This window comes from Xiphias gladius, chromosome 10 (genome assembly GCF_016859285.1).
Source record: "Xiphias gladius isolate SHS-SW01 ecotype Sanya breed wild chromosome 10, ASM1685928v1, whole genome shotgun sequence".
Taxonomy (NCBI): domain Eukaryota; kingdom Metazoa; phylum Chordata; class Actinopteri; order Istiophoriformes; family Xiphiidae; genus Xiphias; species Xiphias gladius.
Window position 1 is genome coordinate 4963562 of NC_053409.1, and position 144179 is coordinate 5107740.

The following is a 144179-nucleotide window of genomic DNA, read 5'->3' on the forward strand; positions in this document are numbered from 1 at the left end:
CATTTTAACGACTCCATTATTTTTGGTAAAGAAAGTAGGTAAGCTCAGCTCAGAGTCGGCAACACTACTTTATAGTGTGCACTGAATAAAATCATTTTTGTCTACAAGTGTGTCCCTAAAACCTTGTTTTCATGAAAGAAGTTTTAAAAACTCTGAAGTTTTCATCTTATTTCCAATATAAATAATTTTTTTTTCAAAAATCTTTTACAAATTATTGTCTATGTATTGAAACAAGAAAGAGTAAAGCTGGTTGTTCTAGAATGAAGAAAAATAACATTTGATGTAAAAAAAAAATAATAATAGTAATAATTTGCTTTTGCTTTTAAAGTATCTCTGCATCCAGCCTCTATCAAAGCAGTCCTCATTAAGACAATTAAGAATAGGATTAAGAGGCTAGCCAGAGCTTGTGCCCTTCTTTCTATGAGTACATTAGTAATTAAGAGCTTCATCTTTAAAAAATAATTTGACATTTTGGGAAAAACACATTTTTTTGCATATTTCAAATAATTTTTAAATTTTAAAAAAATATTATAAGACAAAGGCCGGCTAGCTGTTTCCCCCTGCTTCCTAGGCTAATCACTTAGCTTGCTCCAAAAATGTTGAACTATTCATTAAAACAAGACTTATGTCATATAAACAGTGAAAGGCTATTATCAAAGTCTAAACTGGCTGGTTTAGTAATGTGCAATAGTGACATTTATGGACATTTGAGGATCCTTATAATGTAAATTTTGCAAAAGCACCTGTTCTTCCATGACAGAGAAAATCCTAGCACTAGTCAGCATCATTTTAGATGATTACATGAAAAAAAGTTACAAAATGGCTTCTAATCAGTCTGTAACATGGGTATATGAAAAGGAAATATGTGAAAACTGATGTGGTCACTGAAATGTAGAGTGATGAGTTACTTCTACTGAGCTACCTTTGTTGTTTTCAATATCTCATATACACAAACACATAGCAGAATGCAGAGAGCCCATGTGGGGCTATTGTTTCCTTTGACATTCTCTTCTCGTTGTGTGGATTTGCGTGGTACCCCTTCTTCCCTCTTTTATCCTCACTCCTTCCCTCCCACCTGTCCAGCTTTTTCATTTGATCATTATGCAAATGTTGTTCTTGCTCGCGGCTGACAGAGAGGATGTGCAATGAAATCTCACATAAGCCATGTCTTCTCCACACACATAATTCTGCTACTCCTACATGGTAGCAGGGTCCCGATAAGACATTGTTTGCCTATAATTTCCGCTTGACAGTTGTAGACACTGGTTTTTCCGTCATATTCTTAAGCTTTCTTTTCACACTGGACTACAAAACATTAAATATAGTCAGTTGGGAGTTCAGGTGTTTCTATTATTTTGTACCCCATTTATATCAATGAGGGTTGGTTAAATAACAGAAACACCTCTGTATGATGCAAAACAATTTAACGGCACCAAGAATCAACACTTCCTTAAAACAATTTCAATAAAAACTGAACATTATAGCCTTCATGAAGGTAGGATTTATTGCAGGACTGCTGTATTAGACTGCAATAATTTTAGCTAGGTGTATCTAATAAAATGACAACTGAGTGTATGTCTACTGATAGTGAACAACCCGCAGGATGGATGCTTGCATGGAATTATTGTATCCTTTCTTTTTAACAAAAGAGAGGTAATAGCAGTAGCATATAACTATACAAAGCTTGTTTATGTAATAGGCCAATACCCCTTCATGTGTCTCATTTATTAGGCAAATAGTATTCATTTACAACTATGGTCCTACATACACTTTAAATATTGCTTAGGCTTTTATGAATATGATAAAAAATGAAACTGGCAGACTGAAAAGTTACAGTGTGCAACTTGGCTCCTTTTTATGTGAAATCTCAGCTGATTTTACAGGAGGAAGATTCAGAATACAGAATATACAGAATTCAGAAAACATAAGCATTTTTAAAAAATCTTATTTTACTTTATAAAGTAAAGTCTGTCCTGTCAAGTATTCAAGAATATAACTTGTGCTTTGGCCAATTTTGATTATACAAGCCCTCACTGTATGCAAATTTCCATCAGTTCCATCTGTTTTTCTCACGGAGTTTATTGGGCAAAGACAAGTCAACAAATTTAATTTGATCAGTTTCAGTTAGTGATATCAACTGTCATTTTTGGCTCTGTCAAAAGTTTTCTGCTTCTTCTCCATTGTCAGCCCAATCCTCAGATATTATTTTTTTTACTTCAGGTAAGATGATAGTGGCCTAGTTTGAAGATTCTTCGAGCATCAACTACTGGTGTGTGAGTTTGATTTATCTAGACAAAAACTTAAATACTATAACTTTAAGAACATTTATTTTTGTAGCAAAACAAACTGTACAAAGACTGCCCATTCACTTCTATCCAGTAAAATCACAATGTTTTTCCTTATGATGTAGTTTTATTATGTCTAATTCAGTTTTGGTTTTACTTTCTAGAGGTCTTGGTTGTAGTTTCAAGGGGTGTAAAGCAAATTTACTGTTCTGTAAATTTGAAGTATTATTATATGAGTACATCCTCTTTGTAAGTCATTATATCACTCAACCATATTTCAGAGGGAAATTCTGCAGCTATTTCTTACTCCATAGCATTTATGCGTAACTGATGATTTTATTATAGAATGCATGAGGCTTTTAGATACAAACCACAGGTTAAAAAGAGCTCATAATATTTAATGCATAACTTTAGTCAAATTAAACAAACCAACAGTGAGAAGCTGCACCACCTAAAACACTAAAATCTATCTCATATGCTGTGATCAGAAAAGGATTTTGTCCTGCTCAAATACAGGTTAAACATGTTTGCTGGTTATCCTAACTACAACGCAAAAAGAAAAACATTTTGAAAATGTTATATTTGTGGACTTTTTTTGCAAACACTTGAAGTAAAATGTAAACGCAGGACTTAAACATTTAACTGAGAAGCGTTCAAATGTGATATTTATACTTTTACTTATGTAGCATTAGATTTTACATAACAGTTACTAATAGAAAATAATAGTTTGTGATAGATCGAATAAGATCAATACCACTCTCATGTCTGTATGGTAATTATGAAACTATAGCTGGTAGTCAGCAGGCAGTTAGCTTAGCTTAGACTGGAAACTGGAGTAAACTGGTTGCCTGGCACTGCAGCAACTTGTTTTTACACTTCAGTTTTGGTATGGATTAAACAAATTTGATATACTGTATTAGTTAGTGAACTTTAGAGGTGCTGAATTTCAGTGGGTATTGTTACCTTTAGTCAGAGCCAGGCTAGCTGGTGCCTCCATTTCCAGTCTTTGTGCTTACCTAAGGTAACTGGCTGAGAGAGAGCAGAGAGATCAGGGGTCTCGTGGTTAACAACACTGTGCTGGATCTGAAATATCACATGACTGAGCCTCATGGCATACTGTGCATCCTAATGAAGTGTCTTTGTGTTAAGGCACTGAAATGGTATCAACTCAGGAAAATAGCACAAGTGAATCAAAAGGCCTTCCTTCCACTTTTGAGTGATAAGTAAGCTCAGTTTTTATCGTTACCTTGTTGAGATCAGTTAAAAATGATACACCCTGTGTTCATGAGAACTGTTAAATGTTTATTCTCTTTGAACTACATCCCAAGTTCCGCATTTGTACAGGATGTGGTGATAGCGCACATCTGAACTTCCTTGAAGTGATGATGCATGACATGATAGCTCATGTCAGTATAATAAACTTAATAAGTGAGGGGAGCTTTATAATAGCATGGATAATAAGGTTATACAACCTCTGTATGAATATGATTATGGTGGCGTTCATGTTGCTGTACATCCTCTCTACATCCCCTTCCTGACTGATAGGGCAATGCATCTGCATTCAGCATCAATACGCTCCTTTAAAGTCATAAAACTTGTCATATTGAAGCCACTGTGATTTAACCTTTCCAGCAGTGCATACACTCAGTTGCAATGGAGAGCAATGTATCTTAAAAACAAATGACAGCCAACATGGAGTTGCTTCCTCTTTCATTTCACTCACTAATCTCACAGCAGGCTTCAAGATTAGATCTCTCTCTCTCTCCCTCCTTTTTCACAAACACACATTCAGCAGTTGAGTGGATGGTTGTATAATCTCACTGATTTCTTTTCCACACAGGTTGTTGGTCTGAATCTGTGGTACATCAGTTGTTTTAAATTAATGAATCAACATTACATTACTCAGTCTGTCTCTGTCTCTCCTTTTAAATTAAAATTTGCTTTGTTGGTATGGCCATGGTATGATGCAAGAAAAAATTTAGAACTAATTGTTTTTAATGGAGTGAGTTTTTGAAGGAGCTCTGTACAGTTTGTACCCTCAGGCTGTGACATGCTGCTTCCACTGTGATGTTATTTTTTTTTCCAAAGTAAATATGGACATTTGTCTGAGAAGTCTGAGAATATGGCATTTTCTTGGTATCTTTCTTTTATTTTGACAATGAAATTCGTTCTTATGTTCTTATATAGGCTGAAGAGTAGCCGTAAATGGTCCCCTCTCTTCCTCTTCCTCTTGTTGACGGAATTGACAGTCTGTTTTCTCTGGGCTGCCAGGTTTGTCTGTGTCCACCAGTGGTCGAGTTTTTGTCACCCAGTTTGAGCCACTGTGTCACTGACAATGTCCAGAGCACATCCTACTTGCTGTTTTCTTTACAGGGCCAAATAGCATTGAATGTTACTTTGAGTGATTGTAGTGGATCTTCAAGCTGATGTACTTTTATTTTTCTTTGTCTCCCTGTCTGTTTCTGTCTCTAACAGGTGGTTGCTTACCTGTCCATCACCAACAGACTATGAGATACATGCGAGGAAAGAAGTATTGTTCATAACAAATTTATACATTAAAAAAGAGGTAAATGAATACTGCAGAGAAAGGAATTTGTGAATTTTAGTTGAGGACATCTTAGCCTAAACTATAAAACTGAGTCTACAGTCATGCTAACGGTGCTGTGAGACTGTATTTAGGCACAACAGGCTCTGAGTTAAACGCTAACTTCATCAGGCTAACATGCTCAACATGACAATGCTAACATGCTGATGTTTAGCAAAACTGATGCTGATGTTTAGTATAATGTTTACTGTGTTCACCATCTTGTGTGTGTTAGCATGCTAACATTTGATTATTAGAACTAAACACAAAGTACAGTAGAAGTTGATGGAAATGTCATGTTTATCAGGTATTTGGTCATAAACTCAAAGTAATGGAGAAATTGAAATTTTGACCTGATGGTACTAGAACAGTTAAGGGATCATCAATGTTATCACAATTCCCCCTGGGGGTGTCATGAATGTGTCAAATTTCATGGCAATCCATCCAACAGTTGTAGAGACATTTCACTCAAATCCAAAACTGTGAACCTCCTGCTGGCAGAGGAAAAGTCAAGAGATCACTTACATTATTGGAATTCATTGTGAAACCATGAATGTTTATGCAAAATTTCATGCCAATTCCTCCAGTAGATTGGATATTTCTCAGGATAAGGTATGACGGCTGTGGCTCAGGAGGTAGAGCGGGCTGTCCACTAACCAGAAGGTCAGTTCGATCCCCGACTCCTCCAGTCCGCATGTCAAAGTGTCCTTGGGCAAGATACTGAACCCCAAATTGCCCCCAATGTATCATTGGTGTGTAAGTGTGTGTTTGTGTGAGTGTCTGGAACGTGCAGCACGTTCAGAAAAGAGCGCTGTATGGATGGGTGTGTGAATGGGTGAATGTGGCAGTAGTGTAAAGCGCTTTGAGTGGTCAAGAGGGCTGTAAAAGTGCTATATAAGTGCAATCCATTTACAAATTTGACCTGCTGATGCTAAACAAATTGCCAGGGGATCACCAAACTATTTTTCCAGGTACCATAGCTTTCTGTTAAAAAAAAAAAAAAAAAAAAAGTAAAAGTAATATAAGCATCATGCTGGGAAACCACAGCAAATGTCAATTTATTTCCAGCAAATAAGTCTTTCAATGATTGATGAGCAACAAACTCTGGCCTGTTGCTTTAAACTCCATAGAGACTGGAATGAATGTTAAGGGATAAAACTGGTTCTGAAAGCATAAGCATTGAGGGAAGATGGTAGTAATGTTAAAAGGCAGTGTTATTTAGGGGGTGGCAATGAAGCACTTAGAGACTGAAACATTGTTTCAGCTGTTTTGAAATGCAGATTCCCACTTGGAAAAGAGCAAGACTAAGAGCAGGGTGAAGGGGCTGCAAGGCTCAGTGATGAAAGCTCTGGAGTGTCCTTCACCTTTCCTTGACCCCCCCCCACCAACAGCAAACAAACACCTAAACCCAAACTTGGGTTCTCCTTACATTTCAGGTTGACAGGGGGAGATGGGTGGAGTGGCTAGAAAGGAGGAGGAGGGCTGTAAGTGGTCACACTCTGGCAGTCAACTAAAGGAGACCTTGTCTCTTGTGACCACACTACAGTGGCATTAAAGTTTCATTGCAATGCTGCAGGAATGTGACGTGTGCACTGTAAGGCCTCTAGCTTTAACTAATGTAGTATAGGAGTTTAGAAATGGATATACATATCCAAAAAACAAAAACAAAGCTGAGGTACCTGATGAAGAGGGAGACAGCGGGATGAGAGGCAGGATTGTTGAGGAAAGGTCCTGATCCAAGTGTACCGTTGGAGTAGATAAGAGCTGGACAATTAAGTCTTTGTCATGTGACCAGCATGTCCTTCCCACTGAGCTCAAGAATGGAGAAACTACAGGTGAATTCCAGCAGTCAGTCTTTCACTGAGAGGCCCTTTGATGGAAACACAGCACCAGGTGAATGAGGAGGGAAGAATAAGCCCCCCCAACAAAGGAGGCTCTTGCTGAGTGACCCTGCTTTTTTTTTTTTTTTTTTAAATAAACGCAGAAGTTTAACTATATCCAAACATAACATGGGCTTATCTAATTTAAAAAAAAAAAAAAAAAAAAAAAAAGTCCATCTTGTCACTTACAATTAAAGCTTTATTGAACTTACAAAAGTCAAGATCAAGTAGTACAATCATGTTTACATTAATCACATTCCAGAATTTGTAATACAAAATTTTAAACTGTTTAAACTTAAGCCAGAAGCCTGTATCAAGTAGCCAAATCATACATCCTGTATTCATGGGATTGTTAAAATGTTTCCTCTTTGAACTAGTTCTGCATTTGCAAAGGATGTTGTGCAAGCACATCTTTTAGTTCCCGCCCCCCCCCAACCCCACCCATCAACCCAGTGTTTTCGTGGACAAGGTGAATTTTCATGTGGTCCACGAGGAGCCCCGCAGAGAAGACGGGGTGTTCAGGGCGCATAACAGCGCTCCGGCCACGGCAGTGCGCGCTATTTGAACGTCAAGACATGTTTGAGAAGGGATTTTAAAGAACTTTGAATAACGTTGCGCCCCCAGCCTAGCCTTCGGGGTGGTGTCGGGTGCGGAGAGCCATCAGTCCGGTCACTGGGACCAACCGTAGAGGAGAGAGGCTGCCAGAGCCAGCGGGAGCAGCAGCGTGAAGGCGTCGGTCCTCTCGGAACCGTTGTATTTGGACGTCGCGTTCACTGTGGTGGCAGTCGTCTTGGCGGTATTGCTCATAGTCGTGTTCATGAGGGTACTGCCCTCCGCCCGGACCACCTGCAACACAAGATCACATCATTTCCTGTTTTTACGGGTAATGAAGTTGTGGCCAGTAGCTTTAACCTACCACATTAGGTATAATGAGAAGTCATGATATGCCAGTTCCTCTTTAAGGGCGATTCCTTACGTATGCGTACATTGTGCACAGACAAGTGCCAAATATGACCATTCAACAGTACACAGGTCAAACCATTTCCAATCCTTTAAAAAAAAAAAAAAAAAGGTTCTTAATATATCTAGTGTGCTTAAGTTTAAGATAAGACTAAAAACTCTTGAATAACGCATAGTTACAGGCAACTGAATCTGCATTGTAAAGTTTTTGGCTTGTAGAGTGCAGAGATGCTCTTTAAAATACAGATCACCAATTTACAGCTAAGACATCCTTTAATTTGAAATGAAGGCCACCTGTGACATTAGACATTGTTAGCCGGAGGGGAGAAAAAAAAAAAACAAAAAAAAAAACCAAAAACAGTTTTTTTCCCCCTTTTCGGAAAAAAGCTGAAGGTTAATAACGCCTTAAAAGTTCAAGACAAAACGAAATGATCGAATAGACTAACCTGAGATGTGAGATGGAAAGCCAGCAGGAGAACTCCAAGATATGCTATACACAACTTAGTCATCTTTGCGCCGAGAGTGAACAAAAGGCAGGTCTCACCGCTCTACTCAGACCTTCTGGTTAGAGAATAGGTGAATGGAAGAGGAGATGTAGCCGTGCCTTTTATACCCCGGTGACATCGTCAGCCACCCAGTGCCACCTGCTGTAGCCTGTGTCATGCTACATTCAGGTGCTGTCGGAAATAGCTGAATTTATTGAAAGTTAAGAGCGAGTGACCAACTCTAATATACAAAATCCAGTTTTCCCCTTCGCCTTTTAAGTTAGAGTTACACGAATCATTAAAATCGCCTTAAAATTGGCACGGGTCTGCCCACCGTAATTGTCATTGTAAGCGAGAGCAACATAATGATCTGCATAAGCTACACTCATCTACTCGTGTGTAGCGGTACATTAACGTGAAGTGTGAAGCTCTGACATTAGGTCGTTCAGGGTTTCTTTTAAACAATATTACATAATCAAAAGATATTTCGGAGGAAAAAGAACTAAAAACTAACACAGATTACATTATTTAAAAAACATGAAGGAGTATTACTCTATTAATAGTCATACCAGTATACTTCATACCAATATCTATATCCTCGAAGCATAATAATATTAGCGTCCTCAAGTGACCACTTAAACAGTAGTTAAAAATGCGACTGATTGGATTACGACCCAACTGTGTTTCCGTAGTTGTCCGCCCTATTATTTCTTCCGGAATAAACAGAGCACTCCAAGAAGGGCGCAACACAGCGACACGATAACATCGTCAAAGAAACAACCTCACAGTTTTCAGTTTTTGCGGTTCACCAGTTTTGTGGTCACAGAGCGACCTCACCTCTCCATGCTGCTGTGCCGGGTTTCGGCAGTAAGTCATACGCTAGCTAGATGGGGACGGAGGTCACACCGGGGAGGCGGCCTCTTCCACCGTGCTCTCTCCTTCAGCTCCAGCCGCTGTCATGGTGTCAGTTCAGAAGAAGGCAGTGCTCAGCCCTCAGAGACAGGTTCTGCTCAGGGACTGTACCGAGACACAGTGCTCCTTCCCCGGACTGAGTTCCCTATGAAACTGACCGGACAGAAGCTGCTGGAACGAGAACTTGAGATCCAGCAGGTACGACGACGGACAAAGGCTGACGACCGTCCTCTCAACAACTGTCAAATTAATTTTACCATGCTTGTTTTAATATCTACAACATTTGTTAATAGGTTATTACCCCCCCCCCCTTTTTTTTAAGAGAATCAGACATGAATCTGGGGTTTCAGACTACAGCTAATGTCACTTAACTGACTTATCACACCCTCTAGGTGTGTGTGTGTGTGTGCGCACTTATATTTTCATAACACAAAAAGATGACTATGCACCGTTACAGACAGCTCCTTAGTTATGATGCTGATGGTTTTTGTCATACCAAAAATATAAAATTCTCCTCTTATGTGTATTGCAGGAGTGTGGATTTGCAGAACTGTACTCCTGGCAGAGAGAGAGGAAGGCTAAGAAGGAGTTCTGCCTCCATGATGGACCCCCATATGCCAATGGAGATCCTCATGTAGGACACGCACTGAATAAGGTGTTTTATTTAAAGTGTTCTTTTCAAATCTCAGTTATTTCCTACTGATGTGGTACAACCGATAGTAATCATTGATTTGTAATTTGACTGCTGCTGAAAACTTCAGCATGATGTAGTTTCTGTTGTAAAAGTAAAAGCTTTCTGGTGGCACTGTGAGGTCAAACACTGCCAGAGTAATCATTCAGTTCATTGTATCTTGTTTGAAACAGATCTTAAAGGACATCCGTAACCGCTTTGAGATGCTGAGGGGGCGACAGGTCCACTACATCCCTGGTTGGGACTGCCATGGCCTGCCCATCGAGCTGAAGGCTCTCAGAGAGCTTCAGACCAGTGATCTCAGTCCACTACAGATCAGACAGAAAGGTTAAAAAGGACAGATAGTTGCTTGTACATGAGCAATATTAGATTTACAGCTGCTCTAATGTTTTGTTTCTATCTCATCTAGCGCGGGATTTTGCAGAGGGGGCCATAGCTCGTCAGAAGGCTGCTTTCCAGCGATGGGGGGTGATGGCTGACTGGGACCAGTGCTACCACACTTATGATGGGGCCTATGAGGCTGCTCAGCTGAAAGTCTTCCAGGAAATGCACAGCAAGGTGGACATTTATGTGCTATTCAGCCAATGTTTTTTGTCAAGCTTCATGTCCAGATTTAAAATGCTCAATATTAATTAACCTAAATAGTAACATAAGTAATTTACGTAACAATATAAAACGGACAGGGAACTACTGTCGTACGTAAAGAAATGGAACAGAAATAGACTTTTTCCTCTCAGTGGCTGTAGAAATGGATATTATCGGTATTGCTTTAGACAGTTTAATATTTTTTTCCACTGTGTTTTTCTTCAGGGGCTCATTTACCAGGACTACAAGCCGATTTTCTGGTCTCCTTCATCAAGGTACTTAGTTGCTTATTACATTTTAATTTTTCTATTCTATATCATCATTTAATAACCTCATGTAAGCTTTAATCCTGTCTCTGCCTCTCTAGAACGGCCTTAGCAGAGGCAGAGTTGGAATACAACCCTGAACATGTGAGCAGAGCCATTTATGCCACATTTCCCCTGATCACACTGCCACCTAAGATAGCTTCAGAAAATGGTAATACAAATACACACACATACCAGTAATTCAGAGCTTTTTGAAATATTATATTTATGACCTGGTGGGAATAATTGTGTGTGGGTGCATGTGTGCCTCAGCAGGTCTGGAAAGTGTCTCTGTGTTGGTGTGGACCACCCAGCCTTGGACTATTCCTGCCAACCAGGCTGTATGCTACATGCCCAATGCCCAGTAAGTGCTTGCACTAAAAGATAACATTTATACACTGGCCATTTTGGGACATCTCAGAGTCAGTTTGTGAAACTCTCAACTTTCATTAATCTAAGCTGTACTTTGTCAGGTTTAGGGAAACACTGATGTCCTTTGGCTGTCCTCAGCTCCTTTTTGTCAGTTTGAGCTTTACTTGTCAGACTCCACTGTTCACCGTAGGGCTGCAACTGATCTGCTAATTATTGTCTCAATTAATTGCTTACACAAAAAAATATCAGAAAATAATGAAAAATATCCATCACAGTTCCTCCTAAAATGTCTTGTCCAAAACCCAAAATATTTTCATAGAAGACCAAGAAAACCAGCAAATATTCACATTTGAGAAGCTGTAGTTTTTTGGCATTTTTCCTTAACAATGATTCAAACATTTAAACAATTATCAGAATAGTTGCATTACATTTACTGATGTCCTCACACCAGTGGCATTGATGGGTTTTCCTGAAACCAAAACCACATTTCCCATCCACCCTGGGTTGTTTTTCTGTGCCAAAGAGGACGTTGCAACATTGGTTCTTGCTCCTCTGGTTGTTGCTACAGTACATTTGTATTGAGCAATAGTAAGAACTGAGAAAATGTGGACTCACTTTCCAATATTCAAAATAAAAGCATAATCTTTAATTGCAGTGGAAGAACAGCATCCTCTTCTTGTTTTGTGCCATGCAGGTACTCAGTGGTGAAGAGGGTGGACAACTCTCAGCTACTCCTGGTGGCAACTGACCGCACAGCCAGCCTGGCAGCACTTCTGGGCACAGAGCTGGAGAGTGTAGCCACCTTCAAAGGTAATGCTCTCATTTACACATACAGACAAGCAACAGTCTTAAGGGTGTGTTTTGTCAGTTACAGACATAACCATGCAAATTTCCCCTGTATTTTTCCTACAAGGCTCCCAACTTGAAGGTTCGGTCTGCAAACACCCCACAATCCCTGACAAGGACGTGCCGCTCTTGCCGGCCAATCATGTGACTATGGCAAAAGGAACAGGATTGGTCCACACAGCACCAGCTCATGGCATGGAGGATTACAGTGTGGCTTCACAATTTAAACTGTCTGTGGTACGTTCTATCAGGTCAGGTGGCCATAAAATTTAGTGCTGAAATGATTAGTTGGTCAATAGAAAAGCTGTCAACGACAATTTTTTCAATTAAGTGTTTCAGTTATTTTTTGACAAGGAACAAAACATTTCTTTGTTCCAACTCTTCAAGTGTAAGGATTTGCTGCATTTCTTTTTTATCATAAGTTTTTTTTATTTTTTTTATTTCACCTTTTAGAGATTAAATTGATTTCATATAAGAGAGAATGTTATAAGTTTATTTGCCATATGTTTAAAAAATACATGATATGATGTTTGGTTAGGATGCTAGGGTCAGGTTAATCAATGCCAAATAAATAGGTTCTCTGTGGATAATTTGCGCTTGTTTTGGTTATGAATAGTTTGGTATAATTATGTTTTGCTTCTACCTCAGGAGTGTATGGTGGACGAGGACGGCAAGTTCACTGAGCTAGCTGGCCCTGAGCTACAGAATCTTTCTGTGTTGAGAGAAGGCACTGACAAAGGTACAGTGTAAATATGTGAAAAGACGACATAACACTCTCCCTTACCCCATGTGGATGTGTGACTGCTTGTAGTGTTTTTCATATATTTTTCATATTGCCTTTCCTGTATCAGTTTTTCCTCTTTCATGAGTTTATTTGTGAATCGTCTGTGTTAGTGATTTCCATGCTGAAGGAGTGTGGGGCTCTGGTGAAAGAGGAGCATTGTGTCCACAGCTACCCGTATGATTGGAGGACAAAGCAGCCTGTTGTCATCAGGCCCAGTAAGCAGTGGTTCATCAACACAGCATCACTCAAAGACAAAGCCAAGGTAAGCTGGATGGCCATATTATGGTTAAACTAGTTTTCATTGATTTCCCGTTAGCAGTAAGAAAAAGAAGTCTGTTCCTGGTGCAAAGAACGTGCTTTGTAATTTTGCAGGAGGTGGTGCAATGTATGTTTACAGGAAGGTACTCACTTCACATTTACAGTTTGTTTCCAAAGATAAAAAAGTCTGTATGTGTGGTTGTCCAGGAGGCGCTGCAGAAGGTATGTGTTTTGCCAGAGTCAGCGAAGGGTAGCCTTCTTGCCACTCTGGACAGACGGACGTACTGGTGCATCTCCAGACAGCGGAGCTGGGGCGTCCCAATCCCCGTCTTCTACCACAGAGAGACTGGAGAGGCTCTCATCAACAAGTAAGCTGATACACAACACACATGCAGAAAAACAGGCTTGTACACATCAATGGACACACACAAATACACACACACTTGATCTTTTAGAGAGATTACAGACAAACACAAAGTCTCACACAAACAAAGAGACACACACATACAAGTATGCTATACACTAAACATTCTTCCTGTCCCTGGCCTCTGCAGACACACAGTGTCCCACATAGCCAAGCTCTTCAAAGAAAAGGGCAGTGACTGTTGGTGGGAGCTTCCCATTGAGACTCTCCTGCCACCAGAGGTCCTGAAGAAGGTGAGTATAAGTGTGTTAGTGTGTATGTGAGGGAAAGAAAAGGTTGGATCGAGGTGTGGGTATCCCTCTCTGTTTTTGATGAATTCTATTTTGAAAACTTTTTCAACCTACAAAAGTAGAAAACTATTTACCTGCAGCTGCTTGATTTGAATTTTTTGGGAATATAAAAATATTGAAGATTGTGGTAATCAGGAACTTAAGCCGAAATATATTTGTATTGTCCTTGACAAACCACTCAAGTTGAACCTTGTATGTATGTACATATGGTATGCCTATTCATTATTTTTGATGAATTTTGTTTATTATACAAAATGCCAAAAGCAATTTAAAAAAAAAAGTCATTACAAGTTTATCAGAACACAATTGATGTATTAAATTACTTAATTTGACCAATACCAGAAAAAAACAAATCAAGGTATTAAAGTAAAACAGTATAAAACAGTGAAAAGCAATTCACAAGGCCCCAGCACACCAGAAAGTCAAATTGATCCACATGTCTTCACGGAATATTTGGTTCCAAAGGCATTATGATGTAGTGACTCTTCTGAGGGCTAAATGGTTAGCTACTGTATCTGGCATGCCAACTGCAAATATACTAACCAGCCAAGCCATACAGTCACATTAGCTCCCCAAGCTTCTCTCTGTTTTCTTTGTACTGTGCTGTTTACTCCCCTCTTTTTAACCCGCCCCCCCTTTTTTTATAACTGTCAGTTAGCAAACTTGTTAACTTGGTCGCTAACGGGACAAGAAATGTACACATTTTATTCATAAGATGTGTTTGAACCATTGGGTCTGTCTTGTAACTGTCTGAAAACCAGTCCTCTTTTGTGGGTAGAGCGAAGTTAAAGTGGCTGGTGCAAAACAGCTATTAGTATTATATGCTGGAGTAGCTGCAGTCCCATTGTAATAAAGTGATTTCACCAAAATATTTAGCCACTTTAAATGCTGCTGTGATCGGAACCTCGCAGCAATTGTTTAAAATAGTCCAAATTAATGAATCAACCAATTTACAGTTAGGTACGTAAGTATTTGGGCAGTGACACAATTTTAATTCCTGAGCAGTTAATGCAATACTTTCTTTAAACCCCTTGAATTGAAGCTACACATCTACACTTCAATCACATCTTGATGGCTTTGTTTCAAATCCATTATGGTGGTGTACAGAGGCTAATTACAAAAATTGTGTCATGTACCTAACTGTAGCTTTAAGCAATCAATTATCAAAACTTTGATCTGTGTTTTGAGCAATTAATTAACGTTCACCTGTGTATGTCTTTTATTAGAGTAAAGCAGGTCCAGTGACTGACTACATTCGTGGAGAAGACGTGCTGGACATCTGGTTTGACAGCGGAGCATCATGGGCTGCTGTACTAGAAGGTACATCTGAAATCTCTTCAATCTGTCCTGTTATGCAGATCATACTATATACAAACTGATTTTCTTAATGTTGTGGGAACCAGCATTGCGTATATACTGTAAATTCTGATGAATCCATATATAAGTTGTACTTCCTTCATTAATAATGGTAAATCCTGTTCAGTAAAAGCTGTGACTGGTGAAAACTATTGTCAATAGCTGCAAATGTTTTTTTTATCCAATTTTCATAATCTACAAGAAAGTGACCACTTGGATATAAGATTGTGCATTTATGTTGTACATTGATGAGGTAACGCCGCTCCTTTACACTTTTTTCTCCATTGACACTCATAAGGGATGTTCTAAGTGTAGCAGCAGTTAAGTCTCCGGCTCACTTCAATTACAGCCAGCTTTCATAATGCCTTTTAATCAAGTCTCCTTTAATTAGTCTTAAAGTAGAGAAAGCTCCTTAAACCTACCTTACATAGTCCACCATACAAATTAAGTTGCTTTGCAAAGTGTATTGTAAGCAAAAGCAGTAGTTTGCTGACCACAAGCCTGGATTAGAAGGCAGTGCAGACTCAGCATACCAGGGTCACCCTGCTAGGTGTTTTCCCCTCAACAGTATTAGAACTGCACACAATAAAATTGGTGAAGGAATTTTTAGTGCAGATATAAAACCAGAGATATTAATCTCAACCTAGTCTAGCTGGAGATTTTCAAATCATACATCATATGTATGGAGTTTCACCTGTGTTTCAGGAATTTACTTGTTTCAGATGTCTTTTTTTTGACTCAAAGAAGAAATTGTCTCACTTAACAAGTCAGATTGTCTAGTTCTAAGTCATGAACAGTTAATTTGAAATGAGTGGGGAGAGAGCTTCACCTACGTTCACCTGTTTTGTGGAATTTTGTAGACACAAGTGACATGGCTCAAGGGATGGCAATGTCAATCTGTCAGCTGGTCCATCCACCACTTTGGTCCTCTCTGAAATATCTCAACAGCTATTGGATTGATTGCCATGAGATTTGGTTCAGACATGCACGGTCCCTTCAGGAAGAACCTTAATCACTTTGGTGATCCCTTAACTTTTTTAATTTTTTTTTTTTTGTCCAGTGCTTTGGCTTACGAACGAGAACCTGCAAGACTAATGACCTTCCCCTTAACAGCTGTCCTAATTAACGTTAGCATGCTAACAGGCTAAACCAAGATGGTGAACATTGTAAACACTTTACCTGCTATCAGTATTTAGCTCAAAGCACGACTATGCTAAATTACAGCTTTACAGAGTCGTTAGCATGACTGTTGACTTTTAGTCTTCTTATAAAATAATTCATGATGGGGCAGATTCCCTCTAGACAATTTTACAGCAAGAATACTGCTCAAGGAGATTCCACTTGTTTTAAGAAATCAGACAGAATATGATACCAACTGACTTGCCAAAGCAGACATACTTTGCATTGTCTGTGTTTGGTTGTGTTTTCATTTCCAGAGGAGATGGAAGGAGATTCTGAGGAGCCTGAGTCACGTCTCAGCTGGCTCCCCGCTCCACTACGAAAACCTCTGGTCACAGGTTATTTGACCATACACCTACTGTGGCCAACACAGCAGCCTTTTATATTTGAATGTGTCTTCGGCCCTCTCTCTCTCTGTTTCTCAGACTTTTTACTCCTTGTGTCTCACTCTGCTCGTAATACCTCTTTGGCCTTCAAATGCTCTTGGATATGTTGTAATTATGAATTGGGAATGTTCTACAATACCAGTGTTAGTTAAGATGACAGTTACATGCCAAGTGAGCATCTGTCATCTTCAATCTACCACTGAATTACCCAGCACCTCTCTAGGGTCTGGTTACTGAAAACAGGTATTCTGTTCCAATTCAGCAAATTAAAACCAAATGCATTTGAATGTGCTTTAAGGATTATTTATAAGAATACCAAACGTGGAAGTAGGAGTATGAAAGGTACTCCTCAAATACAGCATGAATCTCAGTCCATCCTCTCCCCCTCTTTCTCTTTCCTTTGCATGGAGGATTTAGACAGAACATCTAGCTTGGGCGAACATTGTGGGAGTTTCTTTTTCCAGGGACAGCCCAAACTCTGCGCTTCTTCTTTGCTATTTTTATTTTTTTGATTACTTCAGCGTGGAGATGGACGAGGTTGAAAGCTGTGTATGCCTGTGATGCCATGGCTGCCCCACCTGTGTTAGAATGCTGTCTATACGAAACCTATAACATCCTTAGTTAAAGTAGATAAATCAGGCTGTTTTTGGCTACTTGGACAAGGCATGCTCACTGAGTCTTGACCAATGGTCACCTTTAAGCGGGGACATTGCACACATGATAAATTGTTTCAATTTTCACACTAACATTGGCTTGTCTCTCGTCTTTTCTAGACATTCTTCACACATGCTAACCATGTGTTTTACCCGTTTTTTTTGTGTGTGATGTGAGTGTAGAATAAATTGATTTTTGCCCCTTTTTGTCTGCCACCTGCCCTCCTCCACTCCTCCTCCAGAGTCAGACTCTAGGGCAGATGCATATGTGGAGGGAAAGGATCAGATTGGAGGCTGGTTTCAGTCGTCACTACTCACCAGTGTAGCAGTCAGGAACAAGGCACCTTACAAGTGAGTGTCCCATCCATTTGCTGTGATGTGCACGATGACCAGATTATTTTAAACTATTATGTATATCTACTGTGAATGTGTATCAGATACACAGACAAAAAATACATTCAATTGACCCAAACGTTGCCATATAAAAGACTGTAATTTAGTGGAAATGGATTTGTTAAGATCAATAAATGATGCTTGAAGGAGAAAAGCATCTGGTGGAAAGTGCTCTCACAAGCCCACAAAGAGTGTAATGCACTCTCACTTATTATCCACAAGCATATCAGTTCAGAGTTACTGAAATTGTTTGAGTAACAATTTAACGTAGTTTATTTAATATAAAGCTGAACTGCTTCTGCTTAATTGCAAGAAAAATACAATAAAGTCGCACAGATTTTAAGTTGGTGGTTCCTTGATGTTTAATTGACAGTTATGGTGCATGTGGCAATAAACAAACAATACATAAAAATACTGATTAAAACAATGTTTTTAAATGTATGTCTCATAAGTGTAATAATTATTTATAAATCTTGCATGTATATAGGTCTCTGGTGGTCCATGGCTTTGCTGTCAGTGAGAAGGGAGAGAAGATGTCCAAGTCTCTGGGCAATGTTGTGGATCCTGATATAGTCATTAATGGAGGGAAGGTGAGATAATGGGGGAGATGGTGAAATGAGAAGGTGGAATTAAATAACGTTTTAGGCTTCTGGGAAAGTCTCCTATTGTTTTCACTAGCTTTAGTTTTGTTCTTGAAAAAGTTGAAATTACAGCAATTCACTGTAGTCATTAAAAAAATGCAGCCTTTTACAGATTTTGCGGCTTTAATTTACAGAAACGTGCAGCAGAAGTATTGAGATACTTCCTCCTTGTCACTTAGAACGTCATTACTCAAAAACCTTTGTGTCTCCTACACAACCCCCATGTTTCTTTTTCTCGTGTCTTTTGTCTTTCTCAGGACCCAAGTATGCCTGCCTACGGGGCCGATGTGCTGCGTTGGTGGGTGGCAGAGTCGAACATCTTCTCTGAGGTCCAGATTGGGCCCACTGCACTCAACTCAGCCAGAGACAGCATCAGCAAGGTACCGGTGCAATAGGGAGTAATATTTAGTGTTTTTTTTTTTCTGAGTGGAACTCTGTTTTCACATTTCTTTGTTACCTCTCTGCCCTTCTGCATGTCTCTCCCAGTTAAGGAACACTCTTAAGTTCCTGCTCGGCAACCTGCATGGCTTCGACCCAGTTTCTCAGGCTGTGGACCCCAAAGAGATGCACTACATTGATCAGTACATGCTGCACCTGCTCCGTGAGTACGGCATGAAGGTGTGTACAAAAGTAGGGAAGTATAACTTGTTATTCTGTGTCCAAACAGTTAGGCTGGTGACTGGAATGAATGTAGTGGTGAACGCCGCTGAAGTTTGTGTGTGTCTGCATTTGCAGGTTACAGACGCCTACAGTGAGTTTGATGTCAGTAGGGTCATCCGTGTCCTTCAACCCTTCATCACCAGAGACCTCTCCAGTTTTTACTTCAGCATCATCAAAGACAGGTAAAAGTTTATCATAACATGAAAACCACAATTGGTTTTTCTGAGGTTATGTGCTGCCCGTGACTTTATGTTGTCTTTATAACCTCAGACCTGTCTTTATATCAGGTTGTACTGTGATCCAGAGAACTCGCTGGGCAGAAGATCATGTCAGACTGTTTTAGAGGAAGTTCTGGACGGAGTTACCAGATCCATAGCTCCCATCCTGCCACATCTAGCTGAAGAGGTCTATCTACATGCACCAGGACATGACAGTATGTGCCTGTTGCTTTGTGTTGTGTGACTTTTGTAGTTACTCCTTAGGTGTAGCCACGTAACTATGTTGCATTTGCTTTCTAACAAAAGTGTTCATAAACTGTTTTCTTTATGCAGAAGGGGAGACATTATTCAAAACTGGCTGGATAAAAAGCAGTTCTGTGTGGCGGCGACCAGGATTGGAGGAGGCAGTGGAAGGAGCGTGTGCCATCAGGGACTCCTTCCTGTCTTCTATTCCAGGCAAAAATGCTGCCCAGTATGACCTTACTATTGCCATTGAACCTGGTCTGCTGTTTGAACTTATGGAGGTAAGTTTAATTTCTTTAAATTGTTCTCAACCACACTATATAGGTATAAGATACAGTATATTCAGTACAAGTAAATGCAACAGTGAAGTTTAAAGTTTAATTTAAAATAATATGAAATGCGAGTGTAGTTATTACATTTCCAGGTGTCTCACTCCTTTTGAAAACAAATATGGGTATAGTACAGATTTGCACACATCAGATTTTAGTAGTTCCAGAGTACAAAAATATTATGATGCATATAGCATATAAAGGTACATGTTATTATTTTGTAAATCAATTTAAATGGACAATACAAACAAATACAAGCTCATATCCTTCCCGACTTCACTTCCAGTCTCTCCAAGAGGAGCCAACCTCCACCTCATCCCAGCTGGCTGAGCTGATGATGGCAGCGCGGGTCAACTTGACAAGTGAGCTGCCCCGCGACCTGCCCTCAGATGCCCTACTGAACCATGGCAATTTCCTCATCAACCTGGAGGGTGAGGAAGATCAGCACTAAGCTAGTACCATAATGACACAAATATTAATCAACCTGTCAAACACAGGTCTAACTAATAACATTACCAGTTACAATGGCCTGGGACTTTGCCTGCTAGTTTACTGGCATAGTATTGCTTTTAATTACACATGGGGCCTGTACCATGGAGCATAATTAGTGGGTTATCCAGTTTTCTTTGGGCTTAACTCAGGTTTTCTTGTATCATGAAGCTGGCTCACTATTAATCATGGTAGATCACCGTGGTAACGTGTGCTGCAGGATTAACTCGCTCTGCAGCAGGTTAACTTCAGAGAATCACGTCAAAACCTAACAACAGCCTGACTATTGACCAAGATCACTGGAAAAATTGAGTAATCATCCTGAGCGTGTTTCTGACAAGGATGAAAGTACTAACTTTGCAATAAAGCGGCAAGTAGTAAAGAGCAAATGAAAAAAATAATTTAAACATTTGCAGGTGGCATTGTTTGTTTCTCAGTAACTTTGGAAATTTTATTAAATATTCTGATTATACGAAATTGGTTAATTTGCATTTATTTCTTAAGATATTTTAAATTACTAAGTACTTAAATTTACAATAATGTCAATAATTTCAAAAAGGACTGTAATTGCACACACTGTTGCAAACATTGTTAATAATTTTAGTAAATTATAAATGCAACATTTTGGTCAGAGAGACCTTATCAGGTCTACCCCCTTATCAGGCCTTTTTTTGAACTTTTCCCCTCTGCTTTGGTAGCCTTAATTTCACAGTTTTAAGTGTTCACAATATTCATTCATATTCATAAGTTTGTTAACCACAACACAAAAAATTGCCAAAATGTCACTATTCTAGACAGCTGAACATATTGAAAATGCCAGCCATATTTTAAACAGTCTATGTACTAATTATTACAACTATTTATAGCATTATTTTTAATATTTGTAAATTCCTTTGTTTCAATCTTCATACTTTGTTTTAGTTGTGGTTATAGTGTTCATATTCACCTTGCTGAATATCACCTTTTTTCCACTTTTTCTACTGCAATAACCAAACTACAGATATCACCATTTCATCAAATGTCATATTAAATACACCACGCATGGTTCTGATTATGTTGCTTGTAATTAAGAACTCATTCACATGAAGACGCTGACTGATAAACGTAGTGTAAACTGAGCCAAGTAATAACCAGTTTTATGATAGGTGCTATTCTGGATCACTTATATTTGGCTCAGTGAAGTAAACTAACAAGGGCCAGACTTATTTGATCTCGTTTTGTGATACAGGCCCTTGTGCTTCTCTCGTTTCGACAAATCAAAATGCCGGCAATGTCTATACCCTTGTGAAAAAACATGAATAAATGATGACTTCCGACATGCTCAGTATGTGTGTGTCTCTGTCCTGTCAGGTGGTGTCATTCGTGAGGACAGTGCCTACAAAATAGCAGCGGTGCCCACTTCTACCCCCAGGTGCCATCGGTGCTGGCGCTATACAGCTCAGTCAGCAGACTGCCTGTGCCCACGCTGCCAGACAGTCATTTCACAAGCTCACTGACAGGCCAGACAACATCACCGTAACGACCGGCAAACATCACCAAGACTGTTTCGTTTCACTGCATTTGGTTGAAGTTGCCCTTGAGGGCTGAATAGCTTTTACTCTCCCTGCACACATCAGCTGAGAGATATAAAACTGATGCCAAATCAGCTATTGCCTCAGTCAGATTTTTCCTAATTGTTGACTATGTCACTGAAGAGAAACTGCAGCTTGGCAAAGGGTTAGCATCGGGAAAGCATACTGTTTCTAAATGTGCTTCAGGCTTCACTCTTTCAATCCAACTACACACTTTATTAGAACAGCATGAGGGAACTGTCAGAGAACTCTTAAAACCAAAATGTCCAAGCTAGTCCTAGTCACATGTCTGTGGCATGAATGTGCCGGTTATACATTTGCTCCTGTACCACCAAGTAATCTGATACAGAATTGGAAAGACTGTTTACATTTAGGAATTGAATACATTGACTTGATTTTCAGTCAAGAAATGATACCTTTCAGTTAATTTCATGTTGTTGTTTTTTTTCATTGTGTAAATGTATGGAAAAGGAATTCACTACAATGAGCGTCACTATGTGACAACAGTAGAGAATTTATGGTCCAGAAAGGATAATATGGGTGAGTTTTCATGAATGCCTAGCTTTGTATGATACATCCTGTTGCTTGTAAACTTTCCAAAAAAAATGAGGTTATATGGAAGAAGTGTCTCTGAATTATAAATAAATGGTGTTTTATCTGGAATGTGTTTTGATTGAATGTTAGTAGAATGAAACAAGCAGCCAGGAACATTGCATTATCTCAATATAAACAACATCTAAGCTTTTCAGAAACCTCTTTATTCTGCATTGGATTAGCCCAGTGAGAGCAGCTGGACATAGGACTACAGAAAAGGAGGTGTACAGGCACAGCTAGTACAGTACTGTCTGCATATATAAATAAAAAATAAAGGTCCATATTTTTTTTATGATACATCTCTTGTCCATTAGAGGAAAGAAAGGAGAAATGTTAAATGAACTCTGATATGGCACACAGGACACCCACACACTGACATCTGATTTTAAAGTGAAACAGATTGAAAAAGATGGCGAAGTGGCAAAGAAATACAGGCCCCATTCCTCAATAACATGTCTATTACTTATTGTTTTGACAATACTTTTCATTAACACAAGTATTCAATTTATGTTAAACGTGCAAAAATTATGGATTAAAAAAATTAAAAGCCTAACATACCCACTCTGTATACCACTGCGTTCTACAATTAAGTTGTGAGGATGAATTTAACATATTAACGTAAGTTGAGTGGCAAAACAAAACCTCCTCAATAATAATGATGAAAGAGTGTGAGAAGGCTGTTTATCATCTTTCTCTTTGATGACAGTCTCTTATATGCTGCATATGAGTAGGCTTCACCACAATCCAAATCTTGAAGTGGTACCTGAGGGGTCAGGGATGGCGGTGGAGGGTGGTGGTGGTGGTGGTGGGGGGGGTCCTGTCTCCATCCCCTCTCTCCCTCAGGGTCAGTCCTCAGTAGTGAGCGCCTCCACGGCCTCCAGAAGATGCAGGGACAGGCTGTACTGGGCGTGGTTCTCTGGCAGGATTTCAATGAGACGACCGACCAGCCGGCTGGTCTGGTACAGGGGGACCAGTGGGCACCGCAGCTCACTGGGGTCCTGCAGAAGAAAAAAGGAATCATATTCTATGCATTGTTAAACAGGCAGCTGGACCTTGTAGTGCAAAACTGTATAGCTTTGAATTAGGTGATATCAACATTCATTTGATGAAAATGGGTTTCTGTCAAAAATTGTCTAGAGTGAGAACACAGTAAAATACTGGTTAATTTTTACAGTAATAGGTCAGCTCTGCCAGCTTTTATTAGCTACAGTAATGTTGATTTGAGGATATGTGGTTCAGGGTACCTTTGTAAATACTGTAAGACAAGGGTTGAAAATGATGATAAATGCTGGATATGTAAATGCATTTATGGAAAAGAGCATCTTGTCTCTGAGAAACTTTGACTGAAATACCTTTAGTGCATTAGATGACAGAGGTCAGTGTGTTGCTGGGTGTCTCACCATAGCCTTGAGCCATGTGCAGAGGGTGGGGGGAAGGCGGGCCAGCAGCTCCATAGCAGCCTGAGTCTGGCTCTGGCTGTGGAGAAGTGAGTAGCTCAGCCTCTGTCCTGTCAGCACCAACAGCTGGGAGCCAAGCACTTCCTTATCTTCCACTTCTAACATCACCTGAAGGACAGGATGCAAAACCAAACATGAGGAGTCAGGACAGAGAACTACATTGTATGATTTTACAAGCACTATGATCAGCATAAAATTTTTAACAGAAGTAGTATCATCCTAATTTTAGCTTCCATCTGCAGCAAATTAAAAACAAACTGCCTTTCCCTTACATTCCCTTACCTCTTCTGCCCGGAGGTCCAGGCCTTGGTTGTAGAGCTCACAGACGAGGTGCCGTCGCAGGATGTCAGGGTTGACCTGCAGCAGGGAGCCCAGCTCCAGACACAGTGAGGGCCACCAGTCAGCCTTGGGGCCACTAGAGGGTAGAGGGGGGCAACCGGTCCCAGAGGCAGAGCTGGAAGGATCATCTATAGCCTGCACCCAACCAGTCAGCACCCGCAGGAGGAACTGATACAGAGTGGGGATGTGGAAAACAGATGAGACAAGGGGTATGGAGAATAATTTTCATAGTTTTCTTCTCATCCTCTGCAGTTAAGTCCACTTCTCACCTCTTGTCGTAGGTAGACCAGGCCTGGGTCCATATCTCCACTGGGCATCAGCTGGATTGTTGTCAGATCCCTGAAGAAAGCATTCTTACCCTGGAAAAAATATAAATGTATTGGTGTACAAATGAATCTGGACAACAGAGCTTAGTTTTTAAAATTTATTTCCACATTTATTGAGTAACAACAGCTCTATTTTAAGGTCATGGATTATATATTATTATAAGAATGAATTCAAAGTGGTCTGTAGACATAACAAGATGTACATTATTTAGACAGAACAACGAAAAAAAACTATAATGTTACAGTGTGACATGTCCCCTGAAGGCTGACTGGATTGTGTTGTATTTTTAAGAGAGCAGTCAGTATCAATCCTGTGTCCCTGTGTGTAAAAACAAGCCAAGCCCAGACTTTGTTCTGAACTTTGGTGGACCTAGGCAGGTGTACCTTCACAGACAACAAAAATATCTGTGTGTGTCTTTGTGCTGTTTCCTCACCTTGCGATCAAACAGGCTGAGCGGTTTGACCTTCAGACTGAAGGTCATAGTAGCATGTAGCAGGGAGGCTAGCAGGCAGTGGTGTTGGACCAGGGGGTAGTGGACACCTCTCTGCTCAATGGCCAGTTCAGCTATGGAGGCAGGGCCCTCTGCTCCGCACCACGCCTCCTCCACAGACAGCTCCGGAGCAGACACCTCCTCCACCGCTGAGTCCGCCTACATCGAAAAGAACAGAGATGGTGAGAAGAGAGTGTTATGTACTTGTAAAGAGCAGGTGACTCGCTTACACTATAATGTCAACTTTCAGTTTAGTTTGTTATTAACATGGTCAATAGAATGAACTTTGTATGTGCAGTTTGACACTAGAAGGCTGTTTTCACATTCATCTGCTGTGGGAGGAAAGTTTCTCTGTGTTCACCTTAAATCTCAGTTTAACATGGGGATTTTGTGACATGACAACTAGTTTGGAAGCCAATCATCCAATACGCATGAATGATGTGGAAACTTGAAACCTCCAGGTCACATATACTGAGAATGGACTTTTCAGTTAACCAGTTGTGTCCAGCCCACAATTTTTTGAAATGAACAATATTTGTGTATTCATAGATTCTGGATATTTCAACGAGGGAGAAGGAGTAGATATAATTCTAAGACACAATTTACAGTCATGTTTTAAGATATATTGAAAAAAATATACAGTCCTGGTTGAAATGATTCATGACACTGAATTTCCAGTATAGAATTTAGAATATCTTCAGAAATAAATGCAAATTAACCAGATTTTGTAAACTCAAAATATTTTAATAAAATGTCTAACGTTACTGAACAAAAGAAAAATTTAAAAAAGAAAACTTTCATCTTAGTGTATTAATACAAAAACAAAATGTACCACAGACACAATTATTGGCACCCTTCACTAATATTTGGTTGCAGAACCTTTGGCAGTGACAGCCTCTAAACGTTTCTTGTAGCCATCTAGAAGCTTCTTGCACCTGTCTGCTGGTAGTTTCTGCCACTTTTCCACTGATATGTGTCCAAGCTCTTAAGTTTGCAGGAGTCCTTTTTGCAATGGCAGATTTCAGCTCTCTCCAAAGGTTTTCAATGGGATTTGGGTCAAGAGTCATTGCTCGCCAGTTTAAAACAGTCCGTCTTTTCTTTTCAACCATTCTTTTTTGCTGCTAGATGTGTGCTGTGGGTTTTTGTCCTGCTGAAAGACCCAGGACCTTCGCCTCAAACCTAGTTTTCTGACTGGGTAACACATTTTGCTCTTCTGATTTCATCATTCCTTCAATACATTCAATGCTCCAGTTCCAGAGGTGGCAAAGAAGCCCCACAGCCCGATAGAACCTCCACTATGTTTTACTGTAGGTAGGGTGTTCTTCTCCTTATGGGCTTCATTTCGTCGTCTATAAACAAAATGATGCATTGCATTCCCCAAGAGCTCTACTTTGGTTTTATCTTTTCATAGAACATTGTCCCTGAAAGACTTTGGCTTATCTATGAAAGTTTTTGCAAACATTAGTCATGCTTTTTTGTGCCTTTTTTGTTGTCCTCCTTGGCCTTCGCCAAATGAGCCCTACTTGGTTTTAGTGTGTGGTGTAGGTACAGACTGAAACCACCACTCCAGATTGATCCACGTCAGCCTGAAGGTCTTTCCACAATCCGTATCAACTTTCGCAGACTTCTCTCATTGAGTTTCTTCCTAGCGCCACATCCAGGAATTGTATAAACAGTTTTATGAGTTTGAAACTTCTTGATAACATTACAAACTGTTGAAACAAGGATTTCAAGATCTTTGGCGATTGCCTTGTAGCCTTTGTAATTGTTAAGTTTTTTGATAATAGCATTTCTAATGCTCTCAGACAATTCTCGTCTTTGCCATTGTGAAAAAGAAACTGGAAACAATCAGTCCCTTTTTATGAAGTAAAACCATCATTCATTGGTTAAATCAGGTCATGTGAACATGTGAAAATTAAGCACAGGTGAGTCATTTTTTGCTTTTTATTTTTTTTGAGGAACTAATTTAAATTCATCCAAAGGGTGCCAGTAAATGTGTCAAGCATACATTTCATGTCTAAATTTAGTTATTTCACTATGGGAGAGCATTTTTTCTGGGTGTTGTTGTTCCGTAACTTTGGACATTTTATTAAATATTGTTGTTATACAAAAATGGTTAATTTGAATTTATTTCTAAAGTTATTTTAAATTTTGTACTTATATCTACTACTAAATCCAGGGGCCAATAATTTCAACCAGGACCTTATATTTTTTATTTTTTATTTTTCTTAAAACATGTCTGGAGGAGGTCTTCAAGTAAGCTAGCTGTCTAATAAATTAAATGCATATCAAAACCACAACCACTACTAAGGTGTGGTTTAGTAGTGGTAGTCACAGGAGTAATACCATAAGTGGTGGTAGTAACAGTGATTTGAAGTTAATTAGTAGTAGTAGTAGTACATTTGTAGCAATAGTTGCAGCAGCAGGAGCACTTTAAAAAATAAATAAATAAATAAATAAATAAATAGAGCATCAACTGCATTAATGACAGATATTAATGACAATTACATCTTACTTACCAAATATAAGCTTTACTTTAAAAAACTGATTTATATATCAATGATAAATCTCACTTCCTTTCACTGAAAGTCGATAAGGCCAACACACTTTCAAATGCATTCTCAATAAAAAGCCCCAAATCTTATTCGATTTAAAGTTCAAAAGGAAAAAAAAGAAAGAAAGAAACATAAAGAACCAATTTTGTTGGCCACACTTCAATGATGATAATTTGTGCTGGATTTATGCAAGGCCATTCTCCATGCTTTTTTCTTGAATCTTTTTACTTACATAGTAATTTATAAAAGAGAAAGGGGACTGATTCTTAACCAATACTCCAGTCACCTCCATGAGGATCTGCAGCAACTGGACACAGCAGCCCAGGAAAGACGTCATGGCTTTGTCTCCCATCCCGACATCCTGCACACCAATACACATGGCCTTAATGTACTGGTATTCAGCCTTATGCAGTTATTGCAATACTTTAAATCTGAAATAATCGTAATGAGGAATAAGTAATTCTATCAAATATCAAAACTGGCATCATATATTTTAATCTAGGATCATATTTTAGAATCTGCACTGAAACACCTACTTACCCGTCGACATAAACGATCTTTGGGTGCTTTCCCCACCTAGGAAAAACAAGTGCAAACATTTTATATATTGCCTCACAGACTCAACAACGCCTTCCAACAGATTAACAGTCATACTGGATACTGTATGTGCATGATTTACCTTCTCCATGAGGAATGCTGCTGCTGAGAATCGTTTGACAATGAATGTACTCCACATCATTGTAGAAATACCTGTGAGAAAGATTCAGTCCTTTGAGGAAGTCCAATGACACACTAATAACTATCACTTAAGTAAGGTTCTTCTTTACAAACTCAATGATGTGACAACTGGTAACATATTACTCTGACTCTGAGTTCAAATTTGAACTGTTAGTTTAAGCATACCTGAAGAAAACCACACAAATTCCTTCAAAATTATAGATAAAAACATAATATTAGATCGATTAAACATATTGTTAAATAAAAACTTTTGCAAACATGTAAAAAAAAGCCACTAACCTAGTTGGATATGTGGACTGGAGACCAACTTCAAATGTTCCACAGCCCAGGACAAACATTGACCCTCCTAGGAAGAGAAGAGGTGTGAGTCCAGATTTAGGAACAAAGTTGATTGATTCTTAGTCATCCTTGTACTTTGGACTTATGAAAACCTTCCTTTCCCATTTGGGGAAACTAGCTTGTTGAAGCAAGTAAGGATAATATACACCAAATTAACAGAAATAACAATCCAACAGTAAGATAAAATAGATTTTTAACCATTTAATGGCTGCCGCACTTCTTTTGAACTATATTTATCATAAGTAAAAAATAAATACAAATAAAATACAAAAACATATCCAAATGTTAGTTCATACACTGTACAATATGTTTTTGTGTATGTGCACCTCTGGGTCTTTGTTCCATTGCACTACGTATTCCCAGCAGCAGTTGGCGAAGAGCAGGTCAGGTGAGAGGGAGTGTGGGAACCGCTGGCACACTGCCACCAACAGCTCTGGAGAAAGAGTGGACAGTATTCGACTTAGATGTGACTTCAGTGTATAAATAGGTTCCATGAAATAGCACGTACTGTTCAGTCATTACATTGGTCAAAGAAGTCTGTACGAATTTACAAAGGTTATAAACAAGATTAACAGTTAGAGCACAGTTAAAGTTGTTTAACGTGTGAGCCAATGTTTCATTTAATATCCAAATTTATGTATGTCAAAGGCCAACATCTTTTCCTAGACTTCATACCAGCTGCAAGATGTTTCTTAGTCCTGACCTGCTGTCCTGTCTTTTTCCTCTTGGCTCTGCTCCTTTTCTTCATTTCCTTCTTCTCCTGCCTTCTGCTCTAGTTTGTCATCTGCATCTTCGTCTTCTCTCTTTTGGAGAATTTCCTTCAGTCGCTTAGGGGTCAAGTTGTGCCTGAACACCCACTTGGAGACACTGTCGGCAATGCCACCTTTAAAGATATATTTGAAAAGTAAAAAATAAAAATATAAGAGAATGTCTTATATAGCCAGAAACAGAATATGGACACTAAACAAAGAAGAAAGGAAAGGAGTAAGGAACAGAAAGGAAGTGAAGGACTTTCAACTATCAAGTCAGAAATAAATAAGACAGAAGCAGCAGCCATGTTGCCAGGGACAATTTCTTTGATGGGCATCTGACTTCCCCGGGCAACCCTTTTTTTATTTTTTGCATTCAGATCTTCAAAAACAATAATTTGAAATAAAAGGCAGCACTCATGATATTCCATTTCATTTAAATAATATTAATATTTAGAATTCAAGAATTCAGGAATAGATTTTTTTTTCATTTAATTTTTGTGAGAGGCTGCTGCACATGTTGCATGTGATTTTCTTACTAAACCATTGCATTCAATGTATTTGCAATTTAGCCAGCAAAACCACAGCATTGGTTACATCTAGTTTCATTTTTGTGCAAAAAACGTTCATAATGCACTTGCAACATAGTAAATCACATCTTGACAGCATCGTGACATTATAGCAGCAAAACAATAACAGGCATAGTTAGCAAGAAATCAAGATAACTACACTGACAGCACAGAGTCGGCATGCGATGCAACATGGTGAGGCATTGCACCCTAATGCCCCTTGGTGATGGGCCCAAGAAGCAGACAGATAAGCGCTAACAAGAAAGTAAGACAACATGAAACATTTCTGCGGACATTCTTGTTTATAACCTACCAGTGCCTCCCTCCAACAGTGTTTTGATAGAGCACTGTGCAGCAGCACTCCCTGCTGCTCCCTGAGGAGGAGGCACCAACAGCAGCGTCTGCAGCACTAGTACATCCTCCAGCTGGTGAACACACACCACCCACTGTTCGAGCTCCAGGGACACCGCCTCCCACTCTGACTGCAACTTTCACAGACACACAAAAACATACAACAGACCAAGCCTGTGAGTGTGGTTGTAGTGCTGAATGATTTTAGAAGGGGGGTTTTCCTTTTTTTGCCTAATGGGGGCACTCATGTATGTGTGTGTGTGTGTGTGTGTGTGTGTGTGTGTGTGTGTGTGTGTGTGTGTGTGTGTTTGTTTATGAGACTTCTCTACCTTGCTGTCAGCCTGGCTGGTGATTCTAGCCTTAGCAGCACTGTGAGCAACGAGGGCAGCCAGCAGAGCAGCAGCAGCATTGTGAGACTGGATACATGTTGAGCGAACTTGCTGCCACCAGGGGGAGACAGACTGGGGGTCCCACGACTCCTCAACTGCACCTGAGGAGACAACAAATAAGTGGTAACTCTCTTCTCATCCTTTTTTTTTATTGACTTTCATGGGTTGCAATGAATTGTAGCCAAACCAAACTGAGACTTGATGTGTCCTCCATTATAGTCACACATGCAACAAGGCTAGCACACACAGGACAAGAATACATACCTTTCATGTTACTGAGGGCGATGAGCAGTGTGCGTAGGTTTCTAACAGTTTCCAGTTTCTGTAGCACTTCCTTTTCCCTTTGCAACCACACGTTCAGAAGCAAAGACTGATGGAAAGAGAAACAGGAAATGTAAAAATGAAATATTAGAGAGAAAAAAGAAAAGAAAAATAATTCAATTTATTTAGAATGGTGGTTTTGCTAAAAAATTATAAAATATGTTTTATATCGCAGTCAGTCCCATTCTTTTACATCTATGTTTTTATTACAGCTATGGGCAATGTCTCCATCATGAAAAAAAGAAGGCAATGTGAAGATAGATGCTCCAAACAGAATTCTAATTATGAGATAACAAAAACTATGTATCATTACATTTGTCTACTTTCCTTTCCTCTCCGACATTTGCATCTATTAACCCCCAACCACTATGTGGTAGAGAGGAAAGGGGAAAGGGCGAAAGGAAAAGAGCAGCATAGTCCTTCAGAGCCCAGATGGAAAGGAAGGTGGGGAAAGTGAGGAAATAAATGAGGCACACTTGTGAGCTGGGGTAAGGGAAAAAGTAACAAAAGCATCATGGGGGAGAACAGAGAAAGGGTTAAGAGTGGCAAAAGGAGGAGATGACTAAATGTTTTTATCAAATTTCTGGTGATTTACCCTGTCTGAAAGAAAAGTAGCGAAGTACATACAAGTAAAAAGCATCACAGTTGTGCTGGATTTTTCCTGGACCTCCCTGAAGAACCAAGTGTTGAGGAAGTGTGCTGATCCCTGGAGAGGGTTTGGATGGAAGTTGGTCTATCCTCTCTCTGATCTGCTCCGATGTAGCTGTTTTCTTATCTAGGTTGGATCTCTAGAAAGTTAAGCTAAATGATAAGTCTCCCTGCCTTTAACTCTACTGGCTTTTCATACTCTCCCCTCTGCAACCCTCTACCCCTCAACCAAATTCAACCTATTTTGCTGCCTTTACCCTGCACACTGCCTTTTTGGACAGCCATCCACTGAACCTAACCCCTTCCCACTCATTCACACACACACATCACACCAATCTCACTAATTGAAATTACTTAAGGGACATTTTAGCTTGCACTCGAACTCTGAATTTAAATGTGGTTCATTTCTGTTTCCTTAAATTACCATGCAATATCCATTATTGAACTAACCAATTAATTGGGTAAAATGGCCTCACCAGAAGGTTAGGAGTATGAGTTTCGATAACAATTATTTGATTGAATTTGATTGCTTTGAAATTATTCTAATTTTTATTTGGTTTCTGTACAATAACAGTAGATTTATCAGGGTGAATTGATGAATTGTGTTTTTTTCCTGTGGTAAACTTTTGTAACAAGGGTAATAAGCTATATGGGATATCACTGTAAATTACTGATGTCTATTCTTTTAAGTGACAGGATTGGGGTTTTGATTATTATGGCGACTAACTCTTAATTTAATTGAATATTTCATACACCTACACTAGAGCACTTTTTACCTCTATTAGCAAAACCTATTCCATCAAATCAGTCTTTTCCGCCATCTTACCAGTAGCTGCTGTGGACTGATGCCAGCCTGCTGTAGTGTGTCACAGACTTTACAGAGTGGGCTTTTTCCACACAGACAACCCCAGAAAAGAAAGTTCCCTGCAAAGACACACAAGAGCAAAGTCCTCAGTCTGGATTTGTGTGGTGTGCTCACTCCATGTCTGAAGTCACTGATATTTCTTTATATTAAAGGTTAATTTGTGTTTATTTTCTCTTCCATAACCCTCCTTGTGGCTTGTGCAAATACTCACCCATGCTATTTTTACACCTGCCCATATAATAAATATACAACACGTGTCTGGCACAGAATGCATCACGTCTGCACCTGGAAAACTGGTGCAATCTCCGCAGCATGACTTCTAACATGTTCACTAAATATCACAGTGACTTGATCGTCCAGTGGAATAAACTTGTAATCAGTGCACCTCATCTGAGATCAGTTGTGTAGTCTGTGCACCCTCATGTCAACATGACTTCAGTCTGGGGAAAAAATGTTGTGTGGTGTGAGCAGCACAGCATCTCAGACTCTGGAAGTCTTGTAGTCTGCACTTGGCTTTGGTTTGGTATCACAATTAATGTACAAAATGGTACATTATTCATTTTGATTGCACCATGGTAAAGTACACTCAATGAGCACTTAATTGTGGCCATAAAGGGAGGCACATGGTCAGCATCAACACTCAGTTAGGCTGTGGCATTCAAATGATGACTGAATGGCATTAAGGAGCCCAAAGTGTGCCAAGAAAATATTCCTCACACCAATAAACCACCACCACTGGCATGTTGGTGGACTGTTGACACAGGGCAGGTTGGGTCCATGGATTCATGTTACTGATTCCAAACTCTGACCCTACCATCTGTTTGCCTAAGCAGAAATCCAGATTCCTCAGACCAGCCTACATTTTTCCAGTCTTCAACTGTGCAGTTTTGAAAGCCTGTGCCCACAGCAGCCTCGGATGTCCTTTTTTGGCTGACAGGAGAGGAACCTAACACGGTCTTCTGCTGCTGTAGCCCATCTGCCCCAAGGTTCGACGTGTTGTGCCTTCTTAGATTATTTTCTGCTCATGACAGTTGTAAAGAGTGATAATCTGAGTTACTGCAGCCTTTCTTTCAGTTCCAACCAGTCTGGCCATTCTCCTCTGATATCTCTCCTTAACATAGGGTTTCCATCCACAGAACTGCTGTTCCCTGGATGTTTTTGTGTTTTTCACAACATTGTGAGTAAACTCTAGAGACTGTTGATCATGAAAATCCCAGGAGATCAGCAGTTTCGGAAATACTCAAACCAGCATGTCTGGCACCAACAATCATGCCACCATCAAAGTCACTGAGATCAATTTTTTTCCGCATTCTGATGTTTGATGTGAACATTAACTGAAGCTTCTGACCTGTATCTGCATGATTTTATCAATTGCACTGCTGCCACATGATTGGCTGATTAGATAAATTGCATGAATAAGCAGGTGTATAGGTGCTCCTAATAAAGTACCTGGTGTGCGTATCTACCAAGGTAATTAGGGAAAAGTCAAGGCATAGAATTTACATACTTATGTTGCCATACCTAGCTGGTTCCATTCTGTTTCAGCCCCGTGGATCACCTTCAACTCTCCATCCTCAGTGCACTCCATCTGGGAGAGAAAGGCTTGGACAGCCAGGGGTGAGTCAGGTGAGTCCTCGGCAAAAGAAACACTGGGTCTCGAAGTGAGCTGGGCGTAGCGTTGCAAAATGGGGCCAACACGGGACAATTCATCTTTCATGCCTTCTAGGGAGTCCTGCTGGGTGGGGAGAATATATAAATTGGAGCACAACTACATTTGCATTTCATAGAATTAGGAGGAATAATAATGAAATTTAAGGTTAACCCAAGTGCAAAACTGACCTAATTGGAAAATTTAACATAAACCTTTAGTTAAGCTGTGTTATATTATGTTTTATAACAGTTTGTGTGTGTGTGTTTGTATGTGTACTCACATTTTCAGAACAGGCCTCTATGTCTGCAGCAGAGTGCAGCTGCTGGATATCAGTGTAGAGCTGTAGCAGTTTCAGCTGTGAGGAGCAGAGCTGAAGTAATGCTGTATCCACTTCTTCGGGGTCTGTAATGCAGAAATTAACCACCATAAATAAAGAGAAAAAACCTTTTGACCGTATGTACCACAGACAATTTTAAATTTACCTAACATTTCATACATTTAGCTGAAAAAAGTAATTTGGCAAACAGTTCATGACAGTTTTGTTTTAATATTACATCTTAAAAAAAGACTCAACAATATATTATCTCTTACCAGTGAACTGATACGTACCTTGTTGCTTCAGAGTGTCATATAAGGTGCATGTGATGTTAGTAAGACAAGAGACAGGAGCATTCTTATTTGACAGCAAAGACTCCAGAGCCTATAAAGAAATGCAAAGGCTCCAGTTAGAATTTTGATGCTGAACACACTATACACATCTAACAGTATGCAAAGGAATGTGTACTGATCTTTAGTCCTACCTGCTTCTTGATGGCAGGGTGTTTAATATCAAGCAGCAGACCTTTGGCTTCACTCTCCAAAATATCTGTAAAGAAAAGGTGAGTAAACACATAGCGGGAGAAAAATGCAAACCTCTTTAATCTAACCCCAGTTATATCTATATCTCCATTCAGGTCTCACTCTTGTATCTCTTACCAGGCTCCACCTCTCTGCTCCTTAGTATAGTAGTCAGTCTCTTTAACAGGTGCATATCTTTGGCTCGCTCACTCTTCTTGTCACTGAAATGGAAAGGACACAGAAAGATGGCGTTTGCATGGATTGTTGGCATCCTTCAATAAAATGATGTCTTTAATAAATTGTAGACTGGAGACAGGATATTGTAGCCTAAAATTTGTGTCTGGAGCTGAATGTTTTTCTTTTGAAGCTGTGGTTGAAAACTTTGGCTGTGAATGATGACAGTCCAGTTGCCATAAATTCCCTTCCCTTAACATCCTTTAGCATGATTTTAATCGGGCTAAAAAAAGTAATATGTATCTATAGTTGAGGTATACAATAAAGATATTACTACAACTGCTATTCCTTTATACAAGAACCAAAACCTAAATATTTAATGAACAAATCTAAGTTTTAGTATAAAAAGAATGGGTCAAAACCTAATATGTGGCTGGACCGCCCTTTATATGTTTGCTTCTCTTGAATTACTGAGCTTTACGCGCTAGTTGGTGGATTTTTATCAGCTGCGACAGTGTGGCTGGGATTGTTTTCACCTTGTGAGCCTGTTTGTGTATGTACCATCATGGCAAATTGCAGTCCTGGAGACACCTACTGTAGCGGGAAGGTTTTGAGTACTCTGGTATGTGTTTATATGTCTCTCTGTCTGTCTGTTTTTCTGTGGACAGATTTTGTCACTACGAAAGCTTCACAACCATACATGATGCAGTCATGAAACTTTACAGGTGCGTAGTTGCGATCAAAAAGAAGGCCAAGTTTGAAGGTGGCCGTGGTCTGACCCATGAGTACTGAGTCCTCATGTAATAATGTAGTAGTTCTCATGAGTTCTCATGGGTCGGAATGTCAACATGTTGACAAGTGTCGCGGCTGGTGTGATCCCATCGCAAGATGGTCTCTAGTGTTACCTTTGGACAGAGCCAGGCTAGCGTTTCCCCGTTTCAAGTCTTTATGTTAAGCTAAGCTGACTTGCTGCTGGCTATAGCTTTATATATTATATATATATATATATATATATATATATATATGGTAAAATATATATGGTATAAATATATATAATATATAATATATATATATATATATATATTTTTTTTTTTTTTTTTTTTTTTTTTACTGGGAGAGTATCAATCTTCTCATCCTACTCTCACCAGGAAAGCAATTTAGTGTAATTCTGAAAATGCCTGCACGACAAACAGATCATCTACATTTTTCAGATTAACGTATGTGTGTGATTCTCCATCTGTGTACAAACCTGAGGGCCAGGTGAAAGGGGATGTTCACTGTCCTCAGTACTCCTGTGATGGGATCCAGCAGACATACCTGCTGGGTGTGGAGCTGCCAGCCCTGACTGGTCACACTGTTCACCCCCATCAGACGGTAGCCAGCATATAGCAACCTGAAAGTGCATGCACACACACGCGCACACACACACACACACACACACACACACGCAAAACACACACACACACACACACACAGGCACACAAGATGATATTTTATGCATATAACTTACATGTTTGTGATTCTCCTGACACTAAGAAACAGATGTAAGAAAAAGTTTACTGTTTCATTTGGAGAGTGCATTGTGCATACCTGCAGTGTTTACCCACAGTGAAAGCTCCAACTCGAGGCCCCTGTTGCATCCCCCACACCTCCAGAATTCCCCTGCGGGGGGCATAGATAACCAAGAACAGAGCATGCCGTCTGGGGAGGGAAGCAGAGGGGGAGAACTCCCTTTCACCTCGCTCCTCTGGAACCTGCAGCCAACCCAGCTGAGCGTCTCGGTATCCTACAGTTAAGTTAAATTAATGAATAGTTATTTTTACATGACAGGGACACAGTAAACAACGCTTAAGCTGAATGCATGGCTTGGCATCCTTTAAAGAAGAAACAGATGATATGAATGTTTGATAGACAGCATGTAAGGGTTCAGCGTTTTGTGATCTCAGCACATGAATACCTACGACATGTTTCATTTTTAACATAAAGTTAGAGACAAGCCAAAGGGAGTTTTAACAGATATAAAAGCTCGACCTTCACAGCTCAATGCTTAACCAACTCAATTCTTTACAAAGATCCCTTTACAAAACCTCTATATTATTTATTCTTAGTCCTATTTCTTATCACTCTACTTTCCCCTCACCTTTCCACATGCGGATGGCAATGCCCCTGGCCAGGTCCAGCAGTGTGACTCGACCAAAGTCATCTGTCACTCCAGCCAGCGTGTTGCAAGGGGACAAACAGATGGACTCTCCGTGGCGACGAGAGTCGGGGAGCCCAAATCTGGAAGAGAGAGTTGAGGTTTAAGAGATAGGACAAGGGAAGGACATCAAGTTTCATATTGCCAGTATAGATAGGGGCACAATCAATGACTGCTGCATTTTTGTTGAGATATCATGATTGGTACCTGATTCCTAAGGGCGTTGCAGGCTCTACCTTGGGCTTCTGTTTCTGAAGAGCCTCCTCTTCATTCCTGTTCTTGTTCCAACCTAGCCATCCACTGAGAGGAAGACAGGGGGGATGACAGAGAAAGCGAACACGAGACAAATAAAATGATGAGTCCAAGTAAAAAGAAAGATTGAGGGAGATTAGAGTATATAAAAGTTAATAAAGGTAAGAGGTGGGTGAGGGAAAACATACACTAGAAAGAGGGTGAAAGGAGACTCAAGGGAGGATGAAAGCAAACAACCTCCATGTATGGATTAAGATGGCACTGAGAAGAGAACAGGCTATAATTCAGATTAGTGATTGGGCTGCTTTTTGTTGTTACAGCAGTAGAAGAGTCAACAGTGCAGCATTCAGTCCCCAAGAGTGTGTGTCTGACAGGAATTAATTAACAACCCTATTTGTCTTTTGATCAATTCATCGAAAGATTGAAATGAAGTTGTTAGAGTTGTCCTGCTCCACTGGTATTATTACTCCTTTCACTTAAACTTGTATCTTTGACTTTTATTGAATTGTTGGCCTTAATGACTTCAGGATTATGTTTTAAAAAAGTGTTATTCTTGCTTATACACACGCACAGAAGCACACGCACAGAAGCACACACACAGAAGCACACACACACACACACACACACACACACACACACACACACACACACACACACACACACACACACACACACACACACACACACAGACACACACAGACACACACAGACACACACAGACATACCTGGCAGCACTGAAGAGGGCTGAGGTGAGTTTACTAGCCACAGCAAGAGCCACGTGAGAGAGAAGAGGCTGGGAGCTTCCCTACAAATCGACAGAGGAACCCAAGGAACAGCCACATTTATTAAAAATCTTAAAAGTTCATTCTTTCACACACTCTTACATTACGCCTCCCACCCATCTTTTACAGGACATTTGTACGTAATGTAATTTGACTGTCAGTTTGACACACACACCTCTATAGCATAGTAAAAGCCTGTGTAAGGCCCTCCTCCCACAGTGACATACTGGCTCATGGCAGGGGGGCTGCCCTTGACTGAAGCATTAAACCCTCCCAGGATAGATGCATTCTTCATCTGGTCAAACACACACAGCGTCATAATGCCTAACAGGAGGAAGAATGGAACAACAGAGAGAGACAGCATGGTTGGACAGAGACAGGTTGAACAGAGGTGTGTGAAAAGAAAATTATATTATTGACAAAACAATATGGTGCCTTCCTGTGAAAGTCAATCATTCCTTCAATTTTAAATATTAAATGACAGACGTTTTCCAGCATTTGACAAATCTGTGGTGAATTTTTACTCTTTCTTCATTATAATACCTACAGAATGATAAATAAATCGTGTTTGCTGCTTCGCTAAGAAGATCACATTTGTTGTGAAAATACTGTGAATTTTATGAGAAAGTTATATCTGCAATGAAAAATGCTGTAAAAACCAATTGAGAATCACCACAAATCACTGCAACCTTGTGATGGAGTCATAAATCAAAGGGCAATAAGCCATAACCAGTAAATCCATCATAAGGCAATCAACTACAAATATGAACGAAAAACACTATTACAATTATTATTTCAGAAACAGTCTCTTACCAACACTACTGTGGTCCACAATGGTGTCCATGTCCTGCAGACCCCACTTCTTATAGGCCAGGGGAGGAGGCAGGATCACATCACTACCTGCGGCTGCAGCTGGATGAACAGGGATGCAAAGAGCAGATGATGACATAAAAAGCAACAAACTCAATAAAAGAGAGCATTAACAAATTTTTACAAGGGATTTCATTATCTATCGGTTGCTTTCAGCTAGAAGGCATGGCTTTTATTTAGCTCAATTTAAAACTGTATCACTGTCCTTTAATAGTAACAAAGACTGCCTTTAGCCACAAAGCATTTAATGAGTAGCGTAGGCGCACACATACCCACACACACAGAGTACTACTAGAGGCTCAAAGAAACCCAGCTGAAGCTCGGCTACTAAACTTCTAAAGGCTGCATAAGGGTGTTGTGTGAATATGTGTGTGATGGTAGTAGTACAGCGTAAGGAAGTGCATGTCTCCTTAGTACCTGAATGACTAGTAGCTAACACTATCCAAACAGCCAGAAATTGAAAAAAAAAATAAAATCTGTTAACACTTTAACATTTAAAACTAGAACCAACTCCTATAATGGATACAGACAAGCATGTACACACAAATACACCCTTGCGCATGCACACACACATATTACCTCTCGCCACCTGGTTCCTGCAGGCACGCAGAGACTGAAAGAGGCTGAAGCCATCGATGGTGACCATAGCAGCAGGGTAGAGGATGCTCAACTCCTCAAGCTGTGATGGATTTAATCAATAAACACACATTTGCTAAAGACCATGGTGGGATAATGTTGAAAGCTCCACAAAAGGCTAGTAAATGAACCTTGAGTGTCGAGTTTTTTCACACATAACTGAAGAATTAACCTCCACACTCAATAATCATATAGTTAAAGGAATAGTTTGACTTTTTTGGGATATACACTTATTTGCTGTCAGGCTGAGAATTAGATGAGAGGATTAAAACTATTCTCAAGTGTGTACAGTAAAGATGAAGTCTCCGCCAGCAGCCAGTTATCTTAGTTAAGCACGAAGACCAGAAATAGAGGGGAAACAGATAGCTTTGGTCTGTCCACAGGTAACAAAACTGACCTACCAGCACCTCTAAAGGTCACTAATGGGGACAACTGTGGCTCAGGAAGTAGAGCGGGTCTTCCACTAACTGGAAGGTTGGTAGTTCAATCCATGGCTCCTCCAGGCGAAGTGTTCTTGGGCAAGATATTGAACCCCAAACTGCCTCCGATGTATTGTGGGTGTGTGAGTGTTTGTGTGTGTATGTATAGAAAGCGCTATATGTATAGAAAAGTGCTGTATGAATGTGGGCATGAATGGGTAAATGTGTCATGCAGTATAAAGCGCATTGACTAGTTGATAAGACTAGAAAAGCGCTATATAGTCTGTTTAATTAACATGTTATATCTGATTTCTTTAATTCATACATGCAAAAAAACAAAAAAACAAAAAACAAAAACAAAGTCAAAACAACACAATTTAGAGGCCAGACTATGTCAAGGCTATTTCCTGTCATCACCACGACATTACTAGGCTGTGCTAAGCTATACTAGCTGGCTGCTGGTGATAGCTTCATTTAACGCACAGGTTAGAGAATGATATCGAGCTTCTCATCTAACTCTCCCCAAGACAGCAAATAAGCCTATTTTCTAAAATATTGAACTATTTCTTTAAAAATGAACATAACTCTTGTACACAGCTCCGACAGCAGCATCCGGAGCGTACATTACCTGCTCAGTTACTCCAGGATGACGAGGGATCTCATATGTGCGACATTTTAGTCTCAATACAGGGTCCTCATGCAGCAGCTGGGCCAGGAGCAGAACCCCATTCTGATGAGACACAATCAGTATGATATTTGATGCTTTCAGTCCTGACTATTTAAAGACTGAACTGAATGGTTTCCTGGTTTCTTTTTCTGCTGACTATCTGTATAAGTCACTTGTTACACAGGGTACAATAACAGAGTAGTACAAAAAGGAGAGATAAGACTGTACTGAAGTCTGATGAGGTACCTCTGTGTAGAAGCGGACATAGCCAGAGGTGAAACCCACTACTACACATGTCCAGTCAGGTCGCCCTGTGGAGCTCCTAGAAATGCACACACAAACATACACTGTTAAATAAAACTAAAATCACATGTATACATACATGCAAACATTTGGCACTTCCACAGACATCTCCTCTACTACCCAGATAGGTATTTCTCACCTCTTTTGGCTTGCCAGGGGGATACAGACAGTGCTGCTTACACACTCTCTGAAGAGAGAAAGCATACAAAAAGCAAGGTGTAAAGTCTGCATGACTGAGCTAACTTCTCTGTCTCTTAAGAATACTGCACTCATTCATTATCTCATGTTTCATTTGTTTCCCACTGTCAAACAACTATCGCTTTTCAACGTGATCCAATCTGTAGTTTTCCTTGTCATCCTAAACTCCATTTTTATTCCTGCCTGTAAGATTATTTTATTTTGTCTTTCAATGTAGTGTCATCTTCCCATATAACTTGCCCTTAGATATACTGCATGTCATCAAGTCTCCTGTTTTTTCAGCATTCTTATTCCCTCTCATATTAACTGAATTTTCTCTCACCCTTCTTCAGCACTGAGGGTTCCAGTCCAAGACACAGCCAGATTCATCTCCTCTCGGCCACTATCATCTGTACGCCACTTAGCTGTAAGAATCAATGAGCATTAAAAGCAATATATGACTCCACTGTGTACTCAGAGATAAAGATGAGTATGTGTGTGTGTTGGAATATCTGACCTGAGAGAAAGACCGCCTTCTGTTCACGAGCCACCACTAGCAGATCGGAGCAGGGCGACAGTGACACGATGCAGTCCTGCAGCCAGGGTCCACTCTGCCCCATGGTCTCTTCCTCCACCTACAGAGCAAAGGGGAATGTCAGTGGGAAGGGATCTTTCCTTTAAATTTGGAAACAATGTTAGCAATAACCCCATACTAAACCTCAGGTCAGTATCAAATATTGGAGAAAGTTATTTGTGGCTTTTGTTTTCGTCAATTTATTCAGTATGATTTAACTATTCAGCTAGTTCTATTGGGTCAAACAAATGAAATTATTGAGAGACTTTGCTTAAGAAATACAGGGTAATTATGGGATAAAGAGGAAATATTTGTATGGTTTAAGAAAACAATAATAAAACACTATTAATTATTATTCTCTTTGCTAGCAACCCAGACAACTTTGCAAAACCAAATGACACCTGCTTCTGAATACTGTAAGTGAAAAATGAGAAAATAAGAATATAGAATGAAATACAGAAAAAAATAAGACATACCGTTAAGGCAGAAGTGGCTTCCTCGTCTTTGTTGTTGCCACTATCCCATGCTGTCTCCCAGTCAGACGTGTCCCAAGACAGCTGATTATCTGTTGAGGAAAAAGTGAAGAAACATGGACATATGACTAAATTGGTTCATTCAAGTCTTGGTTTCCTAGGGTACACATCATTAGATAAACTCAATAATTAAGAAAACTACATTTGAAGTCTTTATTTTAATAAGAATACTGTCAAGTTATTCACACTTCTGGTACTGGCCATCAAACAGCAAACACAACAATGACTGACCATAAGTTCCAAGAAATAGAGACACAAAGCAACTGATTTAACTTAAAAAATGCATGAAGACAAAAATGCAAAGCATAAAAAGGGCTGACAAAGGTTGTGCTTCAGGTAGATAACCTAAAAATATTCAAGAGAGGGTGGTAGACAAAGTGACAGAACAAATAGCAAAATCCAGGACAAAATCCCGTTGCCAGAGACATTTATAATGCATTAGCCAAAGTGCCTTGGTGCAGTGTGTGTGCGTGTCAATGTCACTGTGCTAAAAGACTGAGGTGATGACACATTCTTTCTGTCTACATGCATCAGTATTGACATTTTGCAACAATTTCAAGTGTCATTTCTGTGTATTTCCGTGTATGTCTGTTGTCTTTAGTTAGCATCCTGCAATAATGTATTCAGGTGCCTCATGTGGGATGACTCATAGGCAGAAGGGATGGAAGATCTCTCCCATTACTCTTTCTGTATCTTGCTGGTGTGGCAGAGCACAGCTGAAGCTCCATTATCCACTTTACAAAACCTTACTATTAAATAATTTGCCATTAGTGAGGTCACCAAAAACCGCCAATATTACATTGTATATTATATTATCACATAAAATGCATTATAGGTATATCTCAGATACTCATGAGTTTACTTTGTATCGGATTACAAAACACTGCAATGAATTAAGAGGACGGTTTCCCATCTGTAAACTGTAACCAGACACGAAAGCTTAGTTCCCGACGAAACGAACCCATTCCTGCTACCTTTAGCCACCCTTGCTATAACGTAATCTAGCTATATGCATAGTCCTTAGATTAGTTAACAATTGCTTTGTTTAAATTAGAGCTATGACTAAGTAGTTCCAGAGGTAGCTAACTGAACTGCTGTGCCTAGAACAGTTATACACTATGCTGTAGCATGCTATAGACATGCATTTGCCTTCTTCATCAAGCCTTGGTACCTGTTTGATTCTTCTCCTCCAATGGCTCGGTTTTCTGGCTGTGGAACAAGTAGTCCCGGACCGTTCTGAGCTCTTGGACCCGACAAAACTCCCATAAGCTGCAGGACATCTCTCTCCCGTCCCGTCAGAACCCAGTTGGACAGGGAATCCGCCAGTTAGCCTGATTGCTAACAGTCCAGTTGTGGAAGATCAACGTAGCTAAGCAGTTGGAGTCCGTTTGTAAGTCCAGCTATCGTGTTTACTTTATGACAGCTTATTTACAAAGACATTATCACTTACTTGTCTCAAAATTTTCCTCTACGTAAATATTAATACTAGTCTGTTAATCTTATTTTTCACAATATTTGCAGTTCCCACCGTAGTCCTGATGTGCTGATGACACATCGTTAGCATAATAACTCTTGTTTGCGTCCGGGTCAAAGCTTAGTCGAACTTTTCAAAATAAAAGCAGTGTGATGCATTTGTTTGAAAATAAGAAATCAAATGCTATTACGGAATAATATAGAAATTTTATAGACAGTATATTAATTCCAAAATGTGAAACTTACAAAAAATTTTATTTTATTATTTGTATTTACAAAAGTGTATTGATATGTTTTTTTTCACCAGAGGGCAGTAGAGGAACTTTTTCAGGTGGACTGCTGGATCTTTTGCCTCTTCTTCCTCCCAGCTCTCACATATGTTTTTTTTCCACCACTGGTCACATTCGCTTTACTTTAAACCCACCCGAACATTACGGTATGTTTTTTCACCGCAGTTTGTGTAGTTCTTCGGAGACACACATAAGGCTTAACTGTAATGGCAAGTCAAACTCCAACTTATTAATGTACGCAAAATGCGTTCATATAACTATTGTGGTAGTTGCTAGGTAAAGATTTGGAAAACAAATGTGATCATCTTTTTCTAAAAATCTTTTTTGTGGTTATATCTTAATAATATATATATTTATGTATTGCTAAATGTCAACTGGGTTAATGGTATACTGCATGATTGTAGTATGTTAATGTAGGTTGTGAAATTTCACTGATTTCATTCACTCATTATACAAATACATAAATCAGGAAGTTCGATACTTTTCTGTATATCAGTTTTTGATATTTCCCATGGAGTTTGGTAATTGTTGTGTTTTTAGTTTTGTTGTTGCATTGCGTTTTGATCTTTTGTTTTTCTAGGAATTGACATCAATTTATGGTATTGATATATCTATGATATTGTAGGTGCTGGAACATTCTGAATGCAATGCCATGTTTAGTCAGTTAGAAAGCAGCAACAAAATATACGCCACTTAAAACAAAACCAAAAAAAATGCAAACTATGGGGTTGATTTTTCCTTTGAATGATGTGATCCTACTTACTGGCTAACTGGCTACATTAAAAAAGGTCATACCCTATTTAAAACTGTCTTGTAGCCCTACATACACTAGGTGATTCACTACAGTCCTTTAATCTATGACATAAAAAGTTCAGTTTAAATGTTCCCAGGGCCGAAACAACAGTTCTTTCATAGTATTTAGTGATTATTTGGACTCTGTTGACCCCACAGAAAGTATCATATTGGTGGAGTCTCGCGAGGTCAAAGGTCAGGGTTACTACTTTCTCTCCTCTGTGAACAAACTGTAATGCCTGTGGTCAACATGACCAGCTGTTAGCAGCATTGTTCAACGCAGCTCAGTGTCTTTCTCTCCTATCGTTTCCTACACACTCTTTAAAAAGCAACAGGCATTTTGCCAGTGTACTTCCTGCGTCGTCACCAACAATCCCACCTCGCCCTCACATCCAAAACACACAAACTTACAGTACAGTGTATTGTGTGTTTATGTGTGCATGCACACATAAACACACAAATACAAACTTACCTTTAGGGGGTGCCCAAAAGTTTCCGGCCCGGAAGGCCAGACACAGAAACTCAGGAAACAATTGGGTGTCAGAGAGGTCCATGGGCCCGTCTCAGTCACATTTCCCCATCCTGGGCCATTGCTTATTGAGCTGTTGTTGCTTCGGCTGTTTTAGAGGCAACAGAAACAACTCTCCATCTGGTTCCCCTTCTTCCTTTGTTGACAAAGAAGTGAGCTGGCATCATTCTGTCCCAGGATGGACGTGTGGGTGATACACAAAGAGAGATGGCAGTGATTTATTTATACACACTGAGTGTTAGTCACTGTTTTAAGACCTTCCACACTTTGAGGATTGTTTTGTGTTGCAGGTTTTTGGACTAAAATGTTAATTTTGATAGCCTTCCACGGAAACAACTGAACGATGTGCAGCATCACAGGATACCATTGAGATTCATTTGGTGGAATTAGAATAAATTGTTTTTATTTACTTTTATTTGGCATTTAAGACAAAATGATGACTAATATTGAGTGATTTAGTTGCTGTATGTTCTCAGTTTAAGTGTATTGGCCAACCAGTCTTGAACACCGCCTTGCTGTAATTTCTTCACAAGTACACTCTATATGTGGGAAACACAAACTTTGAAGGAAGTAGTGCAGTGTGAAAGAGGGAGGCCAGATGCTGGTTGGTTTCAGGACTCCTTGCATAATCTGACTCTCCAAATGACTAGGGCTCAGATACACGCCCACGCAGTCTGAAAACCCTTAAGGTCACTGGGAGTGCAATATTAGGATTCTTGTCGTACACTTATATAAGGAAGAGTTTAGATTCTTGAGTGAGAGAAATTAAGTTTCATATAAACTAAAAAGTTTAAAAAAATATTAAAGATGTGTTTGACTTTTCTCACATTAGATGGCAAGATAATGTATTAGCTGTAGCCCATGATGGCTGGTTGTGTTATGCCATTCAACATATCTGTGTAAACATTTCAGCAGCTCATAATACCAAGGGTTAATTTTCCAATTTGCTTTTTAAATGTAGTGGAAATCATTGTCTTTTTGCATTTTGAAACATACACATTGTTGATTTATTCTAAAATTTTATATAAACACTGCGTAGTTAACAGTACTTCAGTCCATAAGTGTATACCATAAAACTGAATCAAGGTCTAAAGAGAACTTCTCCAAAATTCAATGTGGTGATTCTTTGAAACTTAAAAGCTTATAGTTTTACCTTTATGCATGACCTACTTTTTAATATGCAATTTACAGAAATTTGTTTTTTTTTCTTTATTTTTATCTGTTGCAATCAGCCGGTGTAAATTTTGAATTTCTATATAACCTTATGAATAGCTTTAAGACAGTAATGTAGATCTGAAGGTCAAACAGTCTTAACTGTGTTAACTCTTTTATGACAAATAAAATCTGTTCTCTGAACTCTGCAGTGGAAGTTCCTAGGTGTTCAATAAAAATATTCAACCAGTTAATGTTTCTGTAAATTCAGCTAAAGGTTTTCAGCCTTCAGGGTGTCTAAGTGCTGTACGAAGGCAACTGGACTTGTTTGAGGTTCTTGAAGAGAGTTTCTTGAAACATCTTTTCTTGAGACGTCTTCAAGAACCTCAAACAACTCCAGTTGCCTTCATAGCGTACTTAAAAATACCATGACCTGGACGACTAAGAATCTTCACAAACAGCATTTTGTGTAGTTTTGGTGCAAGTTTCCAGATCCTATCAGTGGCGTAGAAGTCAACAAACTGAGAGGAGGCCTATTATCTTAGAAGAGCAAACATCTCTTGATCTCTTATCCTCGCTTAATCTTGCATTTAAAATCCCCCAACCATACAAAATCATCACTGCTGAAGTTGTGGTAAAGTGTGCCGAGTATACAGTAAATGCTGTGAAACTGAAGACGTGAGACTCTCTGATCCCCTTTTACCTGTGGTTATTACAAAATGAGTATGAGGGCATTCACAATCATGAAACAAGTATATACTGTGGCCCTTTTTGAGCTGAACAACAGACAACACTGGCTCTGAATCATCCCATTTGATGCTCATCACAGAGTGAGATAGACTAGTCAAAGATAAAATGCCAATTTTCACTGTCCTGAGGCATCTCTCAAATTGCAGTTATTTTGATGACAAGAAGGACATTCATATGGTAATGTGTCTTTGATGATGAGACTAGCCTTACATGCCCCCTTGCCCAAACTTGTATACTGGATGTTTGGCACATAGTGCATGTCTAGCACCTCCTGTTAGTCATGGAACTAATCCTTGCAGGACAAGCATGATATAAACTGTTCCTTACATAGCTGGAACTTTATAATTGCTTCAAAGTTCACAGTGTAGTTTAGCTGTGATGTCATTTTTTTCATTTGACCAACTTTCTGTGGCTGCACATTTAGTGAAGCTGTTATTCAGACACATTTTACGGTAAGAACTTTCAATGGAATATCATGTTTCCCAAAGTCAAAGTAAATTCTTATTTATTAATTATGAAGTAAGTAAAGCTACGATAACAGCCCAAAAAGGGGCAGGATATTTTGCTGTCCACAGCTTTTGAAATCTGTCGCTATAATTTAAAATTCTCAATCAGCTTCTCATTATGAGTTATGGGGTCTTCTCACCAGTTTGAAGAGGGCAAGGTTCTGTTGGAAAAGGTAATGAGATGTATTCTCATGGACTAACTGGGATTTAACATTATTTCAATCAGAATCTGATTACAGTTGTTGGGTTGCTTGCCTCTGTTGCCAGGCTCTACACTCACACATTCTGGATTAAGTAGAGTTTTTGATTCTTAAACAAAATGATATGTAAAGATGTTTTTTTCCCCAAAACTTTTACTTTGATTGCTGCTTTTTTTGTTGTTGATTTCCAATTTGATTAATAAAATCTTGAAATGTGAAACCAATTGAAACCATTTTTAAAAGAAATATGTGGATAAAGTGCCCTGATGTAATTGCTCCAGAACTATTTTAATACAGATATACTGGAATTAACTGTTAATTTTGGGGGGGTGCCACCGTAGTTTAGCGGTCAAAGATGCCAACCATGAATCATAATATCCATTCAAAAATGCTCTGAAAATACTAAAGAATAAAAAAGGTTTACTTGGGTAGAATTAAACAACAATGGCATCAGCATCCATAGTAATTCATCTCTACATAAAGGATCAAACTTCAAGACATACAGAGTGTGGAACATGAAGAAATACAAGAGGGGGAATTTGTGTTGCGCCTGGAATCCCACAGAAACAGGAGACATTTTGGTTTCCACCAGGCTCAGCACATTTTCAAAGTGAGCCCTGTCTTTAGTTGGCTCAGTAACCATCATCAGTTAAGGCCTCAGCATTGAACATTTATAAGGGTGGGGGTCTATAACACCACCCATTCCGGTGAAACATAGATGATTGAAATGTAATGTAAAATGTTTCCATTCCAGACTTTTAAAATGTGAATCAGTGTTTCACATGCCATCGGACTGAGAGGCAATAACATGATATAGGTATTACAGAAAGTAATAAGGATAAATGTGTTCCAACCCAATTAATTTTTTTCCTAATTGCATGTAAAAACTTAACATGGACAGGTCTCTGAATGGAATTCTTCTGATGAATCTAATCAGGCAGAGGTGTTTATTTTCAACCTGTGTCAACAACAACTGACTGTTGTGCACATGCATATCTCATGTCTTTTTGGCAGATCAGGAAATGTCAACAACCTGGCTCCATTGGCTCCATGGTTATTAAAATATACCCACATTCCAGTCATTAAAGGTACTACATTTAACATTCAGAAAAATCGTTATTATTAATGACATCGGTGGTTGTTAAATTAACTGCAGTCAACATCCTTTCGCTTGCGCTTGCGTGTGTGCTTGCACTTCGTAGGTAGACACGAGCGAGCATCCTGGGCTTTGGCCAGTAACGTGATATACACGAGACTGAACATGATTGACCAGCATCACGTCGATAGATGAGGTAACTAAAGTTACACTGTTATTATAGTTTGACAGTAAACTATATTTGAGACTATAAACTATATTTGACTCTCCAGTCCTGCACAGTGCTAAAACGCAGCATAGCTAAATTTGCTGGACGACGACACTAACGGTGTCGTGAATTAGACGGAATATTATAAATAAGATAGTTTCCATCACAACTCTTATTTCGCTAAATTGATGCACTAATGTTTAATAATAGAATAGAACTTTTCTATTGTCAAGTAATGTTAATGTACTGAATGGGTCTGGCAGTAGGTTGAGACAATGATAATCCTAAACAAATGTCAGTTATAAATAGATGATAGAAGTAGGATGAGTAACATTAGACTGGAGATAATGCACATAAAATCTACAAAGTAACAGGTTCTAAGGAACAGACGTTTTGTGCTGGGAGTCAGTCGTTTGTTGATGTTAGCAGATTCCATTTCTAAGCTAATGTTGCACACTGTAGGCACTGGGGAACGGAAGAGACGCATTGAGGCAAGGCACTCGGGTGCAAGCATAAATGTCTCATCCTTTGGGTTTTCTCTGAAAACCAAGGAAGTCGGAGAGGGTCTCATTTTTAAAGTTTGTTTACAAACATTGGCAATAAAGAAGCAATTCATACAAGTGGATTGCTTCACATTTTTTCATATAGTACCTTTGACGATCTTACGTGAACTGCTGATGTAAATTTCAAGCACAGATAATGTGCAGGAATTCACCTTTTTTGTTGTACAGAATATTACTCATTCAGTTTTCAGTGTTATTATGGCTTGGTTTGCATATCAGATTTCTGCTCCTTTTGCAGTGTGGGTAACTTGTCTGACAGCATGACCTTGAAGAGTGTGTGCATAATGAGCAATGCCAGGTGTCACTATGATAACAAGTTAATACACTATGCAAATTTTACACATGAACTTGTTGACACTGAATGAGGAAAAATTTTAATTTATTTCTAGTCTTACAGAAAAAACAGGTGTTATTATAGTTCCCCTTGCAATCTACTTGAAATTAAATAAATTTGGAATTTAGATGTTACACTACTCTTAGTAAAATTCTATAATACATGTTTGCCCGTGCAAAAGATCCAAAAATACATATTTAATACTTTAATAAAAAATAAGCCCATATTTTACTAAAATAAAACATCTAAATAGTTTATATTGGTTAAAAGAAAAAAATGCTTATTTTTGAGGACTGGTCATTCTATGGTATGTAAGCCTGTGGAAAAATTTATTTTGTGGACATGCTCAAGAGTCAACTTTATACATGTGACTATTTAAAGCAAGGAATTACCACAAAATATGATCTGTTTCAGTACTAATTGTTGTTCCAGAGTTTCATCAGCTAAAGTACACAGCATGAGAGAAACATGTAAAATTAACAAAAGTAAAACAAAAAGCTTTTCCAACTGTTACTCCAGCACCTCTGTAAAACTGGTGGACTCACAAAAGAATGGCCAAAATAGATTGAGCAGAGGCCAGTATCCTGACTTTTTTTTTTTTGAGCTATATGCTAACATTAGCATGCAGACAGTGACAATACTAATATGCAGATGTTGGCAAGTATAATTTTTTTAACAGGATCACCATCTTTGTTGAGCATGGTAGAATGCTTACTTGTCTTCTGTGAACCACGATTGTCTATGCAAAATTTCATGGTGATCCATCCATATGTTGTAATATTTCTGTCTGAACTAAACTGGTGGACCGATCAACTGACATTACTGCTAACATGGCTAAAATTTTAAGTCTCAAGTCCAAGCTGAGATAACTCTGATGTCATCGGGGTTCAGTTTTCAAACTTTGGAAGGTTCCCTACAGAGTCACAGAACACATACCTTACTCCACAAGACATAAACTGAACTTAAAGTGTTAAATACCCCTTTAATATAATCTAATGATCACAAAAGCTCAAGTTTTATTAAATGTTTATTTTACATGAAATATACAGTTTTGTTTGGAATTCATATACGAACTTTGACAAACATCAATAACTTAACCATAAAAAATGACATCTACAACACATTTATACTGGAGTTTTTACGAAATGGAGCAACATTGAGAAGAAAACTATGGACAATGGATCAAACCAGCCTAACTGTTTTTAGTTAATGATCTAGAGACATGGTTGAAATTCAGTCCAGACAAGTACCATGGCTGCATAACAATGCTGCACTAAGACATCTAGGAAAACCAGCGAAAATGAGAGAAAGGAATGGAATACAGAAAAGTGATTGCCCTGTGATGAAATACAAAAGCGGGGGAGAGAAGGGAAAGAAAAAAAACACCCAGTGTAAAAGATTACACCTTTTTAGTGAGTCACTACAAAGTGCATTCAATAGATGTTACATTGTACTGTATTTCCTCTGCTTTGCGGTGTATTTAAGATGCTCACTGTCCGTAAAGCAGAGTCAGGAGTGAGAATGGTATGGCCCACAATTTCACAAAAAACTACAAATATTGGAATATATTCAGAGTATATTATCCAGCTGTCCTGAATCTGGAATGAATTAGGAGAATGGTTTGAAATTCAAAGTATCCCTGTGTGACACTGCATCACTTGCATTTTACCATTCAGAGTAACACTGTTTTAAGTTTTTGTGTGCAAGTCAACGTGCAAAAGGCAATGGGTTAGCAGAATAGCAAAGGACTCTTACACAAGACTGAAAAGCAATGGACATTGTATTTCGGTTCCTCGAGAGCACAGTTGTATTCACATGAAACAAAAGGGCTGTACTATACAATAACAGAGCACCAATACTACTGACTTTGTCTCAGAACAAAAACATACGTCAAGAGAGCATTGATCTGTTACAAGTTAACCTTGGCTGCCTGTCATGAGCGGTACTTCAGTCATTCATGCCAGAGTCCCCAAAGGCAAACACAAATAGCAAGGCCATGTCCTACGGGAGAGCCGTGTTTGTGGCTACTGATGGGCTTTCAGCCAACATTTACATGGCAAATACAATGAAATGAAAAGGTGATAAGAGAAAGTGGGAATATTGTTGCTGTGAAGGTCTCATTCCCATTATGCACTGCCATGTTAGAGGGCCCAGAAGCCACAGATTTGACATTTAACATGCTGTCATCAGCAAAACACAACTGCAAAGTATTTGTTGACAAGACCAGTTTGAGTGTAATCTGAGAGGCGTTCACTGTATGTCACAATGGGGGGATAATTTGCAAAGCTGACTTTTTACAGCAGTCAAAAAAAAGCATGGAACAGAGGAGTAGAAAGGAAAAAAAAAAAATGTTTAAACCATCTCTCTGGCAGGATATTCAGATTTTGCCATAAATGCTTCTCCGTTCATAAAAATAATGACTATCCTTTTAAAGTTTACTCTCAGTTGGTTCTAGGACTCAGATGTTGGCTATGCATCACTGATGACCTCTAGTGCAGTCACAATTCTGTTCCAACAGTCAAAATAAACAGCAATCTCAGACACAAGAAGTTATCAAGGACTCCACAAAAAAAAAAAAAAAAAAAAAAAAAGAAGATCTGGCCCATAGCCCTCTCTTAAATAACATTTTTTTCAAGGACAAAATGATTGGCTCAGGTTTTAAGAAGACAATTTGCAATGGAGTGAACTTTGAACTGTCCTCATTTGGTGGAATTGTGCAATGGGAAACATATAAACCCATGTAGTTTTTTAATTAAAAAAAAAAAAAAAAAAAAAAGCTATGACGTCCTTCATTTTAATAAATACTATTAAAACACCAATATGGTGAATATGCATAGAAGAAACTATGGGAAATCAAATACATTTCCACTTATAATTTCTTATCAGCCTATGAGTTGAAAAAAGTACTCATCGAAAATAGTTCTTGGTTTAAACATTGCAATAAAATGTGTTGCATATCGTTTTTCAAACCGTGTAAAAGACAAATAGACCAGATGTTAAATACTCACGAGGTTACCCGTCATGCTCTGTAGTCCATATTCATTAAGATGTTGGACATCATTTTTTCAAGAGTTTACAGGAAGCTCAACTTTTAAAAGTAGTCAAAATTATGTGTATTTTCAAGAAAACATGGATTTGAAATTTCCTCTTGGCTTTGCAGTCTCATTATCAGACCCCCAAAGTGCAATGGAAGATTTGATATCATTTGAAATAGTTCACATTAGAATACATATACTTCATTGCCAACCAAGTCAACAACAGATGACCAGGAAGATGTGTTGACTGTATTGACTTAATAGTTAGGAACTATGTTAATATCTCATGATTCTGTATTTTCTTCCTTTGCATATTCCTCTACAAGTTTCTCATAGGAGTGGCTTTGTTCTGAACCATCACTAGTGAACACAGACCCTTCAGATTCAGAACTCTGCTCCTCCTTGGAGTTTGTTTCAATGTTTTCATCACATGTAGTAATAGATAGTTTTGCTTTAGAATCATCATCGTCGTAGTCATCCTCCTCCTCCAAGTTGTTGCTGAGAAAGTTTTCCTCATCAATAAAAGTAATGTTTGCATTTTGGAATGTTAGGGGATGGTACTCTTTAGAGTCCCATGTCCTTCGACCACCCGTTCCACATTCTCTCATGCCTCGGTTCTCGAGGTCGACGTCCTTGTCAAGTTGGTTCTCATACATTTGGTCCTGATCTAGTTCTAGGTCACCCTCTACATGATCTTCTGTTAGCAGCAAACCATTGTCTGAGCCCAGGAGATAGTTCTTGGACTTCGAAAAAGCAACAGTGACGCGGTCACTGAAACTATAGCGTCTCTTTTGGCGTGGTGAACGGTCCAGACTAAGGATAGTGTGCGTATTAAACATGGGTGCATCATTGCAACTCTTGGATCGACCAATCTCTTTAGATTTATTAACGGTGTTGCCAGAGCTGCCAGTTTTTCTGTCATCTCTTTTGGTGCCAATCTGCTTTATCAAGTCATTGTAGCCTTCCTGCTTCTTGGACAGGAAGCTGAAGATGTTAACGTCATTAGGAGTGGGTGGCAAACGAAGGGCAGCCTTGTGAGACTCTTTGTAGTGCCGGAGTTCATCGAGAGATAGCTTGCGCAGCTTGCGGCGTTTCTTCAGTGCCTTGTGAGCTTCAATCACCATCCGGACTTTCCAGTTGAAGAACAAAGAAAGCCAGGCCAACCCCAGATAAATCCACACTTCCACGAAATAACGGTACAGAGTTGGGTATTCTTTATTTGGTTCCACACCTGCAGGACAAAGAAATGGTCAAAGGTCATTTAAATCCAAATTTCTGGATACCTGGTACCATATGATCGGTTCAATCAAAAGAATCATCCAAGAGATTAACCATAATTCCTTTGTTATCTGTATACATTTTACATGTGATCAAACAACTGATTCAAAAATTGTCTTGGAAATGTGATATGTTCAAGGCGATCAAGAAGGGGCTTTTAGCCGTTTTCTGGCTTAAGTTAATAAACAAAAATTTTTTCTTTCTCAACTTACCTGCTACCAAGTCCCCAAAGCCAATTGTGGTCAAAGTGACAAATGAGAAGTACAAGCCTTCGATGTATGTCCAACCCTCCTGTGACATAAATACAAAAGGTGGAAGTACTAAATGGACCAGCACACCCCAGAGGAGAAAAATGGCTGTGCAGGTAAATTGAGCCTTTCTCTGGAAAAGAAAAAAGGAAAATCGTAGTTCAGGTGAAGATTTTATAATACCACAAAGAGATGAAAATTTGTTCGCTAGAAGTGAAAAAAAAGCCCATAATCAACTTACCAGTGAAAATCCTTTCTTGGTTAGATACTGGCCCAGGTGCTTGGCTCTGCCACCGAAGAACTTTCCTAGCTCACTGATCCAGGTAAGACACAAAGGCACACCAAACAGCCCATAGAAGATGCAAAATACACGGCCTGCTGACGTTTTGGGGGCAATGTTCCCATATCCTTAAAAAAAAAAAAGAAAAAAAAGAAAAAAAAAAAAGGAAATTGAAAATAAAACCAAATGGTTAAGGTTAGGTTGTTCCAGCTATGTGTATTTGAAACACATTCATGCATAAAATCTGTCTCTTTAGTATGGCTTTAGGAAAAGGAAATAACAAAAACCATGCAAGTTATATTGATTTTCATAATCCAAATCAATTTCATCTGTGTTGTTGTCCTGTACATTCAATTTATACATTTTAGCAAAACAGCCAACATTTGAATGTAATAGATTTTGTCACATTGGTACAAAGTAAGAAAGTGTTAAAAGTTTGCCTGATAGCCTAGTGCGTGCTTTTGTCAACTATAGCAACATTACTAAATCTCATTTTCCCTTTCTCAAAAACAACTAAAAAAAGCCTCTTTTCCCAACAGAACTAGATATGTCACTGTTGAACCTCCAAAAGTACTTACCGATAGTAGTGATAACTGTGGCAGCGAAGATAACAGCATTTGGCCAGTTCCAGTTGTTGAAGGTCTTACTGCCAGTTATGGTGATCCCTTGGCCTGCAGCATCAGACACCACCTGAGGACAAGAAAATAAAAGACCACAATTGAGAAAAAGATGGAATTATACGTAAAAAAAAAAGAAATTAATAAAGAACAACAGCTGGATGCTATCAATTGGCAGTTATAAGAGTCCAATCTAGCTAACCAAAAGGAAGACAGGAAGTTTGTTGTATGCAAGCTCCATTTATTCCACCACATCCTTCCTGTGATATGTTGATGGTATCTTGAGTAGTACTGATGAGCTGAAACGACACTCAGGCACCCTGGAGAGTCGCCTTTAACCCGAGGGCTTAGTAGTTCCAACCACTGCTTACTTTGGTAGGGAAACAGGAAGGCAAATGTTGCATCCCTAAACAGCTATTTCATAATCACATGATGATGTGGATTAAAAAGCATTATTCTGTGGTTACTCTCTCTTATGTTTGTTTTTCTTTTCAACATCAAAAGTTGCACTGAATTTTAATACAAAAAAATCTTAGGGGGGGAAAAAAAAGTATGTCGTGCTTAACTCACAGGTAATATTTGTCTCCAACCACCCTGAGCATGACATACATCAGCTCACTCTTGCAAGGAAGTTTTAGTGTTGAAATCCAGAGCAGACAGAAAATACTTAAAATCATTCCCAACCAAATGTGTGCTTGAACAGCCACTACAAAAACTGAATTGCACCTCTTGGGTATACACAAACACTCGGCCATGTGTGCTAGGACAATGCATTCCTCCACACCAAAGTTCTTCTTTCTCAAAAAAAGAAGTGCTTGAAGGGGAAATGTGCAGGGGTTGGCAAAATTCACATAAGCCCTAAAGTACTAGAAGATGCTTGGTTCTTTTAATAATAACAGGTCTGTGACAGTTCTGCAGTGTAATTACCAGCACAAGGGGAGGCCATTCCTTTGTCTGCTAAAATAACACAGTTCTTCTGTTGGGCTTTAGGATGACAGCAGTGATGACCAAGTTTGTGTTCAAACCATGACTAGAAATTAATGAGGAAAAAACCTCACTTGAGTGGATAACTGTACTGCTTACAAACTTTTATATTTGCCAGTATTCCTGACAGTTCACTGGATCTGTAATGACTTCTTAGATTTATATGCATGGGGTAAACTAACTACAGGCCATGTTCATAAAAATGTTACTTTAATGCTATTTGCACAAATAGTGAAAACACTTGGGAAACACGGATATACACCACAGCGGACTGTATCAAATCAAAAACAAGCTACTTTGGTAATTTTATATTAAACTAACATGGGTGTTCACTTTTAAAAACTGCTCACCTGAAAAAGGGTAAAGGGCATCACATGTACTGTCGGTTTCCAGCACTGTGGGAGTTTTACTAATGGAAAGTGTTAAGGCATTTACAAAAACACAGCTGCACAAGTTTTATGAAATAAAATCAGATAATTAAACACTCAAATAAAATACTGCTTTTGGTAACTAAACCCCCCAAATAATCACTGATTCATTATTTCCTCTGTTGCAGCCACTTATTACCAAAATTACCATTTATCACTGTTTAACAGTTTGAGGTGTCTGAGGTTTGTTTGCTATGTGGAAAACAGAAAAAGTGACAAATGTTATACTTGTGTGTCATGTCTGTGGTCTGTGTGTGTTCAGCTCTGCACCTTACATTGGCTTAATGAGGGTGATTTGCACATGTTCAGTCTGTCTGCCAGATTAAAAAAAAAAAAAAAAAAAAAAAAAGTGCTGAAGTTTGAGACAAGCGAAATGCTGATTCACAGGAATACAATGAGAGCAGAGTGCAAGCTAAAATATGGGAGTGAGTGCCATGCCCTAAGTGTATGACAGTCAAACAGAGGACAAGGAATATGACCTATAAAACGAAGGCAGACTATACAGGTTAACATGTTCACATGTAAATGCAAATCTTTAAAATACCCGTGTTGCTATCATTGAACCGTCTTGACTTTCACCTACACAAGCCAGGAAGGAGAAGTAGTTTCTTTTCCTATGGCCACAAAAGTGAAAAGATGGTCTCCATGGACCGACGCTATTAAATTATTAAAAAGGGTCAGCCAATGGACTAATGATCGCTTCAGGTCACAAATGACCCTGAGATCAAGGCAAAAGCTACAAGCACTGGGAGAGAAAGATGAGACATTTTGTGTCGAAGTGAGCCCAAACCAGCTCAGGAGGAAGTTATTACACTTGCTTCTTCACAAGTCTGACCTCTGGACAACTGGATGTCAAACCACAGCTACCAACATGGATTACTTTTGCTGGGCAATTCATAAAATATGGACTAATTGAAATAAAGTTTTAAAGAAGAGCTAATTAGTCTCCAACTGAGTACTGGAAAAAACAAAACATGACCTTTGAAAATGAACAGCCTTAATTAGATGCTTCTCTAAAAACAGTTTTTCTTCTGTTAATGTCAAAGTTAGTTCTGGAAAATAAAATAAAAAAATTGGAAAATCATCAAAACTTAATCCAGCAATCTTGGTAAATAAATATTTCAGTTGTAAATCTTTCTAAATAATGTTAAACAAAATGGCATTGTGCCAAGTGACATACCCAGTGAATGACAAATGGAACGATGAGGGAAAATATCTGAAAATGTTGTACTAAATAAAATGAACCCCCCCCACCCACCCACCCACTTCCTTCCAAGACTTCCTAGTCTGAACTTCATACTGACACGTGTGCTGGTACACTGCATTACTGAAGTAGTAGAACATTTATGGCATCAAGATATCCTTGCTTTTACAAAAGTTAACACCTTACTATTATTAAACCATAGTACCCATTTGTGGTTGACTCATTCTTCTTTTGTCTGTTTAGTATCATATTTAACTGAATATCTTTGGGTTTTGGACTATTAAAAACGAACAAAACTAGACATCTGAAGTGTGGAATTGCAATGGACATTTTTCACTATTGTTTATTAATCAAAAAAAATATTAGCAGATTAATTGATAATGAAAATAATCTTAAATTGTAGCCCTAAATATGATATATTTTATGTCAGGATTATTAAACGGTACATTGTCAGTTATAGGTGCAAATTATAATAATGAATTGAAAAAAAAAACGGACACAAAACATGCCCAAAATGGTGCGAAAGTCACTTCAGGCTATGGCTGGTATAGACAACATGACAGAATGCTCCCAGTGCTTTTAAAAAATATATATACACATTTTGATGCTGTCAGCAGGAAGTTGCAGTAAGCCTTTGGAATTTGGTATTTAATGTTTGTGATATTCTATGAAACAAAGCAATAATTACAGCAATAATAATTTACCCACTGAACATACCTATTTTCGGATATGGTTATAGTGAAACACATATCAACTGAGCTAAAACAATCTTTGACACAAGATGTGAGAAAAGCATGATAGGAAATACATTATGTTGACTTCCATTTACAAACCCCATGACCAAAACAGAGTTTGAGACACCCTTCTCAAGTAAAGGATTCCTTTACTTTTGTGGAAGTGAAACTATTGCCAAACTGCAGGCTTAGCAGTCTGCCATTGCCACATTCTGATAACCAAAGAACAGTAAAAACCACAATGACAAACTCCAACTCTTATCAAGACAGCTGGCAGTCCGGCACACCACTCCAGTTCCTAGGTATTTTTCCACTTCCAACAAACAAGCAACAGCTGCTTGTGGTCAGGATTGACTTTACAGACAAGGAAGTCACTCAAGCACTCCCATGTCATTATGTATTGATTTCTGATATGGAGGTGGATGGGATGCAAGGAATGCCTCTGGGAAACAATGCTGAGATTTCACTGTGGGCACCAATCAAAAGATCCAACACAGACTTAGGGAGAGAAATTACACTCAAAATGGTCCCGAAAGTGTATTACATGATCTATAAATGAAAAATAAGATTAGAAAATACAACAATTTACAACAATTTGTGTGTAATTTTGGGTACGCACAAATGCATTTTCCAATCCACACACAAATGCCAAGCAATTTGAACACATGTAAAACAATTTTACAAATGCACAACATCACAACCTGAATAAATTAATATTTTCCATACGGATTTTCAACTTAAACTTCACAGATCTGATCATTTTCACTTATGAAAAGCTCCTTGTGTGTACAAATGTCTTTAGACATTTGTGACATTTAGTATTTATTTACAGATTGTTGAATGTGTGTGCACGGATTGCCAGATCCGCTCAGATCAGGTTACACTTGCATGTGAAGTTTCGAAACTCTTTCCAAAGTCTCCAGCACCACACAGATCCACAAAAGCGTGCTGCGTTTTAGTGCTGGTGGAAAACTGGGACATCTGGCCCTTCTGTTAATTCATTTGTAATTTCGGAGTGGGAAAGATGATTTTCTAAATAGACAGGATAGCTCGTCACCCCTCGATTAAAAACACATACATTTACCAAATATAGACTCTATACAGTAGCCTATAAATGTAATTACATGGTTTAAATAAGCAACTGCAAGGTGGTGGACTTGTTCTTCTGCTAGGAAAACAGCAAGTCCAGGCAAAAAGCAAATGCCGGGTAAACCTAAAAAAAAAAAAAAAATTCTAATGGGAGGAAAACATATTTCAACAGGGGAACAGACTCTGACGTAAACAGTTGTGAAGCAGAAGAACAGCTACACCACCTAGCAGTAGTCTATTAAAAAAATATATTTACATTTATAGGCTACTGTGTTCCCCCAGAGCTTGGGGGAAAAGAAATTTTGAAAATCTGATGGAATATCTGGAAAGGTGTAGGATATTGTTTGTGTGATTTATTCCAAAGCACAAACCAGAAATTAACATTAACAATAAACAAATGTTGATTATGATAAAGCACTGACAAAGGATGTCAATTTTACAGCTTCTTCTGGATTTGGTAAAGGCAAAAGGGGCAAGTTGTGAAATCTCTAGACAGCAAAAGGATACTTATTTTACATCTGGTTAACAGAACATTTATACCATTAAATTATACCATAGTATGCCATTTTAAATTAAGCTGTTAATACTGCATGAAAGTGCGAGACTCGCTTCATTAACACAACACATGGTATTTTTCTTAATTCTCATTATTTTTGGTGAGTTGATTAACATTTTGTCAAACGCAAAACTAGGTTTTGGATTGTTGCAGGTTCACTGCTAAACTCCTGAACAGTGTAGAGTGGTTGCTATTGGTATGCTGACTTAATGGTGACATTCTCACACTGTACTGACATTGCACAGTACATGCAGTCATCTGGGTCTGCAGTAAAATCTAATTAGGCATACAAGGAAATAAAGACATTTCTGTCTTGCCAATTAATTGCCTAAACCTAAACTCATGACATTACAATCTACTGCTACCTTCCATTACTTTATTTATTCATTTATTAAAAACACACTTTCCAAAAGAGGAAGAAAGACTTGGCTATTTCAAGCCAGCAGCCCCAACAAAGCACCCTTGGCACATGACAAAGTTAGCTATCCCTGAAAACAGTGTGATACTTTTGTGCTTGCATTCTAACCAGGGGCCATGTTTCACTAAGCATGTGACGGCAGTGTGTTAATAAACAGTTTTTGCAAACTTATTTGGCGGCACAAACGTGATCTTTAAGTCATTTGCAATGGGACTACTAGAGCAACTTTTGCAGTCACGCAAGTGAAATCAAATAACCCAACGCTCCTTGGAAAAGTCAAAAGGCAACAAGTGCAAAGAAAGGCTGCACTGAGGAAAAGCAAATTTAAAGTTTGCGTCACTGGTTACAGTGACTCCTTACAGGTAACTTTTGACCCTTATATTCTGGGCTGATTAAAAAAAAAAAAAAAAGAGCAAAGTCTAGTTTTCAAATATTATAAAAAAGTTGCTGCATTTTTCCTTCAGCAGAAAACTAAGGCACATGGCTGTTGTGTTCTCTTTATGGAATTTAATCTGAATATTTTCCTGCCACCATATATTCATTTCTCATTGAGACACAGCACTGTATGTATCAAAAGTGTGAAGTGTGGACAATTCATGCTTTCAGCACAGCCAATGATATGTCATGCTTCGTAAGAGTTCAAGGTTCTATTGTACATTACAAAAACATGGCTTTGTAGATTAACTGATAAAGGCAACCGCTCACATTTAATGTTATTTAATGTTTTCAATGTTTGTATTAAATTTCTTTTGCTGTAGACACTCAGTTGGCAGTTTATTAGGTACACCTAACTAGGGCTGGGTGATACATTGTCTTTAAGGTATAATCAACATATTTTCAAATGAGATATATGAAGAGACAAGACCATTTATATCAATATCGATAGATGTTACATTACATAACCTGTTTCCTCAGTAAAGCTGTTCCAGCGTAAGTACCGGGATATACATCATGCATCGCCTTTCAGCCTAAAAATACAGGGATAATTTTTTTATGTATCGCCTAGCCCTACACCTGGCTAAAACGAATGCAGTGTAATACAACAGTCCTGCAATAAATCATCATATCTCATCTAAATCTTCTTATAATGTTGAGTTTTTGTTGAAACTGTGTTACAGAGGTGTTGATTCAACTGCATGATCATTTTGGAGGCTGAAATTTGTGGTGCTCTTAAACTGTCATTGTGTTATATTGACAGGTGTTCCTCTTATTTTGTCCACCCCATTCAAATTAATGGGGGTAGGCTAAACAACAGACACACCTCTTTGTATAATGCAACGCAGTTCAACAGCACCACAAATTGCAGCCTCCAAAATGATTATACAGGTGAATCAACACAACACAAACTCATTATTATAATCTCCATGAAGGCAGGATTTATTACAGGACTGTTGTATTACGAGTATTAGTTTTAGCTAGGTGTGCCAAATAAACTCCCAATTTAACGTATGTATTCCTGAATAAGTTCGGGTGCTGTAATGTTATGGGGCTCCTGGCAGTATGTGCCGAACTAGCTCAACACAAAATGCTCAATAGAAGGAGCTATGAAAACAAACATGACTTTTATGACTGAGGTATACATGCATGCATTCAAGTATAGTTTACAGTATAGCACATACTACCCTAAACTTTATAATGCATTCTTGCCTCATTCACCCCTTGCTGAGCTTTTATAACCACTTCTCAAGAGCCAACATTGATGGGCCATAAAATCCAATCTTTAAACCGTGACCACTTCAAGGCTCCTATAGTTAATAGTAGACTCCTTGTTAATAAAACAGAGAAGACTTACTTTTACAGGAGTGTCGCCTTCTGTAGTTAAAGCCTGCTTATATATTTTAATTGCTAGCAAGCTGAGCATAGTTTCCACAATGGAAATCTAATAGAATCTCTGCTCTTAACACAAATGAGGCTGATAAAAGCAACTTGAAGGCAATATACTGCTTTTCTCTGTTTTAATATACTGACTCCAAAGCCTTTGCAGCAGGTGTCTTGGAAAACACCAACAGAGGAGGAAAAAAAAAACTGGTAGACTGTGCGTCTAGAATGATAACAAGACAACACAACTGTCTTTGTAACTGGGAAAAAGGGTTAAGATGTCAAACACGATTTAATATTATCTTTTGACAATGCTTTAAAACCCCACAAGTGGTTTAAGTAGTCTTTGTAACTAAGAGAGCAGAGAAGCAGGAAATATTCCAGTTTCAGTTGAGTGACCACTAAGATTTCAACCAAAATTCCAAGTCTTTCAACTGTTGCATAGCAGCAACTGCCAAAGGTAAAATTCCAAAATCTCTCATCCATAATATTCCAGAAGCAGGTTTGGCCATTGCAGTGATTTGGTTGTTAGAGATACCATTAGTGGGAGGAGGTTCAGAGCATATCCCTTTCAGTCCTCCCAACACAAAAAGGAGAAGCACATGGAAGACGAAAGGGGAAGGGGGGGGGGTTGATAAATCTCCCCAATACTGATGTGGGCCCAAAAAGGGAAACAGGTTGAGACATGTTGCTGGTCATATTTTTGTAAGTGCAAGTGCAAAGCAATCAACCAACCAACCAACCAACCAAAAAGTATTTCTATAATTTTTGATATTCTTGTCTTTAAAGAGATGAACCACTCTCAGTGTTATTAGTGCAGTGCAATGATTCCTCTGAGATGGTACGTTGCATATACCACTGTAGAACAAGCCTTACACATTATAATCATATCTTCTTGTCATACACGAACATCTCAGACAATGAGAAAGAGAAAAAAAGAAAGAAAAAAAACAAACAAACAAAAACAAAACAAAAAACCAAGGTCATAAAGCCACCCCAAGAAGTGGATGAACACCTGTGAAATCAAAAGATTGCTGACTTTCTACTGTACATGCTCATTCAGTGCAGACAGTAAAACTGCAAGGGCCAATGGCACCAGCTTTACTACTGTTTAAAGAATTGCAATTTTGACAAGAAATAGGCAACGGAACACCATGTACTGCAGCTTTTAAGAGCTGTGGTTACAGATTGGCTGGCAACATCTGCTATCATAATCACTGTTCCAGACAGATAATCTGTCAAGTTTACAAGATAAAACTAAATGAACTAGGTAATGAAATAATTATCCTCATTAACTATGGACACAAAGAACTCACCAAAGATAAAAGAGGACAATATCTATGACAGACACAGAGGGAAATTTGGGGAATTTTTGACAATTCAGAGACCATTGTGGGTGTGTTGACCCACAAAGATGAACCACAAACTGACATTTCATTCCTCAAGAGTTTTGTTAGTCTTTGGTGGACGCTTACTTACCAGCTGAGGCTGATTAAGGCCTCATGTGTCACCCCTTTCAAGTAAGAGAAGACTGCAGTGCAATATTAAACACTGATGAGGATTCACTTTGAAATAATCTTCATATGGTCTGATTTAAGTGTGCAGCATTTAGCGTGGTTTAAAGTAGGAAGTGTTACAGAAAAAAAATGGAAAATGTTAAGTTTAAGAACATGTCCATACCTCTAATATTCTGTCCAAATCATCTTTCGTCAGACAGGGATACGCCTCAAGTATTTTATCCTTCTTGGCACTATACTGCTTTGCAACCAGCTTCCAATTTGGCTCCTCCAGGACTTGAAAAATTGCTGCCCCAATGGACAGGTAAAAAATAATGGCAGAAGTCAACAAGGGGCCTTTATCTACCATACTTGTGTACAATGACTCAACTTGGAGAGCGCAGGACAGGGGAAAATGAAAGAAAGGAGGGGGTAGATAACAATACCCGAAGTTATGCGGGACTCATTCTCAGCAGGTCTTTTGGCTTATAAAATGTTTCTTCTTCCGCGCGATGGCTCAGAAAAATGACTCAAACGCGCCAAAGCTGGCAGCATTGGGCTCGAGACACAACAGTACAAAAGTAGTCATAAAGCAAGGCTGAGCGCGCGTGGTACTACAGCCGCAAGTAGTACTCTCCCCACGTGCGCAGCCAGACAAATGCTGCCTGCTAAAGTACTGAACTCTAAGTAGGGGAGTGGAGAGGAGCAACGAAGATCCGCCCAGAAAAAAACAGTAAGGAGGAGCTCACCTATTCTGAGGTTTGCTCGATTTTCTTTTTAACGCTGCAGGTGAGCGGCTGCAAAGATACCATAGCGTTCAGAGGCACGTTTAACACAGCGGTGTCTCAACATATCATGAAGTGTTCAACAATTCCAAACGTTTTTATGTCAAAATATAGCCTACAACAAATTGCGTATGATTCGGCAAAGGTGATATCATTTTCACTTTTTTTTTCACTTTAAGGAATTTGCTATAAAAAAAAAAAGGCGGTGTAATTACACTGGAAATATATGTAGCTATTAACTTTGTTGAGTCTTAAAATCATACTAAAGTCCCTCTACTAGCCCCAATAAAATTACTTCAAGGAAATTCGTAAATCAAAATGTGTACATTGCTTTTGAGACAAGTGAAGATATGTAAAATCATTTTATGACTATATACATTTGTATTAAATATAAAATAAAGCATTAAAATCCTTTCTCTATCCTTCATGACTATCTTTCAGGCTGTTACTATAATATTCTTTTCACTAGTGAGTTTATAGTGACCTTTTAAGTGACCTGTTCTTACAGTTAGATCATTTCCTATTCTAGTGGCTGCACATTTAGAAATGTTTTCTATTACTTGAAAAAGGTTCTTTAAAACCCCCCATTGTAACTTCAGCAGAAGATAGTCTGGATTAATGCATTAAAGTTCCATATTCTGTAGAGTGCAGATCATCAGATTTTTGTGGCACAAACTCAACTGATTGCTTTGGTTTCCAGGCTCAAAACTCCAGCCTAATTGACATTCAATTGATTTGTCTTGATGTTGTTTATTGTTAATTACTGGGATGACTTGAAATGGGGCAACCATAGACTTAATCAGTGCCACTGTCTTAGCATTTCCCCACAAAAATATTATTAAAATATAATATAAAATATTATTCCATATGTTCATGTGAATCAGTCTGCCTGCGAAGCCATGATGAGATTTTATATGCATGTTTTATATTTTTATATTACATTGCTTCAAAGAACTCCACCACAGACAGTAGAAGACAGTTATATATGCTTTAAATATCATAGTGGTTTCTCAAGAAATGCATAACACATGCGAACCTGCTTGAAATGTCAAGAACCAGGTGTGCCCTAAATATCTCTCTAGGGTGTTTGTAAAGATAGCGTCCATCAATATGCAGCAGTCTCTCAAATGAAGAAGTGGAGTTGAAAGATGGTGATTAGTTGTAGAAGGACATGCACCTAAAGGTAACTTGTGTCAATGTCCAAACGTCAACTGCTCAAATGTTTGCTCAAGAGATGCGTTCTGTTTTCTTTGTCGATGCTATGAGGAGCAAAGATCAGACAAAGGAACAAATATATTGATTACTGTTTAAGAAGAGCCACAGATCCTCACACAGACAAAGCATGGTTTATTAGCATGCCGGACAATCAAAGTACAGAGTTGGACACTGCATGTAATTTGCAGTAGTTTGCATTAGAAGGTGCGAGGAAAGGGAAAATAACATTGTTTTACACTTCCAAAATCATTGCTGTCAGAAGACCATAATGCACCTTTGATCTAGCAGTGTAAGTTCATAGCTATGTGAGAATTCATGGCATGCAAGACAGTAAGATATTGCATCATGATTACTGGTGTACTACTTGCCCGGGGCCTTTTCTTTCTCAGTGTGTGTTTGTGTGTGCATTCATGTTCTGTTGTATGCTCAAATGGTTTGTTTTAGACAATTGCATTCCCACATATTTCTGTAGTGCTTTGCTTACTTCAGTAAAAAAGTGGAAATTGTTTTAATGTCACATGATAGTTCCTGTCATAACAAATGGCTAATATAATGTTGCTTTTTCCTTTGGCACTACATCAAAGGGAAATAATTGCACTGCTAATGTTCAAATAGTATGTGGAACTGTATAAAAGCCAGGATTATGTTCACAGCATTACGTGGTGACTACTAACACTGAGTGTACACTTACAGCTCTGTGCAAGTTGTGGTAGTGCAAGTATTAACCTGTTCTATGAACAAACCAGTGGAGTAAAAGATGTAAAAGCATTATGAAGAAAAAGTATCTGAAATTTTATTGGATATTCCATAACAAAAAACACCATCATCATGTCAAAGAACACCACTGACATTTTATTTTTTTAGGAGTCAGAGGTAGTCTACATTAACATGCCAGCACATTTTAACTGATTATACACAAGATCTTGTTTCATTAAAATATTTAGGTTAGGCACAAAACTAATTTTGTGCGATCATGACAAGATCCTCCTTCTATGTCTGTCTTATGTGGCAGACTATTTCATGGCCGGGACCAGCTGCCAGGCAACCAGCAGAGATTAGATTAAACAAAAGAGATATAACCCATTAATTAGTAAACTTTAGAGGCACAGGCGGATTTGTTAGTTTCATACAGAGCAAGGGTAGCTTCATACCTATTTCCACTCTTTCTGCTGATTAAGCTGCTGGCTCCAGTTACATATTTACAGTATCAATCTTATCATCTCACTCTTGGCAAGAAAGCCAATAAGGGTATTACCCAAAATGTCCAACTATTCCTTTAATTTTTAACACACGACATGCTTTTTAACACCAATATGCAATTTAGCGTAAACAAATAAACAAATTGCTTGCACAGTTATGCAAAAGCAAGCACTTTTTAAATCAGCTGACTCAGCTGTGTGCTGGTTTCAGGAGCACTGGCAGGCTGATCTGCTGGTATCTTTGTTGTAGGGACAGAGATCAGAGATGATCACTGAGACAACTCAACATTTTAAGGTTCTGACATGCGACAGTTCTTACATAACACTCATTCCTGCTTTGTAGTATCAACACCCAATGCAAAACTTGACCTTCTTACCTTCAGTATTGGATAAATTCCCAACAGCATGTACACTGGGAAAAACACTGAAAATAATAAAGTCCTGAAATGGCAGTCTTCCATGTTGTAAGTTTGCCAAGTTATTATTTCGGTTCATATTAAGTAATTTCATCCTGTTTTTCAAATGGTAGTTCAGAAACAACAAAAACATTCCATTAGCAGTCACATGGTGTTATGGAATTTTTGTCATGTGAATTAGATTTACATCACCTAACCATTTTAAGGAGTATCAGTTTTGTGTTTTAACATGTTGCTATAAAAGTGAAGAGAAGGAATGCGGCCCACTGATTTTGACGTCAGTAGTGTCTTTTCATAAATCTAAAGAGATTAATCTTTTCTAAATGTTGTCCCATCGGTCCCTTTGGGTGGTCACTATATGCAGTCTAAGGCCAAACATCAGCAGATGTGATACCATATACTGTACTGTTGAGCTGGTGAAGGCCATCATGGTGGTCTTGTGAAAGGCCCTTTGGGATACAACGGGACTTCCGGAGTTTCAGGCAGGCCAGATAAGACAACTGGAAGAGCCACCATCAGATAACACACTATTCACTCTGATGCATTAACACATGTTTGAATTGGTGACCAAAAGTCTCAAATGGGGACAGAATCTTTTTAGAGATCTTGGAAAGGCCAGAGTTTCTGCTACTTTAACCCTAAAATTCTGCATTTTCAGACAAAAATGATTAAGAAACGCATATAATGCAGTTCTTGTGCTATTCTTAAAAATATCCAGAAAAATACTTTAGTTATTTTCAGTATCTTTCTTGACATCTTATTTGTCACATATAGATTTTTGGCAGGATTTTTAGCAGGAAGCAGGAAGGTCTTACCCATTCATTTCCAACCAGACTCCTTTTTAGCACATCTTAAAAGAGCACTCAACCAGTTTTACATATCATGACCTATTTGTTCATCAAAGGGGATACTAACAAGCCCGTGCCACCTGCTGAATGATGTCTTTTCTGGTTCTGGGGGAGCTTTCTAAATTACAATAAAATAGCCCCATTGATTCCATTAGGGCGTCTCCATTTTGATTCATAGATTACAAATCTTAAATGGACAGCCTGCATTACAAACTGGGGGAGTGGAGATTGAAAGACATGGCTATTTACCAGCCATTGAAGGTCTAGCCAAGAGATACTATAGAGATGCACATTAGTATAAGATTTGGAGAGTTTTTGGAGCTTGACCCATACTATGGTTTAAAACTCTTGGCCTCTGCTGCATCCATTTTGATCACTCATTGTTTTTTGATGTGTCTCTTGCAAGTCCCCCAACTTTATGGAATTGCAACACTAAGTCAGTGCAGGACCCCTGACTTGAATGACAATAATAGCAGGCAACTAGAGAACTGATTAAGAAATGTAGAAAATAAAAAAAAGTATGAAATGCAGTTTTGGTATCACTTGATGAGACTATTGCTGTGTCTAAAATCCATTCATTTCGGTCATTATCATATTTCTCAACTATCACACACACACAAAGAGTCATACTAGACAAGATTACACTGCTGCTGCTACAGCAAATCGTGTAAAAGTCAGGTTGTAGAAGCAACGTAGGAGAGCATGTTATAATACACTTTTAAAGACCAGCCTCAAACAAAAAGTGGCAAGACCTGCTTTGGGTATATACTATTTGTTTGTACAGAACAGAGGATCTTCTCTGAATAGAGAAAGTGAACACTATGATATTCCAGGAAAAAGCTACGCAATTACACAGTTATTCAGTTAATCAGTAGTTTCTAAAGTTTATTTCGACATAAACAATGATTGAAGGAACAAGAATCTTTAGTTCACATGAAGAAAAGTGGCCTCAGTGATGTTCAGGCAGTAATATCCTGTCACAAATAGTTTTAGTATCTGGTTAGATTGTATATAAATGTTACTTTAGAGACGGTTTGGTGAGTGGAGAAACTAAATGAGACTCTTGCAGCTGTCAGTATAGCTACAACATGTCTGTTAAACTTTGTTTAACAGACAATTACTCAATCGGGTTACTCACGTTTTTCATGTTGGCAAGCATCTGCCGTGCTGAAGACAGCTAAGGTAGTGCTGTTCAGCAGCTGGCACTAATGTCTGACATCTGACCTTATTATAGGTAGCAATACAGTTTCACAATCGCATCATCATTATTTTTATTATGTCCATGAATAATTGATGTTGTAGTAAATCTGAATAAAAAAGAAGCCTCTGATTTCAATGATAATGCATTATATTTAAATAGTCAGTGAGTTTTCTGCCAATCACTGAAATGTCAAAGTGTTTATAGTATGTTCTTCCTGTTTGTTAAGTAATATTGTATGCCATCCCTTTGTAAGGGATTATTTTTAGACCTTTTTAATGTGTACACTGATTTGACCACGTGAAATGACTGAAGAACTGCTTCCTAGTCCCATTGTTTGATGTTTGTGTTGTGTTTTTTTCCAAGCTTCTCGGGGGGGGAAGGAAACTTGCACAATCAGCCAACTAATTTGCTTCTGGTCGGTATGTGTTTCTTTGAATCTTTATGTGTTCCCAAACATAAAAATCAGAGGACATAAAGAGAGAATCAGATTGATAATAGGGGCTTTTAATGTTCCATGCTCTCTGTCAAAAATACATTTTTAAAAACTTATCATACATTGATGACCTGAGTTTATTTTAGCACACACTAATATCTTTTTTATGGTTCAACAGGAAATTCAAATATTAATGAATAATATTAACAGCCTTTTCTAGGTACAATGTTTGTTAAAGCACCTTATCTGCTAGAAAGAAGAAACCAGAGCATAATATGATAGAACTCACATTAATTTACACACACACACACACACACACACACACACACACACACACACACACACACACACACACACACACACACACACACACAAACTTTGTATAATCCAGTATAGAACTAACAATTGCTGTAAATGTAAATTACAGATAGCCTCAAGGGAAGGTGCTGCACAGATTTACTGTTGCTGTTCTGTGTGTGTGAGTTATTGCACTGTAGAGGTCAAAATCACAGAACCTGTTAGTTCACCTTGCAAATCCTGAATCCTGTAAAAGACCCCACACGTAATTTGAGACTTTATAAGATCACTGGTTTGCAGATTGTTACTCTTTGTCTTGCACAACAAATAAGATCTTTGGCAGGTTTTTGTCTCTGGGCTTTGCCATTGTGCAACCATGCAACATAATCCCTCTGCCATGTAGATAGGGCTTTTAACATCATACTGAAGAAGTGTCAGGCGCCATTTTACAAAAAATATCAACTGGAAGCCCCCACACCATTAAGGTGGTAACACTTCTGCTATGTGCAAGACTAGTAATATGTAATTCATTATCAATTATAGTCAAATGTGAGACAGTCTCTGTTTTAGTATAATTGGCAACGTGACTTTGGTGAGACAATGAGACCAGTTCATTCTGACTGAGAAATGTAGAATCTCAAACAGCAGTTCATGTAGTTCAAGGTGGGGCTGTGGTTTTTTTTTTTTGTAGACCTGTTTTCTGGTATCACATTGGAAACAACAGTGTAATCGGCATGAAAGTACGAGGTGGCTGCACAAGAGAGGAGACGGGAGATTGAGGCCTATAGATATTCATGGCTTCACAGTCTACCATAAATAATTGCTTTTTAGCACATCTTAAAAGAGCACTCAACCAATTTTACATATCATGACCTATTTGTTCATCAAAGGGGATACTTACAAGCCCGTGCCAACTGCTGAATGATGTCTTTTCTGGCTCTGGGGGAGCTTTCTAAATTACAATAAAATAACCCCATTGATGCCATTAGGGCGTCTCCATTTTGATTCATAGATTACAAATCTTAAATGGACAGCCTGCATTACAAAGTGGGGGAGTGGAGATTGAAAGACATGGCTATTTACCAGCCATTGAAGGTCTAGCCAAGAGATACTATAGAGATGCACATTAGTATAAGATTTGGAGAGTTTTTGGAGCTTGACCCATACTATGGTTTAAAACTCTTGGCCTCTGCTGCATCCATTTTGATCACTCATTGTTTTTTGATTTGTCTCTTGCAAGTCCCCCAACTTTATGGAATTGCAACACTAAGTCAGTGCAGGACCCCTGACTTGAATGACAATAATAGCAGGCAACTAGAGAACCGATTAAGAAATGTAGAAAATAAAAAAAAGTATGAAATGCAGTTTTGGTATCACTTGATGAGACTATTGCTGTGTCTAAAATCGCTCCCATGATCATTCATATTCACTCTTCATTATATAATAGACACCATTAATTTACTCTATAGTGAGAAGTAAAGTTGGAATTTGTGTAGTGTTGAAAAACTGTACTTTTCACATCTATGAAATATAACAGTGCATCAAAGGGTTATTCTTAGAAAGGAATGTACATGCACTACTTTTTGTTTTGTTAATGAATTTCACACTCAGAATTGTGGAAGATAAATGTAGTGCACTATGTAGCACTATGTAATAAGAACTGACTCAAGTCATGACCTATGATTTTTAATTAAATCTGAACAACAAATACAAATCCTTGAGTAAAAGATTCATAAAGTGAAATAAAAAAAACTCAGTTCAGGTGTCAGTTTAACCAGTGGTGGCTTTGTAAGTTTATAACAGAGAGGCATGGGACTGAGGTAAAATGCAAAGCACCAGTAGTGGCATTTATGGACTTCTGTACATGACACCACAATAGACACACTGACACTAACAACCTCAGAGAACAACTAGTTGCCTTTTATACCAAATCATATTACTAAATTAAATACATATGCACCAAATAAGGTAATGGAGCCCCTGGTCTACCTTACAAATGCAGGGAAGATGTCCATCTTAAGGAGTAATTTGAATTTAGAAGTATATCACATGTCAATGGTCCCATGGTTCTAAATTCATACTGTTAAATTCTTAAATTCTGGTCAGTTTAAGGACAAGTGTTGTGATTACATAACAGAATGGAAAAGCTCAGTACATGAAGTAAGTTAACAATGGAAATGAAATGGAATGGAAAAATCATGTCATTTTACAAATGCGCTCACTTGGAAAATTGGATAAGGATAAGGTACTGCTCTTGAGTACACTTTTCAAACATCAATATTGACCCATTTCATTTTTATTTATTTTTTATTACCACAAGGTCTCCTGTGACAAGTCCTGTCGAGTTCCATTTTGCTAGTTATTCTAAAATTGGCTTAATGGATTCATTGCCTAAAGTTTTAAACATTCCCTCCAAAAGGCTGGCTGGGGAAAGTTGAAACAGGCAAGCAGAGCTGCTGAGTAAACGCCACAGGTTGTTTATGTTGCTGCTTTCTTCTCATGTACAGGCTTGTCCGAGCTGCAGAGAGGGTATAAGCCAGAGAGGAAATGCTTCGGAATGAGCAAGGACATGCCATTGGCTGGTGTTACAATCTTTGACTTCACGGTGTATCAGTGACTTTACCAGATCAAATATTCCCGAAACAAAGATCAGTGTTTCCAGCATAAGAGAGGCACAGAAATCCTGGAACAAGCTTCTAGAATCAACACACATTTCATGTCATATCAGAGTTCAAAGTTTACTTCCATTATCTCAAACCTTTATCACTGTGTTCCAACATGTATATCATTTAATAGCGAGATAAAAATAGTAATTTCTCTGAAATAAACATAACCTTGTCAACAAAACTCTGTATCCAATTAAGGATTAAATATGTCTCTATAGACATATATGTCTCTATAGTAAAATTTCGGACTTCTTGAACTTATGAAATGCTCTCAAAACCTTATTGTATAATGCTAAAAAATACATTGTCTATGCATTAACAACTGCGTTTTTATAGGTCATGAAAAACTGATACAAAGCTTTCATTCAGCAGTGACCATAACCATAAGTTATAAACAAAGCAAGCGTTTTATTACAGTCTCATCAACAGTCACAAGTTTACAAGCTTAAGAACAGTTACTGTAATTCAGTATGTAGACATCTTTACAAATCTTTGCCCTTTACTCTGTAATAGGCAGGAACATGTGAGCCAGCAGCCTGAGACACCTACGTAATATCATGGGATGGCGTATACATATCACACTCCTTTCAGGACATTTCGCGTGTCATGTCTACTCATTTTAAGCTTTTCGTGTGTCATTTAACACTGTTTTAGTTAGGGTTAAAGTTAAGGGGTAGTCAGTAGAGAAATGACGTGGTGTTAAATGACTTGCCAAAAGCAGAAAATGTGTAGCGATAACACATGAAATGCCTTAAGAAATTGGTGTGTTATTCATAGACCATATGGTGATACCAGGCAGTCTGAGGAACACGCCATGTAAGCATATACCATATCTTGTCTGTATAATCTTTTGAATATTTTAGTTACACAGGCCTTCATCTTTTGGTGGGCTGACTGGTTTTGAAAAAAAGTTGCTGTTATGTAAGGACGTATCTGAGGCATGAAAGAATTATGTGACATGAGTTCAGTCAGGGCGAGAGGAGAAAATCGATCTGTAGTTTCAGTGTTTTTTAATCTGACAGTAACAGTATTGTAACTGATCAGGACACAGAAACACTCTGTCTTCTGTAAACTATAGCTGGCTGCTCTTTAGTTGATTCAGTTGCTTTAACATTTACTAGCAGGCCCAATAAAACAGTTTGCAAGTGTTATAACAATAAACCCTCACTAATAAAACCTTTTAATAAATCATATGGGTTTTTGATTGTTTCTTGTAATCAGGGTGGGACCTCAATTTTCCTTTTCCGTTTACAACACTGTTTGACAATTACGTAGGGGATTAGTCAGCTGGTGTGAAATTACTTTATGGTGCATACTTCAAGAAGCAGTTTTAATTGTATTTACATTAAGAATCCTCGTGGAACCATTACTGTGTAATGTGTTTTGCACCCTGGTGAAACTCAAACAAACAATTATAGCGGTTTAGGGTTGGCTCAGTATGACACAGGTCTGATGGACAAGAGTTTGAGATTTTTTTGCAAGGGAGTTTGCCCAACACCCTCCTCTTAAGATCTTAAAACTTTTGTCTTCAGAGGAATTTATTAAAACATCGATCTGATAATATTACTTATTTCTAATTGTGGTTATACCATGGATTGCACTTCACATTATCACCAAATTGTAATCAATTGTGCACTCCATAGGGATTCAAACACAGACATGCAAACATGCTCACAGGTTCACTTAGACAAAAGACAAACTCAGACAGACACACTAAACACACAGGCTTAGACAAAAGTCATTTTTTGTGTCCACACCACAAGGCCCCTTAAGTGACAATGAATCTTTGTAGTTGTCTGTGTTATCAGGGAGTGTAAACAGACCACTGTTTCAGCTCAATTAACAGAGAAAAATGTTGAAATTTATGGTTGTTGCTCAATAGGTCAAGTCAAGGCTAACTCTTATGTTCTGCAATCTACAAATTATAGTCTTCCATATAGGTCAAAAACAAGTTACTATTATGTTATGTTATGTTCTGTTAAAGGTGAGAGCCCTAGAACAGTTTTGTACATAGTGACTGCTGCAAAGTGCTGATGATAAGTAAAAAAAGATGTAGATTTTGAGCAATGCTGATTACAATGTAGAGCAATGCAACCCATAATAACATAGATTTCATTCTTTCTCATTATGAAAATATTTTGTGCATAGACTGTAGAAAATGTCTCTTCCCTTAAGGCCATTTGTCTCTTCTCTTTTTGTCATTTGGTCAGACTATCTCATTTATCCTGACTGAAATATCCTAACAACTATTTGGTGGATTGACCTGAATTTCTGTACAGACATTCATGGTCCCCAGGCAATGTAACCTAATGACTTTGGTGATCTGCTGACTTTTCCTCTTGTGCCACCTTGAGGTTGATATTTGTGGTTTTTAGTGGATAGTCTAACTGACTACTGGGTGGATTGCCATGAAATTTGGTGCACACATTCATGTCTCCCTCAAGATGAACTATAACCACTTGGGTGATGGCCTGAATATTGAATATTATTTTCATTAACAATGAATCTGTTCACAATTTTCTTGATTAATTGATGATTTGTTTGGCCTTTAAAATGTCTTAAAATAGTGAAAAATATTTATCATAATATCCTAAAGCCCACGGTGAAAAATTCAAATTGCTAGTTTTGTCTGAAGAGGATATAAAACAGAGAAAAGGATAAAATCCTTATAACTGAGCAGCGGGAACCAGACAATGTTTGACATTCTTACTTGGAAACATGACTTAAATGATGAATTGATTCATCAAAATAGTTGATTCATTTTGCGTCAGTCGATTTCTTCAGCTCTAGTCCAATTCTTTGGTTTATGACCAAATACGTGCAAAACTACTGACATTCCCATCAGCCTCAGCTGTACTTTGTGTTTTGTGCTTACAGGCAATTGTTGGCACGCTAACATACTAAACTAAGATGGTTTACTTGGTAAACATTACCTTCTAAGCAGCAGGATGTTAGCAATGCGCTCCGCCATGCCTAAATACAACCTCACAGAGATATTTCCGACTAGTGTTGTTAACATTTTAACATTTGAGTTATGCACATATATTAAAAGTGGGCCTTGAAAAGTATACTCTTCTATGCTGGTAGGTTGAAGATTTCATGTAAAGAAAATGGTTATGGATCCCAAATTATTATGTATTAAGGTGAACATGGTTTGCTAAAATCACATTGAGCGTGATGTTAAAATATGATTTGAAAGTCACGGGATAACTCAAAAGAAAAGCTATGCTTTTCTGTCTACCTTTGGTCAAAGTATGATACATAAGGGTGTCAAAAAAATTTCCCTTACAGTATAATAAACATTTTCTGTTGGAGTAAACAGCTGGGGGTGGACAGGTATATGCTCCATGGCTGGCTTGGACCTCATCATGTAAACATACAGAGATGTTTTGGCATGAGCGTGCTGTTAATGAGTACTTAGGGGAAGGTGAACTTTTGCAGTGTTTTGGGCTGGTCACCAAGGCCTGGGATTATTATTTGTCTGCTCTGCTCTGCTCTGTTTTTAGTTAGACAGTTTGAGTGTGACCTTGCTGCTTGGTCCTCTGTGTTTGCTCAGTAGGCGATCGCCCTTTTTTTTGCTGGCAAACATCCTGGTCTCTTATGTTCACAGTTGCACGTTTTGCATAAATCCATGTGTAGGTATACTTACATAAGGTTAACGAAAAAAACACAGATGAGCAGAGGAGTAATGATGCTTGCATGTCAGCGATGCCCACCAGACAAACATGTGCAGGTAGGTCACACGTCCAGCTTTTCAGTGACTCAGCACACAAACCCGTGTGTTTTTTCAATGTTTAGTCTGCCTTCTCACTACCTTTAGACATTCAGGTGATCTGGCAGGATGGTTGGCTGTAAATTGTGTGGTGGAATAGTGTGGGATGATGCAAGTGAAGGAAATATTAGACTTCAGAGTTTATTTCTCCCCCTTGTTTGGCTCACAAAAAGCCATCTGTTCTACTTGGTCATCAGCTTATCTACCCTTATTCTATCCTCTCTGGCTGGATCTTTGCATTCTAGTTTGTAGTAGCACTGTCTTACCGTTGTCAACTCAGCACAAGCCTATCCGTCCACTTGGCTGATTACTGTTAAATGTTGGGATTTGTGTGAAGTGCAGTTGATGCCTTGTAGGGGGAAAGTAAACAAGAAGGCCAGTCAATCAGACAGTTTCAAAAATGCACACAGACACAGAGGTTAAGTTGTGAGTCAGAGATGGGGGGGGAGGTTAAGCAGGGATAACTCATAGTGTTAACCGTGTCACAGAGTGACAGAGCTGGGTGGGGTCGAGAAGTCATGCACACAGGAGTTTATAGGCAGGATGTGCATGTTGTCCTCCCATTGGCTCAGAACAGGGAGTTCAGGTCCAATAAGTGGGCTGGAAAGGAACACACATAAGGCAAACATATCAGTTGACTAATACTAGAGCCAAATGTGAAAGACAAAAATTGATTGAAACCTTGAATAAAAACAGAGCAAAGATAAGTGCAATAAAGGACACCCCCTTATTTGTTACATTATATGGCTGTTAAGAATGTGGTTATTGATGATTTTTGCCCTCAAGATATTTGGACAGCACTGTATCTGGACGTCCCTTTAGTAATTACCCCAGTAGCATTTCCCTGAGCTATGTCAATACTGTATTTAACACTTGCAACTTTAGATCTATCACTAAAGCGTTAGTCTTTTATAGCAGTAATATTTTTATTTAGTCCCTGTTTAGCTTTATATTCCATGGTTATTTAAATGTAGCTGTTTCTCTTCTACCAGTATGATCACACCAGCTGTTTTACTTGTCAATGATTAATAACCACAGAAATGCTGTGATGAAACTGGGTGCTGATAACAAGGCGTTAATGTGGGTCAAACTGAATATTTTAGTTCTGACTGCAGGTAACCACAATGCTATGGAAATAATGTTACTTAGGTCTCCTCCACTCCCTCATAACCTCAAAGCCAGCAGTTAAAATACTGAATTTTTGAAATATGAACTGCTCAAATGTATTGACCGTAATAGCACTTAACTCATTCTTGATAAACTGTTGCTTTGCACTGATTGCTTAAACCTGATAAACAGAGACGTCTAGGCTGCAATGTTATTTTTCCATTTAAAACTGTCAGAAGCAAAGGAGCTACTGTAGCTTTAGCTTTCCTTCAGTGTAGAATGTGTCCCTTCATGTGTGCCACTAAAGTTCCACACATTGTACACAAATTCTCTCATTAGAAACAAACAAATGTTTTTACACCATGAAAAAAATTGTCCTATACAGGTTTAATGTTAATCCCATGTGGTTTTAGTTCATGACAACATGGGGCCTTCATGTCACCTGTGGGGCTTATGGTACCTCATTTCCTCTCTATGGGGAGCAATAGAAAGAAATTGAGGTGACGTATGAGTAAAGACACAGGCTTAAGTCACTAACGTTAATCAAATTCTCAATCGTGTTGTCTGCACAAAGCTTTAGCTGTCGGACATGTTTACTGTTTAAACAAAGACGTTAACGCTGAGAGTCTTACTTGAAAAAGTATGTTCTCTTATCTACAGGTGTTTTTTTTTTTTTTTTAAATTTGTCCTGTATTCTTCAAAAACAACATCCTTTAATGCTGTCTGTAAGGTCAGAGAGTACAGTGAATAGGTCGCACACAACATTTTTATAACACATCCACATAAGGAATACTGTAGGTCAGTTGAGACGCATTTCATGTGACCTGTCTGCTGCTCCTGTGTGTGCAAATGAGACAGAGAAAATTAACGGATCTTTGTTTATGTACAGTATGTGCATATAGAGACTCCTGTGCCTGCGGAACACGTGTTTGACGTGTATATTAACAAATCTGAATTGTAAGCCTGCTGCATTGGGTTGAGTATCTTTTTGTATCCATCAAAAACCTGACCTTGACTTGTGTGCATGTTTTGGTGACTCTGTGTGTGTACACACTCATCACAAACATTTAGCGCTTGAGAGAAGTGCTTACTATTCATTTTATATTGGAGACACCTACAGACACACCTACATATTTTAATTTTTCTACATAGAGTTTACTGTGTGTAACGTGGTTTGTTTTGCAAGATGAAAACCACATGTCGATATACTTCTGTATACTATGTAATGATATTATGCAACCTTTTAACAATTAACTACTTACGCATATTGGGATTAAATATTTCACATCCACTTCCATTGCTTTTGTTCTGTCATATTTAGAGAAGCTTTGTTTGTGGCTCGGGCTTCAGGAGAAAAATTTTAGCAATGTAACTGAAACCACACTGAAGATGTTGATGATCAACAAAAGTCATGCTTTCATCCTGGGCACCTGTTGCAAAGAAACTGATAAAAAAGAATACATCTGCAAAGATTAGCTAATTAATCGATTAATTGATTAATTGTTTCCATAATTTTTCAAGCAAAAATGCATAAACCTCTTCTAGCTTCACAAATGTGAGCATTTGCTGTTTTTCTTTGTCATATATGACAGTAAATTGACTATCTTCAAATTTTGGATCATTGGTTCGACAAAACAAGCCAGCTGAAGACATCACCAGGGGACTGTTGAAATTTACATTTTAAAACATTTTGTAGACTAAAATATTAATTGATTAATCAAGAAAATAATCAGCAGTTTAATCGATAATGAAAATAATCGTTAGTGGTAGCACTAGAAAGGACAGGCATGTACTCGATATTATACCACAAGGAAGGGCATCTAGCATAAAACCAAAGTGAAGGTGTTTAAAAGATACTATATCTGGGCACTGGGCAATGCTTTAGCAAACATTAGCAAACATTACTCAAAAAGGAGGAAATAGTACAATTTTTGGGGGCTAATTTATATATTTTATTAATAATTACAGTACCCAGGTTATTTATAATGAAAAAAAAAAGTCATAGAGTGTAAGGATGTGGCTCATTGATGTGTTTTTAGAATTGGTAGAAATAATTCACTGTTAGTTTTGAGCTTTTCATGGGATTTGTTGCCCATAACAAAAATATAGAACACTGCATCCTCATCTTTAAAGGTTAGGCAGCTAAATACGCATGGTCGATCCTGGGAAAATATTGTGATCGTGGTTAAACAATGAAAATCTCAGTATATGTCAGTATTCTACTAAATTAGACTGCATCTACACCTGGGTGGCTTCTTATGTGCTCATGAACCTCTACCAGTTTAACTTTACTCATCCTTACACTATACGAGTGTCACACTATTTTCTGAATTGTCACTGTTAGTGAAAGTGTCCATTGAGCATAAGATTTAGTTCGTTAGATATTAGATTTCTGGTGAGAACCAGAAATCTAACAAACGTCACACAAGTTCTCTCATACTTCCATTGGCTACTAGTATTGGTCTTAACATACATGGCAATGTAAAATGTCAGACATTTGACTTGAACTACATCTGTTGTGGAGCTTCGAGACAATATTCTTTGCATAGATCAAATAGAGATAGATGAATATGATCACGGGGCTGAAATCTAAAGCACACATAGTCAGCACGTCAATTTCAGAGCCTTGCCCCACTGTGGACAGTATGCAAGCTAAACCACTAGCTGATTAGACAGGAGCAAGTGAGGAGCACCACTCTTCTCACACATACTGAGTCCTCATTGAACCGTGGCCAAACAGGTATGTGGCATTTTGTTGTACAACGGTCACCCTCCTGTCCCTCTCACTCTATTTCCCCTTCATCTTTCCCATTATCCATAGAGAAATAGAACCTTTTTACTGCCTTACTCTGCTGTCTGGAATTTTGCACTTTCCCTCAAATATCCCCCTGTAATTTTTTTCACTGACTTAATTTTTCTTGTCTTGCTATCCATCTCTCCAGAACTTTCTCATTTTCCATTCTCTTGTCCCTGCTGCTTTGCTGTCTGTCTTTGTCATTCACTCCTCCTCAGTGTTGCCTGACTTATTCTGTGAGATATGATCCTCAATAGATGTTTGTGCCTTTGAATGCTGCTGTGTCCTGTGTTGTGCTATTCTAGGTTAGGCCATTGTCAAAAGAAGGAGACAGCTAAAACAAACACATAATGAAATTACCACTGAACACATTTATTTGATGATGTAGAAAGTACAAGAAATGACATCAAACAGAAAGTGCTTTATTGCAGAAGAATTTTATATATTCTTAATGAAGTGTATACGTATATTTGCTGTGAGGATCTGATCTGATTTTTTATGATTACAACAATGTGGAATATACAGTGTATTTGCTGCTTTGCCTTTGGTTCAGATGGTTTTTTTCTCCAGTGTTGGTACATTAACACCACCTGGTGGATATAAAGCTAATTTCAGCACAGATGAATGGAACAAATTAGCTATGCTCTACTAAAACACTCACATAAACTTAAAAAAAGTTTTATAAAAAGATTTTAAAAAATGAACAATATTAATAGATAAAGTGTTTTAATGGTGTCTTAACATTTGTTACATAAAATTAATAGCAAACAGGTAAATATTAAATCTAATCTAATTACATGGATTGCTCTGCTTTCTGAGTTGTCCACATTGTTTGAATGTTTTATTTCCCATTTCACTCAAAGTAAAAGTTTTCAGTATTTGATTTACTTAGATACTAATTGTAGCATTTTAATATTGTGTTGAAACTGTGGTTAACAACTGGTGTTAGAACAATACATAGGATAATTAATATTATCTTAAAATGTAATGAAATAAAATTACATGTGCATCATAAATAAACTTTTCTTAGCTTACCTCTTCTTAGCTTACAATTTAACTTGCATTACAGTTATTCCAAAACTAATTTCCCCTCCAAATATGTTGATAACAAATCTCTGTTTCCAGTGTTTTTGAATGCACACTCTAAACATGGCTAACCAGAGAATTTCCAAAAACATTCCATAAGGGCAATAAAATGTGTCATGTGAGTACTTATACTGTGCAATATACATTATAGATTATTTACATGTATCGCAGACACCATGTACCTAGTGCATAACCCCTTCTATGGCTCAGATGTGAACTGCAAAATGCCATTAAGTTGCCAGATAACCTGGTTTATGGTCTATGAGGGGAGCAACAAACTGAGATGCCAAAGAGTAACAAACAGATTGTCTGCAGTTTTCCACTGACCAATAGCCCATAGACAGATACATGGGGCAAAGTAAGTTTTGTCCCAGTGTGCTTCCGTAGACTAATCTCAAAGGCCTCTTTTAAACCAGGTAGATTAACAAGAGTCACTTGTTTACTGGTCGGGAAACAAAATGCTAAGAGACTAAACAGCATGTGAATGTTGCGTGCTGTCAAACAAACAAACCTGACTCAACAAAAGTGAGTCAATATTTTAGCTGCACTTAAGGAAAGGGATGAAAAACTGACCAACCATAGCACAGCCATATTAAATCACCAAATGCTCAACAGACACACACACACACACACACACACACACACACACACACACATACATCCTGCCATTCCTTAGCCATATTCCATTTATGCCTGTTTCCCAGGTCCTGATATACAGACAGATAATTCTATAACTAGGTCAACTCACTGAAATCTTCACCTTATTGTGTAGATTACTGAGTTATTGGAGGCCTCTCGATCCCATCTTCTTCCTCCACCTGTGTGTCCCGGTCGTCAGCCTTTGCACCGCCAGACAATTCCTCCTGCCTTTGTCTACCCCACTGCTGTTTGAAGTGGGTGTTGAGCCGCTCCAGGATATCGATAGAGTGGTTGATGAGCAGGGCCAGCCAGGCCAGGCCAAAGAAGATCCATGTGGCCATTAGGATACTGTACCACTCTGGGTATACTTTGTCTGGATTATTGTCTGTAAAAGAGAGGCTCATTTAATGCAAAATTTAAAATGCAGTGAAGGTGCATACGAGAAAATATATGGTTGTGACACTCAGAGTGCAGAGTGTCTGCAGAGTGTTCTGTTTCTTAGGAGGCAACTACTGCGCTGTACCTGCAACAAAATCTCCAAAGCCGATGGTACTGAGGGTGATGAAGCAGTAGTAGATGGCCTGGGAGTAGGTCCAGCCCTCATGCAGTTGGAACACAATCATGGGTACAGTGAAGAAGAGAGCTGCTCCAGACAGGTAAGAGACCAGGTGAACAAAAAATCGGGTACATATCTGGAGTGAGATGCAGAAGTGAGCAGTGATGTTAGTCATGCTCTGATGAGTAATTTTCCCCACTTGAAGGTGTAAGACAAAAATTTCTAGAGTGCGCTTAAACACACTTAGATATTAGACTAGGCGATTAAAGATCTCCTCACCCTTTGCCTGGTCTTCCCCTCTAGGAAGTCGGAAATGTTCCTCTCTATAACAAGCATGTACTTGCCCACCCTGTTGAGCACCACTAGGTTGAGCGGGATACCAAATAGTGCGAAGAACACACAGAAGATCTGTCCAGCCGTAGAGCTGGGACTCATGTTCCCATAACCTGCAAAACTGTAAGCTGTTACCATTTCATCTCAAGGTGGTGGAAGGAGAGGAAGAACTGTACTCTGCAGAGGAGGAACTTTTCGTAAATAGAGTGCATCATTAGGTTACTTGGATGGTGATCTGTCTGGTGACTTGCTGCTTAGAAATCTTCCAAAACACATACAAAATCAATTAAAACAACTCATGTGAATGAGTTGGTACTGCAAATATTGGATTAAACTGGAATGGAGTTTTGAAATAAATTTTTTTTAATGATTTTGTCTTTATTTATTAAGATAGTGCCAGTGGAGAGATGGCAGGAAATGGGGGTGAGAGAGATGTAACAAAGGACCCAAGCCAAACTCAAACCTGGGACACTGCTGTTCATAGTCAGCATCTTAGACCCTCAGCCACTGGAGTGCCCCTTAAAATTTATAAATATAATTGATCTATTTCCCTGGATATTGATTATTTTCTTTTGAGACCAGTATATATTTCATAGCTCATTTAATTATTTTCATTGTCAATGTACAAATTTATTTTTAGGAAGAATTTTAATTTTGCTAAATTTAATACCTAAACTGTATTATTTCACATCTTGTCATTTGTATCTTTAATAATTAAAATTTCCCATATTAGTTTAAATGAGAGGCCTAGTCATACTGACAGGAATACAGTGTTTGATGTAATTTTGGGGTCTAAAATTGGTTTATATGTTGAATATTTAAATAGTTTAAAAATCCTGTTTCAGTTATTTCAACACTAGATTAAAACTGGTCATATGTTTTTGTTGACCAGGTTAAAGCCTGATATTGTCAAATTAAATGTTTAGTTGCATGAACAGTTTTGTTGGCTGGAAATTGTTAAGGAGCATGAAACATGAAAATCTGCTGATATATAACCTATAGTTGTGACCACAGTTGCAGCAAACAAAGCTGAGCTGGTGAATTTCCAGAACCCATCCGTGGTGTGGTTGCCTTTCAAACTTAGGCCCACCTTTGATGCATCTTGAACAACCTGAAAAAACAAATTAAAATGACAAAATAGGTCCCACTAGTGCTCAAACTCGAACAAACTCAAATTAAACGTCATCTTCCATGGATTTGGATTCCAACTCACAGGTATGTAACTCCTTTACATATTGATCGAGATTTTTAATATTACTTGGGGACCTTGAGGCCATTCACGTCGATACATTACAGTTTTCAGCATGTCAACTGTAATGTACTGTCCTTCTCAGCACTGTGTCAGACGGAGCTCAAGTCACATCGCCAATGTTGGAAATTACACCTTAGACATACACAACAATTTGAGACCTATGGCCTTGTTGTCTAGGTCTTTAAATTTATCAGTTATGATGCAACACCTGCTAATCCCACACAAATTTTCCCAAGAAAGCAGGCAGGAAATAAATCCAGATTTCATGTCTTCATACCACCTTAATGTGTACTGAGGAGGCACCCGTCCCATCTCTTTGGCTTGCTTGGATTTCAGTCTTAACACAATGCAAATCTGAGGGGTTTCTCTCAATCTCTTGCTCACAGTACTTGGCTAAAATGATCAACCATCTGTCGTTTTCCTTACTATGAAACACAACTTTGCTGCGGTGTAAATCAAATCATGGTAAGATACATAGGCAAAGTAGAATGTCTATCCATTGCCGAAAGGCTGGAGAAGCTGGTATTTGCATGGAAGAAGAAACCTTTTTGACACATAAACACCAGTTAAGATTTCAAGGAGTACTCTTTGTTTTCTGAGTTATTGCACTTTTGTTGTTCAATTTTGGTCCTATGAGTGAACACCAATCTCTTAAATGGAATTAATTAAGAACAATACACTGTACATCCCTACAATGACAGACTCTAAAATGCATGTTGCATGTTAATTAGAACATTTAGAACTTCACACAATGTGAAACCAAGGAGCAGCACTGTTCATGTTATGTTTGCTTTGAATATTTCATGATGATGCCCTTTCTTCATTCAGAAATATAAAAATGCAAAAGGAGTAGGATTTTGGTTAAGATGTAAATACAGTGGTCTCTCACTAAAAACTAAAGTTTGACTTATACAAATTAACCCTACAGATATATAGTAGATATAATAGGTAATAGCAACTGTTACTGTAAAATGCTCCCATCACGTTTGCATGTTAGAATGTCCCTGGTAAAAGAAAACAAAGGCTGGAGAGTGTAATATGCTGACATCTGTGACAGTTGCTTGTATTACTGTTTTGAAGCATTTTCTATGGTTCCTCTGCACACTGGGAAAAAAGCTGAGAAAGGAATAGGGAATTCTATTCTACTAAACTATTTCTTTTGATGTCCCATGTTTCTGTGCCTCACCTGAGCCACGGCTTCCAGGCCTTCTTGGTTCAGACAGGTGTACGTCATAAGCAGCCTGTTTTTGTTCAACAGAAGAAGCCTGATGTCCTTATCTCCCAGATCTCCTTCCAACTTCCAGAAAACCACCCCGCCGATCAGCACATAGGTCACATAAACCAACCCGAGTAGGAAGATAGAGGGCACCCGGGCCAAACTTAACATTTCCTTTATTCCCATCTTGGCTCCCCTGTAGCGCTTTTGTTTCCAAACAAGCTCAGTGCCTCAATCTTTGCAGCCAGGAACAGCGAGTTTACTGTTCACCTGCTTGGGTTCTCATTTCCATGCGCTCCAGGCAAATGAAGCTCCAACTGCACTACTGTTTCAATCACTCCAATGGCCTGTCATGCAAATGTGGTGGAACAAAATCAGAAAAGGGAGATACACCAGCAGAGGTTGTAGGTGAGGACTATGGGTAAGGTTAAATGTTGGAGTTTCTGCCCCAAAATGAACCATTGTCTGTGAGGTCATAGAGTTTGCCTTGTGATGGCAAGAGCCAAGTCAAGACCAGCCACAGTAGTTTGAATGTGGTTTCTAGAGGCACTGCACAATCTCTAAGACTGAACAAAAAATACTACTGCACTCTGCTAGTCCACAGACCAAAGAGCTTCCCCATTATACTTTAGACATTATTTCAGTTTCAGTTATGTTTGCATTTCATTCTTCAGGAAGTTTTGGCCTGCTTCAGTGAACATACTGAACAGGCAAATCCATCCTCTTGAGCTCCATTTGCTTTCAGGGATCAGGCCTGTGTGCTCACAGGTCACCTCACATCCCGATCTTGATTAATGAGTTTGTTTAAGATAACCCTCTGTGCTCAATTCACTGGAGTTTACCATCAGTACACAAACACAGATGTGGACTCAAATAAACACACACACAAAATATACATATATGCGTGCACACTTTCACAGTGTGACATTAGAACATTCTAATAATGCAGTTGGATAACACACAATAAATACATACACAAGAGTATAAACAACACCAAGACATAGTTCAGCACAATTCTACCTGCTGTCTGAGGATGGAAAAACATTACAGGATTCCTACCTGAGGCAATGGCTGATTATACACTGCTACATGTACATTTTCAGAAAAAAATCCTTCACTTTAACTCCTACTTGCAGATTTAAGAATAAAAACTTCTTGTCAAGGTGGATATGCCTTAACTCAGAGCAGATCCTTTACAACTGCGATGTAAAAATAGAGGTGAGCTTATGGAACTGTTCAAAATATCAGTGGTCATGATAAATAATACAATTTTTGAATCAATATGAATAATTCAGATATCATAATACAATGTTACACAGCTTGTTTTATTGGTTTTATGCTTTTTTCTTTTGTGTCAGGGGAGCTAACAAGAATAAGCCTGGCATCAGATTTGTTTGCTATCACTATCCATGCATTTTCATTGTCTGCATTTGTCATTGTCGTACTTAATTCTCTTTATTGTATGTTTTCTCTGATGTTCCTTTGCCAACAGCAGCACATTTTCATTCCTGCTCCTGTTTGGTTTTCTTTTTGTTTCCAATTCAGTCAATTTCTTATTATTTACTCCCTATTTATGTATTAGAAATATATTTGATTGCCATTAATTTCACGTTAATTGCTAATGAAAACAAAAAAATTAAAATCATGTTTTTGCAGAATAACATCACTCAGTAAAAATTCAAGGATATTCCTGTTAAGGGCATGCAGTCCATGTCATTAATCACGCAATCACTTGAGCTGCTTTCAAAGGTTTTTTTTACACTTCAGTGTCAGTACAAGTAAGACGCTTGATTAATATGTCTTATTGCTTAAACTCAGCGTTGAAATGTACTCAAGTTGTCTTTTTAGAGAAGTCTGATAAATTCAGACCCCTTATCTACTGTATTGACTCTGGTTTAACTGAGGTAGAATTGTCAAACAAAAACCTGTAATGTTTTCCCAGCCTAATAAAGCCTAATAAAGCATTTAAAGAAGGAATAAAAATGCAGGGGCAAATATAGAAAAACTCTTTTTGCTAATATATAAAATGATGCTACATCTGTTTTCTTACTGTGTATCGTATTATATATAGAAAACAATCCCACAAAATATGTTGTACCTAGTCAAGATTACATGTAGATTGTCCCATCTACTGTCCATTGTTAGATCTTTGATGTGTCTTCTAGTGTACTGGATGACACGTCCTCATCCTCCTCTTGTTTCTTAAAGCCTGGGTGAGTCAGGACAACTACATGCTCCATTATTCTGGCTCCCATGTTGAGGATAAGAGCAAGCCAAGCGAGGGCAAAAATGATCCATATGCCTGCAAGACTACGGTACAGAGAGATGTACTCCTTGCCTGGGTCCGTTCCTACAAGAATTGACATTACCCCGTTAGAACATGCGAAGTTCATCCCAGCTCAGAAAACACAGTAATTACACAATACACAGAACACTGGATATGTAAAATTGCAAAGCTAAAAATGCATTTTAACTGACAGAGGTGACCGCTGGAATCCTTCCACCACATTAGTGCTTGTTTGCTCTCTCAACTCACCCACCACATAATCTCCAAAACCAATGGTGCTGAGTGTAATGAAGGCAAAATAGAAGCCCTCGCCAAACGTCCAGCCTTCCACATAACTGAACAGCAGAGGAGGGATGATCAAAAACAGCAGGCTGCCACTGATGAAGAAAAAACTCACGGCCAGAGCCTCCACTGTTTGCTAGAAAACAAACACAGGTTAGACTACTTTTAGGCTACACTCATAGGCATCACTTGGGCATGGCAATGGGGCACCTGTCTTATTTAAGTGTTTTTATTGTGTTTTCTAACAGATAGAACACAGCACATAGGTATTTGACACACTTATGTTTAGTTACACCAGAAAGGTTTTAGACCATACCAGCAAGGCAGAAAATGGAGATTATTTTAATTTACCCCCCAAATCTCAAACCTTCTGTGGCAAATTCTTTTTGGCAACGTTTGATACTGTGATTGTGTGGCTATTGGACACCCAGCAGTACCTTGTGTGGAACTACTGAGACCATTCCCCTCTTGAGTCGACCCAGGTGGATGGTGAGACACTTCCCAAGCTGTTTGAGGAAGGCTAGATTCAGTGGGATCCCACAGAGTGCGTAAAACACACAAAACACCTGACCAGACACAGTGCTGGGGGACAGGTTGCCATAACCTATGAAGGCGATTATGACATGTTGTCAGCAGTGGAGGCCACCGCGAAAATCAAGAGTTAAAATTACAAATATATAAGGATGCTCACCTATTGTTGTGACTACTGTGCCTGCAAAAAAGAAGGAGCTACTAAAATCCCAATTACTGGGGTTTGTTGAGTTGCCTGAGGGATTCACTCCCTTTTCCCAGGCATCCAAAATCACCTACACACACATGAAGACACACAAATACAAAACACAAAAACATTAACTAAGATATTAAAATAAGGTCAAACTCACAAGCTTTTACATTTGAACATTCAAAAAAAAAGGAAATGGACCTATTCACCTAACTAATGCTAACACTAGTAATTACTTTGGTAAGTATTTTGGATCATGACACACTTACTGATTTATAAGGTCAGGTTACTGTCATACCATTTATTACTGCGCACCTCACCTGATCATAAAATTGATCTTTCAGTTTCTCAGTATTTCATGAGCCTGTTTACTTGGTGATTTAAAACATATTTATATATGTACGCACTTGTATAAAATAAACATTTTGAATATGAAATGAAGCTGACAAATTTGGTCTAATATAACAAAACCTAGTTTTGTCTTACATTCTGAATATTCTGATGTTACACTTCAAGAATTCCCCACTGCAATTACTAAACATGCATTCCTTAAAGAACTGTGAATACACTCATGGAAAACCTGAACAAACTTCTCCAAGGCTGGTCCGTCTAGGCAGGTATAATTAGCCAAGAAATTTAGCTTCTCCAGTTGGAAGTGGTTGCGGTTGTTGCTCTCAGCCTGTCGCTCCAGTATCTGGAAGATTGTTGCCCCAACCAGCAGGTATGTGAAGTGGGCCAGAGCCAAAAGTGCTGTCCAGCTCACTTTGAAGCGGACCAACTGGAACCTCGCCATCAACCTCGCCCAGCACCAGAAAAGACACAACTGTTGATGTTCAAACTCAGAAAAGAGGTCAATCACTTCAGAAAGGACTAACAATCAAATAATAAGGTATCATTTGTTGTTCCCCAAAGAAAACGTCCATCACTGCAGATTGTGGCATTCTTTTCCATACGAAGGAATAGGAAATTGTCAAAAGTGAGACAAAAACGTATTTAGAGTAAATGAGAGACAGCTATTACAGTGTCCTTAAAGCCAGCTTTAAATCACAACAACATCAAGAAAGGTTGGTGTTTGATAAAGCTGTATCTTGGGGTGACAGCTCTGACTGTGTAGGTAAACATCTCCCCTCTTACTATGACTGGTCAGACTACCATAGATGTTGGGAATTGATTTATGGGTTGCTTGGGTAACGATCAAACTCCTCCTCGCCATTAGCGTGATATCTGGACACACACACACATACACACACACACACACACACACACACACACACACACACACACACACACACACGTTCAGCTGTTTCCACTAATAAGGAAGTGGTGGCAGCATCTTGTCAGCAGAACAAAAGTTAATATTTTACTTGACTGCTGTGGGTTTTCTTAGCACCCACAATTATGGTGTGCTAATGCTGAATTTTTCAGCAGGATTCTGCATTGTTGTGACTAACTTTATTCTCTGAATTAGAAACCTGAGGAAAACCACAAATGATTGGATTCCTGATATACTGACGTACTTTACAGAAATTGCTTTTAAAATAATAATGATTGGTACCACAGTTTGAGACATGTCACGGGAGATTAATTTAATTTAATTAAATATGGATACTTTAAAATCTGATTAGTTTAAAAGCTCAATTTTCTAACCCAAGGAAGTCTGATACAACAATCATCAGACGTTTTTCACCACATTCAGGAGCCAGGCATGTTTATGGTCAGATGGAGAGGAAAGAGATGACATTTTGGAGAGGTGTGGAGAGCAACACTTGATTGTGGGCCATAAAACAAAGAGTTGAAAGAAGCCTCAAGATAGAATAAAATGGAGTTCTATGGTTTTAGTTTTTATAAAGCTAGCAAGTTAAAAATAGTCTGAAAGGATGTAAGAAAAGCATAGATATTAGAGTAGATGGCCAAAACTCCATCATCATCTTCATCATTGTAGAAATTTTTAGTCCTGCTCCCGTAGATTGGTGTCCTAAAGTCACTGCTTGCTGCCCGAAAAGAGCTTTCCAAACTCTCTTTTGGAGTGGAGCAACAGTGTACCAAGAAGATCGTAAACAGTGGGACTTTAAGGGTTACATATAACACTACATATAGTGATATGTAATATATATTGCCAATGTTACAAGAAGTATTGAACAAAAAGTTGATGTTTGAAATTTAAACCTGTAATATTTTTGCCCACTTCAGGGCAGCACTCTGGAGACATTCATTTGGAGTCTTGTTCCTGGCCACCTAGCAAACGTGAGTCCATTATTCACTTTTCTTCTTTTATCTATGTTTTTTGTTGTCTCTAACTGTGCCTGTCTGCTGATTGCTGCTGAGTAAAGTTAATTTTGTTAGATTTTTTTTTTTTTTTTAATTTAGTCTTTGTCTTAGTCCTGTGTGAAATATTTTTAACATAATTAGCCAACTTCATATTGTATTTTTAGCCATGTTTTAGTTGATTAAAGATCTGGGCATTTTAGTCTTATCTTAGTCAAACAAAACGGTAACTATTTTAGTCTAGTTTTAGTCAATGAAAACTTTTGACATTTAAGTCTTTTTTAATCATCAGATTGTATTGAACATTTCAGTCAATCTAGTCTAGCCAAAACCTATATTTTTTTTGTCATTTTAGTCAAACTTATTTCATATAACATATTTTATTTTCATTGCTTCCCGTCTGATAAAGCAATGCATTCATTTTTTTCTCAGCCTTACTGTAACGAAAATGGCCCCAAATATCACCTAATTTCTTTCTCCCAAGCCCTGTTGTTGTCATTATTAACTACCAGCAAAGTAGCAAAAAATATTGTGCTGTGCTCACTGTGTGGTGCTGGCCCGAGTGGTTGTGATATGGTGCGCGCAGTGCAGAAAACTGAACTTTTGCATTGAAAAAAAAACTGTCCATAATATCTCGTCTGGTTTTTTCGTCATTTAAAATAAAGAGAGATGTTGTTAAGGTTTTTATTTTTTAAACTACATTTTAGTCTTCTCTTTTTCGTCAACAGTATTGCATGTTTGTGTTTGATGATGTTGGTACCGTCTCGTCACTGTTGTGTCTTAGTCATGGAAAAAAAAGGGTGATTAACATATTTATTCAGAGTTTCAATTTGCCTGTGAAGACAGAGACCAGCGACAGAGACTGATAAGAGATGAAGATGAGCAAATTAAATTTTAAATGAAAAATTAAAGGAAAAATCCAAAAACTCCAGACTGTAAGAAGGTGTTCCATGATTTTATATAATCCAGTACAGTAAACAAAATCTTCCTTAAATTTGGCTAGACTCCGTAATCTGTTTATTCAAATGAAACCTACTTTACTAAGCTTTCTAATCTACAATGTGCAATAATTTACTGACTTGCGAAATACGGTCGAAACCAGAAGTAACTGTCCAAGATGGCGGACCATACAAGCCATAAAACGCTTACACATGCGCGACTCACATCTATGGTTGACTCAGATCGTGTTGTGACACAGCTGCCTGCTGCAGCTGAAAACAATGCCACAAGAGGGGAGGGAGTGAACCAAAACAATGAGCTAACTTTCTATGAAGCTTCGTAAAACTGAGAGTGGCTGCTGGGGAGCAGTGGTAAATCTCTGTAAGGGAACTATTCACAGGGATTGTTCATTAAAAGCAAACTCTTTCACACTGTCACGCTGTTTTCACATTGATGTTTTCATAAAAACATTGGATCAAATGGTAATTATAGCTGTATTTGTAGGATGGGGACTCAAAATACTGACCCATGTGTCCTCCCTGCATTGAAGGAAACACTACACTAGCTCTCTAAGCTAAGTTATTTGATGTACAGTCTGGAGTTAGGCATTACTGCTATTTAGGGTGTTGACCAAAGTCACTGATGTGACTGGGAGAAACAACAGATATTATGATTTGTCCAAAGAAGGCTCTTTCTCCATGGCAACTCTGCCTGGATGCAAATTGTGCAGCTGCTTGTCATCTGTCATACAAATCAACGCAAAGCCATGCAAACAGGTTGTTCCAATGTTCACAGGTCGTCCCTGTTTGGATAGGTGTGCAGTGATGGCTTGCATGTGGCTTGATGGGTAGATTTTGATTACCAGCTGACGTTGACAGATACAGTCAATTGCAGGAGCATTGTGAAGGTGGGATTAAAACATGTCTACTGTCTGATGGAATAGAATGATTATTCATGTAGTGAAGTGACAGGGCATGTAGTACAAACTGTGTGTTATTCATACTTGTCAGTCTCCCAAAAGTAACACCAGAGGTGTGCATAGACATGTAGATAAAATTACATGAAAGTAAACTGTCACATTTCAGCTCGTTTTAGGCCTAATCAATCATCACGATGTCTGGACTCTGAGACCAGACAGATCTGGTCCATAGCTGCAAAAAAAGTCTGCATCATGGAACTTACCATCCCCTGGGAGAAAGGAATACCAGCAGCACACAAGTTCAAGCGGCTCAAGTAATCTGAACCAGCAGCAGAGTGCAATAAGGCTGGATCGACCACCACCATCCACCCAGCGCAAGTTGGATAGAGAGGCTTCTTGGGCAAGTCAACCATCCAAGTTCTCTGTTCGGCTAGTATGAACAGGGTGAGCATACAGAGGGCCATCAAAAATATGGCAGAGGAGGCTGAGAAATTGAGCTGACTGTGGTTACGCAAGAGGGACAGTGTGTGGGGTTAAACACCCCAATAGGGTCAGCAGCAGGGGGGGACGGGGAGACATCCCCAATTGGCCACTGCCCCCCCCAACGGGAGATGTACTGGCAAGGGGGCGAAACATCAGTGAATGTCGGCCCATGCTGACGACCCTGCAGCTGAGCCTGTGTGCACTGGCTGAGGTGTGGCAGGCAGAGATGCCAAGCAGGTAGAACACAACCTGTACTTTGACTGTAATAATAACCTGATACCCTTCATGGCCGAAGTTTGTGAGGAATAATTTAAGGAAGTCCATTTTCCTGAGTGAATTCCATAGGAAAATAAGTCCCAGTAACCCCCATACAACAACTGCCATTAGCTCGAGAGTAACCGCAAAGGAAGAGCTATGACAAAGAGGTTTAGCATTATTGAGAAAAGAAAACAAACTCTGTGCACCAACTGTGGTTTATTTTTTGATAGATCAGATTGTTCCCAAAAAATCAGTACTAGAGTCTAATTCACCTCTCAACTGCTTCCTACAGAGTACAGATTAGGTAGACAGGATGGACTAGGGGACCAATTACCTGATACTGATAGTTTGTCTGGGCAAAATACACTGGCAGAGAAACTCATAAAAAAAGACTAATAACTACAAATGAAATACTACAGTAAAACACGTTATGGCATCTCATTTTGTCATCATGCAGCTTCAGTTTTTATTCAATATTTTGTACAAATTTTATATTCATACTACAATCAGAAATAAACACACAAAGTACTGTATATATATTAAATACAGAAATTTACAACATTTTCCAAAAAAATGTTAACCTTGGAATAAAAGGAAACCAGAAAGAAATATGAAATGTATTTGTCATTCTGCATGTTGAAACTTCCTGTTACCATTTAAAAAGTCATGATTCATTACATCCTTAAACACATACTGGAGCCAGCTGGTATCCTATTGTCTACTACTTCCTCTGATATCTTAAGACAACATTTGTTCAGATCAAATGGCCGGTGCGGGATGTGATTTATACTGCTGTCCATTATATCAATGGCATCATCTTCAGGAGGTCAACAAGTGTGTGTATGCATGTGCGAATGAGACAGGCTATGTGGTGTTTGTTTGGCAGAGGAGTCTTTTTATGAGAAAAATTGTGATGTTTTGTACACATTTGAAATCATTTTTTCTCACATCTTCATTGTCCATCAATACTCAAGGACGTATGATACACATTTTCAGGATCATTTCATCACCTGATTGATGTGATGGTTGCATGAGCAGTCAGGTGATGATAGCTTCAGGCCTTGCATGCTTTGTCAGAGCTTCATATCACTGCTGAGGTGGACCTGAAATAAATAAAAACACAAGGCTGACTGATCACTCAGTTTTTGGGAAAAAAGAAAGAAAATAACATGTTTCTCTGTAAAAAAAAATAAAATATGACAAGAGAATGTAATTTTTTTTAATCTAAAAAAAAATGTTATTTTCAGAATTACAACCCTTGAAATTAAACTTTAAAATTCCCAGTAAACTATTACTTGAACTAGTTCTCTTTGTTTAGAGGAGGGGGAAAGGAAATTAAAGAAGGACAGAAAGAAAGAAAGATTTCACTGGGCAAATGTGTTCCTCAGCCTGACTGTTTTTCTTACTGGTGTCTCTGCTTATTTGGCCACTGTTCTTTCTGTTCACAAGACCTCAGCCGTTCTGGATATCTAGTGGCAAACCAAGAGACAGCCAAGTCCACTTTACCTGTCTGCCAAAGTAGCAGCTACATAAGGGTCAAAGGAGAGGAGAGAGAGAATGGACAGAGAGTGTGAGTGTGTGTGAGAGAAAACCATGTAAGAGCATAAGATGGGCAGTTGTAAAGGTAGATAAAGCAATGTTGCTAAGGGGGTGAGGGTGCTCGTTAAGATCTTTTTTTGAAAATATGAAATAAAATACAGTCTCTACTTGGCATGCACCAGAAAAAGCAAAAGTGAATCTGAAATCATTTTCAGCTTATAGTTGGTAGCTTACCAAATGTTATATCTTGCAGGTATTTTATAATATAGAACATATAGCATGCAATGTATATAAATTAAATACAACTCTCAAAAGCTCAACACAAGACACCTATGCTGATATAAACTTTGATGTAATGTTACATGTGTAAGGCATCACACCACCAGAGGGCGGTGTTGATTGCAAAATGCACACTGTGTGAGGGGTTAGTGTGTGTATTCTTTCTGGCTTTGTGTGTGTGAGTTACCTGTTCTGTTGAGGAGGTTTTGCCTGGCTCTGACAAAGGCCAGGATGTCAGCGTCGGTCTGCTGGTCTCCAGTCAGGGGAATAGAGGATGATGTCAGCTTGGTGGTAGAAAGGGCTCTGAAATGAAAATATGTTTTATATAAAATAATATCAGCATTCCTTCCTCAAACTTTCTGTAACAAAAATACGGACTTCATGTTGCTCTAACTGACAGCAAAAATCCATCAATCTTTTGCTTTGTGTATGTGTAGATGTGCATGTGTATGTGTGTGTGTGTGTGTGTGTGTGTGTGTGTGTGTTGGGGTACCATTTTGAACACCACTGTTGTAAAATGTGTTAACTGTTCTTATTCCAAGAGCTTAAAGGGACTAAGTTAAAAACCTTAACAGGTAACCGGTCCCCTCGTGTCAAAGAGCCGCTGTAAAAAACAATAATATCTCTGTGCTACACATGGTTGGTGGAGACGAACAAAAGCATGTATGTAATGCATTGAATGTTTTACTGTGCTTGTAAAAAGGTGGTTTCAGCAGCAGCGTTCAAGCGAGAACCTAGGTTTTGATTTATTATTAGAGTTTAGAGACATTACTTCACAAAGAAATAAAAATTTATGGCCATAAATAAGTTGAACGAAAACACAGCGCAGCTGTAAAATCTACAGGTCCATTCTTTATGTATAGATTTAAGGACTACTGCAAACATATAGGACATGCTTCTGTAGTGTTTGCATTTGGGTATAAACTTAAAAAATGTACACACAGTGGTAAACATACACAGTAATTCAACAAACTTAATTCAATTCATGTCTTGATGAATCATATTGTAAGAATAAGAAATGACACGGTTAAAAGTTGGATATTACATGGGTCATTTTCACAGATGCTCATCTCATTTTAATGAGATGAGCATAAAACCAATTCAATCATTTATTTCTAAATTGCGTGACTCAATCGTAGGGTTTTCTTCCGCATGTTGAATGTGCTCAATGTAGGATGGAGAAAGGCATAGGGAGGTGAAGATTTGATGAATTTAGGTGCTATAATGTCATTAAATAAAACTGTATTATTGTAATCAAAGCCATTTATTAATTTCTAACAAGCCTGCCCCTCATGTACCTCCACTCAGATGAAGGAGTGTAGTCAGTCACTCTCCCATCCATGGACGCATCATGCCATGCTGGGACAGCTGTTAAGGGAGGTATGTTTTTGGGGTTGAAGCTTCTGAAATTCACAAAAATGCAATAATTACAATTTTTTATGATTAGGACAAAGTGTGACATACATTATAATCCAGTTGCACCCTTCAGGAAACAAAAATGAGATTAAGTGAAGCTACGCGGACCTGAGATCTTGAACAGAAGAGGTGGAACAGTCTGGATTTGGGTCTCGGGCTGCTGGGTAGTCTCTCACATTACTGCTTAGACCAGGTGCACTATATAAGTTGAGAAAGCATTTCATGTTGCCCCTTACATTTGTCTGACCATTTGTTTTTTTGGGACAGCACAGCATAATGTCCATATGAAACTCATATGGTGGGTCTACAGTAGGTATGCACTGTATCTCACTGGTGCCTGTACTCAGTGTCATTCTCTTGTTATTTTTTTAGTATCATCACATACACGTGCTTATCTTAACCACAAGGGAAAGCAACATTGCAAAGTAGTTTGCACTCTAACATTTTATGCACAGGGTTTGTACAGGGTTGACCAAGTTAAATTTAAGACTTTTTAATACCACAGAGAATGCAACTGAATACCTGTTTCACAGTCATACCATTCATAGCATGATGGAAAACCAGTAGAGAAAATATGGCCTAGAATTATTTATTATTATATCAAATTTTTTCAGTACTTCCAAGCAGTACATACCGTAACAATAATTCCTGATAATATAAGAAACCACATTAATGCAACCTGGACCCAGATAAGCAACTAAAATAAATAGATGAATTAAAAATGACTAATCCACTCAAGTTCATTTAAGTTTTTGACAAAATCAACATTAGCCAATTAGCAGATGATGACTTTCCTAGCTACTGTCGCTAGCTGTTATAACAGTTTTTGCTACAAGTCTGATGTAACTGACTGAAACTCCACAAAAAAGGATCAAACAGCCTACTGTATGAACAATCCACTGTCACAACAATCCCACTTTTAGCTTAGAGGTGTATAACATCTCCTGACAGTCAGCAACCACCAACAAAAACATTCTTTAACTAACATTATTACCTAAATTAGGCAAGAGAAAATATTTAAGACTTTTATAACTAAAATGTAACACTGTTTAATACTTTCTAATGCTTTTTTTGAAGAAACTAATTCAATTCTTTTTAAGGCTCCTCAAAACCTGCAGATACCATGATGCATTCTGAGTACTGAAGATGGTCAATGTCGCCACACAGCCTGGGCAAATATTATAGTCATTGTGAATATGATTCAATATCTATGTCATTGAAGCCTTTGTCATAGCAGGCTTCTGGCAAACTTGAGATGTCAAATACAACCTGTATCAATGCTAAATTGCTAATTACAGTGTGAATTAATATCAGCAGGGTTGGTGAAGCAAAAAAACCCCAGAGCAACGAGAAGCTGCAGGATGTTAGCAATTTAATCAAGTGGCATGTAACCGGTAGGCTCGGCTCAGGAGAGACTTAAAATGAATGCTTTTTGACATGACCACTACACTTTTAATATGTGTGCATTTATGTCTCCTGCAGGGATGGAAGGATGTAAGGACAGACAAAACGTAGTAAGTCAGCTTTTATATTAATCACAGAGAAATTGTCTCACCCAATTCCTTGAGTGCCGTGTGGAGGTGGCTGCAAGGCTCCACCTGGTGAACCTGTGTGAACACTGGCTGTGGTCTCTGACTCAGATTCCTAGTCATAATCATTGAAAAAATTAATGAAATTTTTCTGGAGCACTTCTGAGCAAAAACACTATTCCATGCTGATGACAATTAAACACCATGTGGCCATATGTAACTTACAGCTGGAAGGAACAGAGGACCGAAGGTATTTTGTGTCCTCTAGCTCCATCTACCTCTTACCCAAAGTTTAATCAATTACATGCGTGTTGTTTGCCAAAAATAGAACAATAATAGCTCAAACCTGTTGCGTATGCACTGGCAAAGAAAACAGCTGGCTTCCTGCTTGAAAGACCAAAACTACACATGTAAGGCCTGTCTATCAGACTTCCTCCTTGTGATTCAGTCATAAATTCCCAAACTTTGCTCAGATGTGAGCGAGATATTGCTCTCCATTGTTGCTCCATGTTGCTGCTTAACATCTTCTTTGTGGCTGGTTTCCAAAATGTGCACAACAGCCATCAAGGCCAAGTAAAGTATATGAGTGTGAGTCTGGAGACCTAGTTCTCTTTAAGTCAGTGTTATTCATAATTTGTGACTTTTCTACTCATTGTACTCTCTCCAAGCTTTTGCAAACATTGTCTTTCACCACACTGTAGGAGTCTCCTAAGTATTTAAGCACAAACACAAAACTATTATTTAGGACTGAAATAAACACTGACTCATTTCTTATCCCCCACTGCGTTGCCGTGGAACCTCATGAACATGTTGTTCTTGTTAAGACTCTAACTGCTGAGACTATGTATTGATGCTTTTGCTGTCTTGCCTCTAAGCTGCTCTCCAGGCCCTTGTTTGGGTCACAAGGAATTCTGTAAAAATGTGTTTCTGTGTATTTGCCTCCTACATATCTTCCCACCAGGGCCCATTCCGCATGATGCTGAACAGAGGCTGCAAGGGTCACACTGGTGCCATAAAAGCCTGAAGTTAAGAGACATATGCAAATAACCTTACATACACTAATGTATCCATATAGGCCAATATTCAGAAAACACACAAAAGAAAATATTTATAAGTATAAAGACAACAATGTACAGACATAGCTTCCTGTCTAATGTCAAAAACATATCTTTGATATGCTAGCCTGGCCATTATGCCATGTCACAGAAGCTTTTTGTGGTGTTGTTAAATAGATAGATAGAGGACGCTAAGGCCAGTCACCTGCACACTGGAAATCTCCTGGTTCCACCACTTATGGAAGTCCTTCTGGAGCTTGACCTTTGCCCTCTCCAGCAACAGCTGCAGGTGCTCAATCTCTGTCCTCAGTGCTTTTAGACGGCTAATGGTGTTCTTGTAACTGACAGGAGATATTACTAGCACCAAATTCATCTTTTGTCCACATTACACAGCATCTGCTGTGTCTCATCAATCTAAGCAGGGTTTCGGGAAAAACCGTTAAAACATGTTATAATACATTAAAATTAACTTTTACTACACTCACGCCTTTTTTTCTTGCTCAATCTGTTTGCACAGGTTTTCTTCCACTGGGTCCACCTCTTTCTCAGCCTCTGTGTTCCCCATCACACCTACAGTAGAATTGGGCAGGCAGAGAGCATGGCAAGTGTTTTAGAGGCAAAAAAAAATGTGGACGTACTGTGGTTATAAAAACAAATACATAATGTCATAATGTTTACTTCGTTTTTTTGTTTCAAGTCCAGAAGCTAGTATGTCTGTGTTGTGTACATGTGAGGGCATTTCCTTCAAAGACAACATTTAAATATTGGCCATGGATAATAGAAGCCAGGCTGCTGTGAAGTGTTCTCTGATGCTGGACTCCAAATAACAAGAAAAGCCTTTGACGCCCGAACTGGATGGCCATGTTTGTATGCTTTACAACCAGATTTCCTCATCAAAGCATTTATGTCACTGATCAAAACAGTCAGAAAATAGAAAATGAAGGAGTCTTAAAGTTGTTCCGCCCAGTCTTTGGCCACTGAGCTTTCACTCACTGAGGCCTGCTGCAAAGTCTTTGAAGTTGGCACTGCCGCACATACAGTAGAAGAGCACCTACAATGTGTTCACAACATTTACCATGCCATTTCTGAAAGGAGTTAAGTATCAAAAAGATGATAAAAGAATTTCCACTTGTGACAGCTTTGTTCATCCTTTCAGCTGAAAGGATGTGTAGCCAACTGTCAGAGTGTAGTAGTCAGGATGTACAAAGCTCTACAAAAAGGCAGGAGAGAAATATGTGGAGATTTTGCGTATGATGATTTAAGTGCTTCAACTGTCTATGCATTGTTTAGCTGTTGGTGTGGGTAGATGGAGTTGAATATTATGCTGCTCTTCTATAAACACATGGTTAAGGTTTTGCAGTGGGAACATCCATTGTCAGCTTGAGCTTTACCATGAGCTGCCGTCTGCCTCCTCCGCATCTCTAACTGCTTTTTCAACTCATCTGAGAAAGAGAGAGAGAAGAAAAAAAACTTATTTGATTTTAAAAACATTTTGATCAAGATATATACATTAAAAAGACACATGTTTTCAATTCCTTGCAGTCCAAAACTTTTTTTACATAGTATGCTTTGCCCAGTAAAGTGCATCTAAACAACTTCCAAACTATAGCTTTACTGGATTTCTGAGGTGGATACTGATACTGATATTGATATTGATATATCTGCTAATAGTAATTCATAACATAAACAAACAATCTTGAAATGAATCCCCTAGATTTGTCTTTAAAAAAAAATGTGACCAAGATAAATACTGAGCGAGACATTTTACAGTGTAAAAATCAACTTTTCCCTGCTCTCTGGTGGACATACTATGGATGTTGAAACTATTTCTAAATTACCTCAAACCTAGTTTGGCATATCTGTAGTTTCTTGTAACTTATTAGCTGGCATATACACTGATACAGACATATCTGCAATAAATTAATATTGGTTGATATATTGGTCTGATTGATTCACTGGACTAGCTCTACTCCAAACACTGCTTTTATTCGGCGTCAGCCATTTATAACACATTTTCCACTGGAGCTGTTCAATCATCCCTTTTTTAACTGGTCCATCAGCTCCACTTCTCAGAATCCATGAGAACTGCTGTGTGTAACAACAAAAAAACTTTAATTATCCTTGTTAAGAGATGTTTCAAGTAAGCTGTTTTTCAGTTAAAAGCCATGCCATGTTCTTCAGTGTTGTTCATTCATCCATTGTCTCTGAACTGTCTTTAAACAAAAAAGTTGTTACTTCTTCGAGTTTTCACAGCTCTTGCACTGATAAACTTGTCATCAACTTTTTTTTGCACAATATTGTCTAAACATAAGACAGGACATACTGCTGAGTTACACACTTGCACAGTCCTCAAAATGAACTCTTGTGACTCAGTGAGCCAGGAGGCAACAAGATGGAGGCTTTTTGGGTCACTGCCTCTCCTGGTGCAGTAATGCTGGATTAACATATGTATAAGTAATTTGTTTCTGTTATTTTGTTTTCTATCTCTCTCTTCCCCTAATAGAGGTAGTTAATTGCCCTAATGAAGATACTGAATTTGTGGTTTAATGCTTCAGTGGCAAAGGACAACTGTAAAGTAAATGGACTAAAACATATTGTATAAGCCATATGTGAGGCCATTTCTATCTGCACCAGATGATCAAACTAACAGGAACATTCTGGATACATTTACTATAGGACATCAAAAGGAGATAATTTCACATTGAGATCAAAGAACACAGCCCAAGCTTCAGATACTGAGTTAAGTGACTGACCAGGGTAATTATGAGGTAGAATAAATGATGAAAGGGACATTGAATGACAGTATTTTCTGTGGTGAGTTTCTATTACAACCCCTCAGGTCTTATACACATTTACATGGTGCTGTGCTGTATCTCTTTCTGTAATGCGATCCTGTCGCCAATCTAAAAGCTGAGGTTCGAAGATGAGAAAACCAGATGAAGTATTGTTTTTGCGAAAAATGGGTCGTGTGGAGATATCTTTTCCTGCAACAACTCTCGTGGTGCCATAAAACAGTTGGATTAGAGCTCTTGCTTTGTCAAAGAGAAAATGAAAGCATTTAAGACAAACATCTGTCCTGCTGAAATGACCTTGAGTAAAGCAGAGACTCTTACAGAGATCCAGGGATTAATAAAGTCTAACGATATTATCATTACAGACTTCAGGTGGAGTTTAATATCAGCTCTGTGTTTCACTGCTGAATGTTTTAAAACAGTTTGTAATTTACCCATGCAACAGTGGAGATGTGAAAGAGTGATTTGAAATGAAATAAATGACACACAGGCACTTATTGTGCCCATTATGGCAGTGTTTTTCCTAATACCTTTCCTAATTCCCCTCACAAAGCCATGTGCCTTCATACAAAGTTGGTTGGTTGGGTAGCTGGGAATGTAATTGAACTGAGACCCCCTGTGGCTTTACACTTTGGTCAGGTGGGCAGCCCAACTCTTCTCTAACAAATGAACCACCACTAACTGATGTATAGTCTCCTTTTTTCATAATAACATAAAAGGGTCATGGTAATGGTACGATGAATGGATGTACTTCATGCCTATGTAGTGATGTAAATTAAGAGCTATAATGCAGATTTAGTCTTTTGTACAATATTTTAATCAAGTATCTTATATATCAAGAATCTTAGATATGAATGATTGAACATAAACACTATTGCTATTGGATATACTACTAAAAATATAAATATCTCAAACAAATAATTAGTCAAACAACACATATTATTTGGACAGGACAGCCTGCTGAAGCACCCAAACTGACTGAATGTTAACAGTTTTTTTGACCTTCACTGACAGGAAAAATTCCTTTAAGATAAATTTGCATAAATGTCAAGTAATAGTGGTGTGCAGTGTGCTTACTGCAATACGTCATTACACTACAGTGGTCCTATATCCCTTCCAGGACAAGACTGTGGGCTCAACAATACAATCTCTTCCAAACCATGCAGGGTTTCCCCCCACATTGTCAGGAGACATGCTGTCATCTTTAAGGACTGGTTTCAAGCTACAAGCCTCAATAAATATTTGGTGATTTTTGTGGCCTGGAGGTTAAATGTGATTTGCCAAACAAATAGCACAGTGAGCTCAAGATCCAAGCATTATACATGCTATCCAGCTTCTCAATATCTGAGTGGGTGTTGTGTATAAGTGTATGTAAGTGTATATGAAGAATGAATGCTTCTCTGAGTGCACAAACTAATATGAAAATTCTGGACAAAAATAACAACATTCACAAAAATAATTTGACAAATAAACTACAACTACAAGAGTTGCATATCAAAATATATGAAAGGTAACATATAAAGGTTGTTAATACTAAACTGAGAGTTGGACTAAGCATTGTGTGTTTTTATTGGACAGATATGTTCAAAGACACTGTCGTCCATGGCCATAACTTAAAAGAAGGACGTTACAAAAACCACTCTGATGAGCAGCTGATAACATTAGCACTGCAAGTAAATTATGGCAGCAGTCATGTTTAATCTAGTGATTATTGGTTGTAAAGACCACATCCAATGCAGATATCAAGTTACATTCTTCCTGCGATATTCCTTCTCAAGTGCCTTGGAACAATATTCTTGGCAATGACATACATTTTAGGCTCCAGTAGAGTTTCCTTGCAATTTATCTCAAAATCCTTGGGTCTTTGGGTCACTTCAGCAAAGGTGAGCAGATGAAAGTGGTCCCAAAGCAGATACCAGATGCTCCATTTAGGACTGTACTGCATAAATCCCTTCACATCTGGCAGAGAAATCAAGAGATGCTGCTCATTTCCAGCTGCCCTACACCCTTCATGCTCTAGAAGATGTGCATTGCTGATCCCTCTGAATAAATATATATGCTCGCACTTTTTGGACCTAAGGGTTCGGAACATATGCTCCTCCAGTGGGACTGGATTCCAAAGCCATATGCTGTGGCCAAGAACAATACTGTAAACTAGGGAAATGTTTATATACTGATGTATCCATGGGCTACCGCCTCTCCCTTTCTCTCCTACTACTGACCCTCATGCTGGGAACATCCATCAGAAAAAGAAGCACAATGCTTTTGTCTATATTATGCTAACTGTTTCCATGTTCTACATTAACCATGAGACACAGGTAGTTTAAAATTTCCAAGCAGGGTTTCCAAGATGGCAAGGAAACATACTGAACTAAATATTATGGTACTACTTTCCAGCCAGAAGAGGCAACCACCTTCCACTAAAAACACTGTCTCTCATCTAGGAAGAATGCAGCTCCATGCACCTAACAATGTAATAACATTTGACAGCATCAAGATGTTTTTGGGGGATTTTTCCAAATTTGAATAAGCTGAGGAATTTTGTTACTAAATCTCATGAAAAAACTATGTTAAATGAGTCAAAATCTAGTTTCTCCACACTATACCCACACAGTGATGATATCTGCAGAACATATGTGAAAAGTTAATATTCTACATGCTGTTATAACTGGTTTATATGTGATGTATAACACGTCTGATATATGGCTGTCAGCACCTCACAGACTGAATATTGAAAAAAAAAAAAAAAATTGAATTCCAAGATGATAAATGTATGCTGGCATGTATGAGGGCAACAGGCAAATGCTACCAAACCACCAAGCATGATCTGAGGCAGCAATGATGCCAGGCACCGTTGTGAGGTAAAACCTATCCATTTCAGTGGCATGTATAATGAGCCACAAACACACATAGTCCAGGGAAATTCATAAATGTAGCTTGCAATAGTAAATGAAAACCAGATCAAGCCTTAATAACACATTTTTAACTTTGAGTTTTCTGGAAAATTCAAAGTGCAGTGAAATCATTTAAACTTACTGACACTGGTAACAGGGCTTGTCTTTCACTATCCCTGTGGCAGACACTGATTATGACACATAATTGAATATAGTAGCTTTTACAGCAACTTCAAAGCAGTGTGGACTAACTTTTAACTATGATGAGGCATTCTGAATGATTTTTTAAATCTAAATAATAAACTAAGCAATTAACAGACTGATGGACTTACCATTGTATCAAAGCGTGGAAACACGCTAGTACATAAATGTATGCGCATACCACACCAGAGAAACTCCGAACCAAAACCGTAAACTTTGGAATCACTCAGCATTGTCTGATGCTAGGGTTTATGCCAAGTCTCATTTTGGCATAGTTAACGCTACCTGTCAAAGACATTACCCAGAAGAACACAGGGGTGTGCTTAGAGAGCCGCCATAAAACAGCCTGAGACAGGCTAGTAAAAAGTACAGGTTGGAAGACTACGTGGGTGGAAATCAGAACGCCTCTCAGTCCTGGAAAAGTTCAGGAATGTGCTGAATGACATTTCTACACTCCAGGGAAATGGAACCCCACAGTGATCTGTTTATGTACGTTTTCCAGGCAGGTACGTAGGCTGGTGTCCTTTGGGACCCTGAGACTGTTAACAAAAATTATCGGCATTAAACATAGGGCTTGAGCCACAGTCTTTGTTTGCTATTATGATGACGACGATGATGACAGTGACATGTAGAATTTAATGTGCGCACAGCTCCTGGATGTAATGTGATTTCCGGAAGGCAACTTTCACGTTGATACAACTTACTGATTCTGCTTCTGGCTTCATTCAGTAGCTCCCCTAGTCTTCTGGCCTCAGCAGACCTGTTCAAAAGACTGTAGGTGTTAATTGGCAATGGTAGTAAAAAAAGACTTTTGTTGAACTGAATATGGTAAGATAATAGGCATTCACAACAAATTAAGATCTTTTTTTATTTTGTAGGCTATAAAGAATTTGAAGTATTACATAAAAACAAGTATTACATACTATATCTCTGTTGGCATGTTACTTAAAAACTTAAACAACCAGTTCTTAGATACAGGTTTTCAAAGGTTTTTGTATGGTTTTGTGTGTGATTTATACAGGGTCTTCAAATGACCACTCAAATGTGATATATGACAGAATAGCATTGTGTGAGATCACCAAACACATACCACATACAGTATGACATTGTACAAACAATGCTCATATTGCAGAAAAAGACTGCCTGAATTTTGGGCAATATAGGGATGTGAATTAATCACAACCAACAACTTGTCCTAATGGTCACTAACCTCTTGCTGAGTAGGTTCTTGTTGTCTTCAATGGTCAGGATGTCCTCATGGTCCCTTATGAAAGTTTCAAAGGCCTCTTGCTTTCCAATAGACAGCTGTGGACCTGAGAGAAAGAAATCCAACACTGAGTCATACTCTATATTCTAATAATTCTAATAATCAGAAGCTAGTGGTCATATCACTAGGTCCATGCAGAAGAAATATGCTAAAATCTATTCTACCATACAAACTAATATTCTGACAAGACTGTATGCTTGTCATACCACTGAAATAAATCTACTAACTATGGGAAATTGTGTCAGGTCCTGCCATCCAGATTTGAACAGTGAGACTTGAGCTGTACATGTTCCCACATCCACAGGTACTCAACCCCAATCTGGCAGCCAGATGCAAGTTAAAGCCCCACTGATTTAGTTGACCTCCCACCTATTACTAATTACAAAACTGAAGGACTATTAGCCTGTCATTCAAGGTTTAGAGAGAACATAAACACAAACATAAATAGCAAGTCTGAACATGTCAGCATTACATAGTGGATGCCCCCACCTAACTTGGGCAACTTGCCACTTGCTTGTATGGAAACTACATAGTTTTGGACATAATATCCTGCTGGCTGCTGAATCCTTTTTTATAGGCTCATAGTATTATTTAATGAGAATCTTTATTAATGCACTATACATCTGGTTCAAAGAAATAAACCACAACAAAATAGTTCACACAGATTATAGTATATAGAGTTTGTAGTTGGTTTGTTTTTTTTACCTGTGAAAATCTGATTTAATTGAAAATGACAACAATCGCCAATGACTGAACATTTACACAGTGTAGAACAGGAAGGGAAAGGGCAGGCATTATGTAAACTTTGTAAGGCAACACTGTACTCCATTGCTATGGAGAGAGGGCTTCAAAACCATATTTTTAAGTATACTGACTCTCCATGCCACTGAATAAATAGAAAAGGACCTATTTTACAGCATACACTTTGACATGCCATAGCAGGAAAAGCATAGGTTCAACTAATTACATTAATTATGATAGCCTACTTCTACTGAGTGTCCCATTCTAGTGAGCCAGCATGCACAAACAATGGTTGTAGCCAGCTAAGAGTCTTTCTAATCTTGATTTTAGAATTTTCACCCACTCCTCCTAGCAGACCACTTCAAGTTCTGAGATATTTTTAGGCTGTCTTGCATGCACAGTATGTTTAAGATCTACCCACAGATTTACACTGATGTTCAAGTCAGGGTCCTGTGAGGACCATTCCAAAAGCTTCAGCTTGTATTTCTTGAGGTAATTCATGATGGATTTTGAGGTATGCTTTGGACCATTGTGCTGTTCTAAAAGACATCAAACACACCTTTAGTGATTTTGGCCAAAGAGTCCAAAAAGGACTTATCCAGATGTTGCTTTGCATACTTCAGATGTTGACTTTTGTGATGAGGTCAGAGGTATGGTTTCTTTCGGATGAGTTTCATGTAGACGCTGTTTGTGGAAGTAATGCTGCACAATGAAATGGTGCACCACCACTCCTGTGTCAGCTACACCTTTTTGCAGGTTCTTTGCTGTCATATGGGGGGTTTGCTTTGCCTTTATGCTCAGCAGACATACAGTTTTATCTGAAAGTTCTCTTCATCTTCCACATCTTGTCATTGCTTCCACAGTTTCCCATAACTGCCATTTCTTAATGACATGACTTAAGGACAATGGCAGTGGAAATTTCAAGCTTTCGTATTTTTTATAGTCTTCCCCTGCACCAATTTGCTTCATTTTCAGCCCCTCAGTCAGTTGCTTAGAGGAGCACTTGGTTGGTGAGAGTTTCCACAAGGTTTGAAGAGTCAGAGAATTTATCAAGCTCTGAATTGTCATCAGTTTCCATCAAATTCCTAATGACAGTTCTTGACCTGCTTTACAAGTCCTAACAAGGCAATTAAAGCCTAACGAGTTTATGAAGTTCTGAGGGTTGCCCAAAATTTTGCACATGCCACGATTACTGTTTAATTTTTTAATTTTTTTTAAGATCATGAAAAAAAAGCTAAGTGCATTAACATTTGAAGAAAGGCTCAATTTAATGTGTATTTGCTGCAGGCGTTATATTTACTTTTTTTCACTTCCATAATCAACAAAATGTGTAATTTGCCCAAACTTTTGCGTACAACTATGTCTGTTGTGAAATAGGTCTATTTACTCCCAAAAGAAACCAGAATTGTATGTAGACACTGAAACATGTTGGCAGCTAATTATTCAGTACTGCTGCATGGTTCATTATCAGTTTGTGTTATCCTTTGTCACTTTTTATGTACTCAAAGAAAAATTTTTAAAAGTGGCTTTGTGGTGATACAATAACTCTTCAACGTTAGTTCCTGGAGTTAAGAAAAGCAACCACAGATGCATCTGTTGATCTACCAAAGCTCTCTCTCAACCCGACAAATTCAATTTTCAGCAAAACAAGTAATTGTGGAGATCACAGAGATAAGTTTTGTGTTTTCAACAAACTAACATCTTTTCCTGTATGCAAGACTCCACTGGATTGTGCATTACCTAATCTTATGATAGAATACAAACCGGCAATATTTTGCAAGATTTCCTGTGCTATGGGAAACCCAAAACTTCACAAAGATTTCCAATGAATTCCACCCTTCTTAAAATCAATGGACTTTTGTGACAAAGCTGTTCTGAGCAAAGACATACACAGGACAGTAACTCATGTGAAATTAATTGTTGGACAGTTAGGAATTTTATTTCTTTATTTTTGGAAAGTCCTGATTGAAACCAGCAGGCATCTCAAAGGCATATGTTGCAAGAGCCAACCTCAACAAATCAGTTTGAGGGTTTCTTGAGGGAAACGCACTCCATTCGGCTCTTGTTAAGAGCAACATTCCAGAAATATCTAAGAGTGATATGACATCATATTATGTTGTACTAAAATAATTTGTGGGGTAATGAGATCACATGTACCTTAGGCCAACTTTCCTAATTCTTATTTTCCATGCTGACAAACCACAGAGGTTTTACAGGGAAAGAATGTGTCGTGAATATCGTTACTGTTTGAACAAATTCTAGGAATGAAATACCAGCAATGTGATGTATGACCATACTGTTCAATAAATTCAATAAAGAAGAATACTGTTTAACACCAACTGTTAACTGTTTGCAGAAGTAGTTAGAACTTGTTTGCTTGATAGAAAAAGAGCTATATTTCAGGGTGCACTGCATGTTTCTACTGTGGCCTCCTGCAGGGTTGGGGTACCGTAGTATTCGCCTTACTTCAGATGTCCCTATTGTCTCAGGCCTCTGGTAAGATCACAGAAACGTGTGGAGGGCCTGGTTGAATCATCAGAATCTCATTACATGCTAGCAGGATTTACGTTAAGATCTAACTCTCCTTGTAAGTCTCAAGTCTCCTTTCAGCCCTGGTGAAGTCAATCCAAATCATCACCAGCCTGAATTACAACAGGAATACCTTGTCCATCATTAGCCTTCTTTTACACTATAAAAACAATCTTAGAGAGCACAGAAAGAAGAAATAGTACATTTGTACCTGTGAAAGTAGACAATAAGTTAACCTCAGAAAAACTCACAGAAGCATCTCAGACTCAGAGTAGTCTGTTTGCAATTTACAGTTCTAATTGTAGAAATCTGGTATTATGGAGAAATAAAAATCTTGTAATGTGTGCAGACTGCTTCAACAGAGACAGCGGCCATCAGAAAGAAAAAAAAAAACTCCCTAATGTCCCTGTTTTATTATGTGTTTACAAAGCTAAAAGCCCAGCGCATGAGGATGTACTATAGAAAGGGTACAGTCGATTATATGCCATGGCTGAATAGCTTCCATGGAAAGGTCATCATCATTACATTTACAGTTAATCTTCAGGGGACAGCAATTACCCTCGCTGTAACCATAGAGGCTGTAGGCTACAGCAGCAGAACCCTCAGATTAAACCTAAATTAAAACATACATAAACATTCAATGACCCATTGAGCATGAGGAAAGGATAAGTGTATTGCATTTTTTTTAAAATTAGGACAGAGTAAAGAACAATGATGATACAGATATAGTTTGGTTATGAGTCTCCAAGGGGGTCACAGAAAATCAGCCCTCCAGAAGTGAAAAATATGATATATAATACAGTATAATATATTAAACAAACTGTGTCAGTTTTGTGTTCCTAATATTTTGCACATTCAGTGCATTTAAGAGAAACTCAATATGTAACTGAATGTAATGACCTCTTGCAAAAACTTTCGATACCACAGCATTAGTTGGTGCTTTCAAAAAATCCCTGATACTAGGTGTGCTCCAAGATTCCACAATGTGGAAGTCAGAAATACTGAAGTGTAAGAAGTGTCTACTCTGATCTTCTTTGATCTCTGGAACTGCTCCATGTGTTTTTAAATGCTTTTTCTTGCCAAAGTGCTGAGTCTCTCTGGACAACAACACACTTTCCCTGCTGGTTAACAGCTGATGGAGTTGGAAGTGTGTTCTGCTCACAATGTTAGTTGCAAACAAAGCAGAAAGAAACAAATTTGTCATGAAGTATGATAAAAGTGGATGGACATTCCAGAGTGGACATGTAACTGCTAGCAAGGGACTACTGGATCTGGGAATTTTTGAAGGGGTAGAAAGTTTTCCTCTATAAATTGGACAATAATACACAGCACCAATTTGTTGGCAAAAGTACCTAATTTAGTTATTGTATAGTCTGGTTTAAGAGTGATGTCATCTCTTAACACCATCTCAGTTCACAACTCCAAAGCACTGTTGAAATCAGTGAAGACAATAATCTTACATTTTTCTCAAGAATTTAAAATATGAGTCCATTCATACCTACTTAGTGTTTGTCACTATCATATTTGGGGAATTTTCCAGTGTAGCACTCTCATCTTTACACTCAACCCCAACTACAATGCTGATAACCTGACCAGCTGCAAAACTGTTACAAGACTCAATTCAAGACCACATGTAACAGTAATCTGCCAGTTACTGGAACTGTGGAAAACAGGCTTCTGTTTAATTAGATCACATTTGCAATTTCCATGTTTCCATGTGTATATTCGCCAAAAAATGGCGCCAAACATTATAAATATCTTCCAGCATGTTTACCTATATGAGATATATCTACTTGGATTAGAGTAAAAGAATATAAACAAATTAGGTATTTGACATTTCGTTTGACATAGAGATACTGCCTCTAAATGGAGCTAACATTTTCTCAAATGTAGTGAATCCAAAGTTGTTATCCCGCTCACATCTGAATAGTGTCTTTTGTGTTTACAGTGCAACATTCTTGGCCCCTGCTCCCTGCTTCATGTTCCAGTAAGTATTATAGGTTTTAAAATCATCAGCTTTTCATCAGCAAAAAATTACAGGTTTAATATAGTGTACTGTCTAATGATGCTTTACTGACATGACTACACTGGGCCACTTGATCCCACTGATGACATTGTTTAGAATTAAGCCAATGAAGGGAGCTCTGGGACATCAGACAATCGCCATGCAGTAAAATCCAGAAATCAAGGATTTGTCATACCACTCAGGCAACCTCAAAAAGCACACTGAAAATCAGCATTACCACAAGAAGCTGCAAACATTCCAATCAAGAGAGATCACTCACTTTACTCTTAGCACTTAATTTATCGGAAATTCATTGCTTCTTCCAGCTCAGAATGAATGACTGTCACATTTAATAGAGTCAACATCTGTGAAAATTTCATTTAATTTATACAGTACTTTTTTAGTCCCCATGCAATGCTTCTGATCAGTTCTTACTATTTAGTAGAAGTGAGCACAGTGCAGTGCAATGGGCCAATTCTATTTCTGAGGAGTATTACCTTATACGTAAAATGTATGTATTATGGGGTGGGAAGAAACCCTCACAAACAGACAGAACATGCCACCTCCGCACAGAAAGGCTACAGTTGACCCTGGCAGGGTTCACACCTGGAACCCTCTTGTGGTGAGATAACATTGAAAACCACTAATCCACCATGCTGCTCAAATAGTGCAATCATATAGGGTTTGTTCACCCAAATTATAAACAACAACAACAGACAAAAGATTAAATAAAACACAATATCTGACTTTTCAGATTGTTTCAGTTTTACGGGCCATTGTTTTGAGATTTTCTGATATGTCAAAACCAAGGGAAAAAAAAACAAGACTATCTACATGGCTAGATACCACTAGTTTTAAGTTTAAGGAAATATGGTTTTTGTAATTTGGTATAACCAACCCTTTAATGCAGTGTCTTAATTATATGGCCATACCCCCACAAGGTTTTGCTAAAAACACTATCTGGAAACACTTGAACAGAGCCATGAAGATGCTAAGGGCAGCACCACATATCCAAACTATGTCGCAGTTCAATTTGGACGCCATTTAATATTGGTTTGAATGTTACACCTTATCCTTATCATACCGCATCTGGAGCCTTTAAAAATGAGTTTAAATTTTCTTCAATTCAAAATGTTCATAAAAATTGCTTTGTAAAGACATGCAAAAAAAGCTTCTTAAAGTACCTCTTTTCATGTACTGCATAGCTTGTCCTCCATAGTTGGCTGAGATGGTGTCTGTACTGCTTTCCCCCAACAGGAGCTTTGCTGACAACCTCGAAGCACTCTGGGAGGCCAAGCCGTGGCCACTAGTGATGTTAGCAAGCTGGGCAGCAGCATCTTGGGCCCTTTTCTTCTCCTTCTTCAACATCTTAACTAGGATACCTGCAGGCATAGAGCTAAGGACTCTACTTCTCCTTTCTTTGGGCAAAACCTTTTCGATGAAAAATAGATCTTTCTCTCAATTGCACATGCATATCAAAGGGTCAATGTCATAATTTGATGTACAAATAAATAACAATGTGAACATGAATACCTGAGTACAATTTTCATGATATGAGGACAGCTAGACTATTCTTCAAAATATTCAAAACAGAGTTACTATCAGACTGAATTGCTATGAAAAGGTAGCACAAAGTGACAATATACTATATGAAGTCAAGAAGGTACAGTAGCATCCATAGTGATTTCCTTCATGCAACAGGCTTCTTGTGGGCTTTTAATAATGGCAGAGTGCTGACACGTGCTCAGCATCTGACCCTTACAGGCTCGGGGAGATGTCATGGTCTGGGATGAATCAGTAGAGCGAGGAGCCAGAGATGCTGCAGAGACCATGCCAAGATTCCGCCAAATATTCTCCCACTGATGAGGTTATATAGTGTTTGTCTACTTGAGTTTAAGTGTAGATGTGTGTGTACATCTGGGTGCACTTGTGCATGTGTGATAGAGAGTAACTAATTGGCTACAAGAGAAGGCAAAAAGGCAAGAAATGCTGCTTAGATCCTGTTCCCACTTTTATTGCCATGACACATTTCACTTCTCCATATGCAGTGTCTCTATGCAAGAAGACAGTTTACTATAATTGTTTCCTCTGCTCCATGTACTGTACTCTGCTTCCAACTCTACAGTAATATTCTATGTTTGATAAACTGCCTCCTACTGCTTTCAGCTGGCCACATATTTTTTTTAGCAATAATGAAAATAGCTCAATAACACAATTGCATTCAGCACTTTCAAATTCAATTATCAAATAGACGCCTGGTTGCTATGCTTCAGCACACCACTTGTAGACTTGTACGGTGACTTTCACACAGGGCTGTTTACACCACTGGTGAGAAAGGAGAAGACAGTGCAAGCAGAGGCAATTTTTTGCAATCAGAACTGCTAACAGAGGGGAAATTGTAATCGTATGAACTGGAATTGCATGGAAAAACTGTCTAAAGAAAAACATGACCAAGACATTTCGCAAAAAGTTGCAGAGATTGCTTTTAAGATGTCAACAGAAAACAAGAAATCAAAGCTTGTCACAGGTTAGCAGGTAAAGGGGCAAAGGCTTAGCTAAAGTCTGCTTATAAGAAGTATGCTTGTGAAAAAAGCCTGTGTAACCTTTAGTTTTGACCCTCATATACATTACCTACTTTACATGAATAAAACATTACAATCTCATAAAATATTCTTTCAGCTCCAGCATCCTGCTTTTCCACTATAAGTGGATGTGTGTTTGATGGCCTAATCACACATTAGTCTCCTCTTCAAGCATGGTTCTATCATGACATTTGCAGGCATCTAGTTGTGGCCAAAGTGAAACTGTGATAGTCATTAGATAATTTGGAATGCTCAAACTAAAAAAAAGTCATACTGTCATTATTTAGGATGATGAATGGACATACTCTAGTTTTGAAGGAGCTGGAGAAGTTAATTTATATTCCTGTCAGCCAATACAAAGGAGATGTCAGTGGGAACAATAACATGAAGGAATCAAGTCTGCAATTACAATATCTAAAGAAACCAACCATGCAGTCTTCACAACACTGCCAAAATCTAAACCCATCACAATTGCAAATGACCTATAGAAGCCAGAATTTACAGAAAAATTTGACTGTTCTGTGGTTCCTGTGTCATTGTTTCATACAAGTCCTTACATCAAATTGTGTTCACCAAGTTTTTCCATCGAGACATCTGGCATCTGATATCCTCATTCATGCTGAATCACTACCATAGTCTTGTTGTATAAGATGAAAATTTCTCTTGGGGGTTGCATGATAGATCTGTGGGCTGCTTCACATGCCATGCGCTCAAAATGTTGTTGTCAAGCTCAGCTCATGATGTGCAACCTCTCCATCTCTCTTTGTTATACTGCCCAATAAAGCAGACATCACAGGAAATAAAGAAAATGTCTTTAAAATTACCACAGCTGGCAAATGTCCAATGCCCGTCTCAGTGGTGCCACAAATTGCTCATGGTAAGTAATACAAAGAATTTAAGGGAGAACATTTTGTCCTCCTTTTAAAATGCGAGATTACAATTACAGCATTAGAGGAAGGTTTAAGCAGTATAGGTGTCCTAAAAGCAAAAACTATTGGAGTGACGCTACTAGTAGAAAATCCACTAAATAGTAGCTGTCTAGTGTCTTCTAGTAAAAAGAATCTGAACCAGTATCTCAAGAGAGAGCTTCTTGTATCTTTTCATTACTACGTCTTTGCCTCTAGCCTGGGGACCAGTTGGCTGATCACTTAGTGCCAGTCTGACCACATATTTTTCCAATATTTTGGCTCAGAACACGACATTTCGACAACCACAAGCCCGTCCTCTAAAGAAATCAACATTATTGGTAATTTCAGGAAATACCCATTAATGACATAATGTACTGTATGTTTATGTTCAAATGACAAAGCCCTCTAGTGGCAGTAGGAATTGTGACTCATCATTCAGGAACAAAGGAGGAGGAAGTGCGATGTTGTCATAGAGCCACAAAGGCTGCAGAGGGAGGATGTCAGGGTGGATGGATGGATAAAAAAAAACAAAAACTCACACTTAAAAACTCACACTTGATCACTCCCTGACCTTAACCAAGTAGAAGTTTTTTCCCAAACCATGATACAAACCTAATAAAACCAAGTCCCTTTTGTGCCTAAATCTAAGAAAACAATAACCTTAGCTGTGAAATCGTAAAATGGTTTCACTTTTGCAATAGTAATTTGAAGGCTTTGGAGTGCACTAACAAATTATGTTGTCCTGCCAATAGGGGTGTCAGATCAGAAAATTACATGTGTCGGTTTTGGAGGGCAGTTACAAACAAAAGAAATTGTTGTAACTTTTGTCTTGATTGTCATTAAAAGTGGTATGGATATTCATAGTCCTCAGAGAATTTTGTGAAACCTTGATCTTTTGTCTAGTGTCACCAAAATTTCCCCTTAAAAAGTTATCCATGACAGGATATCTTGTCATGGACTGGCTGGATTAACATGAAGTCTGGAGTGTATTCCTGCCCTCATGAAGGTACAAACCTAATGTTTCTGATGACCCTGTGATCTTTCCTTTAGTGCCACTGTCATATCAAGATATTAACTTTGCCCACGTGATATCTCATGATCATGATCAGACTTTTGTAGATTACCATGAAATTTGCTGAGCACACTTAATTTTAATGACTACATGACCTTTCCTCAGGACTAATTGTATGTATGTATAGCCAAACGATGTACAATACACTATAGCGTTAAATAATCCTTGCACCAAGTTGCTGAGGAACTTTTTTTTTTTTTTAATTAATTTTGCAATACTGTGATGCAGCCTGTGTGGATACTTGTGACCATAACCACCCCTGGAAACAGAAAATGCAAACCTGTCTACTCAAAATTATGTTACAACCACAACAGCAAATACGTTTTGTACAAAATGTAATTGTGCCATGATTACAAAGATACACAGCTGATTCAGAATGTAACAATCAGGTAACAGAAACCAGCAAACAGTGAATCCCTCCACCCTGGCTTTGATTGTAGAATTAGATGATATATTTACATATTCATGAACATTATAATAGGTTCAGTAATGAAGTTTACACATCATCAAGTTTGTTGACTTTCAAACTGTGAAGATCAAAAGAGGTTAAAGGCATTATATGTTGAAATGTCAAGATAGAATTCCGATTTCAAAAGTTATTAAATATAACATTTTTTCAGTAAGAACTAAAATAACGCTAACACCACCCAAAGAAAGGTTCCCATCCGTGCTACTCCTATTTAGCGGAAGAGGAGAGTGTGGTGTCTTTGAGCAACACATTGTATGCCATTATTTTGATTGAAGGGAAATTTGAACAATAATGTCTTAACGTAAGAAATCACACTGAACAATGGTCAGAGCTGTTAAGAGAATTCACAAACCTCTTCCCAGTGCAGTAGACACACTGTGAGATAACTTCTGCGTTGCAGTTGTTACTTAGTATTAGCCACATCTTTCTTGGCTACATTCAACAGCATATGAGGGCCAAGTTAAAATAAAACCAAACAATGTGTTAGTTTTGAATACTACAATTCCTCCTTTTTACCCGAAAATAGATTTTTTCCACTTTATGTCCTTGGATCATTGCTATTAGACAATATTTACATCTATGGTCCACTTTAGTTGTTAAATAAATAGCCTCTATGGTAAGACCCCAAAGCTAAGTTTAAAGAATAAGACATGGATATGCAATAAGATACGAAAATATTCCTTTGGCAGGTAGGGCAAGAACTCAAATACTAAGAGTGAAATATTTGCAAATAAATCCTCAATCGTGTACCTTGCTGCATTTTATAGATATACTTGTCAAAAAAGACTGTATACTTGATACAAGTATGCACCAATATACCATTTGCATGTTTTTGTTGTCCAAGGTCCCCGAATTTAAGTGTATTCATTAAGACGTGACAAAATTTAGGCAAGTCATTTTTCCGTGGTGTTACAAATGCATTTGCAATGTTACTCCTTAAAGCAGTGTTAGTTGTTAGTTGCCTTGTTAGTTCTCCTTGTTGCTCTGTCATCATGTTGGTGGTAGATGTGCCATCACCCAAGCAGATTCAACTAAGAATTACCAGGTGCCCCACTACCTTGAAGAGTCAGCCATGCATGGGAACACAGAGTGACAGTGGGTAGGGATACACCTTTTTGTTTTATAGGGAACTCTCCCATAATTAACCTTGTGAGGAGTCAGCATCAGTCTGGGAACAGTGGGCCTATGAAACAGAAACCAAAGCCTCCCAGTAAAGGTTTTTTAAAATAGAGTTTAGGAGGTTGGACATTTATACAGACATGGAAAGCATGGTGATTTAGCTAGCGGATACAAACTTAAATTATAGAAATGATCTTAATATAGATAGTTATTAGGGCTCTGGCTGGAAATTGTGTCAGCCCAAAGGGGTTGATCAACCCAAACTATAGTGTTAGATGCTACAAACAGACCACCCTGACTGAGGGATTTAGAGCTTAGACTACTGCAACCTTATATACAAACTTCAAAATGAAAGACCATAAAGGCAATGGGATCACTAGCATTTGCGTGACTTGCCAAAATATGTGCTTTTAAACACACACTAAATTTCACATTACACATACATGGTCCATGTAATACTACAATAAAACATTTGCATGACCATATTCTATTTATTATGGAGAGCTGAGGTTTTGTGAATAAATAATCAAGCAGACATGTCCCTTTTCCAATTATTGTGCTGTGCTTTAATGGTAAGCCACAGCAAAAGGGGATGAGGGAAGAGTAATCTCATAAAGTAACTAGAAATATAATATTAAAATGCAAGGACCATAATTATGATTACTATTAATTATGATTATCTGCAGTCATTAGATTAAGATCTATTTGATCTATTTTTTCCCAATTTGGAATGCCAATTCCATATGTACTGTACTCCTAGTCTCTGCTAACTCCACTGTTTGAGTCGGGAGGGTGGAGACTGCAGTGTGCTTCCCTTTGATACACAGTGTTGTCAGCTGCTTCTTGTAACTTTTACCCTTTAACACTTATTCAGTTCCACCCTGCACTGTGCAGGAACATTAGTGGTTGCTGATGTGGTGAAAGGGACAAGAGTCTATTATGTCTTAAATTTACACAAAGGGGTAAGACATCATGAGGTACTGCCACAGGGAATCAAACCCAGAGTCTCTGTGGTGGTAGGCAGGAACTTGCCTGCGCCACTTTTGCACCCAAACTTATACTGTATTGTTCACTATACACTAAACAATACGGGAGATTTGAAAAGCTCAGAACAGGTAAAGCAAATCAGTGCTTCAAATGGGAGCCATTAAAACTGTTCTGAAAATTACATTGTAAACAATGTGGTGTCATACTGCAGCCTCAGTCTTAGTAAACTTATCAATGCCATAACAGTAATGGCACGATAATCTTATCTATGTTTGCTATATATATGTGTTGTGCAGCTAATATTTGAGCATCCAGCATAATGTCTGGGGACTAGCATTTTCTTAGATGTGCATGCAAAGATGAGTACTAATAACTTTAATGATGCTTATCTAAACCTTGCAAGCTTGTTTAGGGGAATGGTAAAATAGTCATTAATTTTAACAGAAGGAACGTCATTTCTGCAGCAAAATTTCTCATCCTGCTAGACAAGCAAAAAGTAAGCAAATTTAGCCAGCCTGATCGTCAATAACAGACTTATTCTATTTGTTAAAAAACTTATGAATCTATAAACCATTGAAAAAAAGCACATTTGGTTTAGAAAAAGGTTTTTGTATTTTAATGTGATGTCATGAATCACCTACAATTATCTAACCTAATATATCAGTATACTAGAGCATGCAGAAAGAGATTTTCATGCAAATTATGTCATCACATATTGTCTAATTTGACCACTAGACTAAACACCCCAAACTCAATGCAGTCAGATGTAATATGTCATCAGAGCTAAACAAAGTTTGCTGCAGCATGTCAAAGGATACTGATTTCATTATCACGTTGAGTCAGCATCTCCTTCAATTTGGTCACTGTTGGTGCGCTTTGGTGGCTGTCTTGAATTCCATCTTCCCTCACTGTTGCTGCTGGTAACTCTTGCCCATCACTGCACTTGTTTCCTCCACCTTTCTTTTCCAGAATCATTATCTGTACAAAAAACATATAAGAAAGATTTTTGATTGTTAAGGTAAGTTAAGAGGAAAGCTTTTTTCCCCTTTTGTGATATGGATCTAAATATTTTAAAGAATTAAATATGTTGGTCCATTTTAGTTGCTGAAAATTGCATTTAATCAAATTATGTATTTAAACAACTGTCTTCTATATGCAATTAAATGACCTAAAATCATTGCTCAATAAACTGTTGTTGGGAAACAGCCATCTAATGTCATGAATGTAAAGAAGCTGGAAAATACATCGTGGCACCATACTGAAAAGTAATGCTCTTCTAAATTCTTTGATATTCCCTCAACATTAATTATATTCCCCTCTTTTCCCTATCTGCAATAGAACCCCAAAATTTCAATGATTTTCCCTTCCATATATGCCCCCAGAACTTCTGGGAACAGCTTCACCCCTCCTCTGTACCTTTCTCTTCTCCTGTATCTGCTCCATATGGAAAAAACTCCAGTGCTTTAACATGTTTCCCACCTGTCTTTAAAGCTGGAAAATCATTGAAATTTTGGGGCATATATGGAAGCACACTGAAGAAGACACTGGAGTTTAGGCTGATGTTCTCCAGGTTTGAAAAAGCTTTTCAATTTAATATCATCACTGCAGTGTGACAACATACATACAGCCCTAAATCACTGAGGTCACACTGAACATCTAAGCTCACAGTGCTGAGAAGATAAAACTGCAGGCATGCACTCTGGTATTTGAACATCACCCTGAAACAAGGACAAGTAGAGAGCTGAGCATGGAAGAGCTAGCCAGTATTGAGAACAAAGATAAAGGAAATTAAATTTAAACCAGATCCAAATTCCAACAGAATCACTGGAGTGTGACTGGGGTGATGCTCAGAGGAATGTAAACTGAACAGGAGATAGAGTTTGCGGATCATAACAAACTGAAGGAGAGATAAACAGACATTTAAGTGGGATCTGGAACTGCTTCTGGTGGCTGCTCCAACTCCAACCGAACCAGAGCCCAGGAACAGTGTGAGCATTGCAGTGTTTTCCCTATGCTCATTTGGTAGCAGTGGGCTATCAGCTGCTGTTTGAGAAATGGTGCATACAATATATAACAATTCTAACTTTGTCCAAAAACAAAAACTTTATGAATTGGTATTTTCTCCCAACATTTTGCAAACAACATGCAAATGTAATATTTATACATGGCAGTCTCCATGACAAATTGTAAGTGGATTAGGTGTATAGCCAAAATAAAATAATGTCCAGACACAACCAATTTTAAAAAATAAACAGGAAACAAAAATATGGCCTTAATCAGTAGCATTTGGGCATTTGTTCAACAGCAACAAATTAAGCAACAAATCACCCAGGTGATTACTTTAGTCTGAGCATCAGTTGCCGAATATTAGATACATTATAAACAAATTCTTTAAAGACAAAGAATAAAAAAAAAAACATTTAAGGAAATATATACAATATTTACATTTTGTCTAAACCCTAAGTGTTTTACAAAGATTGTTACATGATTATATATCAACAGACCAATTCATAACTGATTAGTACATCAGCTTATTTTCACCATATTTTTTATGTTGGGCTGCAGTTAAATATTACTTTTCATTATTGATTAATCTGTCATTTTAAAAAAATACATTAATTAGTATAAAAATATCAGAAAACAGTGAAATATGTAAATCACTGTCCCACGTCCCAGAGCCGGAAGGTATCATCTTCAAATGCTTTGTTTACCTCAACCACGGTAGAGGCTTAGTTTTTTAAGCTAGTTATGCAAATTCTTGAGACGATCTGGTTTAAATACATGCATTAACAATTTCAAGCCAACATTATACCTAGCATCTAATTAGATGGTAAATAACTGCAAACACAAAGTGTTTAGACTTAACTTAGGGCATGGGAAAAATCAATAAAACTGGGACTCATTGGATCATAAAATATTTTCACTGTCTAGCCAAGCTACAGAGTAAGACATTGTAATATCTCTGAGATTTTGTCTAGACAAAAGTATGTTTTCATTGATTGGTAAGGAATAGAATTACGCATAAGATTTTCAGTTATTTTATGCTTAGGCCTGAGTATAAGAACATGTAATTGTCAGCTTTTTCTGTGAAAGTAAGGTGATACAATTATATCTATGCAATCTGACAATACAGTAAGCATCTACAGTAGTATTAACTATAAAAAAATCACCGAACATAAGATAAAGACAATGACTGCCATAATTTCGGCTATATTTTCTTGTAAAATTATCACTCAGATGGAAAGTTAGAAGCTCATCCACATTTATGTAACTGAGGTTAGTTGAATGAGATACATAGATAGGTGTGCCTGTGGAGGGAAAGCCCGACCTTGCGCTTGGCAACTATCTGCCACAGAAAGTATCTGAGGTTTGTCCAAAAAGTAGCTAGATTTGTGGCTAGGTGCTTTTGTGAAGATGACCGCTGTCCAGCTAAAAAGGAAAGGAAACTTTAGGTCATTCAAAAATAAAGCATCTCTCAGGAAAGGATGGGGGAGCTATTTAGAAGAAGTCATTGGTCATCTGGTCACAGTTGAGCTGATGGATGGAGGGGAATGTGAAGAGATCAGTTTTGACACCTCACTGATCGAATTTTGTTCTATTTCTTTGACTTCTAGTCATGCACTCTTACAGTAAAGATAAAACTCAATCCCTTCCTACCTAAAAGAACTTAATCTTTTTTTAAATTAGCTAGCATAGCAACCTGAACTGAAAATATATTTTGCTGCCACACTAGCATGGTGGATCTTGTTATGGAAAGGAGAAGGGAGAACAAATATTAGGAAATAATGCCTACATAGAGACAATAAACACATATAGAGTTATACAGGGAGACATGCATACAAATACTGTACATGAAGAGACTAGTGTGAATATTACCTTAAGCAGGGAGAAACAGTACTGGATTTTTCTCATATCTGCTCCCAGTGACAGTGTCACGCCTGGATCAGGGTCATCCAGAAAGGCCTTGACTAGCTCTTCCAACCTAAACACACACACACACACACACACACACACACACACACACACACACACACACACACACACACACACACACACACACACACACACACACACACACACACACACACACAGACATACAGACTGCATAATAACCTATCAAAGCTTAAACCAATTTCACATTCCATGTTACATTCCTTCTACATCATACTTAGCACAGGCTCGACAGGCACTCAACAGGCACTCAAACAGAGATCTATATTTGAGGAGTGCCTCTAATGTTTAAAACAGGGGTCTGGTCAAATAAAACTATTTACTTAAATGGGTGTTCCAGCTCAACTGTCCAGCCTGTTGATAAACTATCACTAGATGATAATCCAAACATTGGTTCTTCATGCTCTGGAACCAGCCACTGGAAAAGACAAGGAGGCAACCATCCAGACGGATCCAATGTATGCACGACAACGTGTGGTTTTTATTTTCGGCTGTGATATGTTCTATGCAGAAACACAGTAGGATTACATGAAAAATGACTTAAAACAAACGTGGCGGTCTTGTCTCAAGCCCCTGAAATAAGTTTGATTTTGGAGAATTCCCTTCAATGCCATTTACAATATTTTGCAAGAGAAAAAATCTAATTTTTCAAATGCCAAAACTTGACAGTTTCCAAATTGTTTTTCCAAGGTGTGAGGCAATATGTTATGTACCAAATCTAGCAAACTAATATTGTATTCAGAAAAAGAATTTAAATTGACTTCAGCTTGTATGGAAATTAATTGATACAGCACTGAAGGCAGCAGAGTAGGCTTCTGGAAAGACAAAAATCTGTATGTCTTAGGATGTACAGACAGCTGACAAATTAAAGGAAAAATCTACATAAAGTATCTTAGTAAGGTGTTGGGCCAACACATGCCACTAGAACAGCTTCAATGCACCTGGCATTTATTCTAAAAGTCTCTGGAACTCTACTGGAGGGATGGAACACAAATATTCAACCATTCAGTGACCTATGGATGGGGTATTGTCATCCTGGAAGTGACCACTCCCATCAGGATAGAAATGTTTCATCCTAGGACAGAGGTCATCAGTTAGAACAACTTTCTATTGATTTGCAGTGACCCTTTCCTCTAAAGGCCAGTTTATCTTCCTGCGTAGAATCAATGCCAGGGGTACGGCATAGCAAAATACCCAACACTGTAGCCTACGCTGCATCCTGACGTGCACTTCCCAAGAAATGTAACTACACGTTGGACCAACGTAGAACGCAACAACTGTGATTGGTCTGCTTGTCCGCTCCGCTCGTCCATGTTTCTCAGTGGCCGGACAAGCATAAAAAATTTGCCCTCCTTCTGCCTTAATCAGTTCAATGGTTGTACACACCACCTCCTCTGACATCTTGTGTCTTTTCTGCGTTGCAGTACTTTCAACCTTTATTAGTTCCAAGTCCAACATAATCCGCTCAGTTTCTGTCGTCAGGTACACAAAGAAATTCAACACAGTGGCATTGAAACTACACTGCCAACTAGCTTTTTGGCAGTGTAATTGCAGAGCTATGCAGACATGCCCATAAAGGTGCAGGCTACAGCATAGGCCCTGCATTGATCCTACACAGAAGTATAAACCAGCCTTATGGGGACAAGTGGAAGAAAAGCCATCCTGGTAAAATGCCCCCCACAGGATGACAGAACCACTGGATCCCCTCTCTGTAGGGGTCAAGCATTTAGGCCTACAACATTCTCTTGGTGTACGCCACACATGCACTCACCCTCTTGTCGATGGTGAAGGATGACTCATCTGACCATATCACTTTTTTCTACATCTCTGTAGACCAGTGCCTATGGTTTTTGCACCACAGAACTCTCATATGTACATTCATCATTGTAATGATGGGTTTATACACTGCAACCCTACAATAATATCCCCCTCTACGTCATTGTCAACGGACTGTTTTAGCTTACACAGTCTGATCATGTCCTGCACTAACATTCTCAGTCACCTGAGGAAGAGTTGCTCCTTACATATCACACTAATTTGAGATCATCACGGTCATCAAATGTGCGCTGTTGACCACATTTTCCAACCGTTTCCTGATGTCTTCCCCATAGATCTAAATGCAGTCATTTCAGTCACTGTTCCTACTGAAACACTTGCCAGTTGAGCAGTCTTTGTGACTGAAGCTCCTGCCATCTGTGCCCCAACAATGAACCCTCAAAGTCCCTTAGAGCTTTTCCTCTTGCAATCTTGATACAAATTCAGAATCGCCTGGGCCTGATCAGCATTTTGATAAATGCCACAGGGCATGATTGAATGTTAATAACTTAATTGTACCATGCAGTGCACCTGTGTGGAAGCAGCTGCATTCATTATTTTTCTCCACTCATACATTCTGGTTTTTCCTTTAATTTGTCACCCGTCTGTATGTGCAGTTGGAAATGTGACAAAAAATAAGCCAGGATATGTGCAATCATTCAGTATTCAAGATGAGTCAAGGCATAAACCAGGGAGGAAACAGCAACAAAAAAGTTAGTATGTCCAGTGAATGTGGTCATAGCAGACATCATTAAAGGTTCCCTCTGTGAGTTTGACCGCAAACGGGGAAGTCGAGGCTAGTCACCCGGGTAGAGGAAATAATAAAAAGGCAGACTAAGGGGGCCAAGGCACGGTAAATACATCAGCAATAGATTTGCCAAGTCCTCAGTGGAACCTCTGGCCTGAACTTTGGCCCTGCTTGACAGAGTCCCTCTGCCATTTTTGTATAAGAGCGGACATAAAGCAGCCCCAGCTGAATCAGAGCCCAGGGAAACCATTAGATCTGGTTTACCCTCAGTGAATGAGGCTTCAACTCAGCATCAATTCATAGCCAACAGCATAAGTTATGTAGGCGCTTTAGGCAAAAGCCAATTACTTATAAATCATGAAATATATATGCTCAAGAATCTCTGGGTTATGAGCATTACAAATGCAAACTGGAGTCCAAAAAAGAGTCTGCTCTCTTCCTCGGTCTGAGGCACACTTTAAACATCCTAGAAGGCTCAGGCCAATGCAGCACTATAGATGTCTGTAATGTCCTGAGATGACTGGGTCACTGAGGTCAAATTGTTTGACACAAATACACACATACTCTACATACTACATACTACGCATACACCCTGTGGTCCTGTGGCAAAAGGCCTACTGTGAGTTCCTCTAGAACATTCTAATTTAATTGAGGACTTTGAGCAAGTTTGTTGCCTCCCCTTATCTGTTATGTGTAAATCATCTCTATCATCATACAGTGCATTCAGAAAGAATTCAGACCCCTTAACTTTCGTCATATTTTGTTATGTTGCATCCTTATGCTAAAATCATTTAAATTCATTTTTTCCCCTCATTAATCTACACTCAATGACATAATGACAAAGCACAATTTTAGAAATTTTTGCAAAAATTTATCAAAAAGGAAAAACTGAAATATCACATTCACAAGTATGCAGACCCTTTACTCTGTACTTAGATTAGGCACCTTTGGAAGCAATTAAAGTTTTCTTGGGTATGACACAAAAAGCTTTCCACACCTGTATTTGGGGATTTTCAATCATTCTTCTCTGCTTATCCTCTCAAGATCTGACAGGTGGACTGGAAACCGTTGGTGGACAGCCATTTGCCGGTTGCTCCACAGATGTTCAATTGGGTTCAAGTTGGAGCTCTGGTTCTGCCACTCAAGGACATTCACAGAGTTGTCCCTAAGCCACTTAGGGTCATTGTCCTAGTGCTTAGGTTGATTGTCCTCCTGGAAGGTGAACCTTCGGCCCAGTCTGAGGTCCTGAGCGCTCTGGACCAGGTTTTCATTAAGGATATCTCTGTACTTTGTTCCATTCAGCTTTTCCTCAACCCTGACCATTCCCCCTGTCCCTGCTGCTGAAAAACATCCCAAAGCACGATGCTGCCACCACCATGCTTCACCGTTGGAATGGTATTTGGCAGGTGATGGGGAGTGCCTGGTATCCTCCAGACATGATGCTTAGAATTGGGGCCAAACAGTTCAATCTTGGTTTCATCAGACCAGAGAATCTTTTTTGTCACAGTCTGAGAGTCTTTTAGGTGCTATTTTGCAAATTCCAACCAGGCTTTTATGTGTCTTTCACGGAGGACATGCTTCAGTCTGGACACTCTAGCATAAAGCCCAGATTGGTGGAGTGTTGCAGTTATTGTTGTCCTTCTGGAATTTTCTCCCATCTCCACACAGGATCTCTGCTCAGGAGCTCAGCCAGAGTGACCATCGGTCTCAGTTGGGCCGGGCGGCCAGCTCTATGAAGAGAACTGTTTGTTCCAAACTTCTTCCATTTAAGAATTATGGAGGCTATTGTTCTCTTGGAAACCTTCAATGCAGCAGAACTTTTTTTGTAGCCTTCTCCAGATCTGTTCATAAACACAATCCTGTCTCTGAGCTCTGTGGGCAGTTCCTTCAACCTAATGGCTTGGTTTTTGCTCTGATATACATTGTTGTCTTATATAGACAGTTGTGTGCCTTTCAGAATCATGTCCAATCAATTGAAATCACCAAAGGTGAACTCCAATCGACGTATAGAAACATCTCGAAGATAATCAAGAGAAATGGGAGGCACTTTAGCTTAATTTCAAGTGTCATAACAAAGGGTGTGAATACTTATGTCAATGTGACATTTCAGTTTTTCCTCTTCCTTTTAAACAGTTTTAGAATAAGGATGCAACATAACAAAATGTGAAAAAAGTGAAGGGGTCTGAATACTTTCTGAATGCACTGTAGACTAATAATGTATAGGTTATGTTCAGAGACTGAATGGACTGAAAGGATGAGGAATCATGGAACGGGAGGTGACGTACTTTTGGATCTCGTCCACAGTTAGCTCGTTATCTCTCTGCTCTCCTGTCACCATGGCCAGCTCTTCCTTCAGAGACTCAATCTCCCTTTTCAGACGTGCTATTAGCTGAAATACACACATAAAAAGCAGGGTTAGACGTCTACTGTATGTGCACATACACATAATATAAAAATGAATGAATTTGAACCTACAGCACAAAACAAAGACACACACTCACGCACAAGCACATGCAGACACACACTATTTCGCTACTGCCAACTGATGAGACAATCCGTCTGAAAATGATCTTGCGGCTTTATCTTGCTGATCCATTTTGAGGACAACCTTAAGTGATTCCAGATAACTGGATGCTCCAGCGAGAAAATGCAGGAAGCAAAACATAAAATAGTATTAAACAGCTATGGTGGCAAAAAAAAGAACACATAAAACCTTTTGCTGCTGTCTGTCCACACATGTTTGGTTAAGGCCTTGAACACTGAGCCAACGGGCTGGTTGCTGTTAGTAACCGCTGTCCGGGTCTAGTTACTGTATATATAAAAAGCGAAATATCTCACAAGGCCCAGACACGGCTTTTTCAGTACTTAGATAGCCATATTTACAACAAGTAATGAAAGTAACAGCAAGAGTATCACTTAGTGTCAAAAATCATGATCAGAGGAGAGACAATATGATGGGACTGGGACTTTACTTTTATAAAAAACCTAAAGCATCATTCCACTGAATACTGACAGTAATAAATGTCTTAATGTGTGTGATCTGGGACAGCATTCTGTACCAAGTCAGGACAGGTAGGCCCTTGATAGCCATTTTAATTAAACAGAATATGTGACAAAAAGCTATTTGATGCATGAAAGCAGAATCCACTGAACAAAATTGTGTCTAGTCCTGGCCTCGTTGACATATATCCTTTAATCTTTAGAGATAAATGTGTGGTTTTTCTTTTTCCTTGCCGAAAGGGTCAATGCTTTGAGAGGTCAGTCTCATGTCAGTCTAGGTAGGGATTAGGAGGCGACTAGCTACCTAACCTAAAAAGTGAGTTCAGATCATAGATGAAGTGACATTATATGTATGCAGTGAAAGCCATAAAGATTGGATTCCAAGAAAAACAGCATTTCTAAGGGGACAGAGCCATTTCAAATTGGTGTATTAGTTTTGCTTTGTGTTTTAATGCTCCATTGACAATAATATATACACAATTACAATTACAGTTATAAGAATTAATCAATTGTACATCTGTTTAACTTACTAAAACAGGTGGTTCAAGATTTTAAAGGCAAATTTTATTTGTTTGAAAATTAAATGCTGGTTAGTTGAACAAATGTATAATTTGCTGATAGTAATCACATTATTTTTGTAAACACCAGACAAGCACTTCTACATCACTAACAGTGCGTTTCATATTTAATTCTTTGTTGTTTGTGCAATACACCTGTTAAATGGGATTAAGTTCTAAATCTCTGGGTCTACAACTGGAGCAAGAGGTTAGAGGTGAGCCCACTTGACATGCATCCTTATTTTGCTGTTAAGCAGTTACTAGCAGTGTGCCATTACTTGAACTTGAGGGGCTATGATTAAATGTGAAAGGGGTCACATACACAACAGACAACCCCTACTGACGGATTAATCTAATTAAAAACTACAGCTTTATTTCTCTGCAGTTACTTGTACGAGTTGTTAACTGGGCATTTATTCATGTACAAAATCCCTTGAAAAAAGGGGTTGGTCCAAGAAGGGAATACATTACATCTAAATAGAGATGTGCAATTACACGTTAATGGTAGGGAAAATAGGCCAACACCAAAATCAGTGGAAGATGTAGCTATTGAAAGGAAGCCATATCAGTTGTAATAAAAAAAAAAAAGCACAAATTAAACCAGAAAACAACACACTAAACCACCCGAAAAACAAGTGGCAACTGTCCTTTTTCTCACATGACCCACTTCTTTCCTTAGTATAAATCCCACTTCACTATTGCCGCTGAATTTGACCACACTGCAAAATACTAAAGCAGTCTGAAAGACTGGAACTGTCGTAGTGGGAAAGAGCAAATACAACAGAAAATGTAGACTGGGTGCTGACACAAAGTTGCTAGGGAGCCAAAGGTCAGTGAAAACTAAATCAAAGTCAAAGGTCAGGCTGAGTGATCTAATTTAGAAAAGAGGTGCCACTTCTAGCAAACAAATGGAAAGACAAAACTAGTCATACAGTCAAACACTGCCAACTTGAGATGCTCCTGAGAAGAAACAGACCTGCAGTGTGGTTTTGGGTAAGTGCCACTTCACTTAACAAAAATTTCACCCCTAATCCACCCCATATCGTATTTTTTTAACATGGAATATCATTGCTGACCATCCCTCACCAGAGCCGCTCCCTGTATATCTTTTTTGGAACCCATGGTCTTATGTAACTTTCCCAGCTGCATCCTCAAAATCTGACCGCCAGTTGTTGGTCAGTGTAAGGGTGCAGTCTATTTCAGAGCCCTAAGCCAAGACTGGTACCACAGGACCACAACAGACTTCCATACACTCTGAATAAAAACTGACTCAGGACAAGTGACTGATGATGTCAGCATATCGTATTGAAACCCATGTCACTGCAACAATGCAACATGCAGATTGTTATGGTGATGGGCAAATAACACTGCATGTATGTCTGTACTTACTATAAACATTTTACATAATTAACATTTTAAACTATTTAAACTAACTTGTACAAACAGGCCTACCTTTAAATTATCCCTCTTCTTCTTGAATACATACTATCCATTCTGTGCATAAAACCTCACACAGTATACTGTAAGCACTGGTTATGTATTATGTTGTATGCCACTGGCAAACACGCTGCTGCTATGTGACCTCTTTACAAAAGAAGAGGAGGCATAGTTTTCCACTACACCCTAACACATGGGCTATGTTTCATGCATGGCACAATTTAGGAATGGCACTAACTGTAAAATAAAGTAAGGAGCGCAGCACTGCACTGCACTACACCACTACACTTACAAACTCCCCTCTGTCTTAATAAATGGCAGCCACTTAGATGAGACATATAAAGGACTGAGGGAGAGCAACCACCCACTGGAATTTTCACACCTGCTTGCTGAACAGGTCTCTCTGGTGAGGGTCACTCAGTCTCCTATTACCCCCTGCTTAACTACATAACAACACCTTTAGCTCAACATAAGATTGATTTAGCTCAACTCAAAGTAAGCACTCCTGCACAAAATGCTCAGTTGACACAGTTGAAGTAAATGCTACAGTGAGATGGTGGATGTATCTTGCCTGGTCTAAAGGGAGGATTAAGACTGACCTTAGTGCTCTTAGAGGAGCTAAGAGAGAGAACCTTATATGGTGTGGTCACTGTGGCTGACTTCTTTATGATAACAGGTCACTTTCAACACCTCATTCTTTCCTTGTCCATGTTGTATGTTTTGTCTGATCTGGCTGGTTTCCTGCTGTTCAGGCTTTGAAGAATTGCATCTTGTAGCCTGTAGGCTACAGTATAGAACCAATCAAACAGTGTATGGTCTAATGCAGTAAACACTGATTGAATGACTGAAGCAGACTCCAGGTTTCAGATCAATTACCACAGCCAGTGTGTCCAATAGACAGACTCAAAATGGGATTCTAAGTGTCACCCATAACTCCCAAAAAATGACATAATTCTAATCTGCCAAATGTATTGCTGGTTTTGCTTTTTTCTCAGTAAACCAGGGAGAGATATAGAGGGAGAGACAGAGAGATAGGAAAAACGAACAAACTGAGAAACACACTAAAAAGCCATAAAAGGAGACATGAAGTTTGCCCATGGAGTTTGGGTTTTCCTGGAGCCTTAACTGTGCCGGACCCAACTGGACGCTGCCAGACACTGTCACAATTACGGGGTTGGCCGCAGACTCTCTTAAAAATACCTCTGTAGGGTTTGCAAGTGGCCAGCCAAGTCTCAGTAGCAGTCATACAGTAGCAGTTGATCCTGAGGCAGATCTGGGTGGGAGGGGAGGAAGCAGATATAGCTGTGATGACTTACTACTGTACTCTATATCCCCCAAAGGGCCTTTAGATTAACTACCAGGTCTGCTTTCTGGCATACTACCATAGGGGAAGATGTGACAAGATTCTATAGGGAGAAAGCGAAGGAAAAAAGCCATCATTACGGGTTAACCTGGCCAAACTGCTCAGACAATGTTATTTCCTATAAGTCATTATAGATAACAAGGCAAGCATGTGCAAGGTCTACTGTATTGTATGTGAAAAACTGCTGAGTGGCTTCAGTAACCACATACGTTGCAACAATCCAAGGACTTCTGACCAAAACGTTCTATGCTCTATATCTCCTACAATGGCCTCTTTAACCTACTAAAATGAAAATGTAATTATAGTATATAGATACTAAATACAATTACTGAAAGTAAACAGATTGCCCTCTCTCATTTTAAAAATATTACACTGTGTCCTCAGATCTACAACATCTGGCCAGAATTTGCTCTATGTGATTGCATTCTTGGCAGTTTGTGCTTCCTTGCATGAATGTGTGTAAAGACATATATACAGTACACACCAGTCTCCACCTGGATGCTTTCTCAGGAGGCTGTCAGATATTAGGATAAAATATGCCATAACAGAATTGAAAGCATGTAAACAACACAGAGAGAATGTAAACAAGACTCGTGAGTAGTCTAAATAGCTCAAGACGGACAGACGCCTACATGCAGAAGGTGGAAAACTGCTTCTTTCAGATTCACTGTCTGACACTGGAAAAATTAATTTGGTAATGGTAACTTATAGAGGACACTTAATCACATGGTGGGTTACTGTTAGTTATATTTAGAAGCTGGATTCAAGTCATTCGCTGATCAAGTTAAGGTCTGGAATCTGAGGAGGGTCTGGTCATAATGAAACAGCACATTAAGTCATGCTTCTGTGGTGTGATTGTGTGGTTAACCTATGGTATTCGTAGTGAATGCTGAAATGTCGTGTCTGGCATCTCACCAGGGAAGGATCCAGTTCTTCATTCAATATCGCCTTGTTCTTAATGAGAGCCACGCGCTGAGAAAAGCGGCATGTAGAGATGGACTCCTGAAGACAACAGTTTTTAAAAAATGTCTTATTCAACTATGACTCCTAATTCCTACTTCTTAAATTAGAACTATTTGATACATTTGCTGAAGTAAATACATGCAAGGACTCACTAAATATGAGAAAATTCTCACAATCTATATTTACTTTACAGTGCACAGCTTTTCATTCATTTCTATGATGGAAATAATACTGTACAAAACTCCAAAAAAATATTTTATGTCTTAAAATGTAATAAAATATTGTTTTTGTTTGGTTTAAATAACCAGAAAATTCAGATGAGGTTTCAGGAGAGAAAATGTATATTTTCTGCTGACATAGGTAGCTAACAAAGCCAAAAGGCATGTAACATTATTTCACTCCAAAACCCTATTTCTCCTAAACTTTTTGGCAATCTAAATGATAATGTGTCTGAAAATGGCATTGAGATGCCCATCCTTACATCAAGGTTCTTCTTATCAACTGCCATAGTGGCAATCATGGTCGTCATGCAGTTGCCCCCAAGGCTGTCCCTAAGCACAGATGTTAACACAGAGTTTCTGTAGGGAATATGGGAGCGATTCTTCTCTGACAAAGCAATGATCACCTGAGGAAGAGAGAAATTAAAAGGGTTTGCATGTAAATGAAGACAAACGTGGAGGTAGCAAATGCCTGATAGTAACATACACTAATGTCTGAAAGACAATGCAATTACCTTTCTAACAGCATCATTACTGATTATACAGTAGGGGCAAGATGACCATTAGTCAAAGTCAAACTTCTAACATATATATATATATATATATATATGGTTATTACATAATTATATATTATGGTTAGCAGGTTGAGGATACATATATATACACACACACACACACACACACACACACACACACACACACACACACACACACACACACACACACACACATATATATATATATATATACATACACACACACACACATACATACATATATATATATATATATATATATATATATATATATATATACATACATACATACATACATACATACATATATACATTATTTCTTCTATATTTCTTCAAACAATTTATTATTTCAAATAGAGAAATGAAGTTCCAGAAGTGGTTACCTGCTCCAAGTAGTGAAGGGAGAGGTTGATGTACTTGGCCTCAGTGAGCAGCTGCCCATTCAGGCCAGTCTTGCTAACTCTATCCGATCCGGCCAGGTCCACCAGGTGGAGCTTGGAGCGCCGAAGGGTGGCTGAGCCCGGCTCGCGTCTGCACAAGTGGACAGTGAAAATACAGTGGGAACGTGTGGATGCCTGGTTCATGGGAGTCTGGATATCACAGAAAGAAAGAGTAGTTAGAGAACATTTTGAAAATACTGCAATATTGTTGGAGAATTTTATTCTCAATCCGTGGTATTTTCATATTCAAATAACTCATAACATGTTTCATTGGATTCATTTTCTTTTCTTTCTTTTTTTTTTTGCTTCCGCTGATTTGAAGATCAAAGCCACACCATGTGTAATTGATGAGCAGTAAACATGTGGCGACTTTACAAAAGCTGAGGTTGATTTTCAGATGGTCATTGGAACAGCAGAAGTCAGGTTGAGACCAAGAAGAGACAGAATTAGAGTATGAGTCACTCTACACAAACAAGCTGTATTAACTAGAGGAGGATGGGTTACTCATTGGGTCCTAACTGAGAGAATAAATAGAGGGAATGGAGATTCACTGACAAAGTGGTGATCATGGACCTCTTTTGGTTTTGTTTTGTTTTTGCCAGAGCTTGAACACACATGGTGGTTGTAAATAACAATTATCCTGATGATACAGTAGATCTTGACTTGGATTAGCTTCTTATCAAGGCTGAGATTCTTTTGCTCTATGGAATTATCACTGACCTTTGATATGGACATGACTGCCTTTTTCTCTCTGCTTGAAAACATTATCATAGACATTCCAGGTCAGTCAGCCTAAAAAGGTGCCCCAACCCAGACCTGTTGTTGGTTTATATGTGCCAAAACCTGCCTGTTAGGGTCATGACAGCTTATGACAGATCCTTCACTATCTTAAACCATTGCTGTCATCTCTTTCCTCAATCCAAATTCCCTTCACTCTTCACACATCCATGTTTGCTCCCCAGGGTATTCCTTAAATTAATATGAAGCAGCCCCTAGATGACAAGGGATCACATAACTAATATGACTGCATGAAGTCTCAAGGTTAGAGATAGAGTGTCCATGTTATAGAAATGTTATAGGACTGATAGTTTCAAAATCAGTCCTACTATTAACACCAACCAACACCAAACAAATGCTGGCAAAACCATGAAAAGTGTCCTGCACTGTACTTTTATTAAATTGCCAGTCACCCAGCAGGTGTTTTTATACTCTTTTATAATGCGTTTAATCACACATCACCTTACTCATGTGTTCAACTGCTGATTTTGCAAAGTTCTTAGTATGCACGATACATTTCCTGTTTGCTCAACAAAAAAACAGCAATCACCACAAGACAAGCAGTGTAAAGATTTTTTATAACTTTAACATTAACCTGCTTAAGTTTGCTTTAACATTTAAAAAATCCTACGTTGTACAATGTGTCTTGCTGCTGTGTTTTACTGTGTCCTTTTTATCATGGCATTTATCAAGACTAAGCACCAGCAGAGACAGTTTTGGAGATGTGTGTTCAATGTGCACCATTATAACTTCAACTTTTTATTTTTTATTCACCAAACATGATATAGGATTCTCTTTTTAGGAGTTCAAGAATAATTGTCGGCATAAAAATGTACAGACAAGAGCACATCAAATAAAGTGTGCATATTTAAATGGTCACAAAGTGGTGTGCATGTCCACAGAGGAATAGTGTCTACAAAGGGGCATTAAAATATGCTCTAGTTCGGGAAAAACAGTAGGACAATGCAACCTCATTGGAGTCATTTCCTTTACTCTTCTGTGTTCTAAGTTGACCACATGCTGACCACACACAGTGATGAAGTGGGTCAGCATAAAGGGGCAATCTAGTGCTACAAACCCTGAAACATTTAGAGACTGCAGATTCAAAAGATTAAGAGTGAAATTTAATTTGATCACCTCCCATAAGTTCAGAAGGCAGTTAGGAAGTATAAAGAGGGGCTGGGGGGGTCCAGGCCATGCATCCCCAATGATGTGAAGAGAAGAAACAAGGATGCAGAGAAAAAAAAACGGATGAGAGGAAATGTTTCTTAAATCAGGTTTGAAGGAAGGGTGAGGAGTTGAGAAAGTGTATTTTATTTCCTGTCCAAGTGCATAGGGGATTGCCAAATCTCAAATTGAGTGAGCTCATGGTCTGCTGAGTGTGGCGTGAATGGATGTGTCATCTTTTATCCACATGGCTGGGAGCAAGAGAAGAAAGGAGGCATTATTGTTAACTTTACCGGAGGTCTATGAGGAGCAAGGACTTCTGGGATGATTCTGGCAGTGATAAATTTACCATGATGGTTCTTTGTTTGCTTCAGGCTCAAGAGAAATATTCTTGTTAAAAAGTCCCAGAGTGGAGACTTCACAAAAGTCTCTGTGTGGGTGGAGTATGCTGGGGGCTCCCTGCAGAGCTTTGCAACGCCTTTACTGCTTAATAAACAGACTAATGTGACATCCAGGAATGTGTTTCCACTGAAATATTCCAACATATTTGACAGCAGTGGACACTGGGAGTGTGTACTCAAGGTAAAACAAAAAAAATGTAATATTTTTATTAGTAATGGGCCATGTTCAGTGAAATATGTGCAACACTTGGCACACGCATTTTCTCATACACTACAAAAGTAGTGTAGGTGACAGTAAGTGACAGGTACTAGCTATTAAACCCATTTCCGAGTTCCAGAGAAATTCCATCGTAGATCCCATAACTATTTCTTTTGTATTGGTTTTGTTTCATGGAAGAATCCCAGCCACATCAAAAACTGACTTTAAAATACCTGATTATCCAGATCACTTTTACTATCTGTTATTTACTTACAAACTAGCAACAAGAGTAAACAAGGTGAGATCAGCCCTTTGCGCCAAACCTCAGGTTGCAAAGCAAAAGCTTACCCACCACATCTCTCATCAATGTGGGTATAGAAAAAAAACCCACCACAACATAAACAGAAATTACAAAGAGAATGCTTGGTTTTACTACTATGAAAAACATGGTAAAAGGGACCACAGGGGACCAAAATAATATTTTAGAAGGGTTCTAAGGTAGCTTTAGAATCCATATTGCATTTATGGACAAAACACACTTACCCTGGGAGTGGTTATCGATTTTTGTATACTGTCTACTATCCTTACTAAGAACACCGCAGTTATGGTGTCTGACTTAAAAATTCACGATATACATTTCTGCTGTGTATTGTAGAATCCCTGTGTTCCCCTTTTTCTTACTTCTGCAATCATACGATTGGTGTCACCCAGGAAGAGTAGATTCAGCGCCTCTTCCTCATTAGCTGACTGCTGCAGTGACAGGTTCCTGAGATGGATATTCTGGTCTGGATCCTCCATGATCATTACTCTTCTGAAAAAAGAAAAAATAACTTTGTGAGAGGAAATTCCAGCATAATAACTTAACTTGAAATAAACTTGAGATTATGAATAAAAAATGACAAAGCATGACAAATCCAGTCAAAATCTAAATATTCAACACTGAAGCAATTACGAAAAACTACCTATGTCAGTTATGCCATCTATTTTCCTCCCATTACCTTAGCCTCGCTGCGACCCAGTTCAACAAATGTGCTTTATCTATCCAGGGGTTCATAACTTGATAACAGACAGGGCTTGCTTTTAAAAACAGACAGGTGATTGTTTTTTGAGTGTGCAGTGTGCTTGAACAGATGGGTTTGAAACGACATTTATGATCCTACCACATCATTTCCATCACACCACGAGGTTGTGACAGTATGGCTGTCACATGAACACATGCAGATAATTGTGTCAACAAGTGTGGGTAAATGAGGTAGTTTGATAAAGCAGTATTAATCTTAATGTGATTAAAGGATGTGTCCTGGCAGGGTTATTTTCCTAAACAGCCCCTTCAACTTTAAATAGGAATTGATTATTGTATTTTTAAACAAATATAAACAATGATATAGATCATAAATGAATTTACAAGATCATTTACAGACTTTTTGGCATTTAGGGAGTGGAATGCTGAATGCATGACAGAAATATTGCACAGATAGAGGCAAGAAGTAGTAAAACATGAAAAAAAAGAGTGCAAGACTGTCAGAAAGAAGAGAAAAGGTACTGTAGTCAGTGAAAGACAGAAACAGCCCAACAGTCAAAGAGAGCAATTTGTCAGTGCCACAGCTTCTCCTTGAATCAGCAAGTGTGGCCACAGCATGGTTAACGACGGGCACTGTCTATTTGCAGAAGACTGTGATTTGTGGGTATCTAAACCCTGAACTGGATTCTCTGCAAAAGAAGAGAAAAAATAAATGGAACTGGTAAGAGAAAATACAGGACAAACACCAAAATGATTTACCAAGATGATGTCCCACCTGGAAGTCCAAAGTATTGAGTATGACAAAAAAAGGGCAAAAAATAAATAAAAATGTAAGACAACTGACAGACAAATCTCCAGACAGATGGAATTTATAATTCCAAAGAAAGATTGACAAAATAAAGAGGATGAAACAAGATGAGCAGTGAAACAAAGAGAAAGTAAAAAAGACATGGGAAAGGCAGAGAGGGAAGCAACAAAGGACAACAGGAAATGAGTGAAAAAAGAGGTAGCTGGATATAAAAAAATTAATTTCCCTCAGACCAGCTGCAGCAGTGACCAGCTATGAAAAACTATTTCTCCACATGACCCACTTGCTATCCACTCCAGTGGCAGAGTCTGCCATCAGGTTGACCACATCCATTGCTATCCCACAGTCTCATTAAGTCAGTTGGCAGTTCGTTGTGGGGTGGTAAATACTAGAGTCTCCACACTTCACCACACAGTGACTCCAGGCCAGGTTGACAAATGGCTGTTGAGGAATAAGACTTAGCCCAGTAATGGACCCAGTGTTGATTGGTCTTCTCAATTTTAAAATAAGACATGCACTCATGAGTGCAATCACGAAAAGTAAAATAAACACTACACTGTATGACTCTAATTGTCAACATTTTCAGAAGTAACTGCATTCCTGAAGCATCAGTGTAGCAAAAGCAAAGACAAGAACACTGACGGTAGGTCTTCCAGTTGAGAGGCTTCATGTCGGGAATCCAGAAGGTCATAGCCCATCTCGTTGTAGATCTCCAGGTAGGAGATCTGTGTGGTATAAACCATACTGCTGTCCTGTGGAGCAAAAATGTAGTTTATATAATTGGGCTGGGCACGTAAAGATGACATTTGGCAAAAGGCAAATATTTAAATTTAGATGCTATGCAGCACATGAAAAGAATTATGGTAGAGAGATCCACTAGGATACTAACTAGCTTGTGTTTATCAATGTGTGTGATCAGTATTTACCAGTTAATCCGAAACCTTAAATTAATTGAAAAAAAAAAAAAAAGGCAAACCATGCTGTGCTGACCTGACTGAAGCATTCATACAGGTAGGAAAGAGTGCGGGGAATAATGCCTCGATCACTGTAACACTTGGCCCCTCCTGTGATGGTAAAGGTCTTCCCACTGCCCGTCTGGCCATAGGCAAATATGGTGCCATTGTAGCCAGCCAATACACTGCACACACACACACACATGCGCACACACGCGCACACACACACACACACACACACACACACACACACACACACACACACACACACACACACACACACACACACACACACATACACACAGGATAGACACTGAGAAACCCTTGATCTTTATAGTATGGGCAAATAATCCAATCTTAGTTAATTAGTATAATCTGTTTATGTATTGCACGTAAAGGCAAAACATATTTAACAATGACAATAGTCTACATTTAGCACCTGCCTGAAATCAGTGGTTGACCCATGGGAACATGTGCTCCTGTACAGTATCTGCTGTAATCTTAACAATAAATGTACCTCACACTGTTAAATATCTAAAAGGTCTGAGACCACTTTCCCAATTTGAAAGATCTGGTGACTGACTGACATCATTTTCATACTCATCAAACCATTCAGTGACCCCTCATGCCCTTTGGATGAGGGCATTGTCATCCTGTTCCCCATTCATTTTTCACGTTTTCGTTTAATTTTTCACCCATCTGTATTTAAGGTGGTGATTTCCTACACGTCCAAGAATGCAAAATTATGAGTTTGTTCAAATTATTCGTATAGTCAAATACATAAATATAGTTGACCAGCTATATTTCAAGTTCATGCACACCAAGAACATAAAGTGTATGGTAATGCCAAGCACACCAATAATAGACACTGTACATTATCTATTTTTCATATTTTATGAGAAGTAAATAAGCACATTCAATACACAATTTCATTGAAATTACTAATTTTCTTGCACATCCAATTTGTTCCCATTGGCCAACTGACCACAGGTGTCAGACTAGCACATTTTATAAGTACTTTACCAGCACTTGGGTCATGAAAGATTATGTTACTGTTAAGTTGATAAGAGCAAAGATGAATAACAGTTAATGATCACTGCTGCTTTTTAAAGAGGGGTAAATATATACAACCAGACAACGACAATGGGCCCATAGATAAGTGATTGTCAAAAGTGCCAAGTAAAATACAGTCTTAATGACATGAATATGTTATAACTTGCAAAAAGCAGAATGCATCTATTTGTCTGTTCTTGCTCATTTGCATCATGTGCCTCCTATGACATCGCCATCTTAACTTGCAAAAGTGTAAGGGACTGTCAAGCGTGTCCCTAAGCAGACACCAAAATGTCTGAGTGAATTGAATCTGACACTTTAAAGGAAAAGATGGCAGTGAGTGGAGAGCAGCTATGGCAACAGACATCTGCTGGTGAGGGAGAAATGTCTCAGATTATGAGTGAAGGAAAGGGCCCCAAACCCACTCAACTAAGCAGGGCCCGGTAAATTTTGGTTTGGCAGCTGCCTTTCTGCACGTGCACAAGGCAATGAAAACCATTGGTATCTAGTTCTGTTTGAGTGAACTTAACATCCAAAATGATGGTACTCATAAGAGGTAGAGATAATTGGCATTCAAAAAAACCTTCTGTTCTGTAGTCTTGGAAATACACCATTTAAGAAATAGTAAAATGACAGAGGGGCCTCTGACACACGAGCTTGGATAAAAGGTGACGATAAACTCTGTCCTCTCCGACTTGCCAATTGCACGTAAAAGAATATCTTGACACTATATTTTCCAAGATGAATTATAAACAAACGTAAGCCTCTCACTTATTCTATTGGAATTGCCGACCCAGTATTTAAACGGTGTGTGGGTTTCCCTTCCTGTGTGCTGTACAATTCCACACCCTGCATGAAAAGGGTAAGAGGAAAAAAGCTGTCCATTTATATAAAACACTATGGCCACTCATGAGAATAGTGGTTGGTTAGTTGGCCATTGGGTGTCCATTTAATCTAGCATGAGTTATGGCATTGTTTGGCAACAGTGAGAAAAGACAGAGTCTCAATGTTTAGTTTAATGTCTGTGCTAATAATGCGTGCTGGGCCCTGCCACTGAGGCTTGGGTGTTTCCTAATGCTTGTTCCTGTTTACACCCCAGCTTTCCTGGAGATTGGAAACTCATCATCCAGAAGATCCTTGTTCTTCCTGTTCTGTTCATGAGAAGCAATATGTCCAATCTTTTGAGGTAACATGGTTAAGAATAAAACTGAACAGACACCCATTCTTCTTTGTACTTGGGCTGCAGGTTTCACAGCCTTGTGAAATGGGATTACAATTTAGATAGACGGTTTGCCCTGCCAGCCGAACATTATTACATTGGCTCTTCCTCTCGTGGTGCTATTAATGCTGGTTTGTTTTTAAACTACTGTGTTGGGGTTGAAATGACTGGTTTCGGTTACACCACAGCAGAGACAGAGACTAGTGTGTAAGTAAACGAGTTAGAGCTTTTGGCTAAACTTGAAGTGCACCAAGTATAACAGAGTACCAATCAAAACAACAACCTGACATTTACTGTTAGTTGAGAGGATAGGTGCCTGTGTTCATGTACCTGAGTTTTAGTGCGATGACAGTGAAACTGCTGCGATTCAAAGTGACTCGACAAAACCTGAATAAATGTTTGCTGACTACAAAAATTTTCAGGGAGAAAAAATATTCTGTCAGTCCAAATTTAATTCTGTTTCTGTAACAAGACATGAGATTCAAAATGTTAAAACTTTGTGCAATTCTGAACATTCAGCGTACAAATTGGTATCCTGCAGAGGGTGCAAAGAACTGATAGTTGAGTAAGAAATTAATGATAAGGAAGACAGATTGGTCATGGCCATATGGAATGAATAGTGTCCTCTAGGCTGCAGACATTATAGTCATATCAAAGACCTGAAGACGGTTTTTAACCTGATGTTTACCACCTGCCAAAACAAAGAGCGAACTGTTGAAAGGTTGGGCAGGGAGGCCGACCTAATACAAAGTATTAGTCAGTGTCAACGAACCTATGTGAGTCAAGTCAAATATATCCGCGTCCTTAGTCAGCCGATCCAGACGTCTCACCACGTTGTTTATTTGTCTCCTAAGAGCAAAGATAATGCAAAGCACTTGTGGGATTCCACAAATAGCTCCTATTGTGCCTAAGAAGACTGGAGTGGAATACTGAGGAAATGGTAGGGCTAAACTGAGCCAGGAGGACAGCATTTGGCAAAAGGAAGAAAAGGGGAAGAACCTTGTTAACATTACTACAAAACAACCAACATTTGATCACAGGAAATTCCAAGTAAATTCCCTCTTTTGTTGGCTGTTCTCTCTTTTGGAATTTAGTCCTGATTTAAACTAAGTCTAGGCAGGGAGTGAAGATCATTTGGACACAGTAAGAGATTTCCTTTGTTGAAATGCAGTGAACATTATGTTCAGACATATCTTAGATGTAAAGAAGCAAGGACCTGAATTTCATCAGTGAGGCACAATTCTGCTAATTGGGAGATAGAAAAATTAAATGTGTCATGATCTGCCCCTCTGATTGACTTTAGGCCTGGATTCTGTGTTAGTATTTCCTGTTTTTTTTTAAATCACTTTACTTGTGCATCTGTTTGTTTCACTTCCTGCCCTTGAGTGTTTCCTCCCCTTTTGATTACCTGCCATTTTCCATCCTCCCACCAGATGTCCCCAGACTTTTTTTCTTGTTCCACTTACTCACCTGTTTTCACTTTCAATCACCTAGCTTCCCCTTCCACTCGCATGCCTGTTCCCAGTTACCTCATTATCCC

General features: G+C 38.6%; 6 protein-coding genes across 13 annotated transcripts in view; 1 reads left to right on the top strand and 5 right to left on the bottom strand.

Moving 5' to 3' along the window:
* Positions 1-8365: 8365 nt before the first annotated feature.
* iars2 (isoleucyl-tRNA synthetase 2, mitochondrial) lies at positions 8366-21731 on the top strand. Of its 2 annotated transcripts, none has more exons than XM_040137808.1 (23): positions 8366-9304; positions 9639-9761; positions 9971-10124; positions 10207-10355; positions 10608-10657; positions 10750-10859; positions 10964-11051; positions 11754-11869; positions 11973-12142; positions 12554-12644; positions 12800-12951; positions 13155-13315; positions 13502-13604; positions 14888-14981; positions 17478-17586; positions 18116-18218; positions 18527-18649; positions 18756-18887; positions 19005-19111; positions 19217-19362; positions 19481-19671; positions 20006-20150; positions 21559-21704. In XM_040137808.1, exons 1-23 carry the CDS (start codon positions 9038-9040, stop codon positions 21702-21704), a joined length of 3030 nt encoding a protein of 1009 aa, XP_039993742.1. In that variant the 5' UTR covers positions 8366-9037. The 2 variants fall into 2 exon arrangements, with proteins under 2 accessions (XP_039993742.1, XP_039993741.1); XM_040137807.1 differs by having other exon boundaries at positions 9038-9304; positions 10961-11051; positions 21559-21731.
* Positions 21732-22435: 704 nt separating this feature from the next.
* Positions 22436-44155, bottom strand: rab3gap2 (RAB3 GTPase activating protein subunit 2 (non-catalytic)). 6 transcript variants are annotated; one of them, XM_040137802.1, is made up of 36 exons: positions 44033-44155; positions 43754-43951; positions 42526-42614; positions 41993-42110; positions 41819-41900; positions 41438-41485; positions 41242-41317; positions 40957-41058; positions 39853-39952; positions 39217-39315; positions 38579-38727; positions 38347-38426; positions 37577-37669; positions 37313-37452; positions 36763-36958; positions 36422-36565; positions 35137-35219; positions 34962-35026; positions 34771-34861; positions 34442-34563; positions 34032-34245; positions 32472-32569; positions 30941-31046; positions 30617-30777; positions 30250-30424; positions 29322-29501; positions 28945-29051; positions 28559-28625; positions 28221-28291; positions 28082-28117; positions 27813-27902; positions 24930-25145; positions 24439-24528; positions 24113-24337; positions 23774-23938; positions 22436-23371 (listed from the first exon to the last, which is right to left on the bottom strand). In XM_040137802.1, exons 2-36 carry the CDS (start codon positions 43860-43862, stop codon positions 23219-23221), a joined length of 4140 nt encoding a protein of 1379 aa, XP_039993736.1. In that variant the 5' UTR covers positions 43863-43951; positions 44033-44155; the 3' UTR covers positions 22436-23218. The 6 variants fall into 6 exon arrangements, with proteins under 6 accessions (XP_039993736.1, XP_039993737.1, XP_039993738.1 ...); XM_040137803.1 differs by having other exon boundaries at positions 34032-34242; positions 43754-44155; XM_040137804.1 differs by having other exon boundaries at positions 30250-30418; positions 43754-44155.
* Positions 44156-53261: 9106 nt separating this feature from the next.
* Positions 53262-65314, bottom strand: kcnk5a (potassium channel, subfamily K, member 5a). Its single transcript, XM_040136364.1, has 5 exons — positions 64845-65314; positions 55895-56006; positions 55278-55444; positions 55001-55169; positions 53262-54741 (listed from the first exon to the last, which is right to left on the bottom strand). Exons 1-5 carry the CDS (start codon positions 65028-65030, stop codon positions 53795-53797), a joined length of 1581 nt encoding a protein of 526 aa, XP_039992298.1. The 5' UTR covers positions 65031-65314; the 3' UTR covers positions 53262-53794.
* A 17938-nt stretch (positions 65315-83252) lies between these two features.
* On the bottom strand, positions 83253-86661 carry kcnk17 (potassium channel, subfamily K, member 17). Its single transcript, XM_040137827.1, has 5 exons — positions 86446-86661; positions 85004-85118; positions 83954-84120; positions 83642-83810; positions 83253-83503 (listed from the first exon to the last, which is right to left on the bottom strand). The coding sequence occupies exons 1-5, from the start codon at positions 86659-86661 to the stop codon at positions 83253-83255; spliced, it is 918 nt and encodes a 305-aa protein (XP_039993761.1).
* A 1955-nt stretch (positions 86662-88616) lies between these two features.
* On the bottom strand, positions 88617-90558 carry LOC120795710 (potassium channel subfamily K member 16-like). The gene is made up of 5 exons (XM_040137828.1): positions 90346-90558; positions 89736-89850; positions 89482-89648; positions 89012-89180; positions 88617-88825 (listed from the first exon to the last, which is right to left on the bottom strand). Exons 1-5 carry the CDS (start codon positions 90556-90558, stop codon positions 88617-88619), a joined length of 873 nt encoding a protein of 290 aa, XP_039993762.1.
* Positions 90559-95022: 4464 nt separating this feature from the next.
* kif6 (kinesin family member 6) overlaps positions 95023-144179 on the bottom strand; it is a 53613-nt gene continuing 4456 nt past the window's right edge. The window contains exons 4-22 of one of the 2 annotated variants that reach the window (XM_040136391.1): positions 140405-140552; positions 140057-140166; positions 138267-138396; positions 134985-135191; positions 134329-134472; positions 133800-133886; positions 128813-128916; positions 123890-123995; positions 120832-120991; positions 114061-114258; positions 107545-107647; positions 107039-107094; positions 101839-101889; positions 100933-101017; positions 100653-100788; positions 99419-99507; positions 97746-97850; positions 96635-96750; positions 95023-95732 (exon numbers count right to left, since the gene is read on the bottom strand). In XM_040136391.1, coding sequence (XP_039992325.1) covers positions 95716-95732; positions 96635-96750; positions 97746-97850; positions 99419-99507; positions 100653-100788; positions 100933-101017; positions 101839-101889; positions 107039-107094; positions 107545-107647; positions 114061-114258; positions 120832-120991; positions 123890-123995; positions 128813-128916; positions 133800-133886; positions 134329-134472; positions 134985-135191; positions 138267-138396; positions 140057-140166; positions 140405-140552 — 2152 coding nt within the window. In that variant the 3' untranslated portion in view covers positions 95023-95715. Of the gene's footprint in view, positions 95733-96071; positions 96155-96634; positions 96751-97745; positions 97851-99418; positions 99508-100652; positions 100789-100932; positions 101018-101838; positions 101890-107038; positions 107095-107544; positions 107648-114060; positions 114259-120831; positions 120992-123889; positions 123996-128812; positions 128917-133799; positions 133887-134328; positions 134473-134984; positions 135192-138266; positions 138397-140056; positions 140167-140404; positions 140553-144179 lie in introns of those variants that run through there. The other variant, XM_040136390.1, reaches the window with a different exon arrangement.

Bases quoted from the DNA above. Each gene is read 5' to 3' on its own strand.
- kcnk5a (XM_040136364.1), bottom strand. From the start codon at position 65,030: ATGGTAGATAAAGGCCCCTTGTTGACTTCTGCCATTATTTTTTACCTG. The intron at 55,445-55,894 runs GTAAGTACTTTT...TTTTTTTTTAAG, and splicing joins CACAGTTATCACTACTATCG to GATATGGGAACATTGCCCCC. The intron at 55,170-55,277 runs GTAAGTTGATTA...TTTCTTTTCCAG, and splicing joins CCAAGAAAGGATTTTCACTG to AGAAAGGCTCAATTTACCTG.
- rab3gap2 (XM_040137802.1), bottom strand. From the start codon at position 43,862: ATGTCCTGCAGCTTATGGGAGTTTTGTCGGGTCCAAGAGCTCAGAACG. The intron at 29,502-30,249 runs GTAGGTTATAAA...ATATCTTTAAAG, and splicing joins ACTGTTGGAGGGAGGCACTG to GTGGCATTGCCGACAGTGTC. The intron at 24,529-24,929 runs GTGAGGAAACAG...TATTTTTTCCAG, and splicing joins TCAGCCTGTTTGATCGCAAG to GGTAAGAATGCTTTCTTCAG.
- LOC120795710 (XM_040137828.1), bottom strand. From the start codon at position 90,558: ATGGCGAGGTTCCAGTTGGTCCGCTTCAAAGTGAGCTGGACAGCACTT. The intron at 89,851-90,345 runs GTTTTCCATGAG...ATGTGTGTGTAG, and splicing joins CCTTGGAGAAGTTTGTTCAG to GTGATTTTGGATGCCTGGGA. The intron at 88,826-89,011 runs GTGAGTTGAGAG...CAATTCTTGTAG, and splicing joins TTTTGGAGATTATGTGGTGG to GAACGGACCCAGGCAAGGAG.
- iars2 (XM_040137807.1), top strand. From the start codon at position 9,038: ATGCTGCTGTGCCGGGTTTCGGCAGTAAGTCATACGCTAGCTAGATGG. The intron at 14,982-17,477 runs GTACATCTGAAA...CTCCTCCTCCAG, and splicing joins ATGGGCTGCTGTACTAGAAG to AGTCAGACTCTAGGGCAGAT. The intron at 19,112-19,216 runs GTAAAAGTTTAT...TCTTTATATCAG, and splicing joins TTCAGCATCATCAAAGACAG to GTTGTACTGTGATCCAGAGA.
- kcnk17 (XM_040137827.1), bottom strand. From the start codon at position 86,661: ATGGGAATAAAGGAAATGTTAAGTTTGGCCCGGGTGCCCTCTATCTTC. The intron at 85,119-86,445 runs GTGAGGCACAGA...TTGTTTTTTCAG, and splicing joins GCCTGGAAGCCGTGGCTCAG to GTTGTTCAAGATGCATCAAA. The intron at 83,811-83,953 runs GTGAGGAGATCT...ATCTCACTCCAG, and splicing joins AGGGGAAGACCAGGCAAAGG to ATATGTACCCGATTTTTTGT.